This window comes from Erinaceus europaeus, chromosome 14, assembly GCF_950295315.1.
Source record: "Erinaceus europaeus chromosome 14, mEriEur2.1, whole genome shotgun sequence".
NCBI lineage: Eukaryota > Metazoa > Chordata > Mammalia > Eulipotyphla > Erinaceidae > Erinaceus > Erinaceus europaeus.
Window position 1 is genome coordinate 27,878,531 of NC_080175.1, and position 144,179 is coordinate 28,022,709.

Below are 144,179 nucleotides of genomic sequence, written 5' to 3' on the forward strand. Positions count from 1 at the left end.
TGTTCGCCACAGAGGTTGGACCAATTGACATTCCCACCAGCAGTGCAGGAGGGTTCCTTTGACCCCACACCCTCTCCAGCATTTGCTGCTGTTACCTTTTCTGATGTATGACATTCTCACAGGAGTGAAGTGATATCTCATTGTTGTCTTTATTTGCATTTCTCTGACAATCAGAGACTTGGAGGATTTTTTCATGTGTTTCTTGGCCTTTTGGATCTCTTCCGTGGTGAATATTCTGTCCATGTCCTCCCCCCATTTTTGGATGGGGTTATTTGTTGTCTTGTTGTTGAGTCTGGCAAGCTCTTTATATATGTTGCTTATTAAACTCTTATCTGATGTATGGCATGTAAAGATCTTCTCCTATTCTGTGAGGGGTCTCTTGGTTTGGGTAGTGGTTTCTTTTGCTGTGAAGAAGCTTTTTAATTTGATGTTGTCCCATAGGTTTATACTTGCCTTAGTCTTCCTTGTAATTTGATTCGTTTCATTGAAAATGTATTTAAAATTTATGTGGAAAAGAGTTCTGCCAATATTTCCTCTAAGTATTTGATAGTTTGTGGTCTAACATCTAAGTCCTTGATCCACTTGGAATTTACTTTTGTATTTGGTGAAATACAGTGATTCAGTTTCATTCTTCTGCATGTTTCAACCCATTGTTTCCAACACCATTTGTTGAAGAGACTCTGCTTTCCCCATTTAATAATAGTCTGGGCACATTTGTCAAAGATTAGATGTCCATAGGTGTGGGGACTTACTTCTGGGCTCTAAATTCTATTCCACTGGTCAGTGTGTCTATTCATGTTCCAGTACCAAGCAGTTTTGATGACAATGGCCCTATAATACAATTTGAGATCTGGGAGTGTGATACCTCCAGTTCTGTTCTTTATCCTCAAGATTGTTTTGGCAATTCTAGGTCTTTTCTGGTTCCAGAGAAACATTTGTAGCATTTTTTCTATTCTCCTAAAAATGTGGTTGGGATCTTGATAGGGATAGCATTAAATTTGTATATGGCTCTGGGTAATATATTTATTTTGATAATGGTAATTCTTCCAACCCATGAACATGGAGTATCTTTCCACTTCTTTGTGTCTTTTTCTATTTCCTTGAGTAGTGACTCATAATTTTCAGTATACAAGTCTTTCACTTCCTTGGTTAGATTTACTCCTAGATATTTTATTGTTTTTGTTGCTATAGTAAAAGGAATTGATTTCTGGATTTCAACTTCTTCTAACTTAGTGTTTGCATAGAGGAATGCCACTGACTTTTGAATGTTAATTTTATAGCCTGACACCTTACTGTATTGCCTGATGATTTCCAAAAGCTTCCTGCTGGATTCCTTTGGTTTTTTCAATGTATACTATCATGGTATCTGCAAATAAGGAGAATTTGACTTCTTCTCTTCCAATCTGTATCCCTTTTTTTTTTTTTTTTAATTTTTTTTTTTTTTTAAGAAAGGATTAATTAACAAAACCATAGGGTAGGAGGGGTACAACTCCACACAGTTCCCACCGCCCAATCTCCATATCCCACCCCCTCCCCCGATAGCTTTCCCATTCTCTATCCCTCTGGGAGCATGGACCCAGGGTCATTGAGGGTTGCAGAAGGTAGAAGGTCTGGCTTCTGTAATTGCTTCCTTGCTGAATATGGGCATTGACTGGTCGGTCCATACTCCCAGTCTGCCTCTCTCTTTCCCTAATAGGATGGGTCTCTGGGGAAGCTGAGCTCCAGGACACATTGGTGGTGTCTTCAATCCAGGGAAGTCTGGCCGGCATCCTGATGACACCTGGAACCTGGTGACTGAAAAGAGAGTTAACATACAAAGCCAAACAAATTGTTGAGCAATCCCCAGGAGGGGAATTGCAGGGTCATAGGGTAGGTCCATTTCTAGCCTTCTGAGAGTTCTCCAGACTGTTCTCCACAGAGGTTGGACCAATTGACATTCCCACCAACAGTGCAGGAGGGTTCCTTTGACCCCACACCCTCTCCAGCATTTGCTGCTGCTACCTTTTCTGATGTGTGACATTCTCACAGGAGTGAAGTGATATCTCATTGTTGTCTTGATTTGCATTTCTCTGACAATCAGAGACTTGGAGCATTTTTTCATGTATTTCTCGGCCTTTTGGATCTCTTCTGTGGTGAATATTCTATCCAAGTCCTCCCCCCATTTTTGGATGCGGTTATTTGTTGTCTTGTTGTTGAGTCTGGCAAGCTCTTTATATATGTTGGTTATTAAACTCTTATCTGATGTATGGCATGTAAAGATCTTCTCCCATTCTGTGAGGGGTCTCTTGATTTGGGTAGTGGTTTCTTTTGCTGTGAAGAAGCTTTTTAATTTGATGTTGTCCCATAGGTTTATACTTGCCTTAATCTTCCTTGTAATTGGATTCGTTTCATTGAAAATGTCTTTAAAATTTATGCGGAAAAAAGTTCTGCCAATATTTTCCTCTAAGTATCTGATAGTTTCTGGTCTAACATCCAAGTCCTTGATCCACTTGGAATTTACTTTTGTATTTGGTGAAATACAGTGATTCAGTTTCATTCTTCTGCATGTTTCAACCCATTGTTTCCAACACCATTTGTTGAAGAGACTCTGCTTCCCCCATATAATAGTCTGGGCCCCTTTGTCAAAGATTAGATGTCCATAGGTGTGGGGCCTCATTTCTGGGCTCTCAATTCTATTCCACTGGTCAGTGTGTCTATTCATGTTCCAGTACCAAGCAGTTTTGATGACAATGGCCCTATAATACAGTTTGAGATCTGGCAGTGTGATGCCTCCGGTTCTGTTCTTTTTTCTCAAGATCGTTTTGGCAATTCTAGGTCTTTTCTGGTTCCAGATAAACATTTGTAGCATTTGTTCTATTCTCCTAAAAAATGTGCTTGGGATCTTGATGGGGATAGCATTAAATTTGTAGATGGCTCTGGGTAATATATTCATTTTGATGATGTTAATTCTTCCAACCCATGAACATGGAATATCTTTCCACTTCTTTGTGTCTTTTTCAATTTCTTTGAGTAGTGACTCATAATTTTCAGTATACAAGTCTTTCACTTCTTTGGTTAGGTTTATTCCTAGATATTTTATAGTTTTTGTTGCTATAGAAAAAGGAACTGATTTCTGGATTTCAATTTCTTCTAACTTAGTGTTTGCATAGAGGAATGACACTGACTTTTGAATGTTAATTTTATAGCCTGACACATTACTGTATTGCCTGATGATTTCCAAAAGCTTCTTGCTGGATTCCTTAGGTTTTTCCATGTATACTATCATGTCATCTGCAAATAAGGAGAGTTTGACTTCTTCTCTTCCAATCTGTATGCCTTTAATTCCTTGCTCCTGCCTGATTGCTATGGCAAGAACTTCCAACACTATGTTGAATAGTAATGGTGATAGTGGGCAGCCCTGTCTAGTACCTGATCTGAGGGGAAATGCTTCCAGTTTTTCACCATTGAGTATGATGTTGGCTGTAGGTCTGCTATATATAGACTCCACTATCTTCAGGAATTTTCCATCTATTCCCATTTTTTGTAGTGTTTTGATCATAAAGGGATGTTGGTTTTTGTCAAAGGCTTTCTCTGCATCTATTGATATGACCATGTGGTTTTTGGTCTTGCTTTTGTTGATGTGGTGGATCACATTGATTGATTTACATATATTAAACCAACCTTGCATGCCTGGGATAAACCCCACTTGGTCATGATGAAGAATCTTTTTGATATATTGCTGTATCCGGTTGGCTAGAATTTTGTTCAATATTTTCGCATCTATGTTCATCAGAGATATTGGTCTATAGTTTTCTTTTTTGGTTGTGTCCCTGTCTGCTTTTGGTATCAGGGTGATGTTGGCTTCATAGAAGCTGGCAGGGAGTATTCCAGTGTCTTCAATCTTCTGGAAGACTCTTAAAAGTAGAGGTATTAGTTCTTCTTTGAAGGTTTTGTAGAATTCATTTGTAAAACCATCTGGTCCAGGACTTTTATTTTATTATCCAGGATTTTTGATAACTGTTTCAATTTCATTAGCTGTGATGGGCCTGTTCATGTTATCCATTTCCTCTTTACTTAGTTTTGGAAGTTGGTAGGTATCTAGGAAATTGTCCATTTCTTCCAGTTTCTCTAGCTTGGTGGCATATAGTTGTTCATAGAAGCCTCGCATGTTATGTTGAATTTCTGCAGTGTCTGTTGTGATATCTCCTCTTTCATTTACTATCCAATTTATTTGGGTCTTCTCCCTTTTTTGTTTTGTGAGTCTGGCTAAAGGTTTGTCAATTTTGTTTACTCTTTCGAAGAACCAACATTTACTTTCATTGATCTTTTGTATGGTTTTCCTATTCTCAATGTTATTTATTTCTGCCCTAACTTTAGTGATTTCTGACCTTCTCATTGCTTTAGGGTTCCTTTGTTGTTCTTCTTCTAGGTCTTTAAGATGTGCAATCAGGCTGTTTATTTGTGCTTTTTCTTGTTTCCTAATGCATGCTTGTATAGCTATCAACTTCCCTCTTAGGAGTGCTTTAGCTGTGTCCCAAATATTTTGATAGCTTGTGTCTTCATTTTCATTGAAGTCTAGAAACATTTTGATTTCTTCCTTGATTTCCTCTTTGACCCAGAAGTTGTTAAGAAGTGTACTGTTGAGCTTCCACATTTTGGGACTGTTACTAATCTTTTGTTGATTGTTAAGTGTTAGTTTAATTCCACTGTGGTCTGAGAAGATGCTTGGGATGATTTCAATGCTCTTGAATTGGTTGATGCTGTCTTTGTGGCCTAACATATGGTCTATCCTTGAGAAAGATCCATGTGGATTTGAGTAAAATGTGTATTCCAGCTTCTTGGGATGAATGACTCTGAAAATGTCCAATAGTTCTAGTTTATCTATCTCTTCATTTAGCTCCCTTATGTCTTTATTGATTTTCTGCCTGGATGATCTGTCAAGTTGAGAAAGTGGGGTGTTGAAGTCCCCTACTATGATTGTGTTACTGTTAATATATTGCTGTAGCTCTTTCAGTAGAAGTTTGATGTATTTAGATGGCTTCTCATTGGGTGCATAGATGTTAATAATTGTTAAGTCCTCTTGATTGACTGATCCTCTGAGCATTAAGTAGTGTCCATTCCTATCTTTTTTAATCTTATCTATTTTAAAGTCTATCATGTCAGATATGAGAATAGCTGTTCCTGCCCTTTTTTGTGGGCCATTGGCTTGTATGATAGTTTTCCATCCTTTCACTTCAAGTCTGTGTTTGTCTTGTTGAGTTAGGTGGGTTTCCTGTACACAGCATATTGTTGGGTTGTGTTTTCTGATCCAACTTCCTACTCTGTGTCTTTTAATAGGTGAATTCAGGCCATTGACATTTATTGATATCAAAGATTGAAGATATTTTAATGCCATTCTTGTAGAGTTTTTGAGTGTTCTGATATATGTCCTATTTGTGGTGGTCTGATTGTTTATAGGAGACCTTTCAGAACTTCTTTCAGGGCAGGCTTGGTGATAGTTGATTCCTTCAACTGTTGCTTGTCTGAGAAGGTTTTTATGCCTCCATCTAGTCTGAATGACAGCCTAGCTGGATATAGTATTCTTGGCTGAAAGCCTTTCTCATTGAGCACTCGATAGATATCTTGCCATTCTCTTCTGGCCTGTAGTGTTTGTGTGGAGAAGTCTGCTGCTAATCTTATGGGTTTTCCTCTGTAGCTGAGTCTTTGTTTTCTCTTGCAGCCTTGAGGATCCTTTTTTTATCCTTATTCCTTTCCATTCTAAGTATGATATGTCTTGGTGTCTTTAGGTCTGGGTTAATTCTGTTTGGGACCCTTTGGGCTTCTTGAATCTTTATGTCTTTGATGTTATCCAGACTAGAGAAGTTTTCAGCTATTATGGTCTGGAGAATGCTTTCTTCCTCTCCTTCTCTTTCTTCCTCTGGTAAGCCAATAATGCGTATATTGTTTCTTTTGAAGTCATCCCATAGGACTCTGTTGTTGTTTTCAGCATCTCTTAATCTCTTTTTGAGATCTATTACTTCTTTTTTAGTTGTCTCTAATTCATCCTCAATCTTGCTAATTCTGTCTTCAGCCTCATAATTCTGTCTCTCTGCCCTCTACTGCTTTCTGGAGTTCATCTATTTTGTTGCCCTGCTCTGATACTGTTTTAGCTTGTTCAGCTAGTTGCCTTCTTAGCTCAGCGATTTCAGCTTTCAGCTCTCTAATAACCATGAAATAATTAGTATTTTCTTCCATATTATCATTTGTTGTTCCTGTATTTCTGATTACAATTTTTTTCAAGTTCTTTACTCACTCCTGTTATTATTTCCTTATCTAATGTTTGGATGTTGAAGTCGTTATTTTGTGCTTCACTCTCTGGAGGACTTTTAGCTGGACTCCTGTCCTGGTTTGATTCTCCAATATTTCTTCTTGTTGTTTTAACCATTTTATATATTATGTTATGAGTTCCCTTTATTAGTACTTTTCAAATTATTGATCACTATTGCCTGGATTGACTTGTGTCTAAGTAAGTTAATTAAAGGGTTCACAGTGGTGTAAGTTAACAGTTGTTTCAATCCCTGAGTTGGAGCTCAGTGGTTTAAAAGCCTCTTTTTTTTTCTTCCCTGTAGGCTATGGGAGCCTGAGGGCTTTTAAACTATCAATAGGCTTCTTAGCTTAATCACTGACTCCTGACCAAGAGATAAAGCAGGGTGTGGCAGAGATAATCCAGTGGTTATGCAAAGAGACTTTCACAGCCCCTCAGCTATGCCACCGAGGTATAGGTCTTCTCCTGAGTTTTCCTGGTTAGATCTCTGTCCCCTGGTGTCCCTCCCTGTCACTGCTCCAGATTCTGAGGGTAGTAGCAATGGAGACTCAGAGTTGCACTTGGTGAGTCTCTGGGGAGTCCTCTCTTCCCTTCAGCTGTCCCCTTGTTGGTGGAGCAGACTGGAGGTGGTATCTCAACTGATAAACTGCTGAACTGTTAGCAGTCACTTAATCTCTCCTTAGGCTCCTCTCTCCTCTCTGTCACCAGCCACATGTGTTGTACTCACCGGTGATTTAGTGGGTTCCTGTGGTCATTCTAGTCCTGTCTTGTTTTGGTCCCGGGTGGTCTCCTTTGGTACTCCTAGTTGATCCGGGAGAGGAGAGGAGAGAAAACGATATGCTGCTCTTAGCTCTGCCTCCGGAAGTCGTCCTCTTTTTTTTAAATTTTTTACCAGAGCACTGATCAGCTCCAGCTTATGGTGGTACAGGGGAATGAACCTGGGACTCTGGAGCCTCAGGCATGAGAGTCTCTTTACATAACCATTATGCTATCTACCCTTGCCCCGGGTATCTATCATTCTCTCCTTTTCTAGCTCCCCTTCCTTCTAAATTTCTCTCTGTCTTACCAAGTATAGTAGAGAGAAAAAATTGCTGCTGGGAGTGGTAGGTTCAAAACAGAACAAGAATCACAGAGGTAACACCATCACAACCTAATAAAGAACCAGAAAACTTTTTCTTTCTAATAAGAAAAAAAAATTTTTTCTGAAATAAAATATCTACTTAAAGAAGAGGGCCTGGTTTGCTCTAAACCACAAGGTGTACATGAGACACCAAGATGACCACAGCTGGTTCCTATCTGATCAGCCCAGTTATATGTTGGATCTAGCATTTGGAGTCCATTATGAGAAAGAAGTAGAATTTCAGGAATAAGGTTCCATGAGGTCCTGAAAGCATGTGTCCCATGTAAGCCACTCACCGGGACTAGGATCAGGTTAAGATAAGCAATATGCCCAAGGCATGAACATCGAGGAAGCATTCACTCAGAAGCTGAACTTGTATTTGCATGTCCCCAAGAATGAATCTCTCCTTATATTTTCATCACAAGCTGCCCACTTACTTCAATCTTACAACTACCACAAAGCCACACCTCACTCCATGCAGGTAATCTCATGAAGAATACTAACACCAGATGACAAAGGATGAAAACGTCCATATCTAATGCTTAGTGCAATATAAATGGACTGAAAACAGATCATTACTGTACAGTCCCACCTAGGGGTGACTCTGGAAAACAACAGAGAAGAAAAACCTTTCAGGGAGCATAACATTGAGTAGTATATTCTGTAGCTCACCCTATCTAGAGGAGGAGATGATCTTTTTTCTTTCTTTCTTTTTTATTAGATGGGGCAGAGAGAAATTAAGGTGGTAGGGAGAGGTAGAGAGGGAGAGAAAGAGACACCTACACCACAGCTTCACTGTTCCCCTGTAGGGTTTTTAAAATTTTTTTTATTATGTATTTTCCCTTTTGTTGTCCTTGTTGTTTTAGTTATTATTGTTGTTGTTGTTGATGTCGTCATTGTTGGATAGGACAGAGAGAAATGGAGAGAAGAGGGGGAAGACAGAGAGGGAAAAAGACAGACACCTGAAGACCTGCTTCACCACCTGTGAAGTGATTACCCTGCAGGTGGGGAGCCAGGGCTCAAACTGGGATCCTTAAGCTGGTCCTTGCACTTTGTACCATATGTGTTTAATCTACTATGCCACTGTCTGCCCCCGCCCCCAGGTTTATAAACTTACTCTTTAAGTTAGTGCTTTTATATCCTTTGGATAAATACCTAAGAGTGGTATTGTTGGGTCATAAGGTAATTCTATTTTTTTAAAGATTTTATTTATTTATTTATTTATTTATTTATTTATTTATTTATTTATGAGTAAGATAGGAGGAGAGAGAGAAAGAACCAGACATCACTCTGGTACATGTGCTGCTGGGGATTGAAATCAGGACCTGATGTTTCAGAGGCAAATGCTTTATCCATTGCACCACTTCCCAGACCACAGTAATTCCATTTTTTTTTTTCACTGTTATTTTCTGTTTTACAAACAGAAACAGAGGCTCTAGCCAGAGTCCTTGGACATAGGTTCTGTGCTGGCATTATGCATCTACAGTTTCTGGTGGCCATTTTTTAGAATTTTTATTGGACAGGACAGAGAGAAATTGAGAGGGGAGAGGGACATAGAAAGGGAGAGAGAAAGATAGACACCTGCAGACCTGCTTCACCACTTGTGAAGCCACCCCACTACAGGCAGGGAGCCAGGGCTCAAGCCAGCATGGGTCCTTGTGCTTCTTACTATGTGTACTTAACCCAGGGCCAACTTCAGGCCCCCCAATGTATATTATTTTCTTCTGTGTAGTTAGCTGAGTAGATAGTGTTTGAGGGAAGTGAAGTATAAGGTAGGAGAGAAGGTGTCTAGGCCTAGTAGTAAATATTTGATTAGAAAAATTATGGTGCCTCCTTTAGGCCTTTCTACTAGATATCTAAGTATATTAGATCTAAGACTAATCACAGAGGAGTATTAAGCATGCTTACTTTGATGAATAGAACGGTCCCTAACTGAATAAGATAGGACTAGAACGACTTTGGGAACCCACCAAATCACCGGTGAATGCAAACACATGTGGCTCATGGACAGAGAGGAGCCTAAGGAGAGACTCCTGGGGCTAACGCTCTTATCTACTCCTGAGCTGCTGGTCAACAGTCCAGTAGTTTTCTGGTTAAGGCACCACCTCTAGTCTGTTTTACTAACAAAAAGACTGCTGAAGGGAGGAGAGAACTCACCTAATGCCTACCAAATGCAACTGTAAGTCTCCATTGCTACTGCCCCTCAGAGGCTGGATGGGCAGCGGGGAGGCCCTGTGCTGACACTGGGGGGCAGACAACTGGCAAGGATACTCAGGAAGAGATCTAGACTCTGGTGGGCTAATGTTGGGGCTGTATAGTGGGAGCCTCTCCACATTGTTCTACTGATGAATTGGGGAGACATAGTGAATAACTGCCACAGAACCCACAGAGTATAAACGGGACTTGTTTGGAAACACACAGGGCCAAGTGATATTTCCAGCTTGGCTTGAAATTCAGCTTGGAGCAGCTGAATTGAGCCCGGGACTTTGGTTCCTTGGGGTGTGGGACTCTCTGTACATAACCACTGTGCTATCTCTCCCCCACCCTGATTTATCTCTTGGTCAGCAGTGAGTGATTAAGCCAAAAAGCCTACTTACAGTTAAAAAGCCCTCAGGCTCCCATAGCCTACAGGAAAGAAAAAGAACAAAAGAGGTTTTAAAAACCACTGTGCTTCAACTCAGCGATTGAGATAACATTGAAAAAACTGTTAATTTTGACAACTGTGAACTCTTTAAGTACCTTATTAGACACAAGTCAATCCAGGCAAGAGTGATCAGTAGTTTGAAAAGTACTGAGAGCAAGAGACCTCATAACATACTATATACAATGATTAAACCAAGAAGAAACGTTGGAGAAATTAACCAGGACAAAAGCTCAGATAAAAGCTCCCCAAAAGTAGAAGCAGGGAATAATGAGGTCAACATCCAAGCACTAATGGAGGAAATAGTCACAGGAGTGAGGAAAAACTTTACAAGTAAAGTCATCAGAAATGGGGAAACCAGAAATGACACGCTGAAAGAAGACACTAACTCTCTTGAGATTATTAGAGAGCTAAAAGCTAAAGCAGCTGAGCTAAGAGCACAACTAGCCAAATAAGCTAATACAGTATTAGAAAAGGGTAACAAAATAGCTGAGCTGCAGAAAACAAAAGAGGGGAGAGAAAATAGAATAAATGAGGCTGAAGACAGAATTAGCAAGATCAAGGATGAATTAGAGGAAACAAAGAAGTAAGATATCTCAAAAAGAGATTAAGAGATACTAAAAACAACAACAGAGACATATGGGATGACTTCAAAAGAAATAATATATGTATTATTGGCTGATCAGAGGAGGAAAGAGAGGGAGGGGAAGAAAGCATTCTACAGGACATAGTAGCTAAGAACTTCTCTAGTCTAGACAACATCAAAGACATAAAGGTTCAAGAAGCCCAGAGGGTCCCAAATAGAATTAACTCAGACTTAAAGACACCAAGACACATCATATTTAGAATGGAAAGGAATAAGGATAAAGAAAGGATCCTGAAGGCTGCAAGAGAAAAACAAAGAGTCACCTACAGAGGAAAAGCCATAAGATTAGCAACAGATTTCTCCATACAAACTCTACAGGCCTGAAGAGAATGGCAAGATATCTATCACTAGACTGTCATTCAGACTAGATGGAGGCATAAAAATCTTATCAGACAAGCAACAGTTGAAAGAATCAACTATCACCAAGCCTGCCCTGAAAGAAGTTCTGAAGGTCTCCTATAAACAGTCAGACCACCATGCATGAGCCATATATCAGAACACTCAAAAAATCTACAATAATGGCATTAAAATATCTTCAATCTATAGTATCAGTAAATGTCAATAGCCTGAATTCACCTATTGAAAGGCACAGAGTAAGAAGATGGATCAGAAAACACAACTCAAATATCTGCAGGAAACTCACCTAACTTAACAAGAAAAACACAGACTCAAAGTGAAAGAATGGAAAACTATCAGACAAGCCAATGGACCACAAAAGCCTGCAGGAACAGCTATTCTCTTATCTGACACAATAGACTTTAAAATAAATAAAATTAAAAAAAATAGGGATGGAGACTCCCAAATATTCATCTGCAGTATTCCAACCTTTAGGTTTATGATTAGATAACAATTTGTTTGGCTTTATATTTAACTATTTTAATTTATATTTAACTCTTTTTGCAGCCACCAGGTTCCAGATGCTACCATGATGCCAACTGGACTTCCCTGGGCAGATGACCCCACCAATGTGTCCTGGAGCCCCGCTTCCCCAGAACCCCACCTCACTAGGGAAAGAGAGAGACAGGCTAGGAGTATAAATCAACCTGTCAACGCCCATGTTAAGTGGGTAAGCAATTACAGAAGCCAGACCTCTTACCTTCTGCATCCCATAATGACCCTGGATCCATACTCCTAGAGGAATAAAGAATATGAAAGCCATCAGGGGAGGGTATAGGATACAGAGTTCTGGTGGTGAGAATTGTGTGGAGCTGCACCACTCTTATCCTATGGTTTTTGTCAGTGTTTCCTTTTTATAAATAGAAATTAAAAAAAAAACCATAGGGATAAACATTACTTAATGCTCTGAGGATCAGTCAATCAAGAGAACTTAACAATTATTAACATCTATGCACCCAATGAAAAGGCTTCTAAATATATCAAACATCTACTGAAAGAGCTACAGCAATATATTAGCAACAACATTGTAGTAGTATGGGACTCCAACACTCCACTCTCTCAACTTGACAGATCATTCAGGCAGAAAATCAATAAAGAAATGAGGGAGCTAAGGGAGTCAGGAAATATCGCAGTGGGTTAAGCACACATGGCACAAAGCACAAGGACTGGCTTCAGGTCCCTGTTCGAGCATCCAACTCCCCACTTGCAGGGGAGTCACTTCACAGGTAGAGAATCAGTCTGCAGGTGTCTATCTTTCTCTCCTCCTCTGTCTTCCCCTCCTCTCTCCATTTCTCTCTGTCATATCTAACAACAATGACATCAATAACAACAGTAATAACTACAACAACAATGAAAAACAACAAAAGGGAAAATAAATATTAAAAAAAAGTTTTAAAAAAAAGAAAAGAACAGAGGAAGCTAAATGAGGAGATAGATAAACTAGAACTATTGGACATTTTCAGAGTCATTCATCTCAAGAAACTGGAATACACATTCTATTCAAGTCCACATGGGTCATTCTCAAGGATAGACCATATGTTATACCACAAATACAGCATCAGCAATTTCAGAGCACTGAAATCATCCCAAGCATCTTCTCACCACAGTGAAATTAAACTAACACTCAAAAATATACAAAAGGTTAGTGATAGTCCCAAAATGTGGAAACTCAGCAGCACACTACTTAACAACTACTGGGTCAAAAAGGAAATAAAGGAATAAATCAAAATGTTTCTAGAGTTTAATGAAAATGAAAACACTAGCTATCAAAATATTTGGGACACAGCTAAGGCAGTACTGAGAGGGGAGTTCATAGCCATACAAGCACACATTAGGAAACAAGAAAAAGCACAAATAAACAACCTGATTTTACACCTTACAGACCTAGCAGAAGAACAAAGGGACCTTAAAGCAACCAGAAGAACAGAAATAACTAAAGTTAGGGCAGAAATAAATAACACTGAAAATAAGAAAACCATACAAAAGATCAACGAAAGTAAATGTTGGTTCTTCAAAAGAGTGAACAAAATTGACAAACCTTTAGTCAGACTCACAAAACAAAAAGGGGAGAAGACTCAAACAAATCGGATTATAAGTGAAAGAGGAGATATCACAACTGACACCAAAGAAATTTAACATATCATGCGAGGCTTCTATAAACAAGCATATGCCACCAAAATAGAGAACCTAGAAGAAATGGATGAGTTCCTAGATACCTACAAACTTCCAAAATTAAATAAAGAGGAACTAGATAATATGAATAGGCCAATCACAGCCAATGAAATTGAAACCATTATCAAAAACCTTCCCAAGAATAAAAGTCCTGGACCAGATCGTTTTACAAATGAATTCTATAAAACCTTCAAGGAAGAGTTAATACCTCTACTTTTAAAACTCTTCCAGAAGATTGAAGACACAGGAATACTCCCTTCTATGAAGCGAACATCACCCTGATACCAAAAGCAGACAAGGATACAACCAAAAAAGAAAACTACAGAACAATATCCCTGATGAACATAGATGCTAATATATTGAACAAAATTCTAGCCAACCAGATACAGCAGTATATTAAAAAGATTGTTCATCATGACCAAGTGGGTTTTATCCCAGGGAAGCAAAGTTGGTTTAATATACATAAATCAATCAACGTGATCCACCACATCAATAAAAGCAAGACCAAAAACCACATGGTCACATCAATAGATGCAGAGAAAGCCTTTGACAAAAACCAACATCCCTTTATGATCAAAACACTACAAAAATAGAAAATTCCTCAAGATAATGGAGTCCATCTATAGCAAACCTACAGCCAACATTATACTCAGTGGTGAAAACCTGGAAGAACTTCCCCTCAGATCAGGTACTAGACAGGGCTGCCCACTATCACCATTACTATTCAACATAGTGTTGGAAGTTTTTGCCATAGCAATCAGGCAGGAGCAAGAAATTAAAGGGATACAGATTGGAAGAGAAAAAGTCAAACTCTCCCTTTTTGCAGATGACATGATAGTATACATTGAAAAACCTAAGGAACCCAGCAAGAAGCTTTTGGAAATCATCAGGCAATACAGTAAAGTGTCAGGCTACAAAATTAACATTCAAAAGTCAGTGGCATTCCTCTATGCAAACACTAAGTTAGAAGAAATTGAAATCCAGAAATCAATTCCTTTTACTATAGCAACAAAAACAATAAAATATCTAGGAATAAACTTAACCAAAGAAGTGAAAGACTTGTATACTGAAAATTATGAGTCACTACTCAAGGAAATAGAAAAAGACACAAAGAAGTGGAAAGATACTCCATGTTCATGGGTTGGAAGAATTACCATTATCAAAATAAATATATTACCCAGAGCCATATACAAATTTAATGCTATCCCTATCAAGATCCCAACCACATTTTTAGGAGAATAGAAAAAATGCTACAAATGTTTCTCTGGAACCAGAAAAGACCTAGAATTGCCAAAACAATCTTGAGGATAAAGAACAGAACTGGAGGTATCACACTCCCAGATCTCAAATTGTATTATAGGGCCATTGTCATCAAAACTGCTTGGTACTGGAACATGAATAGACACACTGACCAGTGGAATAGAATTGAGAGCCCAGAAGTAAGTCCCCACACCTATGGACATCTAATCTTTGACAAATGTGCCCAGACTATTATTAAATGGGGAAAGCAGAGTCTCTTCAACAAATGGTGTTGAAAAAAATGGGTTGACCCATACAGAAGAATGAAACTCAACCACTGTATTTCACCAAATACAAAAGTAAATTCTAAGTGGATCAAGGACTTGGATGTTAGACCACAAACTATCAGATACTTAGAGGAAAATATTGGCAGCACTCTTTTCCGCATAAATTTTAAGGACATCTTTAATGAAATCAATCCAATTACAAAGAAGACTAAGGCAAGAATAAACCAATGGGACTACATCAAATTAAAAAGCTTCTGCACAGCAAAAGAAACCAATACCCAAAGAGACCCCTCACAGAATGGGAGAAGATCTTCACAGGCCTTACATCAGAGAAGAAGTTAATAACTAAAAATATATAAAGAGCTTGCCAGACTCAACAATAAGAAAGCAAATGACCTCATCCAAAAATGGGGAGAGGACATGGACAGAATATTCACCACAAAAGAGAACTGAATGGTCAAGAAACACATGAAAAAATGCTTCAAGTCTTTGATTGTTAGAGAAATGCAAATCAAGACAACAATGAGATAACCACTTCACTCCTGTGAGAATGTCATACATCAGAAAAGGTAGCAGCAACAAATGCTGGAGAGGTTGTGGGGTCAAAGGAGCCGTACTGCTCTGCTGGTGGGAATGTAAATTGGTCTAACCTCTGTGGGAAGCAGTCTGGAGTACTCTTAGAAGGCTAGAAATGGACTACCCTATGAGCCTGAAATTCCTCTCCTGGGGATATATCCTAAAGAAGCCAACACACTCATCGAAAATATTTGTGTACACCTATGTTCACAGCAGCAATCTGTAATAGCCAAAACCTGGAAGCAACCCAGGTGTCCAACAACAGATGAGTGGCTGGGGAAGTCGTGGTATATATACATGATGGAATACTACTCAGGTATTAAAAATGTTTACTTCACTGTTTTCAGCCCATCTTGAAGCTTGAAGAAATCATGTTAAGTGAAATAAGTCAGAAACAGAAGGATGAACATGGGATGATCTCACTCTCAGGCAGAAGTTGAAAAACAAGATCAGAAGTGGGGCTGGGTGGTGGCGCACCTGGTTGAGCACATGTATTATGATGCCCAAGGACCCAGGTTTGAGCCCCTGGTCCCCACCTGCAGGGGGAAAGCTTTGCAAGTGGTGAAGCAGTGCTGCAGGTGTCTCTCTGTCTCTCTCCCTCTCTATCATCCCCTTCCCTCTTGATTTCTGGCTGTCTCTATCCAATAAATAAATATTTAAAAATTTTTAAAAAAAGATCAGAAAACACTGAGCAGAACCTGGACTGAAGTTGGTGTATTGCACCAAAGAAAAAACTCTGGGTGGGTGGAGGGGAAAGTACAGGTCCTGGAAAAGGAGGACAGAGGACTTAGTGGGGGTTGTATTGTTATTTGGAATACTGAAAAATGTTATGCATGTACAAATTATTGTATTTACTGTTGACTGTAAAACATTTATCCCTCAATAAAGAAAAAAAAAGTTAAAAAGGGGGGGCACTTGGTGGTAGGGCAGCGGGTTAAGCACGTATAGCGCAAAGTGCAAGGGCCAGCATATGGATCCTGGTTCTAGCCCCCAGCTCCCCACCTGGAGAGGGTCGCTTTGCAAGTAGTGAAGTAAGTCTGCAGGTATCTACCTTTCTCTCCCCCCTCTGTCTTCCCCTCCTCTCAATTTCTCTCTGTCCTATCCAACAACAACAACAGCTATGACAACAATGAGAGCTATGACAACAATCACTACAACAAGCGCAACAAAATGGGAAAAGTAGCCTCCAGGAGCAGTGTATTCGTAGTGCAGGTACTGAGCCCCAGCAATAACCCTGGAAACAAAAAAGAAGAAGGAGAAGGAGGAGAAGGAGAAGGAGAAGAAGAAGGAGAAGGAGAAGAAAGAAAGACAGACAGATAGACAGAAAGAAAGAAAGAAAAAAAAGGAGACAGAGGAGGAGGAGGAGGAGAAGAAAAAGAGTTGTCCCTAACTTATGGATATGTGTATACATGTATCCAGTCCCCTCTGGACACGTCTACTTATTCATGCCAATGAATAAACAGGTTTGGAGAGACTCTGGAATGATTCTTAGAGCTCTGAGGACCAGTGGTAAAATTTCATGTAAGAATACTAAATCTAGGGCAGGGGAGATAGCATAATGGTTATGCAAACAGACTCTCTTGCCTGAGGCTTCTAAGTTTCAGGTTCAATCCCCCCCGCACCACCATAAGCCAGAGCTGAGCAGTGCTCTGGTGTTTCTCTCTGTGTCTCTCTCCCTTTCTCTCAAAAATAAAATAAATAAAGTATTTAAAAAAAAGAATACTAAGTCTTATCATTGATCCCTCATCTTTGGAATACAGGCTTAGTTCTTCCTCAGGCAAAGAGCACAAACTAGGTTGGGTGATGGCCAAAGGGAAAAGAAACAGATGGAGAAAGAGGCATGTCATGAATACAAACTAGAATCTCATACAGTAGAAAGAAAAACTAGCTTTTACCTCCTGACTTTGTCATGTTAGATGGCTATATATTTTAATTAATTTGCATTGTCTTTCAGCTATGATTCCTTTGTCAGCATATTTTATATGTAATGACTAGCTGTACAATTCAGTCCAGTCCACAGGTTGCAGAATACAGGATTCCAACAAACTAAAGGAATAAAGGAAGATCCTGAACTTAAGAGATACGAATTGATTTTTTTCAGATTTATTTATTTATTTGATAGAGACAGAAAGAAATTGAGAGGAAAGGGAAAGATAGAGAGAAAGAGAGACAGAAACATCTGCAGCACTGTTTCACTACATTTCTGCCAGCAGGTGGGTATTGGGGATTTGAACCTGGGTTCTTACACATTGTAACGTGTATCAACCAGGTATGCCACCACCTGGCCTTGTGGTTGTGTTTATTATTATTATTATTATTATTATTATTATTATTATTATTATTTTCACCACCACTACTACTACTTAGTTGGCACTGGGTTCTGTACCTGTACAATGAATCCACCATTCCTGGTGGCTTAAAAAAATTTTACAAAGATAGGACAGAAATTAAGAAGGGGAAATCAAGAGGGAATGAGGAAAGAAGAGAGAGGGAGAGAGTGCAGCAGCACTGCATCACCACTCATGAAGCTTTCCCCTCACAAATGGAGGCCAGGGGGTTGAACTATGGTACTCACACATAACAACATGTGTGCTTTATCAGGTGTGCTATTACTAGGCTCCAGAAGTTTTTTATTTTCTTCTTTGAGGACAAGCTGAACATACATTGTATGAATAATAGTAGCATGATGATGAGCACTTTGAGGATAGTCTGAGGGGGGGAAGTACAATAAATTTAGTTAAAAATAGATAAAGCTAAAGGGGTAGGGAGTCAGGTGGTAGCGCAGCAGGTTAAGCACATGTGGTGCAAAGTGCAAGGACCAGCATAAGGATCCGGGTTTGAGCCTTGGCTCCCCACCTGCAGGGGAGTCGCTTCACAAGCAGTGAGGCATGTCTGCAGGTGTCTATCTTTCTCTCCCTCTCTGTCTTCCCCTCCTCTCTCCATTTCTCTCTGTCCTATGCAACAACAATGACATCAAGAACAACAATAAAATAAGGGTTACAAAAGGGAATAAAAAATATTTTTTTAAGCTAAAGGGATAGACTATAGTGGCACCTCTCATTTTCTGCTCCCCTTTTTTTCAGTGTGAAATCTTATGCATATGCAGTTCCACTACTCTGAAGCCAATGTTTTCTTCATTCTTTTTTTTAACTCATTGATATCCATATCCACATATGAGAGAGAGGTGAGGGGAGAGGGTGAGGGAGAGCGAGAGGAGGGGAGGAGAGGTAATACAGCCCTGCTCCACCATTCACAGAACTTCCCAAGAGCTGTGGTGCTCCCTCATAGCTGGGGTTCCAACTCTGGAGCCTCACACATGGTAAAGCATACTCCCCAAGGGTGAATTATCACCCCATCTCCTTTTGCTTTTCTTAGCCTAGCATCTGAACACTTCTTCCTGGGGGAGACTTTCAACCCAGATGAGGACTGGGCTCGAACCCGGGTTTCCTCAGAAGGAAGCGCACTAGTGAGACACTCCTTCCCCCCAACCCCGCGAAGGCCACTGTTTCCTCTGGCCTTGGTGCCTTCGTGCAACCACCGATCAAAAAGAGGAGGGGGTGGGGAAGAAGACGACTCCCTCGTGCCGGCCGGGGAAGCAAACTTCCTCTGATCTCTGGGTACCGCAGCTCTGGGCAACCGAGGGGTGGCGTGGAAACCGGGTATACACGCGCAGCAACGGCACCAAGCCTTTCCCAGTGTACCCACCCACGAATTAGCCAGCGGATCGGAGCTATCCGGAGTGTGTAGGTGATGGGAGGGGCGTCGGCACCTCTCCCCGGCGGCCGCACCCGCACCGGGTGCCTGCAACCCCCGAGGGCCGGGCAGGCCTTCCCGGAGTTCCCTCGCCCGGGCCTCCGCCCTTGCCGGCTGGGTCCGCACCGGCGCGCCCCGGGCGCAGCCGGCGCCGTAGCTGGTCCTGCTCCTAGCTCCAGGAGAGGCGGGGAGAAGAGCCTCAGCGTCCCCGGAAAATCCGGGGTCTGGGCGGGGCCCAGTGGCAGGTTAAACCCACCCTGCGCGCCCAGACTCCGGGCAGGGCCACTCCCCTCTGCCTGTGACTTTCCAGTGGCACCTGCGCCCGGTTCTAGGCTTTTACCCACGTAGCTCCTTAATCCTCTCGGTAATCCAGGGAAATGTTAGTCCTCTAATTTCGACAAGGAAACTGTGGGCTCCGAAATTGTAATTAATTTGCCCGAGGTTAAAAAGCAGAGCGGCTGAGCTCAAAAGCTAGGCTAAAGTCCAAAGCCGCCTCCTGGAAGGAAAGAGAGAGGTGCGGAAGGAGGCGGACTGCGGGCGGGCGGAGTCCTGCAGGAGGCCCGGAAGGCTTTTGGCACCAGAAAAAGGAGAGTGACAAGGCCTGGGGCATTTTCCACAACCTATCAGAAGCAGTGTAGGCATGTCTGCATTTTTTTTTTTTACGCCTGAATTTTTAAAAATATATTTTTCAAATACTGGAGCGGCCGGAGTGGTGGCACAGTGGATTCTTAAGCATAAGGTCCCGAGTTCAATCCCAGGCATTAAATGTGCCAGAGTGGTTCCCTGATTCCCCTACTGCCTCCTCCTCCTCGTTCAACTCCTCCTCCTCTCTCTCTCTTACACTAGTAAATCAATAGAAAATATTTTAAATAAATAAGTACACTGGAAAGATAGTCAGGACAGTGGTGGAAGACCTGGATTCTAGAAGAGGGACCACTACCATCAGAAGCTGGTGCTGAAGTTGAAATTTGGGTCTTCAGGCTGGACAAAGAGATGGGGATCTGTGTTCTAATAAAAATCCCCCAAATACTGCTTCAATAAGACTAACTTATTAGTATGGTAGTCAGGGAGGTGGCATACTGGATAAAATGTTGGGCTTTCAAGCATGAGGTCCCCAGTTCAATCCCTTGGCATTACAGGTGCTAAAGTGATGCTCTGGTTCTCTCTCTCTTAGAAGTAAACAATTCTCAAGCTAGCAAAATAGTTCATTTAGTCTGTTGAAGGAAATGTCAGTGCTTTGATGTCTCTGGTTCTCTCCCTCTGCCTTGCTGCTTCTGTGTCTCTTTTAAAAAAGAAGTAGTAAATAAATCTTTATAAAATATTAAGACACTGCTGTTTGTGTATAAACAAATGCACTTTGTGTTGTTTATTAAGGCCTTGCATCCACACAGACTTTCTAGCCCCATTTTGCAATAGAAGAAGATAATGGGGAAGGTGGGCTTGCTTGCTTTTTTCATATTCTGACTGAGTCTCCTCTACTTACTCTAACATCCTAGCTTCACCCTCTACCCACCCCCCACACTCACCCTCACCCACTAACCCAGAGCAGCCTCCTTCTGCTACAGGCTTTGCAGAGAGGAGATGGAAAAGAAGAGACAGATTTGCTTTCCTGGGTCTCAAGTCCTTTTGTCTAATTCTCCTGCTATACTTAACTTTCTGCTTAAAGCCTCTCATCCCACTGATCCAAAATGAGGAAGGACGAGAAGAAGAGAAAGGAGGGGGAGTGTGCAGAACCTCCTTCAAACCCTAGAGGGCTCCTAGGAGAAGGCAAGCCCAGTCTGGAAAGGCCCAGAAGGCAGACACTGAATAGTGAGGTGGGGGAGGGGCAGTGGACTAGGTCAGAGTGTAGGTGTCTTGGGAGCAAGTTCCATGTGCACCTTTGGGTAAAGATGTTCCCAGGGGGTGGAATCTCACCCACAGTTCCGCCCCCTCAGGACTCTGCCTGCCTCCCAAAGACCTTGGCTCCAGACTTTGACCCCGGGTACCACACTAGCCCCACCCTTTGGTAGCCCCAGGCTTTTAGGTAAATTGCTTAGCCTCTCTGGGTTTCAAGATTTCTTGGCTACAAAGTGAGATCAAAATGCCACCTGCCTCTTCAGGTGGGTTTTAGGGATGCACCTGGACTTTTTGTTGTTTTTAATGAGAGAAAGACAGAAACACCAGAACCCTTCTCAGCTTATGGTGGTGCTGGGGATTGAACCTGGGAATTTGGAGCTCAAGGGTTTTTGCATAACTATTATGTTATCTCCCTAGCACTGCATCTGCACTTCTTAAAAGACTTAATTTTTTAAAATTCATTACTGGATAGAAAGATAAATTGAGAGGAGAGGAGGAGGTAGAGAAGGGAAGTGACAAAACACCTTCTTCTTCTAGCGTTTGCCCTTCTTCCGTAGCCAGTCAACAGGTCAGGTTGAAAGCTGTCAGGAGCTGCTTGTTGCTGGCTTTGAAAGTGACTGGGATCCATGTGGATTCAGTCGGCTAGGAAGGATCGTCAGTTTCCCCAATGAATGGGTACTGCAGTCCTGCTTCACAACTTGGGGTGGGAGCAGGGCTTGAACCTGGGTCCTTGAGCACTGTGATGTGGCACCTGTACTTTTAAAACCTAGAACAGGTCAAGCGCCCAAGAATGTTGCCTGCCAGTGTCGTGTGGTTATCGTTTTCCACCTGGCAAGCCAAGCGCCTGAGGTCAGTCCAAGGAGTCCTCCAAACCCCGGCTCCCAGAGCCTCGGCTCGCGGCGCCTCTCCCCGACGCGGCCCCTAGAGGGCGCCCGGAACTCACTTGTCCCGCGTTTCCGCGTGGAGACCCAGATCCGGCTCCAGCTGCTTTGCGGCAGCGGGTTCTCGCTCTCCGCCTGGAGACTCTGGGAGCGCAGGGCAGAAAAAGTGGGGGCCTCCGCCCAAGCCTTCCCTTAGGGGGTCCCACTACGCGCCCCCACGCCCTTCACTGCCACTCGCGAGGAGGCCGAGTTTCGGAGAGCTTCGCGGAGGCAGCGGCGGCTGCTGGGGCGCCTGAGGTCCGGGTGGAGGTCCAGGGCGGCCCCTACACTCCCAGTGCAGGCTCAGGTTCCGGGGAGCCCTCGTAGGCTCGAGCGGTGTGGCTGGAAGCTAGGAAATGGCTGGCAACGTGAATCCAGACCCTCCTCCCACGAGTTTGGGGTAGGGCGGGGGGGGGGCACCGAGGGCGGGAAGCCGCAGGGTGATGGCCCGTGGGGGGCTGGTGGTACTGCTCACCTGTAGCCTGAGTATGGCGCTCGCAGCATTGCAAGGCTGGCGAGGTGTGGGGGTGCAGCCTGCCTGTGAGTGATGTGTGTCTTCAGCCCAGCGGGGGTACCTCGCGGTTTCCCGCGGCCACCCCCAATCCCTGGCGCCAGCTTTGCAGTTTGCTGTGAGCTCCCTGGAAAACCCAGCCGGCCCCAGCCTCCCTCGGCACAGCCTGCCCTTTCCTGACTCCCCGGGGTAGAGCCGCTAGGTGGGGATTCCCTGGGCCAATGCTCCGCAGCCAATTCGAACCATGCGGGATAGGCTGGGCAACTCCTTTTAATCACAGGATTGACCGCCTGGCTTTGGACTCCAGGCTCTGAGCTGATGAGGAGTGTCTGGAAGGGGAATGAGGGCTGAGAGTGAGCTGTGTGTGAACGTGAGCAGCAGGGGAGCAGAAAGGAGGACAATCCTTCCACGTCTGATCTGAGGCAGCACTCCCCCCCCCCCCCAACCTCCAGAGTGGCCACTGATTCCCAGCCTAGATGTGGTCCCTGCTCAGTCACATACCTGGAACCTACCTACCCACCCTGCATGCACACCACAAACAAGGCACCCAAGAGAGTGCCCAGTCCAGGGAGAGCCCTCCATCTGCTGCCACCCTGGGGTCTTCTTGAGGCCACCAAGCACACACAACCCCCCAAGCACAGACCCGCCACACAAAGGGGCCATTATGCTAACAGGTTGAGCCAGCTCCACTGTATGACACCTGCCCTACTGCCTGCACAGCAGGGACCTCTGGGACTCCATCCCAGCCCGGCATCTGTGTCCCTAGGCCACCGCTCACTGCCACCTCAGCCAGCGGGCTGGGCTGTACTGCCCCAGGACTGAGCAGGACCTTGCTCTGTGAGGGACTTTAGTCAGCGCAGTTGGCTGGGTAAGGAAGGAAGCCCGTCTTTTTGTTCTGCAGTTTTGTTAATTCCTCATCTCCCCCAGAACCTACACACAAATATTTTTTTATTTCCTGCAGGCTTGGGAGAAGGCCAGGAACTAAGTGTTTTCCACTGCGTGTTCTTGGTCCTGTCTGTTTGAGTCCTTTGCAGTTCTCTCTGCTCTACTCTTTGATCCACTAGGGATAGTGACCTACCGTGGGTTCCAGTGGTCCCAGGCAGACCTGCCACTATCCCAGCTTTTCCTACTGCTGCACACTCGGCCCATGCGGGATTCGCTGAAATTCGCTCCCAACGAATTCCTGGTGGAGAGAAGGAAGTCTTGCATATCCCTCAGCACCAAGGTCCTCAGAGCCCCCAAGGAGACTGGCAGCCCTGGGAGGCCTCACTGTAAGGCCTGGGTACATGGGAGGGCACCCCAAAAGAGGATCAAGCCCTGGGAACCATTAAGCTTCCATAGCTGGGCACAGCAAGTGGTAACAACTTTTTTTAGCTTGTGACTCCGAACTGTGGACCTTGGGGTGCCCAAGGCAGCTGCTCACTACATGTCCCCACCCCAGCCCCCTACAAACTGGACTGGGGTGGATAATCCCCTCTGTGATTCTGAACTGTTGTTCAACTTTGGGAGGTAAAAGGAAAGGGGGTGTTCTGTGCTTGATTTTGTGATTCTTTTGCAAGAATGAGTGTAAGAGTAGCAAAACTTTGCAGCCAGTTTTGGGGGGCTGTTTGGGCCAGACAACCATTCCCCATTCCCATCTCTTCCTCAGCTAAACCACTGGTGGCCAGGAAATATCTAGGAGCCCCGATAGCCATGGAAGAGGAAAGGGTCTGGGCAACTGGGAGGTTGCGGGAGGCCCCACTTATTGAGTGTCTCTGCTCTCCAGAAAGGCATCTGCAAATAGATGCCAGAAACTGAAAGGATCAGAGAAAGGGTGGCCGAAGCCTTCCACTGCTGTCCTACAAAGGAGGCAAGTTCACTGGTTCCTGTTCCAGGGAGACCATTTCCAGATTGTGCTCAGCTCTGCACTGGGTGCTGCAGACACAAAGCGATAGAGCCTGGAATTGTCTCCCCAGCCTGTCAGAAACTAGCAGTGAGCCTGGGAGGTGGGGGGGGGGGGTCAGCACTTCCCCTCCCACCCAGCAGAATCTCCCCTCCAGCGCTACCCCACACCATGTCTTAGCCCCAGGCTGGCAGCTTCAAAGGGTGCACACAGATCTGCCCGCTCTGGCTGCACTCCACTCACCTATAGTTCCCAGCCACAGACTTCTTTAACTCTCCCACTCTGAAGAAAGTGGCTTCTGTGCTCAGATTCCACCCCCCATCTCGATCTTTCCAGAAAAGCAGGTTCAAGCCAGTTTGTGCACCAGAGATTGGTCTTGGTGGGGGATTGGGGTGGAGAGGGAGAATGAACATATGCATATATTTATGATGTAGTTGTTCTGGTTAGCATGGTGTGTGTGTGTGTGTGTGTGTGTGTGTGTTTCCCTTAAGGTTCCTGGGAAATCATGTATTCATGTCCCTCCTAGACCAGACCAGCAGTACAGTAACTTAGGGGATGCTGGTCCAGTTACTGATTTAGTGTGGCCAAGTCTCCACAATTGGTCAGGGAAGTACTTAGCAAAGTTTCTAGTGGCTGGTGGCACCTCACTAAATGTTTGTATATACCACCTGAATCCCCACTGTGTGAACACACCACCAGCAAACAGTTACACCCACCGGAGGGTGGAAGGGTATAGCTCATTGCTTTGGCTGTGAGATCCAGGTTCAAACCTGGCCCCAACAGCATTGAAGGAAACCTCAGTGCTATGGTTTCTTTCACTTTCTCTTTTTAATTTTTTTATTACTTACTTATTAGAGACAGAGAGAAACTGAGAAGTAGGAGTGACAGAGAAGGAAAGAGAGAGAGACACACACCTGCAGCTTTGCCTCACCACTCATGAAGCTTTCCCGCTCCAGGTGGGAACTGGGGCCTTGAACCCTGGTCCTTACACACTGGTGTGTGTGTGTGTGTGTGTGTGTGTGTATGTGTGTGTGTGTGTGTTTGCGCACGCTTAACCAGGTGCGTCACCACCTGGCCCCTCTTTCACTTTCTCTTTGCCTCTCTATCTCAACCTAACAACTAAAAAAATTGCATCCAGTTACTCACAATGCTCCTTTCTCCCCCACGGTATTCACTCTCCTAATTATATACAGTCACACACAAGTTATAGTTAAACACAAAGTTTATACATGATTGCCTCTCACACACAATTACACCTAATTACAAATGGCATCCTATCACATTTATAAACTTAGCACAACAAATTCACAAAGTGAAACTCATGCACAAGGACTCATGATTCAGACATCATCACAAATATGAGTGGGTGATCACAAATGACTCAGAAAGACAATCACTTTTACACACAGCTACACATACACCACTCAGAAGGAGTCTGTGTGACTTAGAAGCAAATGCTGCCACAGAGTCAGTGCAAATATAAGTTACACATTCATACACTATTACAAACATCCGTTATCACTACTGTTGTCCCATCACAATCACACTTGTGTGAGCAAAATGCACACCCAGAAGCATCAAGACCCTTTTGAGCACTAGCTGTGCAAAGAGAGCTTAGCTTTCCAGTTTTTTCTGTTTCATCTTCTGTCTCTTTCTTTCCTCTCTCCAGAGTCTGGAGTCTCCAGATATAGCAAATGTTCAGACACCAGGGACAGTCTCTGCAGTCATCCCCGCCCCCCAGCAACTGTAAATTCCTGGGCTTGGCAAGGAATAGGCAGCAATGGCTTTGGATCTGGAGAGTTTTATTACTGTTTTCACATAAATTACACAAGCACTTTATAAAATGGTTACACGGAAAACACCTTATAAGTGCATAACTTAACCCCCCCCACACACACAGGGCCTGGAGAAATGGACTGAGCTTGTGTGAAAAACCTGTGTGCCTGGGTGACAAGATGTGATGAGGACTGCCAAAGTGTCTGTCGTGGTTATTCTGTATGGCATATCACAGTGTGCAGAGGCCTTGTGTTTGCAAGAAGTGCTGTGCTGTTCAGGAGTCACCCCAGGCCCAAGCCTCACAGGGAGGAACAAGGGTGCCACCCAGCTTTGTATCGTTTATGACATTCTGTCTTGTGTGCCCTGTGCATGACTCTGGAGTGACACCAGGAGGGATGATGAGATTGCCTCTGTGTGGGCCTGGGGGCAGCAGCGTGTGGTAAGTGGTAGACAGAGAAGGGGTGTCCCCAGGGCAAGTTCAAATGGCAGCCTGAGCGGTCCTCTGGGTAGCCCCAGCTCTTCCCTGTGGCTCTGCCACACATTAAAAATCAGAATAAAATAAAACAGATGCAAACTGAGAGGACACTGAACAGTTCCAGCGGGTGCCGGACCACACAGACAACGACGGCGGGGAGGTCGTGGGTCCCTGCCCAACACACTCTTTTCCTTCTATTCTCCACAGAAGAGAGGCTAGCAGAGGCGCCAGGGCAGGGGCGGCCGGTGCAGAGGGGCGCGCCGCCCCCTCCCGCGTGCAGTCCGAGACGGGAGGGTGGGAGCTTCTCGGGGAACCCCACTGGCGGCTGGCGGGGGCTGCCTAGTCGCAGGCGCAGCAGGGCGGGCTCACTCGCAGGCCGACGCCACCGACGTGACGCTGGTGATCTTGGTGGAGTCGTCGGACCAGGGCTGCAAGTTCTGCAGGGCAAAGAGCGACGAGTTGTGCACGCAAAGCGGGTCGGCGGGCAGCGGCTGTGCCAGGCTCTTCTGGAAGGCCTCTTGCTGCAGCTGCAGGAGGATGCGGTTCGCTTGCTGCCTCTCGGCCTCGCGCTCCTCCGCTGTCTGCCGCCTGCAGCAGGAACAAGCCGCGATCGACTTGGGGTGCGCTCTGGGGAGCCAGCCTGGACCAGCCCAGCTCCCCAGCTAGGACCTCAACACCAGGAGGGGAGACACTTTAACACATTTCTTTATTTTGAGGGGCCCACAAAGACTGTAAGTCTCCTGAATACATGGGGGTGTCCCCTGGGGGAACTTTGCGTAGTCCAGGCAAGTGCCCCTCCAGGGCCCCATTTTCCACAAGAGAGCAGGGCACCCTGTCCTCCCAAAGCTGATGGCCTCAGCTCCCATTCAGTACCAAGGCGGGCACCGCTCCCTCCGGCTCGCACTGAGCCCTTGGCGGCCTCCCTCTCCCGCACAGAGCACAGGGCCACGCTGGGACTCCCGCTGGACCAGCCAGCTTCCTCCGATGACTCACTTATTCCATTTAATGCCGCCCCTCCACTCCGTCAACTGAGATCAAACGTCTGTCTCTAAGGTGGACAGACCTAATGGGAGTCCCTGGGGCCTCCAGAAGCAATTTGTAGGCGATCGATGCAGCCGCGAAGCTGGCAATGGCCTCTCGGAGCAGTGGACACGAGGCCTCATTCCACAGCCCCTCTCGTCCTGGACTTCTCTGCCTCTCTGCTTCACCTTCTCCCTTTCATCCCACTGCTCCACTGCTTCTATACCTCTACACTTTATCTCTCCTTTTCCTCTCACCGGATTCCCCTGTCTCTCAGAATTAAGGTAATGTGTCTAAAACGAAAAAGGAGGTTTTAATCATTTAGTGCTTTGCATATTTATACATTAGTCTCCTTCAGGCTGCTAGATTTCTCTTTTTCTTGGGATGAGGGGAGTCTCTATCTTTTCACCCCTTCCACCCTTTGTCCCCAGTTTCTCTCTTTGTCTGCCACTCTCAGTCTTTCTCTGTACCATTCTGTCCAGGGGCTGCTCTTCTCCCCTAGGCAGTACATCAGCACCCCTGTCCTTCACTCAGCAAGCCCCTGCCCCTCTTTAGCCAGAAGTCTGCCCCCCTCTTCAGAGGCAGGAATGGGGGGGCTGCTTGCAGACTGGGGCAGTGGCTTCCTTTGTGGCAATGACGACGGAATCCAGGCAGATTCCTCACCTTCTCTGAGAAAAAGAGGAAACTTCAATTTCTTCCTCTGACCCCAGGTTTGCCCTGCTAGGCACCACCACCTACAACCAGACTCTCAGTGCTTCCCCACCCTAGGTGAAGCTAGGGTGAAGCTGGGAGTGGACCCAAGTGTGCCAGCCAGATGTGCGGAGGGTTCAGGGGTGCAAGAAGGTCAGCGCTGAGAAAGGGCCTCTGGGTTCTTTGGGGGATGAAGCTAATTTGGGGGAGGGGATGTGTACTAGGAGCCAGGAGACAGAGACAGAGAGAGAGAGAGAGAGAGATGTCGTAGAGGTGGGGAGTGAGTTGTGGGTGCAGTTGTGAGTGTGTGATCTGAGAAGGGCAATCTCTCTCACACCCCCATCTGCTCCTAATTGATCCCCCTTTCAGTGGGACCAGAGAACCCCCCACTGCAGCAGGCACAGATCGATTTTCCCCTCCAGGGTAGTGAGGAAGCAGCTCAAAGGCGGGTGCCTAGGGATCAGGGAGTCCTCAGGGCCTGGGTCGGCCCCACCCCACCCCCACCCCGCCTGGAGCCCGGCTAGGGCACAGAAATCCCTGGCGGGCCTCCTTGCCTGCAACCCCGGGCTAGAGGGGCTGCTCTTTGGGCTCGGTGGGTGTCCACAAAACCAAATTCAGGATTCACCGAGCACACACTCTCCTCTAGTCACGCCGCTTCCCTGGTGGCAGCCACTGACATCCACCCTCCTCCCCTCCAACGCACTCTCAGAGAAAGCAGTGGAGACCCGGGTTCTCCAGGCTCACCTCCACCACAGGCCTTGCTGGCTCCCCGGCTCCCCAAGCCTAGCAGGAGAGGCTTGAGCAGCCCTAGGGCTGAGGGTGTGTGTGGACACCCCCAGAGAGGTGCTTGCACACTTGCAAGCAGCACTCACCTCCATTTCGTCCGCCGGTTCTGGAACCAGGTTTTGACCTGTGCATCGGTCATTTTGAGTGCCTTGGCCAGGGCTGCACGCTCTGCCGAGGCCAGATACTTCTGGCGGTGGAAGCGCTTTTCCAGCTCGCAGATCTGCAGGCGCGTGAAGGATGTGCGCGGCTTCTTCTTCTTGGGGGGAGTCCGGTTCTGATAGGGGTGACCTATACGGCGTGTTACAGTGAAGGGTGAGAGGGCCACTGGAGCGGGAGACAGACAGACGGCAGAGGCAAGCGGCAAAGCGTCAGGAGGCGTCCCAGGCCTGACACCCCGCGAGTCAGCAGCGGCAGGACCCCAAGAGCAGGGAGGCCCTCCCATCAGCCCTCAGAGCCCAGCCCGCCCGCCAACCCACCACCACGCATCACTGCCCAGACCTCTCTACCCCATGCCATGTGGGTGTTCCTGGAGGGACGCAACTGGGCCCCAGCTGGGAGTCACCAGCCTCAGAGAAGCTGCTTGTGCTTAGTCAAGGCCAAGGCCAGGACTCCTGGGTCCTGAACTGTGCCACCACCACTGAGCCGCACACCCAGGCAGACCCCAGACCAAGGGACAAGTGTAGCTCCAAACAGAACAACTACACACACAGGATGTGGGACCACACATTACCTTAGAACCTTAGAACCTTTTTCAAGTCTGAGGCTCAATTACAGGGGAACTGTGGCTCCCCCAAGTAAGCCCTATATGGAGTACCTTTCACCAGTAACCCGTAACTCCTTTACTCCAGGCTGGGCGTTCCATCTGAACCCTTCAGAACTGGCCTGGCCCAGATGGGGCAGTGAGATGGACGCCAGGCCTGACCTCTCCAGGCCTGAGTGCAGGGCCCTTCCCAGAGGCCCACAGACAATGGGGGTTCTGTCTTTGCTGCACCCCCACCCACATGCACAGTTTTCCACAGCACCAGAGTCCAAACAAAGCTGCCAAGCAGGGACCAGAGCAGGGGACCTGGAGTGCCTAAGGTGGCCCAGCCCAGGGCCTCCTGCTCAGCTCTCTCTCCCCCTTCCACCCTCCTGAAGGCCAGCGCTGAGGTTGCTGCGGCCTATGCTGCCCGCCTCCACTCTCTAAGGCCTGGCCCAACAACCCAGGCTCAACTCGTGGCGCCTCGGAAAGAGCGGAAAGAGCGCGATCTCAGGTCCAGGCAGCACTGGGGGCAGCGAGAAGTAAGGCGGGCAGGGGGCCACGCACCAGAGAGCAGAAGCTGGAGAGGAGGGAGCGGTGAGGTGACTGTCCAGGAGTTATCCTCCAGCGCCTATTGATCACCGGCTGGCGGCTGCATTTTTGCGCCGGAGGGAATAGGCCCCTGCTGGAGGCGGGCAAGGAGGGAGGTAGGACTAAAGAAAGCTGAGCAGGCACTCGACCTCCTGCCGGCTTCCCAGACGGGCAAAGCTGAAGACTGGGAAGGGCCTGTCAGTTTTACTCAGACTGGGCCCTCTCTCCACTTTGTCCGCGGTTTGAGATTACAGGACTGTGTGTGTGTGTGTGTGTGTGTGTGTGTGTGTGTGTGTATGGGACTGGGCTTATGGGGGATTTGGGGAGACTGTCCTTTCCCTATGTCTGATTCGGGGGCTCCCAGCCTTGACCAGAGGACGCGGCGGGAAGCTGGAAACAGTCTGCTCACATTGCACCCCTTTCTCCGAAATTCCACAGCCTCCGAAGCCGACAAAAGTAGTACTGACGCTACAACCCCGCCTCTGCCTGACTGGGCCCAGGGAGAGGGGGTCCGAAGGCCTCTAGGCGGGAGGGGGCCCAGGCCAGGACAACAGAGTATGCACTCTGGGAGTGCAGATAGGTGGTGGGCGCATAACTTACGGGAAGCCCGAAGGCTTGACGCTAAGAGGAGCGGTGGGGCGCCCCCAGATCTAGAAAGGGAACCCGGAGCCGGGGCCGCGGCCAAGCCGGGCGCGCGGGCCGGACTCACCTGTGAACCTGTCCTTTGTGTATCTGCGGTTACTCTCCATCCAGGGGAAGGTGAGTCCGGTCAGGTTGTTGACGCCCGGCACGGCTGGCACCGAGGGCACGGTGGGCAAGCCGGTGGCCAGAGATTGAGAGTGGGCCACCGCTCCGGCCAGCGGCCTGTGCGCGGGCACACGAATCACCCCCGCCGCGCTCAGCGCACCCCCGCCGCCACCGCCACCGCCACCCCCGCCGCCGCCCGGACCGGGGCCGCCAGCCAAGGCCATGTTCACGTTGTAGGAGCCGGCCAGCGGGCCCATGCTGCAAGCGCCGCCGCCGCCCGCGGGGCCACCCGGGCCTCCCGCGCCGTAGGCCCCCGCGCCCCCGGCCCCTGCCCCGGTCGCCGGGCCCCCGCCGCCGTACGCGTAGGCGCCGCCGACCAGACAGCCCAGGCCATATTCCCCGTCCTGCAGGCGCGCGGCGGGCCCCAGGCAGCCGCTTTGGTCCGGGCTGTTGAGGATCTGGTCGATGCCAAAGCTGATGGGCTCCGCGTGGCCGGGGTGGAGGTGGTGCGGCCCCAGGTGCTCCATGCCGGCCCCGGCCCCACTGGGGGGCCCGGGCGGCCGCGCGCTGTGTGCGGGGCTCGAGGCAGCGCGGGGAGCCCAGGCAGGGAGGCGGCCGCGGCTCCGGGCAGCACCCGGACTCGGAGGCGAAGTGCGCGCAAGGGCTAAGTAGGGGGAGGGTAGCAGAGGGGGCGCCGTATTCTCCCCGGCTCCAGCGGCTCCTGCCCCTCTCTGGCTGCTGGCTTGCTCGCTGTTGACTCTGGGACATCAATCACCGGGCGAAAAAGCCCGGTACGAACGAGCTTCGCCGTTTCGGCCGGGTCTCTCCATTGGCTGTGCGCTGAGAGGAGCGGGGTGAATGACAGCGCGGGGGAGGGGCGGAGAGGGAGAGCAGGGAGGCCGAGAGCGGAGACCCACGCTGGAGCCAGAGACGGAGGGACGGAGACTCAGGCTCCGAGAAGAAGTTCAGGAATCCAGAGAAGAGAAGACAGCGAGACTGAAAAGGTAAGAGAAAGAACAGGAGGCCGCCATTCCCAGACAGACGATGGACGTGGCAGTCGGAACCAGCTTCTTAGCCTGATGAGGGCCACCCCCTCATTTTGAACTGCTTCAAAGGAATCCAGCCCACCAGACCTCTGGGGGAAGGGGCGTCCTACGACCCTGGAGACTCTCCCACGGGATCAGTGGGGAAACACCTGTCGGTCAACCAGGGGGATTACTCCAAACTTCAGGTCCTGGGGTAGTAAAGAAGGCAGCTCCTGGAACTCCAGCCCTCCAGCAGGAAGGTGAGTTCAGGTTTGCCTACTTTATAACTTGGGCTTGTGAACAACTGGCTATAATACTGGTTAAGAATCAGCAACCACCACAGCGTGGCCTGTTCTAGAAACTGAGGAGATTCCCCACACTGTATGTGAGTAAACTCATTCAGCTCGATTTCCGATTTCCCATTATCAAGTAAAGAAGGGGTGGTCATTCCAGGCAAGAAATCCTTGGGCTGTGGGGAGGGGAAGGAACTATGTTCTACCTTTGGGAATCTTGGGAGACTAAGGAGCAAAAGGCAGTGGGGGGTGGGGTTTGATGGGACCAAGATCAGGGAAGTACATCCAGAACAAATTTAGGCCTCTTCAAAGTTCTGTCTGTGGCTCACTGGCTTCAAGCCAGGAGAGGAGGAAACTCCCTTTTTTCTGCTTTCTTTCTTTCCTCCATCCAGTAAGGGAGGGTCTGCTCCCTCCCAGAAGCCAAGCTCTGGGAAAGGTACAGGTTAGGTCACTTGGGATCTGTTTCTGGTCTATTTCAGATTTAGCAGGCCGGAAGGGAAGGGCTGTCCCTGCCAGGATAGATGCAGACTGACATTCTACTTAGCAGGTCTCCTGCAGTCTGCTCTTACCTTCATCTGAAGAGCCCTCCTAGTGGCAGGGAATGGCTTATTCATTTCTGGTGCCCACTGGGGAATACAGCCCCAACCCCTCTAGCTAGGCTCATCTTGAGTGGAAAATGTGCTAGTTACCATTGTTCTTGGAAGTGAGAAAATAGCAATGAGCGAAACAAAACAATGTTCTTGCCCTCCTGGAACTTACATTCCTTAGAGGAGATCAGGTGGTAAAATATTATTGTGGAGAATAAAATAAACTCTTACACCAACTCAGGAGTGAATCCCTGGGGGGGGGGGGTGGTAGATGGTACTTGCTTCTGCAAAGCCAGCTGGGGAGAAGCTTCCATGGGCTCCAGGCAGTGAGCAAAGATCCACTGAGGCAAAACTAGTTGTGAAGTTGGTGGTGGTTCCTCTCCATCTACCCAATCCAGGTGCCAAACTTCTAGGAGCTTAAAACTTCTTTGGAAGTTTTTAAAGAGACTTATTTGGAGGCAGGGGAGATAGTTTAATGGTTATACAAAGAGACTCTCATACCTGAGGTTCCAAAGTCCCAGGTTCAATCTCTGTACCATCATAAGCTAGAGCTGAGCAGTGTTTTGGGCAGGGGGAAGACTTATTTTATTTAACATGAGATATAGTGTTTCACATGAGAGAGAAAGTGAAACCAGGGCACCAGTGTGGTATGTGCAGTCCTGAATCAAACCAGGAGCCAAAAATATGCATGTCCTGTGCTCTACCAGCTGAGTTACCCCTCACCTCTTGCTGGAAAGTGTTTGAAGCTGAATTCATCTTTTTATATCCTTTTATTGCCAGAGAGCTAAAATAGAGATAGATATGTTTCACTGAGAAATGATAGGCCAGGTACATACCACAATGATCTCATTTAACCCTTGAAACAACACTGTGAAGTCAATAGAAATTTCCTACTTTAATGGTTAATAGAATGGAATGAGTGTTTATAACACTATTTTAAAGGATATTTTATTTACTTATATTAATGAGGGGAGCACCAGAGCAATGCTCAGCTCTGACTTATGATGGTGCTGTAGGTTGAACTAGGACCTCATAATAGTATGATTCATTTTAATTCTGTAGTTTTATTAAACTTAGGCTTATTAACTAATAACCATTATGTTGTCTCCCCAGCCCTTTATAACATCAATATTCATAATCTGTAAAGTAGAAGCAACTCACAGGTCCCTTTTCTGATGAATGGATAAATAAAGTGTGGTATATCCATATAAAGGAATATCACTCAACCACAAAAAAGAAGTCTTGGTTCATGCAAGAGCATGAAAGAAATTAGAATGTATTATATTAAGTAAAGAGAAACCAGTCCTGCTAAAAGTGATATATTATATGATTCCATTGACATGAACCATCCAGGATAGGGAATCCAGAGAAGCAGAAAGTAGGATAGTGGTTACCAGGAGTTAGAAGACGGGGGTATAGGGGGTGATGACAGATGGGTAGAGACTTTCTATTAGTCTGGCATGTGAGAGTCTGACCCCCTTCCCCTGTGGAAGCAATGTTATCTGAGCACAGTGCTGCATGGTGATGGATATATTCCAGAACTAGATAGTGGTGATGAATGTAGAACTTTGTGAGTATTTTGCCAACCACTGAATTAGGGGGCTGAATATCATGGTGCCTGAATTGTGTCTCCTTTACAACAAGTAGGAACAGGGGGGTGAGTGGTGACCCACCTGACTGAGTGTACAAGTTACCATTCACAAGAACCCATTTTCAAGCCCTGATTCCCACTTGGTGGGGGGGGGGGAGGGGGAGCTTCCCAAGTGGCTTCAGGTGTGTCTTATTGTCTCTTCCTATCTCCTTCTTCCTTCTCAATTTCCCTGGGTCCTATCCAATAAAATGGAAAAAATGGTCGCCAAGAGCAGTGGGCTCATAGTGCCAGCACAGAGCCCCAGCAGTAACCCTGGAGGCAAAATAAATAATAAATAAATAGCAAGTAGGAACACAAGTAGAGACTGTGTAAGATAAACAATGCACAAGGACACAATGCAGATTCAAACACCTGGTCCCCACCTGCAGAAGAAAGCTTTGTTAACATGTGCACTCAGCTAGGTGCACCACCACCCAGCCCCTCTCAGAATTCTCATCAAAGTCCTAGCAATTCAGGGAAGTCTTCTATTTCCCTGACTTTATGGCTGCCCATGTGCCTGAGCTCCTCCTATTCCCCAGACATCTTTTCTCCTTTTCAGTGTCCACTTTGATCCCAAGCAGTTCTCGGGTGCTGGACTTAAAGATGGCCTTAAGAAGATGTGCTTAAAGACCTTGGCCTTTGTCTTCTGTAAGACAGTTGCTGAGGGTTAAGGGTAGCTTTTCTTGTCTCTTTTCTGCTGGAAAAACACTGTAAGAGAATGGGGATTGTGGGAATCTAGCTCCTTCCCCTCCTGAAAGCATTATGATCTAAGCATAGTGCTATGGATTTCACCATTTTCTGAGATGGGGAGATCACAGAGTTTTTAAGCAGGTGCAGACTGTTTCTGGGCTCTGAGATCTTGAATGCCTCCAAAGCAGCCCTGCTAGATGGGGGGGGGGGGGGGCAGAGAGCAGGATTAACAAAGCACCTAGACTATCTCAGTCCCAGTAATTACCTCACTCTCTTTCCCAGTTATGTCCTTATGTGACTTTTGTTGCTTCCATTTCACAGATGAGAAAGCCAAGATATGAAGAGCTGAAAGGGCCTGAGGCTGGACTCTGAGGTGACCTGTTTGACTCCATTCATTACAAGCTGCTACCTCATCTCCAAAGTTGGCAGATGCTGTCCTTGCCTTGCAGGAGTCATCACATACACACTCTAGGTGAGTTCCAGCCCCAAGGCCACCTGGCAACACTCCCCTAAGGGCCACTGCCCTCCTCGCCTGCAGAATAAAGAAGTACCTCCAATTAAAAGAGCAGCAGCTGGTGCCGAGGCTGGAGCTGGAGAGGGGGAGGAATGACTAGGCTACTGGGGGAGGCCCCACTGGAGCCCACGTGGCTGCCACCCCCTTGGGGAGAGACCCCTGGGCCAGGGGTTGTTCTTTAGCTTAGGGGTGTATACGATCGCTTAATTACTTTGTGGGGCTAGATCCATGACAGGGGAACCAAGTGGAAATGTTTGTACCTCAATTAGGAGAAAAGGTAGCTAAGCCAACATACTAGGCACATCTGTAAAAAATAATAATAACTGAGCCAACAAACATTGATAGAGTTCACTAGGTCCCTGGTCTTACTGTCAGGATACAGGTGTAAATAGACATGCATCTGTCAGGGGGAAATTGCATGACAGTGAAGGGGTTTCTAGGTGTGCATTGGGACACCAGCATTAGAGTGTGTTCAGCTGTTCTCAGAGATGGAACATATGATGGTCTGAGGGTTTCTTCTGCCATGGTGTGAACATGTGTAATGATGCTGCGTGCTGCCCTGGGCATGCGTCTCTGGGAGGATGCCATGTAGTTACTATGTGGCTATTAAGGGAATGGCTATGACTATGGGGTAGGGGGTAAGGATATATCCAAGAGCAGGGAAAGGTAGGCCAGGTGAGGAGAAGTGATCCATGGTGAGACTGTGGATCTGGACTGCCAGTACTACTGGGCCCCTTCTGTTTTTTTTTTTTTTAAAACCCTTTATTTATTTATTTATTCCCTTTTGTTGCCCTGATTGCTTTATTGTTGTAGTTATTATTGATGTCGTTGTTGTTTGGATAGGACAGAGAGAAACGGAGAGAGGAGAGGAAGACAGAGAGGGGGAGAGAAAAATAGACACCTGCAAACCTTCTTCACTGCTTGTGAAGCGACTCCCCTGCAGGTAGGGAGCCGGGGGTTCAAACCAGGATCTTTACACCAGTCCTGTACTACTGCCTGACTCCCTGGCCTCTTTTGTCTTACCCACCTGTCTCAGTAAAGGGGCAAAGATCTCCCCTTCCAAATGGCAACTTCTCTGAGCCCAGATTGAGGGAGAGCTAAAGTGGATTAGGCTGGTTCCAGCTATACAGTCCAATGATGCTTCAGGACTGGGAGTGAGGGATAATTCAGGGGCAACCCTGGGTGCTCCCCCATCATTCTTATAGTTAACAGGGACTGAGGACTAAGGACCAAGGACCAACACAGTATAGACAATAGACACATTTTCCTATTCCTGGAGGGACTCTGAATGGTGGAAGACAGAAGGACAGTGGACAGACCTTCCTGAACAAACACACACTTTAGTGGGTCCCAGGAGGTGGCTCAGTAGATAAAGCATAAGATTTGCATACAGAGGATTCTGAGTTCAATCACCAGCATCAAATGTGCCACAGTGATGCTCTGGTTCTCTTTCCTTTTCTCTCTCATTAATTAATAAAAATATTTTTAAAGCTACATCTGAGCTGTTACTTGTTCCAGGGACCAATACCTTCCTCCTCCTCCCACCCTCACCCAAATCCTTCTAAAGCATTGGGGGTCCTTATGTCCAGTCCTCCCTTGTAGGGCTCCCTGGATCAGCTTGGGTCTGAAGGAAGCTGTTCCTTTCTATGTTCATCAGTCCTAGACATCAGCTAGAGCCTCAGGCCTGTCTCTGACCACCTCTCTCCCAAGCCCCGTCTTCCCCCAGAACCTGGGCTCCCTCCTTCCAGCTCTGGGTGGAGTAGTGTTGTCCTTTCTGAGCATGTCTGCCAGGCTAGATCTCCCTGGGGACACCAGAGTGAAGGTAAGGGGTGGGGCTAAGAGAAATCTGCCAGCACAGAGCCCCACGAAAGGGTCTGGCATTCCCACAGCTCTGGAGATCCCCCTAGATAGTCTGGCTTTTACCAGTCAGTCCCCAAGAGCAATTCATCTAGAGAAGAGGCCCCAACCCCTCTCCCCTCACACTCACCATACTTGGCAGCTGGCTCCTCTGGGTTCTATTCATTCAGCCTACCAAGTGGATGCTCAGGAGTCCAACAAATTTCAGAGTACACGTGGGGGGTAGGGACAGGGAACAGAGATTTCAGGACTAACACACCTCCACCTCTGCCACAAATTTCCTGAGATCACCCTACTCCTTGTGATGCCACCCAAGGGCAGCACTGAAAATTGTTCTGTGGGCAGGAGAGACCTCACCTCCAGGAACTGAGCTTTGCTGACTAGAATTGTCAGTGCACATCTACTCAGACATCCTCCTAAACTCTTCCTCCTCTGGGAGAGACTCCCAGCTCTCACATGGGAGGGAAGCCATGCTGAGAGGACAGTCCATAGCCTCACCTAGGAGCTTGGCCACCTTGGCCTGGATTCCTGGCAATTTTGGCCTCCAGAGCACATGGGAAGCTGCAAGGCATCAGAGGAGTCAGGTCCAGGCTGCCCAGGGACTGGAAACCCAGGCCAGCCTCATTCTTCGCAGGACCTGCTGGCTGGAGAAGTGTCCCTGATAAAGGAGTTTGAAGTGAACTCTCAGAGCTCTTCTCCCAGTAGGAAACGACAGGGTGGGGGAGGGAACTGGGCCAGGGAGCCTCAGCTGCTGTCCTGCCTTCAAAGAGACTTGAGACTGATCCACAAAGGGTCACAGGCAGACACTGCCAGCCTTTGCAGACAGAAACTACGACTCACACCGAGGCCCCCCAGGCCCCTCTGTAGTCCCGCACACACAATGCAGACACGCCTGCCTGTGGGGCTCACAGACGCCCAGAGCCTTCTTCACGCAGGCAGCCGGCCTGGTGGACCCTTTTGCACAGCACCCACCCCCCCTACACACACACACCTGCTCTGCAGTTGACAAGTGTTCAGGTGCCAGCTACACACTCCCGCAATCCTTCAGGTACGCTCCCTCCCGCACACCGCCTCCTCCCGAATGCGCACACGCACAGGTCCTGAGCACCTCCTGTTCCCAACTTTTCCGGGGAGGCCTGGTCCCCACTCTTGGAGGGAGAGGAGGGCCGAGCCGCAGATGCTGGTTGGGAGGGGCCGGCAGAGGGAGGGGCGGTATCCATATGCATGGACTCGGTGCACAAAGAGCAGCTGCGGGAGCTGAGCCCCCGCGGCGGGCGGGCGGAGGCTTGGAGGGGGCGGCCACCCAGCTAATTGAATTAGACCTGCCCGGCCTGCCACCCAGGCGCCCCTCGCGTCCCTCTGCCACCCGTCGCCGGCCGCCGCAGGCGCTCCATGGGTACCGAGGGACTGGTTGAAGGAGGGAGGCAGCGCCGCCTGAGCCCCTGCCCGAGGCGGCCTCTCCCCCTGGAAATAATCCCATTGTCCCGCGGGCTGCGGGTGCCACTGGTCACCAGGGACCCCCCAGAGAAGGGCTGTGATTAATGGGGCGGCCGCCTCGCTGACACCTGCAGGGGCCGCGGCCCTCCTCCGCCCAGCCTCCACACGGGCGCTCAGCCACCGCCGTCTGCAATAGCCAGGAGAATGAGGACTGGAGGGGGAAGGAGATGATCCCCCCACCCCAATCCCCAACTCCAACCGGAAATGAGGCAGGTGACGGCCCTGGTGAATGAGGTGGTCATCGCTGGGCAGACGCAAGTGCCAGTGAGATCCGGAGTGAGCGAGTGTGTCGCGCTGGCTTGGCGAGTGTACAAGAGGACTAACAGCACAGAGTAGGGGTGCTCTAGGGTGTGTGGACAAGGTGTGGACGGGGCAAAGTGAGGAGATCAAGCTCCTGCCTTGAGGGACCTCACCAGCCTCAAGACTATGGCACTCTGGGAAGCACTTGTCTGGAGGGTCTCCTGCTGTCAGCAGATTCCCATGGTCTGCACCTGAATGCCACCACCATCACTGCTGGTCTGCTTCCTGAACCCCCACTTTTCAGCACCTGTCCCCCTCCCCATCCTGGACCATGACTTCCAAGCACCAGTGTCCTTTTTGCCCAGCCATCCACATTGGCCCTCTCTGGGCTGGCCCAGTGCACCTGGCCCTTTGGGGTTCCACTCACAGCACCCTCACACCAGGAGCACCCCCAAAACATGGCTGGAAAACAATACCTCTCTCTTAGGGGTGCCTGGGCTTGGGGTAGCAATAATGTCTGTGTGTGTGTAGGTCAGTTTATGCCATCCCCTCCCTGCCCACCCCCCGCAGGGCTCCCCAAGACCCCCCCCCATTTGGTAGGCTTCTGGGCTTCAAGAGCTAGGCATCCTCCCCTTTCTGTCTCACGCTCTTGCCTCCTCCACTGAAGGCAAGAGACCTGAGACTGCTGAAGTGAGTCTGGGAATCTAGGGTCTCCAGAAGCCATGGGGCTTTTGGGCAGGTAGAAGAGGGCTGCCTGTCCCTGTGGCCAGCACTGCCATGGGACCCTGCCCCAGCCAGAACTCCTGGCCCCCAGCTCCCATTTGCTGCTACCCCACCCTCTATCAAGTTCCTCCAAAGTGAGATCCCCCTAGAAGTCAGGCCCACTAGAGGGAGTCATACACTGAGGCCGGGGCGGGGGTGGGGGTGGGGGACTGGGACCTTCTGGAGCAGTAATGCCCCAGGTAGCTGGCAGGTTTGTGCAGGCGCGAGGTCTAGTGTTCATCCCCAGAGCACAAGGCACAGAGGCTGCCTGCCCTGGTGGCCTGGCTCCATGTTCCCCAGACATTTACTGCAGTACTGAGATGAGCAGTGACGTCCCCCTCTCCCCTTTCATAAATATTGCATCTTCCCAATGCAATTACAGGAGATGGAGCGGCCTGAGCATTTACTAAATAAGATTATGGGGTAATGCTAATGCAGTTTATGTCTGCGCTCTGACACCAAACAAACTCCCTATTAATAACCTCTCAATGAGGCGCAAGGCCTGGAACACAGCACCAGGGGCCGCCCTGCAGAGTGCTTGGTAAGAATGGTCACAGCATGGCACCCTAAACTGAGAGACAGTGCTAGCCTACAGTCTCTCCCTGGGCTGTTAGGGGCACCCTCCTCTTGGCCCTCTTTACTGGAAACTCCCCTCTTCCAAAGGTAGCCTGCCTCTAGAGCCACCCCATAATCTGGGACCTCCCACTGACACCCTCACTTTCTCCATTGCTTTGTCAGTTTGGTTCCAGCTTACATCCTACCCTATCTTTTCCAAATCTTGGGGGTTTTCCTCCTCCAAGAGACTTAGAAAGCACTCCACCTGCCCTGTTGCTATTGGGAACACTGCATCCGCTTATCCTGCCATTCAGGACCCTCAACTACTTTGCACTTTCTTGGTAGTGCTCTTCTCCCCCCCTTGCTGGCCATCATTATCCACTTTGTGCCTATGAGACCAGCGCTGTCACACCTTTCCACCTGCACCTGTCTGTTGGGCACCATGCAATGCCACCACCAACATCCATCCACCTACCCCCACAAAATAAAAAATCTTCCTCCTACTAAAATACTACTTAAAGTCCTGCCTCCCTACACATTCTCCAGGAGTAATTCCCGAGTTCCTTAAGTGGCCAGCGGGTTTCAAAACTCACTTTTGCTGTTGCAGATGTGAAGTTGCAGAAGCAGTCTGTGCTCCCCCTTCTTTACAAATGTGAAGTAGAACAGGTCAATGAACTTTGTGACTCCGTGCTGTTTTGTTTATACAATAAGGAGGTAGACTTGGCTTTATTTGACATCAAGCCTTTATCAGCATCAACAGCAGGATGAAGCGGTGCAAAAGTTTCCCAAGCCATTGGCTGACTCTCAGCCATTACTATTTCTTTTTATTGCATTAACATTTATGTAAAATGTCATCCCTGGGAATTGTAGACACAGAAAGTGTCCTGCCCCATGGGGTTTCCCAGACTGTGAGTTCCTCAAGTCCTCTTCCTTGCCTCTCTAGCTTCCCTCCTCTTGGAGTATCTTTAGACTCCCATAGAGAGGATTAAGGCAGTGAGATAAGTTTCTGGAAAAGGAGGGCATCAGCACAGCAGAAAAGTGCAGTCATAATTTCAAGGTCAAGAGAGCCAGCCTCCTGCTTCCGGCCTGGTCATCAACAAAACCTGGGGTATCTTCTTGGCCTTCAAATAAAAAGACATTTTACGCCCAAGGACCTCAGTAATGAGGAACCAGGGAGGGGCTGGGTAGCCTGCAGGCTCAGCAAAAAATGTTCCCATTCCAGAGGCTTCTAATTCTCCTCCCTCCCTCCTCCATCTCTCTGAAGTCAGGGAAACCTCCTTGGAGTAGCTTCTGGAAGAAGCTTCCTTTGCCTTTAGAGCAGGCTGGGGTGGGGGTGGGGAACACTGGAGTCCATTTAAACATCAGAGAGGTCATAGGGTCTGTGGGTGATAGACTAGAACCCAAAATCTGAGAAGTGGGTGGGGGTGGGGGTGTGGGACACTTATTTGGGGTTACCCCAGGTCTGACCTGCCATCTCTGCCCAGAACTTCAAGGTTGTCTGGATCTGTCTGGACATTTTGGGCTTATTACATCTTTTATTTAGAATCATTAGACTTGACTCTCTTTTCCATTTTTTTTTTCTAGAGGGTCTTACACATGTGGATACCAACAACCTCCTTGGCCGTAGACAGAGGAAGAGAAGACAAAGAGAGAGAAAAAGAGGATAGAAATCAAAGCACTGCTCCATCGTCTATGGAGCTACCTGGGTGCCACCCATGGTGTTTGCTCATGGTACTGGGATTGAAAGCAGGGCTCCAAGCACATGCAGTAAGGTAAGCTCCACCTGCTGATCTATCTGCCAGCCTTGATTCTCTTTTCTATGTTTCCTTTCTCCCATCCCATCCCGCCCCACCCCCCATCTCCTGTCCAGTCTCCCTGCTTAGTCTTTTCTTAGTATGATTCAGTATGGGAAATCTTTTTTTCTTTTGTTTTTAAAGATTTTTGGGGGTGCGGAGGGTAGATAGCATAATGGTTATGCAAACAGACTCTCATGCCTGAGGCTCCAAAGCCCCATGTTTGTTTGTTTTTTTACTAGAGGCAAAGAGAAATTGAGAGGTGGGAAGGAGAGAGAAAGAAGGAGAGAGAAAAAGAGACACCTGCAGCACTACTTCACAGCTTGTGAAGTTTTCTCCCAGCACTTGGGGACCAGGGGCTTGAACTGGGGTCTTTGTGCATTGTAGCATATGTACACTACCACATGTGCCTGCCTCTACCTCCCCCTTTTTTAAAAATATCTATTAATTTGAAACAGAGAAGGAGAGAGCCAGAATATTACTCTGGCACATGTGATGCTGAGCATCAAACTCTGGAACTCATGCTTGAGATGTCAGTGCTTTATTCCCCAAGTCACGTCCCAGGCCACTCAGAAATCTTTTGATTGATGTCTTTTATGCAGTTTACATGTGAGCACATCCAAACTTAGAACTACATACAGATCCTTAGTCTTAAAGACACATGTAGGGAAAACATAAAGCAGAACTTTGGGCTGGAGTTGGTGTATTGCACCAAAATAAAAGACTGGGGGGGTGGTGTTCAGGTCCTGGAACAAGATGGCAGAGGAGGACCAGGAGAGGATTATGTTGTTATGTGGAAAACTGAGAAATGTTAACACATGTACAAATGACTGTATTTTGCTGTCAACCATAAACCATTAATTCCCAATAAAGAAAAAGAGGGAGAGAGAGAGAGAGAGAGATGTGTACATGTGTGCAAGCTTCTGAGCATAACCCATCAATCCTTGAGAGTCCTGGGCTCACCTATGCAGTCATTCATCTGTACTTTCTCCCGATGAAAAGCATGTGTGTAGAGAGACATACACTCACACAGGTTGCCATGTCCACACAAGAGAACTCAGAAACACACTTAGACAACTAACCAGCATGCCAAGTGGTTTCTGAAGTTCCTGCTGCCACCACATCTGAGACATTTACCAGGGATCAGGACAGTGCCTTCTTTGATCTCTGCTAGGGATTTTATATGCAAAGTGTAATCAGGGTTTTGAGGGCTTGTACAGCAGGATTGGGGAAAGCCACTCCCTGGAGGGTACCTAAACTATGCGTCATCCCAAATGGCTGGAGAAGGAGGAGGAGCAAGAACTTAGGCAGAGGAATGTGACCTGTTGATTGGCCTCAGCAGCTGCCCATCATCTGCACTTTGTAAATCAGCTGAAGATCCTAAAACAGGAAATAGGCACCTAGTGGGCAGGTTTCAAAGGGGATGTGGACTCTGAAAAGAACTAGTTATTTGGATCTCTTTTAGGGAGTGGCCCTCAGTCCCCAAAAACACAATGGCACATTCCTTGGGGATTAGTAAAACCAAGGCTGACCCTGGTGAGAAGGATCTTTTGAGTTACACCTCAAGAGTTTGTTTTCACCTTAAACTAGTTTAAGACAATCAACTAGGACAAAGAAATGTGCTAGGGTTTTGAGTAGGACTTCAGAAAGGAGTCAGACATAATTTAAAGACCAAAACCTCAGGTCTTTGAACAACTGTATTCACATTCTCCCTCTACTGTGTTGTCTTAACTCAGGGTCTCTCTGATCCTTAGTTTCCTCCTCTATAAAATAGAAGTATATTGGGGGTTGGGCAGTAGCACAGTGGGTTAAGTGCACATAGCACAAAGCTCAAGGACTCATGTAAGGATCTCTGTTCGAGTCCCTGGCTCCTCACCTACAGGAGGGATCACTTCATAAGGGGTAAAGCAGGTCTGCAGGTGTCTATCTTTCTCTCCACCTCTTTGTCCCCCTCCTCTCTCTATTTTGCTCTGTTCTATCCAACAACAAGCAGCAATGGCAACAATAACAATAACAATAATGACAACAACAAGGGCAACAAAATGGGAAAAAATGACCACCAGAAGCAGTGAATTTGAAGTGCAGGCACCCAGCCCCAATAATAACCTTGAAGGGGGAAAAAAAATAGAGACATATCACCTACTTTTTAAAATTTATTATTTTAGTACTATTTTTTTATTGGGGAATTAATGTTTTACATTCAACAGTAAGTAAAATAGTTTGCACATGCATAACATTCCCCAGTTTCCCATATAACAATACAACCACCACTAGGTCCTCTGAATCCTTCTTGGACCTGTATTCTCCCCACCCACCCACCTCAGAGTCTTTTACTTTGGTGAGATATGCCAATTCCATTTCAGGTTCTACTTGTGTTTTCTTTTCTGATCTTGTTTTTAAACCTCTGCCTGAGAGTGAGATCATCCCATATTCATCCTTCTGTTTCTGACTTATTTCACTCAACATGATTTTTTCAAAGTCCATCCAAGATTGGCTGAAAACAGTGAAGTCACCATTTTTTACAGCTGAGTAGTATTCCATTGTGTATATAGACCACCACTTGCTCAGCCATTCATCTGTTGTTGGGTTGCTTCCAGGTTTTGGCTACTACAAATTGTGTTGCCAAGAACATATGTGTACACAGATCTTTTTGGATGGATGAGTTGGGTTCCTTAGGATATATCCCCAGGAGAGGAATTGCAGGGTCATAGGGTAGGTCCATTTCTAGCCTTCTGAGAGTTCTCCAGACTGTTCTCCATAGAGGTCAGACCAATTTACATTCCCACCAGCAGTGCAGGAGGGTTATTTTGACCCCACACCCTCTCCAGCATTTGCTGCTGTTACCTTTTCTGATGTATGACATTCTCACAGGAGTGAAGTGGTATCTCGTTGTTGTCTTTATTTGCATTTCTCTGACAATCAGAGACTTGGAGCATTTTTTCATGTGTTTCTCGGCCTTTTGGATCTCTTCTGTGGTGAATATTCTGTCCATGTCCTCCCCCCATTTTTGGATGGGGTTATTTGTTGTCTTGTTGTTGAGTCTGGCAAGCTCTTTGTATATGTTGGTTATTAAACTCTTGTCTGATGTATGGCATGTAAAGATCTTCTCCCATTCTGTGAGGGGTCTCTTGGTTTGGGTAGTGGTTTCTTTTGCTGTGAAAAAGCTTTTTAATTTGATGTTGTCCCATAGGTTTATACTTGCCTTAGTCTTCCTTGTAACTGGATTCGTTTCATTGAAAATGTCTTTAAAATGTATGCGGGAAAGAGTTCTGCCATATTTTCTTCTAAGTATCTGATAGTTTGTGGTCTAACATCCAAGTCCTTGATCCACTTGGAATTTACTTTTTTTTTCTTTATCGGGGAATTAATGTTTTACATTCAACAGTAAATACAATAGTTTGTACATGCATAACATTCCCCAGTTTCCCATATAACAATACAACCACCACTAGGTCCTCTATCATCCTTCATGGACCTGTATTCTCCCCACCCACCCACCCCAGAGTCTTTTACTTTGGTGAGATATGCCAATTCCATTTCAGGTTCTACTTGTGTTTTCTTTTCTGATCTTGTTTTTAAACCTCTGCCTGAGAGTGAGATCATCCCATATTCATCCTTCTGTTTCTGACTTATTTCACTCAACATGATTTTTTCAAAGTCCATCCAAGATTGGCTGAAAACAGTGAAGTCACCATTTTTTACAGCTGAGTAGTATTCCATTGTGTATATATACCACAACTTGCTCAGCCATTCATCTGTTGTTGGGTTACTTCCAGGTTTTGGCTATTACAAATTGTGTTGCCAAGAACATATGTGTACACAGATGTTTTTGGATGGATGTGTTGGGTTCCTTAGGATATATCCCCAGGAGAAGAATTGCAGGGTCCATTTCTAGCCTTCTGAGAGTTCTCTAGACTATTCTCCACAGAGGTTGGACCAATTTACATTCCCACCAGCAGTGTAGGAGGGTTCCTTTGACCCCACACCCTCTCCAGCATTTGCTGCTGCTACCTTTTCTGATGTATGACATTCTCACAGGAGTGAAGTGGTATCTCATTGTTGGAATTTACTTTTGTATTTGGTGAAATACAGTGGTTCAGTTTCATTCTTCTGCATGTTTCAACCCATTGTTTCCAACACCATTTGTTGAAGAGACTCTGCTTTCCCCATTTAATAGTCTGGGCACCTATGTCAAGGATTAGATGTCCAAAGGTGTGGGGACTTACTTCTGGGCTCTAAATTCTATTCCACTGGTCAGTGTGTCTATTCATGTTCCAGTACCAAGCAGTTTTGATGACAATGGCCCTATAATACAATCTGAGATCTGGGAGTGTGATGCCTCCAGTTCTGTTCTTTTTTCTCAAGATTGTTTTGGCAATTCTAGGTCTTTTCTGGTTCTATTCTCCTAAAAAATGTGGTTGGGATCTTGATGGGGATAGCATTAAATTTGTATATGGCTCTGGGTAGTATATTCATTTTGATGATGTTAATTCTACTAACCCATGAACATGGAATATCTTTCCACTTCTGTGTGTCTTTTTCAATTTCCTTGAGTAGTGACTCATAATTTTCAGTATACAAGTCTTTCATTTCTTTGGTTAGGTTTACTCCTAGATATTTTATTGTTTTTGTTGCTATAGTAAAAGGAATTGATTTCTGGATTTCAATTTCTTCTAGCTTAGTGTTTGCATAGAGGAATGCCACTGACTTTTGAATGTTAATTTTGTAGCCTGACACCTTACTGTATTGCCTGATGATATCCAAAAGTTTCTTGCTGGATTCCTTAGGTTTTTCTGTGTATACTCTCATGTCATCTGCAAATAGGGAGAGTTTGACTTTTTCTCTTCCAATATGTATCCCTTTAATTCATTGCTCCTGCCTGATTGCTATGGCAAGAACTTCCAACACTATGCTGAATAGTAATGGTGATAGTGGGCAGCCCTGTCTGGTACCTGATCTGAGGGGAAATGCTTCCAATTTTTCACCATTGAGTATGATGTTGGCTGTAGGTTTGCTATATATAGACTCCACTATCTTCAGAAATTTTCCATCTATTCCCATTTTTTGTAGTGTTTTGATCATAAAGGGATGTTGTATTTTGTCAAAGGCTTTTCTGCATTTATTGATATGACCATGTGGTTTTTGGTCTTGCTTTTGTTGATGTGGTGGATCACATTGATTGATTTACATATATTAAACCAACCTTGCATGCCTGGGATAAACCTCACTTGGTCATGATGAACAATCTTTTTAATATACTGCTGTATCCGGTTGGCTAGAATTTTGTTCAGTATTTTAGCATCTATGTTCATCAGAGATATTGGTCTGTAGTTTTCTTTTTTGGTTGTGTCCCTGTCTGCTTTTGGTATCAGAGTGATATTGGCTTCATAGAAACTGGCAGGGAGTATTCCAGTGTCTTCAATCTTCTGGAAGACTTTTAAAAGTAGAGGTATTAGTTCTTCTTTGAAGGTTTTGTAGAATTCATTTGTAAAACAATCTTGTCCAGGACTTTTATTTTTGGGGAGATTTTTGATAACTGTTTCAATTTCATTAGCTGTGATGGGCCTGTTCATGTTATCCACTTCCTCTTTACTTAGCGTTGGAAGTTGGTAGGTATCTAGGAAATCGTCCATTTCTTCCAGGTTCTCTAGCTTGGTGGCATATAGTTGGTCATAGAAGCCTCGCATGATATGTTAAATTTCTGTGGTGTCTGTTGTTATATCTCCTCTTTCATTTACTATCCAATTTATTTGGGTCTTCTCCCTTTTTTGTTTCGTGAGTCTGGCTAAAGGTTTGTCGATTTTGTTCACTCTTTCAAAGAACCAACATTTAGTTTCATTGATCTTTTGTATGGTTTTCTTATTCTCAATGTTATTTTTTTCCTGCCCTAAGTTTAGTGATTTCTGTCCTTCTGGTTGCTTTAGGGTTCCTTTGTTGTTCTTCCTCTAGGTCTTTAAGATGTGCAATCAGGCTGTTTATTTGTGCTTTTTCTTGTTTCCTAATGTGTGCTTGTATAGTTATGAAATTCCCTCTTAGGACTGCCTTAGCTGTGCCCCAAATATTTTGATAGCTTGTATCTTCATTTTCACTGAAGTCTTGAAACATTGTGATTTCTTCCTTTATTTCCTCTTTGACCTAGAGGTTGTTAAGAAGTGTACTGTTGAGCTTCCACATTTTGGGACTGTTACTAATCTTTTGTTGATTGTTAAGTGTTAGTTTAATTCCACTGTGGTCTGAGAAGATGCTTGGGATGATTTCAATGCTCTTGAATTTGCTGATGCTGTCTTTGTGGCCTAACATATGGTCTATCCTTGAGAATGACCCATGTGAACTTGAGTAGAATGTGTATTCCAGTTTTTTGGGATGACTGACTCTGAAAATGTCCAAAAGTTCTAGTTTATCTATCTTTTCATTTAGCTCCCTTATGTCTTTATTGATTTTCTGCCTGGATGATCTGTCAAGTTGAGAGAGTGGGGTATTGAAGTCCCCTACTATTACTGTGTTGCTATTAATATATTGCTGTAGCTCTTTCAGTAGACGTTTGATGTATTTAGAAGGCTTCTCATTGGGTGCATAGATATTAATAATTGTTAAGTCCTCTTGATTGACTCATCCTCTGAGCATTAAGTAGTGTCCATTCCTATCTTTTTTAATCTTATCTATTTTAAAGTCTATCGTGTCAGATATGAGAATAGCTGTTCCTGCCCTTTTTTGTGGGCCATTAGCTTGTATGATAGTTTTCCATCCTTTCACTTTAAGTCTGTGTTTGTCTTATTGATTTAGGTCGGTTTCCTGTAGACAGCATATTGTTGGGTTGTATTTTCTGATCCATCTTCCTACTCTGTGTCTTTTAATGGGTGAATTCAGGCCACTTATATTTATTGATATCAAAGATTGAAGATATTTTAATGCCATTCTTGTAGAGTTTTAGAGTGTTCTGATATATGTCCTATTTATGATGGCCTGACTGTTTATAGAAGACCTTTCAGAACTTCTTTCAGGGCAGGCTTGGTGATAGTTGATTCCTTCAACTGTTGCTTGTCTGAGAAGGTTTTTATGCCTCCATCTAGTCTGAATGACAGCCTAGCAGGATATAGTATTCTTGGCTGAAAGCCTTTCTCATTGAGCACTCGATAGATATCTTGCCATTCTCTTCTGGCCTGTAGTGTTTGTGTGGAGAAGTCTGCTGCTAATCTTATGGGTTTTCCTCTGTAGCTGAGTCTTTGTTTTTCTCTTACAGCCTTCAGGATCCTTTCTTTATCCTTATTCCTTTCCATTCTAAATATGATGTGTCTTGGTGTCTTTAAGTCTGGCTTAATTCTGTTTGGGACCCTCTGGGCTTCTTGAATCTTTATGTCTTTGATGTTGTCTAGACTAGCGAAGTTTTCAGCTATTATGGCCTGAAGAATGCTTTCTTCCTCTCCCTCTCTTTCTTCCTCTGGTAAGCCAATAATGTGTATATTGTTTCTTTTGAAGTCATCCCATAGGTCTCTGTTGTTGTTTTCAGCATCTCTTAATCTCTTTTTGAGATCTCTTACTTCTTTTTTAGTTGTCTCTAATTAATCCTTGATCTTGCTAATTCTGTCTTCAGCCTCAATGATTCTATTCTCTCTGCCCTCTACTGTTTTCTGGAGTTCATCTATTTTGTTTCCCTGTTCTGATACTGTTTTAGCTTATTCAACTAGTTGTGTTCTTAGCTCAGCTATTTCAGCTTTCAGTTCTCTAATAACCTTGAGATAGTTAGTGTTTTATTCCAGAGTTTCATTTGTTGTTCCTGTATTTCTGATTACAATTCTTTCAAACTCTTTACTAACTCCTGTGATTATTTCCTTAGCTAATGTTTGGATGTTGAAGTCGTTATTTTGTACTTCACCCTTTGGGGGTCTTTTAGCTGGACTGTTGTCCTGGTTAGTTTCTCCAATATTTCTTCTTGTTGGTTTACCCACTTTATATGTTATGTTATGAGTTCCCTCTCTTAGTACTTTTCAAATTACTGATCACTATTGCCTGAATTGAGTTGTGTCTAAGTAAGGTAATTAAAGGGTTCACAGTGGTGGAAGTTAACCGTTGTTTGAATAGTATTTTAATCCCTGAGTTGGAGCTCAATGACTTAAAAGCCTCTTTTCTCTGTGTCTCTCTCTCTCTCTCTCTCTCTCTCTCTCTCTCTCTGTAGGCTATGGGAGCCTGAGGGCTTCTTGACTATAAGTAGGCTTCTTAGCTTAATCACTGACTCCTGACCAAGAGATAAGGCAGGGTGTGGCAGAGATAGTCCAGTGGTTATGCAAAGAGACTTTCACAGCCCCACGGCTATGCCACCGAGGTATAGGTCTTCTCCTGAGTTTTCTGGTTAGTTCTCTGTCCCCTGGTGTCCCTCTCTGCCACTGCTCCAGATTCTGAGGGCAGTAGCAGTGGAGATTCAGAGTTGCACTGGGTGAGTCTCTGGGGAGTCCTCTCCTCCCTTCAGCTGTCCCCTTGTTGGTGGAACAGACTGGAGGTGGTGTCTCAACTGATAAACCGCCTGACTGTTACCAGCCACTTAGTCTCTCCCTAGGCTCCTCTCTGTCACCAGCAATGTGTGTTTGCACTCATAGGTCATTTGGTGGGTTCCTGTAGTCGTTCTAGTTCTGTCTTGTTGTGGTCCCAGGTGTTCTCCTTTGGTATTCCTAGTTGATCTAGGAGAGGAGAGGAGAGGAGAGGAGAGAAACAGATCTGCTGCTGATCATAGCCCCGCCTCTGGAACCCCATATCACCTACTTTTTGTGATGTGGTGAGGACTAGGTGAGATGAAAGGTGTCCTGGAAGGTGGCATGGTGGGTAAAGCATTGGATTTCTGAGTGGGAGCCCTGTCATCACTTGTACCAGTGATAATTTGGCTTCCTTCCATCCTCCTCCTCCTCCTCTTCCTATAAATAAATCTTTAAAATAAATTTAAAGGCTGGTGAAGTAGTTCACATTGACAGTGCACGACATCAATAACAACAACAATAATAACTACAACAACAACAGAAAACAACAAGGGCAACAAAAAGGTAAAATAAATAAATATTTAAAAAAAATTTTTTAAAGCCTTTAAATAATTTAAAGAGATGAAAAGACATAAAAATCATGTGGCCGTGTCCAACAGATGGTGGCCATATATGAGAAGGAGGTAAGTAGAAGGACAGGAAAGGTCACTCCAGTCTAGGAAGATTCCAGTAGGACCCAGCTACAAGCTGAAGTGTATGTTCTTAGTCAAAGGAGTAAGGCACACCGATTATTTTTATTTTTTAAAAAACAGGTTTTTAAATTTTTTTCATTTATTATTATCTTTATTTATTGGATAGAGACAGGCAGAAATCAACAGGGAGGGGGGTGATAGAGAAGGAGAGAGACAGAGAGATACCTGCAGCCCTGCTTCACCACTCATAAAGGTTTCCCACTGCAGGTGGGGACTGGGGGCTCGAACCCGGGTCCTTGCGCATTGTACATATGCGCTCAACTAGGTGCGCCGTCACCTGGCCCCAACACACTGATTATTAATCTAATTCCAGAAGGCCAGTAGTTATGTGACCAACCATTGTTTTAAAAAATTAATTCTTTTTTAAATTGTCACCAGGGTTATCTGTGGAGCATGTCACCGGCACTATAAATCCATCGCTCCTAGTAGCTTTTTTTTTTCCTTTCTATACTCATGTTTTTTTATAGGAAAGAGAGAAATTGAGAGGGAAGGGGTGAACAAGGAGAGAAATAGACACCTGCACACCTGCTTCACCATTTGTGAAGCTTTCCCCCAGTGAGGAGCAGGGGCTCAAACCCAGGTCCTTGCACACGATAATATGTGTGCTCAGCTGGATGTGTCATCACCCAGCCCCCAACCACAAATTTTTTATAACTCAGTTTCCTCATCTGCAAAATGGTCATGGTAAGGGCCAGGGAGACAGCTTCATCTATAGTGCACCAGATTTATATGCCTGATGTCCAGGAGTCCCAGGTTCAATCCCTGGCACCACCATGAGCCAGACCTGAGTAGTTTTCTCTCCCTCTCTTTCTTATTAAAAATAAAAAAAGTGGTCCAGGAAGTGGCACAGTGGATGAGGCATTGGACTCTCAAGCATGAGGTCCTGAGTTCAATCCCCGGCAGCACATGTACCAGAGTGATGTCTGGTTCTTTCTCTCTCTCCTCCTATCTTTCTAATAAATAAAAATCTTAAAAAAATAAAATAAAAAATAAAAACAAAATATTAAAAAATGGTCATGCGAATAGTACAAGGATCTATTTTTCGATCTTTTTGTAAGAAGCAAATGAGTTAATATTTGTAAGGTCCTTAAAATGATATTTGATGCATACTAAACACAATGTAAATGTATGCTGAGTAAGTTAAAAATAAGTCAGACTCACATGCTGATGAGGCATTTGGTTTCAATGGCAGAGAACAACCACTGGCCAGGAGAAGCCTGGCTCTTTTATTTGTTTGTTTGTTTTATTTTGCTTTGTATTCCTACCGAGTCATTGCTGAGCCTCATTACCTGCACAACACCTTCAATAGTGGCCATTTCTTTTCCTCCCTCCCTCCCTCCCTCCCTCCCTCCCTCCCTCCCTCTCTCCTTTCCTTCCTTTCTTTTCCGGTACAGAGGATAGAGAGACTTATAGCATTGCACCACAGCTCAAGGGACTTTCATTCTACAGGTGGGGGCCAGGGCTTGAAACCAGGTGCACATACATGATAATGTGTGCCCTCTAGCTGATAGGCAGTGCCTGGCTCCCAGCCTGCCTCTTTGGCTGCAGAATCCTTATTCTTCAGCACCCTGTACTCTTAGATTCCCTCTGTTGTCCTTAGGTGACTGTGGCTTATTTATCTTAGGAACAAGTTACCCTTTTAATTTCTCAAGCTGCTGAAGGGTTGGTTAAGGGAAAAATAGATTATTTCTTTACATATTGCTGTGGTGCTATAAATTGGTCCCATCCTCCCTGGGTTATGTAACAAAAAACCATGGTACTGTTCATATTTTTTTATCAAATAATCCCACTGTGGCGACCCTATCCCAAGGAAATAAAAAAGCAATTTATACAAAATGTTTATAGCAGCACTATTCATAATAACTCAACCTTGTAAACCGCCCAAATACCCAGCACTGGGGAAGTGGTTAAGTCAGTTAAGGAACATCAACACAAGGGAATAGTACACAGTCATTCAAACTGCTATGTATGGCACCAGTAATGATACATATAAGTAGCCCAAGCATTGGGAAAATGCCAATATCCCCCAAGACAATTTATAGACTTTATGCCCTACTAATCAAAGTCACTCAAGAGATTTGCTCAGAACTTAAGAGAGAAATTAATCTAAGTTTCACATGAAAGAGTAAACAGATGAACATGTCAAATAATATTTTGGAAGAAAAATATTAGCCAGATGTTAAAAAACATTCCATTTGGGCTAGGAAGATAGCATAATGGTTATGCAAAAGATTTTCATGCCTGAGCCTCTGAGGTCCCAGTTTCAATCCCCAGCACCACCATAAATCAAAGCTGAATAGTACTTTGGTCTCTCTCTTTGTCTCTGTGTATCTTTCTCTCTGCATCTCTGTCATTAAAATAAAATAAACTGTTTATAGAACAGTTAAATGGGAAAATGTTATGGAAGCAAGAAAATAGACCTTCAGATCAGCAAGACAAGAGAAAGTGCAGAAGTACACCAACATTACACATGTTAGAAACACATGTCAGAAACCAGGGTGAAAGGGGCAGAACTCAGTAACTGGTGTTGAGAAATGCTTTGCCATTTAAAATAACCTGATGTGTGCCTTAAGTAAAACCAAATGTAAAAAGAATTAGATATTTAAAATGCTAACTAAGATGATATGTAGATACAGGGAAACATAAGAGACTGCAATGTTAGATTAAAAAGTACAATAGAAGAAAATTACATGTTCTTACTGACTAGGACTCCAAAAAGTCCAAGTCTTAAGCATAATAAAGACCAAGTGATGAAATATTATGATTGATGTAAATGGTCACTATTTCAAATTGATGGGATATGCTGTTGTTGACAAGGCAGAAGTTTAGTAAAATGGAATAAGGGGACAAGCACTGGAAAAATGCCAGCATTCCCCCCAGACAATTTATAGATTTAATGCCCTATTAGTCAACATCACACTAGAGATTTTTCTCAGAACTCAGACAAAAAATGAATCTAAGTTTCACATGAAAGAGAAAACAGATGATCATATAAAATATTTTTTGGAAGAACAAACTTGTACAAAGACCCAGGTTCAAACCCCTGGTCCTCAACTGCAAGGAGAAAGCTTCACAAGCTGTGAAACAGTACTGCAGGTGTCTTCTCTCCCTCTACGTTCCTCTCTCAATTTCTGTCTCTACTAAATAAGTGAATAATTCCTTAAATAAAATAAATGAAGATTCTTCTTTCCTTTACTTAAAAAAATGTTAGGGAGCCTGGTGGTGGTGCCTGGTTGAGCACACCATGTCCAAGGACCTGGTTTGAGCCCCCACTCCCCACCTACAGGAAGGGTGCTTCACAAGTGGTGAAGCAAGTCTGCAAGTCTGGTCTCTCTATCTCTCTTCCTTCTTTTAAAAATTATTTTTATTTATTTGTTCCCTTTTGTTGCCCTTGTTTTATTGTTGTAGTTATTATTGTTGTTGTTACTAATGTCATTGTTAGATAGGATAGAGAGAAATGGAGAAAGGAGGGGAAGACAGACATGAGGAGAGAAAGACACCTTCAGACCTGCTTCACCGCCTGTGAAGCGACTCCCCTGCAGGTGGGGAGCCGGGGGCTTGAACCGGGATCCTTACACTGTTCCTTGCACTTTGCGCCACCTGCACTTAACCCGCTGCACTACCACCTGACTCCTTCTCTCTTCCTATCTCCCCCCCACACACCGAACTTCTCTCTGTCCCATCAAATAAAATAGAAAGAAAAAAGGCTGCCAGGAACAGTGGGTTTGTAGTACCAGCACCGAGCCCAGTGACAACTCTGTTGGCTAAACAAATAGTAAAATGAACCTAAAAGAAGAAGAACAACAACTTTGGGCAAAATGGCCTCATTTTTCCATCAGCACAAACAAGAAGTTGGTGCTACTTGTGGGTAGACCAGGACTCTACCTGCTCCAAGTCAAATTGGGGGTGGGAGACACAGCGGTAGAGACCCAACACAGCTGTGGACACTTGCTGCCTTCTGATCTGACCCCTGACCCTAGACTCCCCTGCCTCCAAACTCCCTGCCTGAGGACACCTACTAGCTCCACCTGAGACCAGAATACCTGGCTTCTGAGTTTAGTCTTCCACTTAGAAACTGGGTGACTCTAGATTAGCAGCATAACCTACACGAATCTCAATTTTCTCATCTCTAAAATGAGAGTGACAACAGCACTTTTTCCTAGAAGTATTGCGGAGAATGATTCATATAAACCCACAGAATAATGTCCAGCCCAAAGAAACTTTTCTTTAAGAACAGGATTTAGGAGCTCTCTTAGGGTTGAGGCAGAAAACAGTGTTCTATCTGGGTACCTTTTGGGTCTCTGGCTACTTTATTTTTTCCCCAGTGTGCATGTCCATATTATTTAATGTAGCATCTAGGGTTTATCTAAAGCCATGTCTTGAGCACACAAATCTCCCATTGGAGAAACATTCATTTGGGACACATTGCTCCCCTTCGAATAACTTTTATTTTTTTATTTTAATGTATTTATTTATAAAATGGAAACCCTGAAAAGACCATAGGATAAGAGGGGTACAATTCCCACCACTAGAACTCTGTATCCTATCTCCTCCCTTGATAGCTTTCCTATTATTTGACCCTCTGGGAGTATGGACTCCGGGTCATTATAAGGTACAGAAGGTGGAAGGTCTGGCTTCTGTAATTGCTTTCCCAATAAATATGGACATTGACAGATCGATGCATACTTCCAGCCTGTCTCTCTCTTTCCCTAGTGAGGCAGGGCTCTGAGGAAGCAGAGCTCCAGGACACATTGGTGGGGTCATCTGTCCAGGGAAGTCTGATTGGCATCATGGTAGCATCTGGAACCTGGTGACTGAAAAAGAAAGAGTTAACATATAAAACCATACACATTGTTGATTAATCATGAACCTAAAGGCTGGAATATTGCAGATGAAGATTTGGGGTCTCCGTTTTGGAAATAGCTAGTAGGTCTATTTTAGGTATATTCTAAAGGGCCCATGACTTTATTAATTTTTGCCTGAGCCTGACATCTGATATGCAGGTGGACCCAGGTTATTGTCTGGGGAGATGATGTCATGGCTGGAAAAAGGGCTAGAAAGCTGGATCAGGGAAGAGAGTAGCTCCCAAATATTGGAAAGGTGTATAAATATTGTTGACTGTAAACCCCATTGATTTGATGTGATCTGGGGCCCATATTCAGCAGAGGAGCCTGTGTAACCTCTGCATTCCTGTAGGTCTGAACTTGCATTCTGTGGTCATCAGTAGGAACATTCTGATTGTGCCAATTTCAGGACCCATCTTCTGCAGGTGGTAGATAGAGTATGTTATCCAACCCCCCTTCAGAGGATGGAACATTCTCTACCATAGTTGATCCACACTGAGGGCAAGGTCCTATGGGGACCCCCAAAGGGGTCCATTATGTTGTTCCTATTGGAGATGACCAGTGATAATGGAGAGAAGGATCTATTCGAGGTCTAGGCTCATGGTGTTTGTGTGGGAATCCCATGGCTCCCCGACTAGGGCCCCCAGGTGATGAAGTGGCCTGATAGTGACTAAAGAGTTGTCATTAAAGTATCTCTGGCTGGTTTTGAAGAGCTGAATCCACCTTGCTTTCTCCTTCATTTTAGCTGATAAGTCTGAGAGACTTGGCCAAGGTGCAGACTAATTCTCCAGTGCTGACACTCAAGGCTGCTTCACATCTCTCCTCCCCAGGAGGGTCTCAGTCTTCCCCTTCCCCAGGGACAAACACCAAGCCAAGCCTCCATCAGTGATTGTGGGGAAAATGGACTTTGTGCCTGAGGGAGGACCAGGAGCTAGGTTCTAGGCTGTAGGCCATGCCTCATTGATTAGAGGTGGCTCTCCCGACTGAGGATTGGCTCAAGCCAACACTGTTCCCTGGACTGTCCTTATTTTTTTTCCCCTCCAGGGTTATCACTGGGGCTCAGTGCCTACACTACAAACTCATTGCTCCTGGAGGCCATTTTTGTTCCACTTTTTTGCCCTTGTTATTGTTGTTATTATTATTGTTATTGCTGTTGTTGTTGGATACGACAGAGAGAAATCAAGAAAGGAGAAGACAGAGAAGGGGAGAAAAGGACACCTGCAGACCTGCTTCACTGCTTTTGAAGCAACCCCTTTGCAGGTGGGGAGCCAGGGGCTTGAACTGGATCCTTATGCCAGTCCTTGCTCTTGGAGCCATGCACATTTAACCCGCTGTGCTACCACCCAGCTCCTAACTGCCCTTATTCTACACCTCCCGCATGATATTTCCTCCAAAACTTTGGCTCTGGCCAAGATTCTCTAGGTTTACAGAGAACCTACAGAAAAGGGGATGCTTTTCTTTTCTTTTAAAAATAATTTATTTATGATAGAGAGAAACTGAAAGGGAAGGGGAAGATAGGGAGAGAGACACGTCAAGCTGCTTCCTATCTTTAGCACTGTGACATGTGCTCTCTACCAGATGTGTTACCACCCAGCCCTCTAATGATGCTTTTCATGAATGGTCTTTTCCTAGACTTCCTGCTAGGTCAGGCTGTTTGTGGGGTGCTGTTTGAGCCCTGTTTTCTATCATCTTTATCTATATGTCGCCTACACATAAATCTGGGAGGATCCTTACATTTTAGTGAAAACTTTCATGTTTCTTGTTGTAGTTTACTGTTATTCTCTTATTTCAGTCAAGGTAGGATTTCCCAGCTGATGCTTACTGGTGCCCAGTGGTCACCAGGAGGGACACTTAAAAAGTCCCCAGGGATATAGCAGAAAAGGAGTGACTGCCAGGTCTTTGCAGGATGGAGACCTGGAAAGACAGGGTTCTTTGAGATCCAGACTGCAAAAACCCTTTCATCTCCTAAGAAACGGACTAGCTGGATTAAGAATTTAGGTGGCAGGGGAATTGGCATACTCAGCTGAGTACACACATGACAATGTGCAAGGACCCAGGTTCAAACTCCTGTTCCTCACCTGTGGGTGGGTGGGTGGGGTTCCAAAGGCAGTGGAGCAGAGCTGCAGGTGTCTCTCTTTCTCTCTCCCTCTTTATCTCCCCCTCCACTCTCAATTTCTCTCTTCCCTATGAAACAATAAAGAAAAAAGGGGGGCTGGTTGGTGGCACACCTGGTTGAGCACATATGATACCATGCACAAGGACCCAGGTTCAAGCTCCTAGGGGAAACTTCACAAGTAGTGAAGTAGTACTGCAGGTGTCTCTCTTTCTCTCTCCTTTACTATCCCCTATTCCTGCCAGTCTCTATCAAATAAATACATATTTTAAAGCAACCTTTTAATTTTTTATTATCTTTTTTATTGGATAGAGACAACCAGAAATTGAGAGAGCAGGGGAGACAGAGCAGGAGAGAAACAGAGAGGCACCTGCAGCACTGCTTCACCACTTGCAAAGCTTTCCTGCTACAGGTGGGCACTCGAACCCAGGCCCTTCACATTGTAACATGTGTGCTCAACCAGGTATACCACCACCCGGCCCCAGTAAATAAATATTATAAAAAAGATAAAAGGAAGAGGAGAAGAGAGAGGAGGAGGAGAAAAAAAGTCAAAGTAGGCTGTGACCTAAGAGGTGGTGCAGTGGATTAAGTATTAAACTCTCAAGCTTGAGGTCCCAAATTCAATCCTAGGCATCACATGTGTCAGTGATGCTCTGGTTCTCTCTCTCATAAATAAATAAATAAATCTAAACAAAACAAGTCCAGGTGGGCCACTGCAATGGAGGAGGTGCAGCAGTTATGATGTCTTCTTTCTTTCTCCACCTCTCTGTTTCTATCTGAAAAAGTCAACCCAGAGTGGTAAAGCCCTGGGAATGACAAGTAAGATAAAATAAAATCATCAGGGTGGTTAAGACTAAGATAAGCAGCAGCTCTGGGGAGGTGACCCAGGAGTCAGGTACCCAGGGAAAAGAAGGGGAGACCTGGAAAGGGCTGAGGATTCCCCCTGACTTGATGGTGAGGTCAACCCCAATGTGCCCCTTGAGTTTAGAATCCAGACAGAAGTGAGGAAGCTGAGTACCAAGGAATCATCTCTTAGTCTTCTCCCCAACCATGCATTTACTCATTTGTTTAAGCCACCAACTTCATAGCTTTTGCTTTAACTACCAACTGCTGAGCTGGTGAGGCCTCCCAGGAAAGAGGTTCAGGAGGGGTCTTTGGGGGTACAGGTCAGCGACACTGACACTCAAAGCCAAAACCAACCACTTCTTACCCTTTCTGAGATTACTGGTGACTGTGTAGTTTGCCTGTGTTTGTTATTCTTGCTAATCCCTGTTTGCTTGCAGTTGCTGGTGATTAGAAAAGCAAGCAAAACAAGCCTTAAACAGAAGCGGATGTGTGCTTGTTTCAAAGCCTAGAAGCGGAAGAGGCCTGAAGAGGGAGATGGAGGGAGGGAGGAAGGGAGGGAAAGAGAAAGAGAAGGAGAGAGGGAGAGAAAGACCAGAAGGGAGAACCAGAGAATCAGAGCAATCTACCCTGTCATACTCTACATCACCGCAGGGCCTTTAGCCTATCTCCTCTGCCCCCACCACCCTACCCTATTCCCTGTTCCTTTCTCCCCCCATTTTTAGTGTCCCCTGGCAAAATAGGGCTCTCAGTCCATTTGCCCACTGGGAGTCTGATGGTGGGCTAGGGTCCTAGATAACTCTGGCTAGGTCTGAACACCCCCTCCCTAATAAGCATTCATTTGGGATGAGCCCCGGTCTCCCAGGGTCAAAGGTGGCAGCTTTATTTACCCATAGCCATGCTCTCCCTGCTCAGCCCTTTCATCATTTTAGTAATGAAACAAGCCCAGTGGCCACAGGCACTCTGGGAGAGTGCCCCCCTCCCCGCCCTTCTCCCCCAGCCTCAGACACACAGATACTTGCAGCCCTGCAATAAGGCTCAGGTTTCTCAACAGAGTACAGCTCTGCTCCAGGACAGTTTTCAGCTGTCGACATGATTGCATTCCTCTGTCTGTTTAAAGCCTGAGCTGGGAAGGCTGGGGCTGTGAATGTGTGAGGACTGGGTGTGTGGTGTGAGTGGATGTTTGCCGGTGAAAGCCAGGGCACCTAGACTCTTAGAGTGTATCTGTCTGGAGAGTGGGTGCATGAAAGCCTGCCCAAGTGTAAGTGTGTTTATCGTGTGTATGTGTGTGTGTGTGTGTGTGTGTGTGTGTGTGGTGTATGCCTGTGTCTGTGTCTGTATCCCCCACATGTGTGAGTGTAATGAGAATGAAGTTCTTGGGCAATGGGCTCATGAATCTGGTGTGTGCCTGTTCAAGCAACATAAGCACGAAAACAGTGTCAGAAACACACCCCTGTACACACATGCACACACACCTGCCTGATGTGTCCATACACACAGGTCTCAGAACTCTGATAGTAACTAAAAGGAGCCAGATACACTACATGCTTTTGTTTATACAAAAATAAAAAGTAGTCTGGGAGGTGGTGCAGTGGATAAAAGCAGTGGACTCTCAAGCATGAGGTCCTGCGTTCAATCCCGGGCAGCACGTGTACCAGAGTGAATCTCTGGTTCTTTGTCTTCCTCCTTCTCTCTCTCTCTCTCTCCTCCTACCTTCCTCACTAATAAATAAATAAAATCTTAAAAAATAAAATAAGAACAAGTTCATGCCTGAAGCACCAAAAATCGCAGGTTCAAACCCCAGCACCACCATAAGCCAGAACTGAGCAACGCTCTGGTAAAAATAAAAATAAAAAAATAATAATAATAATAAAATAACAGTAATAAACAAACATAAGTAAAAACTGGTCTGTGGAATAAGAAATCAGAAGCGGCATTGCTTCTAGAAAGGGAGGACAGGGACTCCTGGGATGCAGATAATGTTCTACTTTTGATCAGGACACTTTACCTGGTGTGTCTACTTTGTGGAAATTCATTGAACAGAATTAATAACAAATAGAAATATGTATATGTTTTTCTGAACTGTGTGACTATGCTATAGTTCATTTTTTCTCGCTATATAATCATATATGATTTTTAATGGACTTGTTAATAGGTAAGGTTACTGTCAGTCAGTTAGTTGCTCAGTAAGTCATTCATTTGGGCATTCAGTGTGTCAGAATCATAAGATGGCTGGCTGCAAATTAAAAGAAGTTGCTATTTCATTTATTTCATTATTCTATATTACCCAAGATTTTTTTTTTTTTTTTTACCAGAGTACTGCTCATCTCTGGCTTATGGTTGTGCTGGGGATTGGGGATTGATATAATACCTTTTCTAACTGCTTCTGTAAGCTATCATCTAAGAAACAAATTGAAAAAAATAAATAAACCTAAAGACTATCCCTGAGGCCAGGGAGATAAAACCTTTTGTACTGCAATTGACCTTTCATGCCTGAGGCATCAGAAGTACCAGGTTCAATCCTTGGCATCACCATAAACCTGAAATAAACAATGCTTTGGAAAATTAAGTTAAACACAAAGCTGGCCCCTGCATGATCTCCCATGTCCCTCACATAAGACCATGTTGCTGTGGTCCAGGAGGTGGCGCAGTGGATAAGGCTTTGGACTCTCAAGTATGAGGTCTGGAGTTCAATCCCCAGCAGCACACGTACCAGAATGATGTCTGGTTCTTTCTCTCTCCTATCATTTCTCATGAATAAATAAGTAAAATATTTTTTTAAAAAAGGCCATGTTGCTATCCTCCCTCTGAACTCTCTATGCTCTCTTCACACCTTGCACCCCTGAAGATGAGGGTGTCTGGGTGTGTACCAAGTTTGTGTCTCTGGAATAATGAACCTGGGTGTGAGACACCTTCCCTAGTCACAGCTCAACTCCACCATGCTCCCCAGACCCCCAACCCCTCCTTCTCATCTCTCTTGAACTTTTTCTGGCCTCTCATTGAAATCCAGTACCCACCCTGTTCTAAGCCAGTCTTCCTGGAAGTAGGGTTCAGATAGAAGATTCAGCCCCACAGCCAGTCTCCCCACTGCCCCAAGTTCTGGAGTGGGTCAAACTCAAGTATGCACAGTGTCAGTGAAGGAGGTTCTAAAAAAACCTACTTACTGGGCGGCAATGCTAGAGGGTCACCCACTGTAAGAGGGATAAAATGCTCCTGGGAGAGAACTGGGTAGCAGCAGGGTGTTAGTTACATGTGATTTTTTTTTAATTTTATCTATTTATAAATTTATTTATTATTTAACAGAGCAATGCTCAGCTCTGGTTTATGGTAGTGCCAGGGATTGGACCTGGGACCTCAAAGCCTCAGGAATGAGTCTGTTGGTATAACTATTATGCTATTTCCCTTCCTGTTAGGTATGCCTTTTTTTTTTTTTTTTTTTTAGGAGAGAAAAGCTTCAGGAGGATCTCTCTTTGGAGATGCCCTAAGGTGGGCCTTAGTCACACTGTTTCAGCTCCCAGAGTCTGGCTTATTAATCTATAAAGTGAGAATTAGGGAGATAGCATAGTGATTATATAGACATTCATGACAACTACCAGAGGTCCCAGATTCAATCACCAGCACCACCAGATGCCAGAGTTTAGCAATGCTCTGGTTTTAAAAAATCTATAAAGTGAGAGAGAGCACTCTGGGTTCCAGCATCATCTCTGTGATTGGCTTATGGATGGATCTGTGTGTATATGTGTGTGTGTGTGTGTGTGTGTGTGTGTGTGTGTGTGTGTACTCGTGTGCCCATGGGTGGTGGTAGAGGTGGTGTGTGTGTGCATGTGCGTCTGCATGTGATCAAACACCCATTTTAAGTCCCTGTGTGTGATCTCATGTGTGAATGCCCTTGAAGGAGACAGAGTAAGCATATCCCGTTCCACTGTAGGAGATAGTAGTCCCTTTAACCTGTCACATGTCCCAGTTAGGGGTCCTTACCTCTGACTTTTGCAGATCTCTGGGACATCAAGTCTACACTGTGTAGGGGTCTGTGTCTCCAAGTGGGAAAGTCTGCCTGGCTGAGCTGCTCCCTCTTCCCACAAGTTCCAGTGCTCTCCTCCAAGGCCTTGGCACCCTGAGCAAAGAAGCGTCAGCTCCATCTCAGACCCAGTTTCCTCCCCCAGGTTGGTCCCTCCCATCCTCCCCCAAACCTGTTTGACCTGCCTAGCAGCCCAGCATCTCCCAGAGGTGCTTCCAGAGCCCCTCTTAAGGGGGGTGTGGTGACCTCTTTCCCCACCCCCACACTAGTGACAGAGAGCAGGGGCTGGGATGACATCCCCAGAGTCCCAGATGTGTGTCACCCCTCTCCTCCAGGCAGTGTCCACAAACAAATCAAATGAACAGACAGGCCCACCCAGCCATCTCCTTCTACCCTCCACTTGATGGAGGAGAGCTGAGACAACATCCCTTCTTTTAAGGGAATGGGAAACACTAATGAGTAGACTGGACACGGACACAAAGAACAAGGGGCCCTGGCTCAACACTCTGCTTCAGGGACTGTTCCTAGAACTGTACATCCTTCAGCTCATTTTCACCTTTAGAACATGCAGTGGAGAAAAGTACATTCATTAGCCCCATCGTAGAGACGAAAAACTGAGACTTAGAGGGGTTAAGCATCTTCGTTAAGATTGTCTCTCCAGGGGGTAGGGCGGTTAAGCTCACATAGCTTTAAGTGCAAGGGCCAGCTTAAAGATCCCAGTTTGAGCCCCCGGCTCCCCACCTACAGGGGGGCTCTCTTCACAAGCGGTGAAGCAAGTCTGCAGGTGTCTGTCTTTCTTTTTTTAATATTTATTTATTTATTTTCCCTTTTGTTACCCTTGTTTTTTATTGTTGCTGTAGTTATTATTGTTGTTGTTATTTATGTCATTGTTAGATAGGACAGAGAGAAATGGAGAGAGGAGGGGAAGACAGAGAGGAAGAGAGAAGGATAGACACCTGCAGACCTGCTTCACCGCCTGTGAAGTGACACCCCTGCAGGTGGGGCACCGGGAGCTCAAGCCAGGATCCTTACTCCGGTCCTTGCGCTTTGCACCACCTGTGCTTAACCCGCTGCGCTACCACCCAACTCCCAGGTGTCTATCTTTCTATCCCCCCTGTCTTCCCTTCCTCTCTCAGTTTCTCTCTGTCCTATCCAACAGCAATGACTACAATAACAATCACAGCAACGATAAAACAACAAGGGCAACAAAAAACAAACAAAAAAAAGATCTTCTTTCCAGCAAAGAGTGGCTGCAGGATTTAAACCCAGGCAACAGGACTCCTAACCCTGTGTTTTTTTTTTTTTTTTTCATTTATTTTATTTATTCCTGTTGGTATGCTTCTGGATTCTGCTTGTTTGCCTTCTGATTTTATCATCACATTGGGTTCGCTTGTGTTGCTTGCTATGTGTTCTGTTTGCACGTCCACTGTTGGCTTGGCACCCCCCTGCCTCCAGGATATTGGTTTGGTCTCCCCATGCCCTGCCTCTGGGACATTTGGTTTAGTCATCGCTGGTTCCTGCTTCTCGTCTTCTCCCCATCCCATATCATCCGTATTTCCTTGGTTCCTGACTCTTTCAGTGGAGGAGAGAGATGGAGGAGAGAATTGTGTTGTAATAAGAAGAGTTTGTTGTACCAGTCCGCGCTCGTCAATAAAGAAATATGCTTCTCCGCTAAAGAAATACTGCTTCAGGGGTCGGGCGGTGGTGCAGTGGGTTAAGCGCATGTGGCGCAAAGCGCAGGGACCGGAGTAAGCATCCCGGTTCAAGCCCCCGGCTCCCCACCTGCAGGGGAGTCGCTTCACAGGCGGTGAAGCAGGTCTGCAGGTGTCTATCTTTGTCTCTCCTTCTCTGTCTTCCCCTCCTCTCTCCATTTCTCTCTGTCCTATCCAACAACGAATTGCGTCAACAAGGGCAATAATAATAACCACAACGAAGCTACAACAAGGGCAACAAAAGGGGAAAAAAATGGCCTCCAGGAGCGGTGGATTCATGGTGCAGGCACCGAGCCCAGCAATAACCCTGGAGGAGGGAAAAAAAAAGAAAGAAAGAAAGAAATACTGCTTCTCCGCTCAGCCACTCATCTGTTGTCAGACACTTGGACTGCTTCCTGGTTTTGGCTATTACAAAGTGTGCTGCTATGAACATAGGTATACACAAATCTTTTTGGATGCGCATGTTTGGTTCCTTAGGATATATCCCCAGGAGAGGAATTACAGGGCCATAGGGTAGGACCATATCTAGCCTTTTGAGAGTTCTCCAGGCTGCTCTCCACAGAGGTTGGACCAATTTACATTCCCACCAGCAGTGCAGGAGGGTTCCTTTGTCCCCACAACCTCTCCAGCATTTGTTGCTGCTATCTTTTCTGGTGTATGACATTTTCACAGGAGTGAAGTGACACTTCATTGTTGTCTTTAATTGCATTTCTCTGACAATCCACAACTTAGAGCATTTTGTCATATGTTTCTCACCCTTTAAGATCTCTCCTGTGGTGAATAGTCTGTTCATGTCCTCTCCCCTTTTTTTGGATGGGGTCATTTGTTTTCTTCTTGTTGAGTTTGGTATGCTCTTTATCTGTTTTGGTTATTAGCCTCTTGTCTGATGTATAGCATGTAAAGATCTTCTCCATTCTGTGGGAGGTCTCTTTGTGTGGTTAGTGGTTTCTTTTGCTGTGCAGAAGCTTATTAATTTGATATAGTCCCACTGACTTATTCTTGCCTTAGTCTTTTTTATAACTGGATTCATTTCATGGAAGATGTCTTTAAAATTTATACAGAAAAGAGGAAGCTCTGCCAATATTTTCCTCTAAGTATTTGATAGTTTTTGGTCTAACATCCAAGTCCTTGATCCAAGTCCTTTGTGTTTGGTGGAACATGCCGGGCTAGCTTCGGGGGCGGGAGACATAGACAACCAGGGACTCATGGCTGAGTGGAGAAGCAATATTTCTTTATTGACGAGCAGGGACTGGTAAAACAAACTCTTCTTATTACAACACAATTCTCTTCTCCATCTCTCTCCTCCACCAGAAGATTCAGGAACCAAGGAAATACCTACGATATGGGGCATAAGAATAAGAGAAGCAGGAACCAGCGATGACTAAACCAAATGTCCCAGAGGCGGGGGGGGGGGGGAGAGACCAAACCAATATCCTGGAGGCAGGGGGTGCCCAGCCAACAGTGGACATGCAAACAGAACACATAGCAAGCAACACAAGCGAACCCAATATGATGATAAAATCAGAAGGCTTCACAAGCAGAATCCAGAAGCATACCAACATATTCCCTTTTGTTGCCCTTGTTTTATTGTTGTAATTATTGTTGTTGTTATTGATGCCATTGTTGTTGGATAGGACAGAGAGAAATGGAGAGAGGAGGGGAAGGCAGAGAGGGGGAGAGAAAGACAGACACCTGCAGACCTGCTTCACCGCTTGTGAAGCGATTCCCCTGCAGGTGGGGAGCCGGGGGCTCAAACCTGGATCCTTATGCAGGTCCTTGAGCCACCTCCGTTTAACCCACTGCGCTACTGCCCAACTCCCAAGCCTGTGTTCTTAACCACCACCTTACAACATGCTCATAATTACCCTTAGGAGACTACACCCGCTCCCACTTAGGACAAATCATCTCTCATGTAATTGTGCACAGAAGTGCATCATTACCCAGATGTTAATCACACCTAACATTCACACAGCAGTTTACTTACAAATCACTTTCATACCCAGACACGAGCTGGCTGTGGGAGAGCATATCACCACCACCACTACCACCCCCGACTCCAGGCTGCCGTTCATTGACTGGGGCTCAATTACTTGTCTGGAATGATTCATCTTCACCTTCCCTCTTTTCTTTCAATACCAGTAAACTGTGTGTAGAAGGAAGCTGAGAAAAGTACTAAAGAGAGTCCAGTGCAAAGGGGAAGCCCCTTCTGGCCTTCTGCAGTTCCCCTCTCCTGAGTCACCACTGTGACACTCCCTGTGTTAACCCACATACACATGGGCAGGCAAATTCCGTGTAGCTCCTGCTTCCAAGAGTCACTCTGCCTCCCCTGCTTTTCCAGATGAAGCAGCTCTTAACAGAGGCATCACTGTCTAGGCTCATCCGGGTATTAAGTGGGGGAGTTAGGGTGCCAATCCAACTCTGCCTGACCTGGAACCTATGTCTTCTACTCCATCAACTTCAGGGCCCGTTGCCTCCACTGTGCTGGCACCATGATGCCACTAAGATGAGAGGTTACATCGCTTCCATGAGAAGGCTAACACTCTGTTCCTCTGAGCTTCTAGACCTCTCAGGCTTGAACTTTCCTACGGAGTCTAGAAACCTTAAGAGAGGAGCCAGAGAAATAGCTTACTGGGTAGAGCAAGTACCCTGTCATGCTCAAGACCCAGGTTTGAACCCTGGCACCACATGAGAGATTCTATAGAACCAGTGGAAGCTCTAGTGCTGCAGTTTCTCTCTTTCTCTACTTGATTGAAAAAAAAAATGGCCCAAGAGTAGTGAAATCACATGTGAGCCAGGCACTGGCTCCTACAAACAACAACACAGAAAAGACTTAGGAGATGTAAACTGCTGAGGCTCAGACATACCCCAGCTGATGAGCCTTTGGAAACTTCCCCAAGTATTTGAACATAGTGGCACCATGGCATTATGATCAGGCAGCCTGAATTGTCCCTGCTGGGTCCTGTGTGCCTCAGGCCTGGGGCCTAGTTCTCACATTTCCTCTCCTTACCGGGAATCATGAGAACAGGCCTGACTGTGGCTAGGCTGGGCCCTGCTCCACTGTGCCCTGCCCTGCCTTGGTCCTCAGAGCCAGAAGGCCCAGCCTGGCACCTCCTTCTGTCTGATCCTGTGGAGGAAGGCTGGTGGGAGCCAGAGGAGGGACTGAGCTTGGACCTAGTGCCACAGCTTCTGGGCGGAGCTGACAATCTTAGTATGGGGCGAGTCTTCCTGCTTCCTGAGAGCTCAGCCTCTCCTGGGTAAGCTCCAGGATCACATCCATGTACCTTTACATGGATTTACTATTTTTGAAGCTCCACAGCTCTGCTGAGTACCAGGTGGGCATTTGTGAGATGTCTCATCTCTATGTGTAGATGGACTAGTAGGACCAGAAAGTGAGTCCACTCCCACCTAGCCTCCCTCCTCTTCCTTCTTCCATTTCAAGTTTCTTTCTTTTCCTCCTTCTCTTATTTTATTTATTTATTTATTTATTTATTTTTGGCATTATCACTCCTTCTCTTTTTGCCACCAGGGTTATTGCTGGGGCTTGGTGCTAGCCACTGTTCCTAGTGGCTCTCTTTCTTTCTTTCTTTTTTTCTTTCTTTCTTCCTTTCTTTCTTTCTTTTTTTTTTGTTGCCCTTGTTGTTTTATTGTTGTTGTGATTATGGTTGTTGTTGTTATTGACGTCATTGTTGTTGGATAGGACAGAGAGAAATGGAGAGAGGAGGGTGTTGTTAAAATTCGTAGGCTCTAGCCGGCCAGGTTAGCTTCACAGGCGGGTAACAGAGACGCGGAGACAACGGCTGGGCAGGGAAGCTGTATTTCTTTATTCAGGAACAACGATTCATAAACTAAACCAAACTAATCACCAAACAGAACTCTGCTGTCTCTTTGCGGCAGTGCAAGCACTCTCTCTTACTCTGGAACTCTCCAACCCTCCAACTCTGGAACTCTGAAACTCTGGCAGGGTGCCTAGGGGCGGGGCCAAGCGGGCCTGCGAAATTAACAGGACTGATCCAATTCTCTTGGCGGGGGAGAACTAGAACCCAATGTAAAGCATACAACAATTCCCCCTTTTCTTTTAACTAAATGGCTACAGTATCAAGGGTGTGGGGTGAACAGAAACCTATATCGTACAGGCATTTTTATAAAAAGAAACTGGCACAAACATGGAGAAACATGCAAGCAAGTAACAAGAACCAGTGTGCTGCTAAGGGAAGGCCTGAGGGGGCCATATCTGCCTCTGTGGGATAAACTTTATTAGCTTAAAAAAAACATTTCTTGTCTCTGGGGGGCTACTTGCCTCGAGGGGCATTTGCATGGGGGCGGGGAACGGCCTAGAGTCCCAAAGGCAGCTGGCTGCAATTTACTACGAAACAAAACTTGTTATTAGCATATTTCTAATAGAGAAGGAATTTGAGACTTTTACATATCAACAACGTCTTTTAACCTTTTGTTACACCCATTCAAGATGGAGTCAGGAAAGGAAACCTCAGGCATGAGAATAATTAGCACAGCCATTGTGCGATCTACCATTTCTAATAGAGAAGGTAATGGAGAGTTTTACATATCAACAAGTCTATTTAACCTTTTGTTTAGACCAACTTAGTTAAAATATATTGACTGTTAACTAATTTTTACCTCAGACTTTAAATGTAAGTTAATTTTATCTTTATGAGAATTATGTTGAAAACCTTTTTCATTTAACTTTGACTAGTAAGAATTTAGCCTTAAAGTTACTGTTTACCAAACTTTAAACATACACATAAACATGGTCATTAATACACAAGGAGAGAAACCTTTGTTATGAAGACATGTCATTTCAAACACGAATTTAAATCTGTACTGTCTTAGTTGTTGGGGGGGGGGGGTTTCACCATCCGAAGGTGGCTTCTTGCGCAGCTTCACTTCTAGGAATTGTAGGTTGTGATCTCTGCACAAATCTCTGCGTACTCTAGCTTGTCTGTCTTCAGACCGGACCGGCAGCTGGAGATCTCGTGTGCCCAGTTTCGGCAGGGAGCCCGGGGGTCCGGGAGGTCCGGGATCGTTCCAGAATTCATAGCAAGAGGGCAGGCAGGCCAGTTTTGTAGAAGGCGTGGGCCTAGGTGCCCAGGGGTGGCGGCCATGATAGGCCGCAGCGGCCCTGCCCCATGGCCCTGCCATGTCTGCTGCCCTGCTCGCAGTGGCCAAGCAGCATGGAGGGATCACGCATCCAATGCCCTGCGCCACGCGGTGGAGAGCCAGCTCCTGTGGGCTGGCCTGCGTGCTGGCATTGGGCTCCTGCATGGTGGAATTGGGCTCCAGCGTGTTGGCATCGGGCTCTAGCGTGTTGGCATCAGGCTCTAGCGTGCTGGCATCGGGCTCCAGCGTGCTGGCGTCGGGCTCTTGGGGCTCTTGTGTGCTGGCGTCGGCCTCCTGCGGGCTGCAGGGCTGTGGGGCTGCGGGGCTGCAGGCGCAGTGCGTGGGGTTGTCTGGGCGCAGCCGGCTGGCTGGCTATTTAACCAGGTGGAAACAGCAGCTCCGCGCCTCGCCTCCCGCCCGTTGGCTATTCCAGCTGGCTGTTCTGAGTTCGCCCGAGCGAGTGGAAACCACAGAGTGGTCCAGAGATAAATGTTCCAGAAACAGCAAAACAGTCTCGTGAAGAAAGAGCAGAGGCCTTTGGAGATCTCTTCACAAGCAGAAGAGAAGGCCATAGTGCATAGGTAGCCAAATTGTCTTTACTTATCTGAGAGATGTGCAGGTCAGGTCCACGTGGGCGCCATTTGTTGTTAAAAATTTGTAGGCTCCTGCCGGCCAGGCTGGCTTCACGGGCGGGTAACAGAGACGCGGAGACAACGGCTGGGCAGGGAAGCTGTATTTCTTTATTCAGGAACAACGATTCATAAACTAAACCAAACTAATCACCAAACAGAACTCTGCTGTCTCTTTGCGGCGGCGCAAGCACTCTCTCTTACTCTGGAACTCTCCAACCCTCCAACTCTGGAACTCTGAAACTCTGGCAGGGTTCCTAGGGGCGGGGCCAAGTGGGCCCGCGAAATTAACAGGACTGATCCAATTCTCTTGGCGGGGGAGAACTAGAACCCAATGTAAAGCATACAACAGGAGGGGAAGACAGAGAGGAGGAGAGAAAGATCGACACCTGCAGACCCGCTTAACCTCTTGTGAAGCTGTTGGTGGGGAGCTGGGGCTTGAACTGGAATTCTTACGCTGGTAGTTGCACTTCACGCCATGTGCACTTAACCTGCTGTGCTACCACCTGACCCTTTCTTTCCCTCCCTTCCTTCCTTCCTTCCTTCCTTCCTTCCTTCCTTCCTTTCTCTCTCTCTTTTTTTCTTCCTTCCTTTCTTTCTTTCTTTCTTTCTTTCTCTCTTTCTCTCTTTATTTCTTCCTTTCTTATTAGATAGGATAGAGAGAAACTGAGAGGGGGGAGAGAGAGACCATGGGAAACACCTGCAGACCTGCTTTATCACTGTGAAGCCTCCCTCTTGCAGGCGGGGAGCAGGGGCTCGAGCATGGTAATATGTGTGCTTAACTGTGTGTGCCACTGACCTCCGCCCACTCTCCTTCTTCTTTTCTGCCACCAAAATGACTCCACTGCTTCCAGTATACTTTATTTTTTCTTTCCCATCAGGCCATCCCATCATCTGGGGCCCTGGTCAGGGTGTCCCGGGATTCCCACACAAACACCATGAGCCTAGACCTCGAATAGATCCTTCTCTCCATTATCACTGGTCATCTCCAACAGGAACACCATAATGGACCCCTTTGGGGGTCCCCATAGGACCTTGCCCTCAATGTGGATCAACTATGGTAGAGAATGTTCCATCCTCTGAAGGGGGGTTGGATAACATACTCTATCTACCACCTGCAGAAGATGGGTCCTGAAATTGGCGCAATCAGAATGTTCCTACTGATGACCACAGAATGCAAGTTCAGATGTAGAGGTTACATAGGCTCCTCTGCTGAATATGGGCCCCAGATCACATCAAATCGATGGGGTTTACAGTCAACAATATTTATACACCTTTCCAATATTTGGGAGCTACTCTCTTCCCTGATCCAGCTTTCTAGCCCTTTTTCCAGCCATGACATCATCTCCCCAGACAATAACCTGGGTCCACCTGCATATCAGATGTCAGGCTCAGGCAAAAACTAATAAAGTCATGGGCCCTTTGGAATATACCTAAAATAGACCTACTAGCTATTTCCAAAACGGAGACTCCAAATCTTCATCTGCAATATTCCAGCCTTTAGGTTCATGATTAATCAACAATATGTATGGTTTTATATGTTAACTCTTTTTTTTTTCAGCCACTAGGTTCCAGATACTACCATGATGCCAACCAGACTTCCCTGGACAGATGACCCCACCAATGTGTCCTGGAGCTCTGCTTCCTCAGAGCCCTGCCTCACTAGGGAAAGAGAGAGACAGGATGGAAGTATGAGTCGATTTGTCAATGCCCATGTTTATTGGGCATTCCACTTTCTGCACCCCACAATGACCCTGAGTCCATACTCCCAGAGGGTTAAATAATAGGAAAGCTATCAAAGGAGGAGATAGGATACAGAGTTCTGGTGGTGGGAATTGTACCCCTCTTATCCTATGGTCTTGTCAGTGTTTCCATTTTATAAATAAATAAGTTTAAAAAAGAGCCAGGGAGTGAAAGACAGAGAGAGAGAAACCACAGCATTGTTCCACTCCTGGTGAAGCGGCCAATTTTGCATGATGCAGCCAAGTGGTGGTGGAGGTGGGGGCACAAGAACCCAGATCCTCAAAAGTGGCCAAGTATGTGCTCTACCAGATATCTATCACCTGCCACCCCTACCCAGCCTGGTTTTCTAAATAACTAAAGATATCTCAGAAAGCCACTTCCCCACGTTGAGTTTGATAACTTGTAAGATATGACAGTTGAACTCAACTTGGAATACTGGGAATATGAGCATGAGTGAGGTAAGTAGGGTGGGCAGTAGAGTTCTGCTTCAGGCTATATATATATATATATATATATATATATATGGAAACACTGTGAGACAGAGACCTCTATAAGGGGCTGAGAGAAGAGGGTGCATGTATGTTTGTTATGAGTTTATTTATGAGCATATATAAGATGTATGCTTCCATACATGGGACGTGTGTGTTTGTGTGTGTGTGTGTGTGAGAGAGAGAGAGAGAGAGAGAGAGCTAATTGATCCCTCTTTCCCTGTTGGGGTGGAGGAGGGGCCAAGCAGGCAGTCACTCATTAAGAGGCAGCTAATGGGCCCAAATGGCCATGTCAGCAAAGGCTGTGCTCTGATGAGCTTCCTCCCGGAGGGGGAAAGAGAGAGATGTGAACTAGGAAGAAAAGGAGGGAAGAGAGGCAGGAGGAGGGGAAAGAGTGGTGTTTTCTCTGAGAGAAGCTATAAGATATTCCGTGTCTTGACTGGGTCTCCATTAATAATTACTCCAATCTGCAAGCTTTTGTGACCAAAGAAGGGAAAGGTGGGGGAAGGGGTACAGTACGACAGCAAGGAGGGTTGATGCATTTCTTCTGACACTAGGTATCCTAGCCTCTCTCACAGGCCCATACTATGGGAGACACGAGGACACACCATCTACATCTAGTGCTTTCTCAACATGCCAGGTGCAAGGGTCATGCCATTACCCGCCAAGCCCCTTGGGCAAGAAAGGGGTGTATGAAATGCAGTACATGTGCACCAGAAGGATCTGGACATTTACCTCAGGGTGTGGTCTGTGCTGGAAGCAGGGAGCCAGACATGAAGAGGACTCTATCACCCTACCCCACTCCTGGGCTGACATTTTGGTGGGGACTAGAGCTAGGGCAACATATGTTTCAGGTGGTGCGACACGTGCTGCACATTTGAAGTGCTCACAGGTTAGAATCATCCCAAGGTTGGGAGTCAGGCAGTAATGGCCAAGTTAAGTGCAGGCAGCGCAAAGCACAAGGACCAGCATAAAGATCCTGGTTCCAGCCTCTGGCTCTCCTCCTACAGGGGAGTCGCTTTACAAGCAAAGCAGGTCTGCAGGTGTCTATCTTTCTCTCCCCCTCTCTATCTTCCTTTCCTCTCTCCATTTCTCTCTGTCCTATTCAACAACAATAATATCAATAACAATAATAATAACAACAACAATAAAACAAGAGCAACAATGAGCAGCAGCAGATCTGTTTCTCTTTTCTCCTCTCCCGGATCAACTAGGAATACCAAAGGAGACCACCTGGGACTGAAACAAGACAGGACTAGAATGACTCCAGGAACCCACCAAATCACCGGTGAGTGTAAACACGTGTGGCTTGTGGGCAGAGAGGAGCCTAAGGAGAGATTAAGTGGCTGGTAACAGTCCAGCAGTTTATCAGTTGAGAGACCACCTCCAGTCTGCTCCACCAACAAGGGGTCGGCTGAAGGGAGGAGAGGACTCCCCTGAGACTCACCAAGTGCAACTCTTGAGTCTCCATTGCTACTGCCCTCAGAATCTGGAGCAGCAGGGGGGAGGCCCTGTGCTGACAGCAGGGGACAGAGAACTAACCAGGAAACTCAGAAGAAGACCTATACCTTGGTGGCATAGCTGTGGGGCTGTGAAAGTCTCTTTGCATAACCACTGGATTATCTCTGCCACACCCAGCTTTATCTCTTGGTCAGGAGGAAGTGATTAAGCTAAGAACCCTACTTATAGTTTAAAAGCCCTCAGGCTTCCATAGCCTACAGGGAAGAAAAAGCACAAAAGAGGCTTTTAAGCCACTGAGCTCCAAATCAAGGATTAAAATAATATTGAAACAACTGTTAACTTCCACAACTGTGAACCCTTTGATTACCTTACTTAGACACAACTCAATTCAGGCAATAGTGATCAGTAATTTGAAAAGTACTGAGAGAGGGAACTCATAACATAATATATAAAATGGTTAAACCAACAAGAAGAAATATTGGAGAAATGAACCAGGACAAGAGTCCAGCTAAAAGCCCCCCAAAGGGTGAAGCACAAAATAATGAGGTCAACATCCAAAAAATAGCTAAGGAAATAATTACAGGAGTGAGTAAAGAGTTTGAAAGAATTATCATCAGAATACAGAAACAATAAATGAGACTCTGGAAGAAAACACTAACTATCTCAAGGTTATTAGAGAGCTGAAATAGCTGAGCTAAGAACAAAACTAGCTGAACAAAGGTAAAACAGTATCAGAACAGGGTAACAAAATAGATGAACTCCAGAAAACAGTAGAGGGGGGAAAGAATGGAATTAGTGAGGCTGAAGACAGAATTAGCAAGATCAAGGACAAATTAGAGACAACTAAAAAAGAAGTAAGAGATCTCAAAAAGAGATTAAGAGATACTGAGAACAACAGAGACCTATGGGATGACTTCAAAAGAAACAATATACACATTATTGGTTTACCAGAGGAAGAAACAGAGGGAGAGGAAGAAAGCATTCTTTAGGCCATAATAGTTGAAAACTTCTCTAGTCCAGACAACATTAAAGCCATAAAGATTCAAGAAGCCCAGAGGGTCCCAAACAGAATTAACTAATTAATTAAACAGAATTAATTCTGTTAACAGAATTTAACAGACTTAAAGATATCAAGACACTTCATATTTAGTATGGAAAGGAATAAGGATAAAGAAAGGATCCTAAAGGCTGCAAGAGAAAAACAAAGATTCACCTACAGAGGAAAACCCATAAGATTAGCAGCAAACTTCTCCACACAAACACTACAGACCTGAAGAGAATGGCAAGATAGCTATCTAGTGCTCAATGAGAAAGGCTTTCGAGACCTTCTACCTTCTGCAACCCACAACAACCCTGGGTCTATACTCCCAAGGGATAGAGAATGGGAAAGCTATCAGGGGAGGGGATAGGATATAGAGATCGGGTGGTGGGAATTGTGTGGATTTGTACCCCTCCTATCCTATGGTTTTGTTAATGTCTCCGTTCTTAAAAAAAAAAAAAAAAAAAGAATAGGAAAGCTGTCAGGGGAGGGGATGGGATATGGAGTTCTGGTGGCGGGAACTGTGTGGAGTTGCACCCCTCATATCCTATGGTTTTGTCAATATTTCCTTTTTATAAATAAATAAATAAGAATGAAGAAACAACAAATAAGAGTCTGGAAGAAAACACTAGTTATCTCAAGATTATTAGAGAGCTGAAAGATGAAATAGCTGAGCTAATAACACAACTAGCTAAACAAGCTAAAACAGTAACAGAACAAGGTAACAAAATAGATGAACTACAGAAAACCATACAGGAGAGAGAGAATAGAATAAATGAGGCTGAAGACAGAATCAGCAAGATCAAGGATGAATTAGACTAAAAAAAGAAGTAAGAGATCTTAACCAGAATTAACCCATACTTAAAGACACCAAGACACATCATATTTAGAATGGAAAGGAATAACGATAAAGAAAGGATCCTGAAGGCTATAAGAGAAAAACAAAGAGTCACTTACAGAGGAAAACCCATAAGATTAGCAGCAGATTTCTTCACACATACACTACAGGCCAGAAGAGAATGACAAGATATATATTGAGTACTCAATGAGAAAAATCTTTCAACCAAGACTGCCGTTATCTTGCTAGAGTATCAGACTATATGGAGGCATAAAAACCTTCTCAGACAAGCAACAGTTGAAAGAATCAACTATCACCAAGCCTGCCCTGATAGAAGTTCTGAAATGTCTCCTATAAACAGTCAGACCACCATAAATATGCCATATATATCAGAACACACTAAAAATATACAAGAATGGCATTAAAATATCTTTAATCTATGATATCAATAAATGTCAATGGCCTGAATTCACCTTCTGAAAGACACAGAGTAGGAAGATGGATCAGAAAACACAATCCAACAATATGCTGTCTACAGGAAACCCACCTAACTCAACAAGACAAACACAGACTCAAAGTGAAAGGATAAAAACTATCATACAAGCCAATGGACTACAAAAAACTGCAGAAACAGCTATTCTCATATCTGACACAGTAGACTTTAAAATAGACAAGATCAAAAAAAGATAGGGATGGAAATTACTTAGTGCTCAGAGGATCAGTCAATCAAGAGGACTTAACAATTATTAACATCTATGCACCCAATGAGAAGCCATCTAAATATATCACACATCTACTGAAAGAGCTACAGCAATATATTAACAACACAGTAATCACAGGGGACTTCAAAACTGCACTCTCTCAACTTGACAGATTATTCAGGTAGAAAATCAATAAAGATACAAGGGAGCTAAATGAGGAGATAGATAAACTAGAACTTTTGGACATCTTCAGAGTCTGTCATCCCAAGAAACTGGAATACACATTCTGCTCAAGTTCACATGGGTCATTCTCAAGGATAGACCATATGTTAGGCCACAAAGACAGCATCAGCAATTTCAAGAGCATTGAAATCATCCCAAGCATCTTCTCAGACCACAGTGGAATTAAACTAACACTTAACAATATACAAAAGATTAGCAACAGTCCCAAATATGGAAGCTCAACAGTACACTACTTAACAATTACTGGGTCAAAAAGGAAATAAAGGAAGAAATCAAAATGTTTCGAGAGTTCAATGAAAATGAAGACACAAGCTACCAAAATATTTGGGACATAGGTAAGGCAGTTCTGAGAGGGGAGTTCATATCCATAGAAACACACATTAGGAAACAAGAAAAAGCACAAATAAGCAACCTGATTGTACACCTTAAAGACCTAGAAGAAGAACAAAGGAACCCTAAAGCAACCAGAAGGACAGAAATCACTAAACTTAGGGCAGAAACCAATAACATTGAAAATAAGAAAACCACACAAAAGATCAACAAAAGTAAATGTTGGTTCTTTGAAAGAGTGAACAAAATTGACAAACCTTTAGCCAGACTCATACAACAAAAAAGGGAGAAGAAGACCCAAGTAAATCAGATTGTCAATGAAAGAGGAGATATCACAACAGACACCACAGAAATTTAACACATCATGCAAGGCTTCTATGACCAACTATGTGCCACCAAGCTAGAGAACCTGGAAGAAATAGATGAGTTTCTATATGCCTATGAACATCCAAAATTAAATAAAGAGGAACTAGATAATATGAACAGGCCCATCACAGCTAATGAAATTGAAACAGTTGTCAAAAATCTTCCCAAGAATAAAAGTCCTGGACCAGATAGTTTTACAAATGAATTCTACAAAACCTTCAAAGAAGAACTAATACCTCTACTTTTAAAAGTCTTCCAGAAGATTGAAGACACTGGAATACTCCCTGCCAGCTTCTATGAAGCCAACATCACTCTGATACCAAAAGCAGACAGGGACACAACCAAAAAAGAAAACCACAGACCAATATCTCTGATGAACATAGATGCTAAAATACTGAACAAAATTCTAGCCAACCAGATACAGCAGTATATTAAAAAGATTGTTCATCATGACCAAGTGGGGTTTATCCCAGGCATGCAAGGTTGGTTTAAAATATGTAAATCAATCAATGTGATCTACCACATCAATAAAAGCAAGACCAAAAACCACATGGTCATGTCAATAGATGCAAAGAAAGCCTTTGACAAATTCCAACATCATCCCTTTATGATCAAAACACTACAAAAAATGGGAATAGATGGAAAATTCCTCAAGATAGTGGAGTCCATATATAGCAAACCTACAGCCAACATCATACTCATTGGTGAAAAACTGGAAGCATTTCCCCTCAGATCAGGTACTAGACAGGGCTGCCCACTATCACCATTACTATTCAACATAGTGTTGGAAGTTCTTGCCATAGCAAACAACAGGAGCAAGGAATTAAAGGGATACAGATTGGAAGAGAAGTCAAACTCTCCCTATTTGCAGATGACATGATAGTATACATAGAAAAACCTAAAGAATCCAGCAAGAAGCTTTTGAATATTATCAGGCAATACAGTAAGTTGTCAGGCTACAAAATTAACATACAAAAGTCAGTGGTATTCCTCTATGCAAACACTAAGTTAGAAGAAGTTGAAATCCAAAAATCAATTCCTTTTACTATAGCAACAAAAACGATAAAATATCTAAGAATAAACCTAACCAAAAAAGGGAAAGAGTTGTATACTGAAAATTATGAGTCACTACTCAAGGAAATAGAAAAAGACACAAAGAAGTGGAAAGATATTCCATGTTCATGGGTTGGAAGAATTACCATTATCAAAATTAATATACTACCCAGAGCCATATACAAATTTAATGCTATCCCTATCTAGATCCCAACCACATTTTTAGGAGAATAGAACAAATCCTACAAATGTTTCTCTGGAACCAGAAAAGACCTAGAATTTCCAAAATAATCTTGAGAAGAAAGAACAGAACTGGAGGTATCACACTCCTAGATCTCAAATTGTATTTAGGGCCATTTTCATAAAAACTGCTTGGTACTGGAACATGAATAGACATACTGACCAGTGGAATAGAACTGAGAGCCCAGAAGTAAGCCCCCACACCTATGGACATCTAATCTTTGACAAAGGTGCCCAGAATACTAAATGGGGAAAGCAGAGTCTCTTCGACAAATGGTGTTGGAAAAAATGGGTTGAACCATGCAGAAGAATGAAACTGAACCACTATATTTCACCAAATACAAAAATAAATTCCAAGTGGATCAAGGACTTGGATGTTAGACCACAAACTGTCAGATACTTAGAGGAAAATATTGGCAGAACTCTTTTCCGCATAAATTTTAAAGCCATCTTCAATGAAACGAATCCAATTACAAAGAAGACTAAGGCAAGAATAAACCTATGGGACTACATCAAATTAAAAAGTTTCTGCAAAAGAAACTACTACTCAAACCAACAGACCCCTCACAGAATGCGAAAAGATCTTTACATGCCATACATCAGACAAGAGGCTAATAACCAGAATATATAAAGAACTTGCAAATCTCAACAACAAGACAACAAATAATCCCATCCAAAAATGGGGAGAGGACATGGACAGAATATTCACCACAGAAGAAATCCAAAAGGCTGAGAAACACATGAAAAAGTGCTCCAAGTCTCTGATTGTCAGAGAAATGCAAATAAAGACAACAACGATATACCACTTCACTCCTGTGAGAATGTCATACATCAGAAAAGGTAACAGCAGCAAATGCTGGAGAGGGTGTGGGGTCAAAGGAACCCTCCTACACTGCTGGTGGGAATGTCAATTGGTCCAACCTCTGTGGAGAACAGTCTGGAGAACTCTCAGAAGGCTAGAAATGGACCTACCCTATAATCCTGCAATTCTTCTCCTGGGGATATATCCTAAAGAACCCAACACACTCATCCAAAAAGATCTGTGTACACATATGTTCTTGGCAGCACAATTTGTAATAGCCAAACCTGGAAGCAACCCAGGTGTCCAACAACAGAATAGTGGCTGTGCAAGTTGTGGGATATATATACAATGGAATACTACTCAGCTATAAAAAATGGTGACTTCGGGAGTCAGGCGGTAGCGCAGTGGGTTAAGCGCAGGTGGCGCAAAGCGCAAGGACCGGCGTAAGGATCCGGGTTCCAGCCTCCGGCTCCCCACCTGCAGGGGAGTCGCTTCACAGGCGGTGAAGCAGGTCTGCAGGTGTCTATCTTTCTCTCCCCCCTCTGTCTTCCCCTCCTCTCTCCATTTCTCTCTGTCCTATCCAATAACAACCACATCAATAACAACAACAATAATAACTACAACAACAATAAAAAAAGACAACAAGGGCAACAAAAGGGAAAATAAATAAATAAAATTTTTTAAAAAATGGTGACTTCACCGTTTTCAGCTGATCTTGGATGGACCTTGAAAAATTCATGTTAAGTGAAATAAGTCAGAAACAGAAGGATGAATATGGGATGATCTCACTCTCAGGCAGAAGTTGAAAAGCAAAATAAGAAGAGAAAACACAAGTAGAACCTGAACTGGAGTTGGCATGTTGCACCAAATTAAGAGACTCTGGGGTGGGTGGGTGGGGGAGAATACAGATCCAAGAAGGATGACAGAGGACCTAGTGTGGGATGTATTGTTATATGGAAAACTGGAAAATGTTATGCATGTACAAACTATTATATTTACTGTTGAATGTAAAACATTAATTCCCCTATAAAGAAATAAAAAATAGCAACAAAAGGGAATAAATAAATAAAATAAAATTAAAAAAAAAAAAAGAATCGTCCTGAGGTCACAATCACACTGAGGGCGTGGAAAAAGAAGAATCCAGGCCAGCATCCAGTGTTTTCTGTGACTTCCTGTGTGGAAGGCTCACATCATGGTTGCCCCCACACCCACCCCAAGTACCTGTCACTACGGCTCACACAGCCACTTCTGAATTGTGAAAACAGTGCCAACCTTGAATCATATTCAGAGTCCAGATTGGGGGTCAAGGGAATCTCCAAACTTTACAAAATGATTATAGCTGATCCTTGAACAACACAGATTTGTTTGGTCTGGGAAGTGGGGGTGCTTACAAGTGAATATGTTTCTATCTAGGTGTCCAGCTGTTTAGTTGAACAGTTATGCAGGAACTGCTTTTTCTAAGGGCAGCCTATAAATTATACCTGATTTTTCCACTGCAGGTTGGAGAGTCAAATCTGACCTGGGAACTTGTTCAAGGGTCAGCTGAATATCTCCCACTCTTCATGAAATAGATTGCAAGGAATAAAAGGTCTGGTTTTATCCTTTTAAAATTTGAAAATTAAAATATATGTATTTATTTGTATTGATAATACAGAGATAAACGAGAGGGGAAGGGGAGATAGAGAGGGAGAGTGGTGGTGCAGTGGATAAAGCACCGGACTCAAGTATGAGGTCCTGAGTTCAATCCCTGGCAGCAGTGATATCTGGTCCTCCTCCCTCTCCCTCCATCTCCCCCCCCCCCCCGCGTGTGTGTGTGTGTGCGCGCGCCTACCATTCTTCATAAATAAATAGATAAAATCTTAAGGAGAGAGAAAGTGAGACATCTGCAGCACTGCTTCACCACATGTGATGCAAGTGGAGGCTGAGGAGCTTGAACCTGGGTCCTTGCACATGTGTACTCTCAACTGGGTGTGTCCCTACCCAGACTCTAAGACCTGAATTTAAAAATGAAAGGAGACAAATATAAGTCAACATGCCTGACCAGGGGTGGGGTCAGATAATGGTATGTTGCTGCTGTGGATCCCGCTGATGACTGGGCTGGAAACTGGGCTGCCGGTGTGGGGTGGTCTCAGGAACTGTTCTAAGTCTTGTGGAAAATGCTTTCAAAGAAAGTCAAAGAGCCAGCAGGCACAGACTAGTTAAGAAACAAATATTACTACATCCTGGAGTGCAATAACTGGAGAGATAGAAAGAAACAGAGATAGAGAAGAAGAAACATCATTCTTTGAGCATGTTTTCATTCTAGTATGTTACAGGAAGATTTTGCATTTTGCCAGACCCAACCCTGAGAAACAACCAGATTTTGTTAGATTATTGTTGCTGTGTTCTACCAGTGGACAGTACCAGACATATATAACTAGAAACTATGAAGTAACATAGAAGAAAACACTGGCAGAACACTTTATGATCTGTGCTTCAGAAATGTCTTCAAGGACTTAAGTGTAATAGCAAAATAATAATAATAAAATAAAAATTAAAAATAACAAACAAAAAAAAAGTAAATCATTGGGATTACATGAAACTGAAATGCTTCTGCACCACCAAGAGTACCATGACCTGACTTCCAGAGGCATGGTTATTGAGTAGCGACAGAGTGTCTTGTTCTCCCGTATCAACTAGGAAAAGCAACGAAAATCACCTGAAAATTCAACAAACTATAAGCAGGATCTCTTCAAAGACTCACCAAGCCACAGGCACAGAATCCCACAGTAACACTGGTGACAAAAAAAAAAAAAGAGTATCGAAAGGTGGGGAATTGTGATTCCCAAGAATTCATGATACAAAATATGGCTTGCTGTTTTAAATGAGGTAATTTAATAAAATTACCTATTTAGTGGGGGGGGGGGGAAGGGTACCATCACCCAAACAGAAAGACACCCTACAAAGTGGGAGAAGATCTTTATACACTATACTTCAAATAACAGACTAATAGCCAAAATACATAAGGAACTCAGTAAACTTAGAAGAAAAAAAAGCCTATTAGAAAATGAAGTGGGAGTCAGGTGGTAGCACAGCGGGTTAAGCACAGGTGGTGCAAAAGCGCAAGGACCGGCATAAGGATCCGGGTTCTAGCCCCCGGCTCCCCACCTGCAGGGGAGTCCCTTCACAGGCGGTGAAGTAGGTCTGCATGTGTCTCTCCTTTATCTCCTTCTCTCTGTCTTCCCCTCCTCTCTCCATTTCTCTCTGTCCTATCCAACAACAGTGACATCAATAATAACTACAACAATAAAACAACAAGGGTAATAAAAGGGAATAAATAAATATTTTTAAAAATTTAGAAAATGAAGTGAGGTCAGGGACAGAAAATTCACCACAGAAGAGATCCAGAGGGCCAACAGACGAGTGAGAACGTGCTCAAAGTCACTCATTATCCTGAAAATGCAAATACAGATCATGAGAGACAGCCTTGTACCTATGAGAATGTCATACATTAGGACCAGTAACAACAAATGCTGGAGAGGGTATGGGGGGAAATGGACACTTTTGCACTGATGATCTTGAAGCATACTCACAAATATGTTATACCTAAATCAAAATTTTCTGTATAATAAAACTAAAAATAAAAACAGCCATAGCATGGGGGGGTATGAGTGGTGGTGCACCTGGTTGAGTGCACAAGTTACAATATGCAAAGACCTGGGTTCAAGCCCCCGGTCCCTACCTGAAGGGTGAAAGCTCTGCAGGTGTTTCTTTGTCTCTCTCCCTGTCTCCACCTGTCTCTCAATTTCTGGCTGTCTTTATCCAATAAATAAATAAAAAGATAACCTAAAAATAAAGACAAATAGCCAAAGCACAACAAACATTAACATCCAGAGTAGAGAATTCTAGCACATCAATAAAAAAAAGATATTTTTGGGGTGGGAAAGGCAGGCAGATCACCAATAGCATGTTTTGCTTTGCATGTGGTCCAGGTGAAGGCTCTTGTGCTGTGGTCTCTCTTGCTCCCCATCTTTCCTTCTCTATATAGCTGAATGAAAAGGTGGTCCAGGAACAGTGATATCACACTGTGTAAGGCCCTGATTTCAAAAAATTAACTTTAAACCCATTAAAATGTAAAATGGACAAAGTATGTGAATAGGCAATGTGTAGAAATAGGAAATGTGCAATAAACTCAGGAAAATATGCTCACCATTGAAGAAGTTAGAAAGATGCCAATTAAAACAAGTGTAGAATGCATATTTTAAAAATATTTATTTATTTCCTTTTCGTTGCCCTTGTTGTTTCTATTGTTGTAGTTATTATTGTTGTTGCTATTGATGTCGTTATTGTTGGATAGGACAGAGAGAAATGGAGAGAGAAGGGGAAGACAGAGGGGGAGAGAAAGATAGACACCTGCAGACCTGCTTCCCAGGCTCGAACCAGGATCCTCACGCCAGTCCTTTCGCTTTGCGCCGTGTGCGCTACCGCCCGACTCCCCTAGAATGCGTTTTTACACTTGATCTAATAGGTCAGAAACAATTCAAGGGATTAATAGTAGCCAGTGTTGGAAGAAGCTGGACAGTTCTTGGAAGAATCCATAAACTTATCCAGCCATCTTGGAAGATACTTTGGCAGTTTCTAGGAAATTAACAGTGTCCATATTTGTCTAAAACAAAAACAAAAACCCTCTATATATAGATATACATTATCTGAAAAAAAAAGATCATGTCTATCCACAAAATCACATACCAGAAAGTTCGCTAAGGATTTTTTAAAAATACGTATGTGTGCATTTATTTACTTATTTATTTATTGGATAGAGACAGAGAGAAACTGAGAAGGGAGGGGAATATAGAGGGAAAGTGACCGAGAGACACCTGCTGCCCTGCTTTACCACTTGTGAAACTTTCCCCCTGAAGGTGGGGACCAGAGGCTTGAACCCAGGTCCTTGTGCACTGTAATGTATGCACTTAAACAGGTGTGCCATCACCTGGCCCCAACTAAGGATTTTTGTTTTGTTTTGTTTTTGTAGAACCGGTGCCTTAGGCAAGCACAATTTCAGTGCTCCAATCACTTATTTCTTTTATGTTTTTTGAAATATTTAATTTATTTATCATTTATTGGATAGAGACAGAGAAATTAAGAGGGAATAGAGAGCGATACCTGAAGCACTGCATCACCATGCATGAAGCTTTCCCTCTGTAGGTGAAAATTGGGGGCTTGAACCCAGGTTCAATTACAGTTGCACATTGTAATATGTGTGTTAACTGGATGCACCATTGCTTGGCCTTGAGCATTTCTTGCAACAGTGAAAAATTAGAAGCAACCATCTACTGGTGGACCATGGTTAAATAAACAGTGACTTCTTGTGCTATGGAATACTTAGCATGAAGCAGTAAAAAATAGTGAAGTATACTAATATGTATTGATTCAGGAAATCTCAAGTTCAGGGATTCTCCAAGCCACATTTTCAATGAGAAAAATCAAATTTCAGGAAAATTAGAATATATGTATGCAAAAACAAAAAGCCTACCTCCCAAATAGTATGCTTCTTTATTTACAAAGCATTCATGAGTGTAAATGTAAAAATTATCCAAAGGACCCAATAAACTGACCTCTGAGGAGAATTGTGAAATGGGAAAGGACATTACATCTGTATTATTTACAGCAAGACTGTATTCATGCCTTAATTCTGAAATTCAAAAAAGTACATAGAGGAAGTCAGGAGATGACTCAGAAGACAGAGTGCCTGAGTTCCTGGGTTCAATCCCTAACACCACATGATAGCACCAGAGACAAAAATCGGTGGGACCCAGTGGGTTGTGGAATGGTGCTTAGGCCTCTCACTTTCTCTCTCTTCTCTTACTTTCTTTCTGAAAACTTGGTCCAGGGAGGTGGCTTAGTGTTATAGTGCATGTGCAGAGCCCTGGGTTTGATACTGAAAACAACATTAAAAAAATGCTGTTGACAAAAATGATTAAATACTGGTTGTACACACAGGGGAGGTGGGGCTACAGAGAAGCAGCAGCTGTGTTTCTCTCCTCTCCTCTCCTGGGTCAACTAGGAATACCAAGGAGATCACCTGGGACTGCAACAAGACAGGACCAGAATGACTTCAGGAACCCATCAAATTACCGATGAGTGCAAACACGTATGGCTCATGGACAGAGAGGAGCCCAAGGAGAGATTGAGCAGCTAGTAACAGTCTGGCAGTTTACCAGTTGAGGCATCACCTCCAGTCTTATTTACCAACAAAAAGACTGCTGAAGGGAGAAGAGGACTCCCCTAAGACTCACCAAATGCAACTGTGAGTCTCCCTTGCTGCTGCCCTCAGAGGCTGGAGCAGCAGCGGGGAGGCCCTGTGCTGACATCCGTGAAAGAGAACTGACCAGGAAACTCAGGAAAAGATCTACATCCTGGTGGCATAACAGTGGGGCTGTATAGTGGGAACCTTTTCATTGTTCTCCTGATGAGAACATGATGAACAATTGTCTCAGAACCTACAGACTAAAACAAGACTTACTTAGAAACTCACAGGACCTGGCAGTATTGCACAGCTTAGCAGACAAGCAGAATTGAGCCCTGGAGATTCGAATCCTTGGGGTGTGAAAGTCTCTTTGCATAACCACTGGATTATCTCTCCCCATCCTACTTTATCTCTTTTTCAGGAGTGAGTGATTAAGCTAAGAAGCCTACTTATAGTTAAAAAGCCCTAAGGCTCCCATAGCCTACAGGGAAGAAAAAGAACAAAAGAGGCTTTAACAGCCACTGTGATCCAACTCAGGGATTGAAATAATATTGAAATAACTGTTAATTTCCACAATTGTGAACTCTTTAAGAACCTTACTTAGACACAAGTCAATCCAGGCAAGAGTGATCAAGAATTTTAAAAGTACTCAGAGGGGAGTCGGGCTGTAGTGCAGCGGGCTAAGCATAGGTGGCGCAAAGCACAAGGACCGGCATAAGGATCCTGGTTTGAACCCCGGCTCCCCACCTGCAGGGGAGTCGCTTCACAGGCAGTGAAGCAGGTCTGCAGGTATCTATCTTTCTCTCCTCCTCTCTGTCTTCCCCTCCCTCTCTCCATTTCTCTCTGTTCTATCCAACAATGACAACAACAATAATAACTACAACAATAAAACAACAAGGGCAACAAAAGGGAATAAATAAATAAAATAAATATTTAAAAAATGTACTCAGAGAGGGACCTCATAACATACTATATAGAATTGTTAAACCAACAAGAAGAAATATTAGAGAAATGAAACAGGACAAAAGTCCAGCTAAAAGCCCCCAAAGGTTGAAGCACAGAATAATGAGGTCAACATCCAAACGCTAGTTAAGGAAATAATCACAGAAGGGGATAAAGAGTTTAAAAGAATTGTCATCAGAAATGAAGAAACAATGCAACAAGTACCACCTCAGCATGCTTCACTTCAGACTATGTCCAGAGACATCAGGTGTGGAATGTCAACCCTTCACCCTCATTACTCAGGTGAGACCTTTCCTTTCATAGTATTCCATTCCAGGTGGTTCACTTTCTAAAAAAGTCCCAAAACCTAGATATAGACCAGGTCCTGTGAGATAGAGCATATGTTCACATGTATCCATAAATTAGAGCAAAATATATACCTGAAAGCAAAGGTACACAATAGTCTTCAGTGAGTCAGTATAAGGTTCCTAATGAAATAGTATCTACTTAGATGTAGATACCCTCCTCACCTACTTCCTAGTATAGTTCTCTCACTCACTCCAAAGCTAACACTATCAAAGCAAGGACTGCAAAAGTTGAATAAGGGCAAGAGACTGGCATACTTTAATGATGACTCTTTAGTCACTATCAGGCCAACCCATCAGCTGGGGCCCTAGTTGGAGAGTCCTGAGATTCCCGAACAGACATGATGGGCCTAGACCACAAATAAATCCCTCTCACCATGTTACCAGTCATCTCTGTCAGGAACAACAAAATAGACCCCTTTGTGGGCCCCCCATAGGACTTGCCCTCAACTTGGATCAACACCAGTACTGAATATTCTGTCCTCCTAAGGGAGAATGGACAACATACTCTATGCTACACCTGAGGAAGATGGTCAATATTGGGGCAGCTTGGAATGTTCCTGCTCATGACCACAGAATGTGAGCTCAGATCTACTGGGATGCAGAGGTCACATAGGCTCCTAAACTTAATATGGGCCCCAGACCAAATCAAATAGATGGGGTGTACAGTCAACAGTATTAATACACCTTTCCCATATTAGGGAGCTACTCTCTTCCAGCTTTCTGTTCCTTTTCCAGCCATTACATCATCTCCTCAGACAATAACTTGGATCCACCTGTATATCAGATTTCAGGCTCAGGGAAAAAAAAACTAGTATAGCCACAACCCTTTAGAATATAACTAAAATATGCCTAATAGCTGTCTATAAAATAGAATACCCTCCAACTCTTCATCTGCACTATTTCAGCCTTTAAGTTCATGACTGATGAACAATTTGTTTGGCTTTGTGTGTTAACTCTCTTTTCAGCCACCAGATTCCCAATGCTAGCAGGATGCCAAACAGACTTCCCTGGAAAGACAACCCCACCAATATGTCCTGGAGCTCAACTTCCCTAGATCCCTTCCCCACTAGGGAAAGAGAAAGACAGGCCAGGAATATGGATCAACCTGTCAATGCCCATGACCAGCTAGGAAGCAATTACAGAAGCCAGACCTTCAACCTTCTACATCCCACAATGAATATGGGACCATACTCCCAGAGGGATAAAGAATAGGAAAGCTATTCCAGCCTTTAGGTCCATAATTGTTCAACAGTTTGTTTGGCTTTGTATGTTAACTCTCTTTTCAGCCACCAGGTTCCAGATGCCAGCATGATGCCAACCAGAATTCCCTGGTCTGAAGACCCCACCAATATGTCCTGGAGCTCCACTTCCCCAGAGACCCACCCTACTAGGGAAAGAAAGAGGCAGACCTTGAGTATGGATCCACCAGTCAATTACACAATTGGGAAACAATTACACAAGCCAGACCTTCCACCTTCTGCAACCCACAACAACCCTGGGTATATACTCCCAAGGGATAGAGAATGGGAAAGCTATCAGGTGAGGGGATGGGATATGGAGATCGGGTGGCGGGAATTGTGTGGAGTTGTACCCCTCCTATCCTGTGGTTTTGTTAATGTCTCCTTTCTTTAAAAAAAAAAAATAGGAAAGCTATCAGGGGAAGGGATGGGATATGGAGTTCTGGTGGCGGGAACAGTGTGGAGTTGCACCCCTCATATCGTATGGTTTTCTCAGTGTTTCCTTTTTATAAATAAACAAATAAATAAATAAATAAGAAATGAAGAAACAACAAATGAGAGTCTGGAAGAAAACACTAATTATCTCAAGGTTATTAGAGAGCTGAAAGCTGAAATAGCGGAGCTAAGAACACAACTAGCTAAACAAACCAAAGCAGTAACAGAACAAGGTAACAAAATAGATGAACTACAGAAAAACATATAGGAGAGAGAGAATAGAATAAATGAAGCTGAAGACAGAATAAGCAAGATCGAGGATGAATTAGAGATGACTAAAAAAGAAGTAAGAGATCTCAAAAAGAGATTAATAGATACTAAAATCAACAACAGAGACATATGGGATGACATCCAAAGAAATAATATATGCATTATTAGCTTACCAGAGGAAGAAAGTGATGGAGGGGAAGAAAGCACTCTACAGGACACAATAGCTGAGAACTTCTCTAGTATAGACAACATCAAAGACATAAAGGTTCAAGAATCCCAGAGGGTCCCAAGCAGAATTAACCCAGACTTAAAGACACCAAGACACATCATATTTAGAATGGAAAGGAAAAACGATAAAGAAAGGATCCTGAAGGCTATAAGAGAAAAACAAAGAGTCACTTACAGAGGAAAACCCATAAGATTAGCAGCAGATTTCTTCACACATACACTACAGGCCAGAAGAGAATGACAAGATATATATTGAGTACTCAATGAGAAAAATCTTTCAACCAAGACTGCTGTATCTTGCTAGAGTATCAGGCTAGATGGAAGCATAAAAACCTTCTCAGACAAGCAACAGTTGAAAGAATCAACTATCACCAAGCCTGCCCTGATAGAAGTTCTGAAATGTCTCCTATAAACAGTCAGACCACCATAAATATGCCGTATATATCAGAACACACTAAAAATATACAAGAATGGCATTAAAATATCTTTAATCTATGATATCAATAAATGTCAGTGGCCTGAATTCACCTTCTAAAAGACACAGAGTAGGAAGATGGATCAGAAAACACAATCCAACAATATGCTGTCTACAGGAAACCCACCTAACCAACAAGACAAACACAGACTCAAAGTGAAAGGATAAAAAACTATCATACAAGCCAATGGACTACAAAAAAACTGCAGGAACAGCTATTTTCATATCTGACACAGTAGACTTTAAAATAGACAAGATCAAAAAAGATAGGGATGGAAATTACTTAGTGCTCAGAGGATCAGTCAATCAAGAGGACTTAACAATTATTAACATCTATGCACCCAATGAGAAGCCATCTAAATACATCACACATCTACTGAAAGAGCTACAGCAATATATTAACAACACAGTAATCACAGGGGACTTCAAAACTGCACTCTCTCAACTTGACAGATTATTCAGGTAGAAAATCAATAAAGATACGAGGGAGCTAAATGAGGAGATAGATAAACTAGAATTTTTGGACATCTTCAGAGTCTGTCATCCCAAGAAACTGGAATACACATTCTGCTCAAGTTCACATGGGTCATTCTCAAGGATAGACCATATGTTAGGCCACAAAGACAGCATCAGCAATTTCAAGAGCATTGAAATCATCCCAAGCATCTTCTCAGACCACAGTGGAATTAAACTAACACTTAACAATATACAAAAGATTAGCAACAGTCCCAAATATGGAAGCTCAACAGTACACTACTTAACAATTACTGGGTCAAAAAGGAAATAAAGGAAGAAATCAAAATGTTTCGAGAGTTCAATGAAAATGAAGACACAAGCTACCAAAATATTTGGGACATAGGTAAGGCAGTTCTGAGAGGGGAGTTCATATCCATAGAAACACACATTAGGAAACAAGAAAAAGCACAAATAAGCAACCTGATTGTACACCTTAAAGACCTAGAAGAAGAACAAAGGAACCCTAAAGCAACCAGAAGGACAGAAATCACTAAACTTAGGGCAGAAACCAATAACATTGAAAATAAGAAAACCATACAAAAGATCAACAAAAGTAAATGTTGGTTCTTTGACAGAGTGAACAAAATTGACAAACCTTTAGCCAGACTCATACAACAAAAAAGGGAGAAGAAGACCCAAGTAAATCAGATTGTCAATGAAAGAGGAGATATCACAACAGACACCACAGAAATTTAACACATCATGCAAGGCTTCTATGACCAACTATGTGCCACCAAGCTAGAGAACCTGGAAGAAATAGATGAGTTTCTATATGCCTATGAACATCCAAAATTAAATAAAGAGGAACTAGATAATATGAACAGGCCCATCACAGCTAATGAAATTGAAACAGTTGTCAAAAATCTTCCCAAGAATAAAAGTCCTGGACCAGATAGTTTTACAAATGAATTCTACAAAACCTTCAAAGAAGAACTAATACCTCTACTTTTAAAAGTCTTCCAGAAGATTGAAGACACTGGAATACTCCCTGCCAGCTTCTATGAAGCCAACATCACTCTGATACCAAAAGCAGACAGGGACACAACCAAAAAAGAAAACCACAGACCAATATCTCTGATGAACATAGATGCTAAAATACTGAACAAAATTCTAGCCAACCAGATACAGCAGTATATTAAAAAGATTGTTCATCATGACCAAGTGGGGTTTATCCCAGGCATGCAAGGTTGGTTTAAAATATGTAAATCAATCAATGTGATCTACCACATCAATAAAAGCAAGACCAAAAACCACATGGTCATGTCAATAGATGCAAAGAAAGCCTTTGACAAATTCCAACATCATCCCTTTATGATCAAAACACTACAAAAAATGGGAATAGATGGAAAATTCCTCAAGATAGTGGAGTCCATATATAGCAAACCTACAGCCAACATCATACTCATTGGTGAAAAACTGGAAGCATTTCCCCTCAGATCAGGTACTAGACAGGGCTGCCCACTATCACCATTACTATTCAACATAGTGTTGGAAGTTCTTGCCATAGCAACCAACAGGAGCAAGGAATTAAAGGGATACAGATTGGAAGAGAAGAAGTCAAACTCCTCCTATTTGCAGATGACATGATAGTATACATAGGAAAACCTAAAGAATCCAGCAAGAAGCTTTTGGAAATCATCAAGCAATACAGTAAGTTGTCAGGCTACAAATTAACATACAAAAGTCAGTGTTATTCCTCTATGCAAACACTAAGTTAGAAGAAGATGTTATCTTCTTTTAGATGTTATCAATTCCTTTTACTCTAGCAACAAAAAATAAAATAAAATATATAGGAATAAACCTAGCATAAGAAGTGAAAGAGTTGTATACTGAAAATTATGAGTCACTACTCAAGGAAATAGATAAAGACACAAAGAAGTGGAAAGATATTCCTTGTTCATGGGTTGGAAGAATTAACATCATCAAAATTAATATACTACCTAGAGTCATATGCAAATTTAATGCTATCCCCATCAAGATCCCCACCACATTTTTTAGGAGAATAGAACAAATGCTACAAATGTTTCTCTGGAATCAGAAAAGACCTAGAATTTCTAAAACTATCTTGAGGAGAAAGAACAGAACTGGATGTATCACACTCCTAGATCTCAAATTGTATTATAGGGCCATTGTAATCAAAACTGCTTGGTACTAGAACATAAATAGACACACTGACCAGTGGAATAGATTTGAGAGCCCAGAAGTAAGCTCCTATGAACACACCTATGGACATCTAATCTTTGACAAAAGTGCCTAGACTATTAAATGGGGAAAGATGAGTCTCTTTAACAAATGGTGCTGGAAAAAATGGGTTGAACCATGCAGAAGAATGAAACTGAACCACTGTATTTCACCAAATACAAAAGTAAATTCCAAGTGGATCAATGACTTGGATGTTAGACCAGAAACTATCAGATACTTAAGAGAAAAATTTTGGAAGAACTCTTTCCATATAAATTTTTAAGACATCTTCAGTGAAATGAATCCAACTACAAAGAAGACGAAGGCAAGTATAAACCTATGGGACTACATCAAACTATAGAGCTTCTGCACAGCAAAAGAAACCACGACCCAAACCATGAGACCCCTCACAGAATGGGAGATCTTTACATGCCATACATCAGACAAGAGTTTAATAACCAACATATATAAAGAGATTGCCAGACTCAACAATAAGAAAACAAATGACCTCATCCAAAAGTGGGGAAAGGGGGCTGGATTGTGGCACACCTGGTTGAGCGCACACATTACAATGCGCAAAGATCCAAGGTTAGAGTCCCCAGTCCCCACCTGCAGGGAGAAAGGTTCACAAGTGGTGAGACAGTGCTCCAGGTGTCTCTCTGTCTCTCACCCTCTCTATCTCTCCCTTCTCTCTCGATTTCTGACTGTCTCTATCCAATAAATAAATAAAGATAATAAAAAAATTTTTAAACTGGGGAGAGGACATGGACAGAAGAGATCACTACAGAAGAGATCCAAAAGGCTGAGAAACACATGAAAAAAGTTCCAAGTCATTGATTGTCAGAGAAATGCAAATAAAGACAACAATGAGATATCATTTCACTCCTTTGAGAATATCGTACATGAGAAAAGGTAGCGGTAACAAATGTTGGAGAGGTTGTCGGGACAACCTCTGCTGGTAGGAATGTCAGTTGGTCCAGCCTCTGTGGAGAATGGTCTGGAGAACTCTCAGAAGGCTAGAAATGGACCTACCCTATAAGCCTGCAATTCCTCCCCTGAGAATATATCCTAAGGAACCCAACACACTCATCCAAAAAGATCTGTGTACACATATGTTCTTGGCAGCACAATTTGTAATAGCCAAAACCTGGAAGCAACCCAGGCGTCCAACAACAGATGAGTGGCTGAGTAAGTTGTGGTATATATACACAATGGAATACTACTCAGCTATAAACAACAGATGAGTGACTAAGCAAGTTGTGGTATATATACACAATAGAATATTACTCAGGCATTAAAATGTTGATTTCACCATTTTCAGCCCATCTTGAATGAAGCCTGAAGAAATCATGTTAAGTGAAATAAGTCAGAAACAGAAGGATAAATATGGTATGATCTCATTCACAGGCAGAAGTTGAAAAACAAGATCAGAAGAGGGAACACAAGTAGAACCTGAACTGGAGTTCGTGTATTGCACCAAAGTAAAAGACTCTGGGTGGTGGTGGTACAGGTCCTGGAAAAGGATGACAGAGGACCTAGTGGGGGTTGTATTGTTATGTGGAAAACTGAGAAATGTTATGCATGTACAAACTATTGTATTTACTTTCAACTGTAAAAAAATAATCCCTCAATAAAGAAATTTTTTAAAATGCTTTTAATGAGAAAACAACTTAGGCTTCACAGACAGACACTTAAGGTACCAAGAGTCTTATCCATTGGTTGTAGAAGAGAGCCCCACTTTGGCACCAGTTCTGCTTGGACTAATATTACAAAGAGTTTCCTTTCATTTCACACCTAGAATATTAAAACAGTGGTGCTGTCCACACTGGCCAGGGTTCCTCATTTCACAGCAGTAAGGAAAGCTGGCCAGGGCCCAAGTCACAGCTCTAGGAAGATCAAAAAATGTTAATGGAAGGCAGAGAGTGGTGAGTTGCCTATACTCTAGTTTGATTTGTAAGTTAGCATTTTAGATCGAAGTCCAGGCCATGGAACTCCTGGCCAGCCCTAGCAGTTGCTGGCAAACACTGAGTGATGCTGGCACTGTCTCTGATACCAGGTAGCCCTTTACAGCAGAAAGGACTCTGAACATTCCTTCCAGATGCCTCCCTCATGTCACATGATCAGGAAGGTTGAAAACTTGGTCAAGTTCACTTTTTTGAACCTTCACTCCAACTCATCCCTTCTGGGGTTACCTCAAGGCTCCCCGCCTCAATTTTTCTGGCTATGAACCTTGTCCCTAACTTGATACTTGCTCTCAGATAGATCTCAAGCAGAGGACATAGATGAAATATTAGGAAGGAAATGAAGACCACCAGAGGCAGCATCACTCAGTGGTCAAGTGTGGGCATCTGGCAGCAGATGCACGAGGTCTCCAGTACCAATTTCTACCCTAGTGACCTTGAATGCATTTGTATGTCCAATGCTCTGGCCCTTCTCCCACATGACCACTTTCTAAAATATGTACTGATCAAGCTACCCTTCTGCCAACAATAATAAAACAAAAACCAGCACACACCTGCACACATACACACACACACACAAAAATAAATACAAAACTTCAGTGACTCCTCATTACCCGGGGGATCAGATTCGAGTTCAGTGCCTTATCAGAGATTGCTGCCTGGTGAGATCTGTATAATTTATCATTTCCCATTTTGTAATTTACGGTCTGACTGAACAATATTGCTCATGGGTTCTCAGGATTTCAACTTGAGCCGCTGCACCAGAACCTACATTTCAACAAAATTCTTGTGTGATTCTTCTACACATTCATGTTTGAGAAGTCCCAATCTATGTTCATGTTTCCAAAATTCTCTGGTGATGGAGGCTGGGTGGTAGTACAACCAGTTAAGTGCACATGACGTGAAGCCCAAAGACCCGAGTAAGGATCCGGGTTCCAGCCCCTGGCTCTTAACCTGCAGTGTGGGGGTGGGGTCACTTCACAAGCAGTGAAGCAGGTCTGCAGGTGTCAATCTTTCTCTTTCCTTCCTCGACTTCTCTCTTTACTATCCAACAACAACAACAGCGATAAAAACAATGACAATATCAACAAGGACAATAAAATGGGGGGTGAGTGGGAAATGGCTCTGAGAGCAGTGGAGTTGTAGTGGAGGCACCGAGCTCCAGTGATAACCCTGGAGGCAACAACAGCAGCAACAACAACAAAAATTTGGTTATTAAAATCATCTGGGGTATTTATTAAATCAGGAATGTTTATTAAAAAGTAATTTGCCAGTTGACAACTAAGAAATTTATAATGGAAATTTTCTCTTCTAAATATAACTTAAGATGGGATAGAATACTACTTTGCAAGTAAAAAAGATATTGTAGCCTTTGGGACATAATGGATGGAACTGGAGCTGGTTATGCTTAGCAAATAAGTCAAAAGTAATTAAAGACAACTACCAGATGGTTTCACTCATATGTGGGATCTAGAGAACTGATACAGGTAAACTCAAGAAAAAGAAAAGAAAAGAAAAAAACAAAAAAACCCAGGGCTGGGGAGATAGCATAATGGTTATGCAAAAAGACTCTCATGCCTGAGGCTCCAAGGTCCCAGGTTCAATCTCCAGCATCATTATAAGGCAGAGCTGAGCAGTGCTCTGGCCTCTCTCTTTCTCTCTCTCTCTCTCTCTCTCTCTCTCTCTCTCTCTCTCTATCTCTCTGAGTAAAATAAATAAATATGTTTTTTTTTAAAGAGAAATATCAGGGGTTGGGCGGTGGCGCAGTGGATTAAGCGCATGTGGCACAAAGCGCAAGGACCGGCGCAAAGCATAACGATCCGGGTTGGAGCCCCCGGCTCCCCACCTGCAGGGGAGTCGCTTCACAGGCGGTGAAGCAGGTCTGCAGGTGTCTATCTTTCTCTCCCCCTCTCTGTCTTCCCCTCCTCTCTCCATTTCTCTCTGTCTTATCCAACAACGAACAACATCAACAATGGCAATAATAATAACTACAACGAGGCTACAACAACAAGGGCAACAAAAGGGGGAAAAAATGGCCTCCAGGAGTGGTGGATTCATGGTGCAGGCACCGAGCCCAGCAATAACCCTGGAGGAAAAAAAAAAGAGAGAGAGAAATATTTTGGGAGCTGGCTGGTGGCGCAGCGGGTTAAGCGTACATGGCACAAAGCACAAGGACCAGCTCAAGGATCCCAGTTCGAGCCCCTGGCTCCCCACCTGCAGGGGAATTGCACAGGCGGTGAAGCAGTCTGCAGGTGTCTATCTTTCTCTCCCCTTCTCTGTCTTCCCCTCCTCTCTCGATTTCTCTGTCCTATCCAACAACAACAACAACAACAATAAACAACAAGGGCAACAAAAGGGGAAAAATAAAAAATAAAGAAAAAAAGAAACATTTTTTAAAAATATACTTTTTAAAATTAGAGAAAAATGGTTACTGATATCACTGATAGCAGTGGATTCATTGTGCAGGCACTGAGTCCCAGCAATAGCATTGGCGGCAATTGAAAATAAATATATAAGTATAACTTGAGCACATTATTTTTCGTATATTTATCTATATAGGAACAATGATAAAATCAATAGGGCATTGGAGTCAAAGGGTTTTCCTTAATTGTGTGCCTTTCCTAATGCACTCAGATAAGCAGTCTGAGACTCTACATCTTCTTGTGGGGGACTTTTCTTCATATTTACATCAAAAACTTAGTGTACATGATGTGAAAATACCATTTGGAGGGTGTTAACTTTAAACTCTAAAGGAAGTAAACAAGTAAAATTGTAATTTACTCTTTACAGGCCCCCAAGTCTTTACTGTCACCAATAAGCAAAGTTACACTTCCACGGAAAATGCAAATTTTTAGGTCCACTTTTAGCCCCACTAAGTCAGGATTTGCAGAGTGGTGGGTGTAGTCTGGGGAGCTATTTAGCAAGCATCTCAAGTGATGCTTCTCACTGGGGAAGTTTGGGAACCATTATCAGTGGGCTTCAATCATGGTTGTGCATTAGAATCACCTGTGAGAACTTTAAAACCATGTTTAGGGGTAGAGATTCTGATCTGGGCTGCAACTGAGGCACTGGAACTTTCCCAAATCATCCCCGGGAGATCGCTGTGTGCTGTGTAACTGGGCTGAGAATCACCACACTAAAAACGTGGTTTGCAAATTCACTTGTGTAGACTTTTGGCACCAGAACCACGTGCATATCTTGAAGAAAACTGGCATCAGGTGCGCCATGGATCTTCAACCTTGGATTCTTGGTGGGAAGTACTTTGCAGAAAGGTAAGAGGAGGGCTAGGGATACAGGATAATGGCTAAAGCAAAGACATTCATGCCTGAGGCTCTGAGGTCTCAAATCCAGTCCCCAGCACTATGGAGCCAGTGTTCTGGTCTATCTACCTATCTCGTTAATAAATACAGTATATTTAAGAAAGTAAAAAAGAAGGAAAGGAAGAGCGAGAAAGAGGAACCTAGAAAGAGAACTTCCTATCCCAGAGGACTTGCCCTTTATGGAGAGGTTGCAGGCTTTTTCATGACTCCCACTGCAAAAGCTTCACTATATTCTTCAGATGCTGCTTGGAGCTGGAGCAGAGCACTAGGGTACAGTCAAACACAGAGAGCCAGAGGGGGTAGATATGGCGACTAAGTGTGCTCACTCCATTGTCCCTAACTTTCCTCCCTAGCCTGGACCCCAAGGCCTCCATGTGGGGGCTGTAGCCTGGGGTGCTATCCTATCCCAGTACAGAACCCAGGGAGACATGAATGTGTTGCAGTGAAGTTTGTGCTGCACGATTGCATCCAGTCTCCATGGTTACCTACCCCATGAGGGGCTTCTTCCCATTTTCAGGTACAGAGGTGGAGACTTAGAACACTGACATGTCGAAGGCATGTGCTGGTCCATGGCAGAGCACAGGATGGACTCAGGAACTCCTAGGATTTTTTCCTCTAACATGCCTTTCCCACTCATGTTTATGCTCATGCACCCACGCACATCTATAACCCACACTCCACTTGGTTACATGACTAGCACACTGCCTAGTCAAACTTGCTCTCTCACACTCTCACACTGGTGCACACAATGTCATGGGTACACACCTCAAAGTCATAGACAAGCACACTCTGTCTCCAGCATGCACACCCACTCACACAAGCACAAATGCATCCACAACTCATACTAAGAGGCCAGTGTCTAGTCTGAACTCTGAGTGGGCATTTAAGGAGGAGTCAGGGCCTTGGGGAGTGGGTTGGGAGGCAGGTGTCTGGGTCCTCCTCTCAAAACCTCCACCTGCCACATTGTGGCTTCAGCCCCAGGGGCAGAAGCTGCAGCCAGGGTTGAAGAAGCAGGAGAGCCCAGAGGAGTGAACAAAATGGGAACTGAACTCACAGTCATCCTGAATCTTGGGCAAAAATCCTGGGCCCAGAAGTCAAACCCAGCTGGGACTAAGTCCAGTTCTATGGCTTCCCAGTGGGTGTGGCTTTGGACCAGTCATCTAACTTCAGCTTCCTTGTCTGCAGAGCAGAGCTGCTAGGTCTGCTTTGCACACTCAAATGAAGATCAAGTTGCAAAAGCATCTGGTACAGCACATGGGGCTGGTTTTTTCTTACTCCTGATTCTACCTTCCTTACAGCCCATCAACAGTGCCCTCTATTTACTCTACCCCTGGCATCAGTGTCCTAAACAGATAATATGTCCTATCTACCATGCACCCCCCCACCCCAGAAGCTTCACGATATTCTCCAGACATTCCAAAGAGGCCGGGAGGGATGAGGTCTTTCTCACAAATAAAGTCAGACTAGAAAGCATTTTCTGCTGATTAACCTTGAGTTGGGGAGTTGGGGTACAGAACCAGAACCACCATCCAAGTCCCAGGGTGAGTCTAGCAGAGCTGGGAGGAGCCCCCTGGGGCTGGAGCCTCCAGATCTGAAGGGAAGATAAAAAGGTCTCCATGGGTTACGTATACTAAGGAATCAAGGCTGGCATCTTTTTTTGGGGGGGGTGGTGGCAAAACAGGATTTTGCTAGTGGCTGAAAGGCAAGGCTTTTCCCAACATCCCCCCTCCCGGCTCAACTCCAGCTCCCCCTGCCCTGTTAAATGAGACCACAGGGAAGCTGGAGACAAGGGGAGGGGGTGGTACAGAGACTAAGATTGACCTCTGCAGCCTGGGCTCAGGTGGGGAGGCCCGCAATCCACGAGTCCTACTCCCTGGGGCCCCATCACTAGGAGCGGCTCTCATCACCTCCAGGCCAGAGCGGATCCCCCTTTGTCAGCCCTCCTGGCACCAGCCTGTCTGAGCCTTCCTCACCTCTGACGCCCAGGACATTTGTTTTGGTGACCATGGCCAAAGAATAATTGGGACTGAAACGCCAACCTGGAACCTCCAAAGGATAAACAAGCCGGCCAGGGCAGCCCTGGAACCAATGTGAGGACAGACATAAAGACAGCAGGTCCAGGGAAGCCAGGCTGGCTGGGAGTAGGGAGGGCTGGAGGAACAAACAGGAGGGAACCAGAATTCAGACCAGCCAGGAGGCCTGCACTGTCTGTGTCTAGAGCCACTCAGGGAAGTCGATGCTCTGATGCCAACTAAGAAGGCTTCCGTCCACTCAGTCTGGTTTCAGGCAGCTTCAGAAGTAACAGGACTCTCCCTAGCTCTAGGGACTCTTGTGCAAACTACAAGAAGCCTGCAAGCAGGCCCCTCCACACTGTCCCTGCAACCCAGTTGCACCAAGAGCCTCCCTCAGAAAAGCACTGAGCTTCACTGATGGGGACATCTTAGCCTTGTCTTTAAGGAGCCTGGGAAAAGGAGATCATGCCCTGCCAGGAGCTGGGAGTTTCCATCAGGATGCAGAGGTCCTGGAGCCAGAAGGGAGCCAAAAGCAGCACTCCAGGATTCTAGCTAATACCTGCAGGGGGAGGGGACCACAGCCAAGGACACCATGACAGGAAGTGCCAAGGAGGTGGCTGTTCCAGTTGTTTTCCTAGGACTCTAATGGAGGCAGCTGAGGCCTTAGGAGGCCTAACTGTTCTCAAAGCCCCATCCAAGCTCTGCCAGCTCTGCCTTCAGGGCACAAGGTATTTAAAGGGCCAGAACCCTGCTTCTCTGGCTCTCTCCATCACAATGCAGTGTTTTGCCATCTAAACAGGGGTCATGAACCCAGACACCTGAGGGGCATGTGGGGGTGGGAGAGCTTGGAGAAGCATCAGGTTGGAGGTCTCAGGAAACTCCAAGGTGAAGCCAGAGTTTCTGGGCTGATTGTCACTCTGTGTAGGAGCAGAGAAGACATAGATCTGGGGTGGGTGGGGGGAGGGTGGGGCAGGATCACTGGTGACTGGCAGATCGCAAGCCTGCATGTCTGAATGATGGCTTACAACACTAGTGAGTGTTCCAGAAGCCAAGAGCTCGGCTTTGCTGGACCCCCACAAATCCTACTGTGTCAGTAGCTCCCAGTCAAGAGAGAGCTGATAAGTGATGGACCTGAACTTAAGAGAGAGAGAGAGAGAGAGAGAGAGAGAGAACCTTGATAGGCTGGCAGCATTCCAGAGGAGCAGGCCAAGTCCAGTGAAGTCTAAGCTGACCACAGCCAGATCCCCATATAAGCTCCTACCACCACCAACCCCCACACACACACACACCAATACCCTGAGAATGATCCCATTTGAAAATGTCACCACGGGAGCCACAGAGTCTAAAGGCTTATACCCTCAGCAAGTCCCATCCACCCACAGCTCCACCCAGTTCCCAACAAACCCACATTTCTCTCTCTCTCTCTCTCTTTCTCTCTCCTTCCCCTCCCTCCCTCCCTTTATTTTTTCTCCTCCTCCTCCTCCTCCTTTTTTATTTTTACCAGAGCACTGCTCAGCTCTAGCTTATGGTGCAGCGGGGGACTGAACCTGGGACTTTGGACCCAAGCATGACAGTTTCTTTGTATAACCATTATACTATCTACCTCCATCTCCACTTTTATTTTTTAATCATTTTTACTAGTGATTTAATATAGATTTACAAAATTATAAGATAATAGGGGTATAATCCCATACCACTCCCATCACCAGAGTTCTGTGTCCCCATTCCCTCCACTGGAAACTGCAGTAATTTTCTTAAAGTCACAGGTATGGGCTGACTTTATACTTATCACTACACTACACAGACACACACATATATACACACATATATTGCCACGAAGGTTGTTGCTGGAGGTCAGTGCTGGCACTACAAATCCACTGCTCCCGGGGCCAGGCAGTGGCACACCTGACTAAGCACACACGTTATAATACACAAGGACCCAGGTTCAAGCCTCTGGTCCCCACTTGCAGGAGGAAAGCTTCACGAGTGGTGAAGCAGGGCTGCAGGTGTCTGTCTCTCTCTTTCTCTCTATTTTACCCTCCCCTCTCAATTTCTCTTTTCTCTACCCAAATAATAAGTAAATAAATAAATATTAAAAAATCCACTGTACCCAGTGGCCATTTTCTCTCTCTTTTTTCTTTTTCTTCTTCTTTTTTTTTTTTGTTTGTTTCCAGGGTTATTGCTGGGACTTGGTGCCTACACTTTGAACCTACTACTTTTAGAGGCCAATTTTCCTATTTTGTTGCCCTTGTTGCTATTGTCATTGTTACCATTGTTGTTGTTGGATAGGACAGAGAGAAATGGAGAGAGGAAGGTAGTCAGAAGGGGGGGGAGAAAGATAGACACCTGCAGACCTGCTTCACTGCCCGTGAAGTGACCCCCCTGCAGTGGGGGGCTGGGTAGTCGAGCTAGGATCCTTATGCCAGCTTGCACTTCCCACCATGTGAGCTTAACCTATTGCACCACCACCCAGCTACCTTCTTTTTCAATTTAAATTATTTTATTTTATTTTATTTTATTATTGGATAGAGACATAGAGAAGTTGAGAGGAAGGGAAGATAGGCAGAGACATACCTGCAGCCCTGCTTCACCACTCGCCAACCTTTGCCTCTGCAGCTGAGGACCAGTGGCATGAACCCATGTCCTTGTGCAGTGTAATGCCCTTAACAACCACCACCATCTGGCCCTTTCTACTATTTTTTATTAGATATGACAAAGAGAAATTGAAAGAGGATGGGGAGTTAGAGTGAGGGAGAGGAAAGATAGACATCTGCAGACCTGCTTCACCACTCATGAATTGGACCCCCTGCCGTTGGTGAGTGGGGCATGAACCCTGGTATGTTTAACCAAGTGCACCACCACCTGGCCCCCACTGCTATATATTTTTGACCTATGGTTCTGACTTCATTTCCTTTCTTCCTCTTTTTTTTCCTCAGTTTTCTCCCTCTTTTTTTGTTGTTAAATTTTGTTAATTCTTTATTATCTTAATTTACTGGATAGAGACAGCCAGAAATCGAGAGGAAGGGGGAGCTTGAGAGGGAAAGAGAGAAAGAGAGAGAGACACCTGCAGCACTGCTTCACCACTCACAAAGCATTCCTCCTGCAGGTGGGGACTGGGGTCTTGAACCCGGGTTCTTGTGCATTGTAACGTGTGCTCAACCAGGTGTGCCAACCACCCAGCCCCACTTCACTTGCTTTCTAAGTCACACTTATATCTGTCACTGCTTCCAGTCATCTTTCCTTTTTTCCTCTTCTCTCAGATAAGAGAAACAGTGCCTGACTTTCTCTGGTGTTTTCCAGATTCACCTCCCTTTCAGGGTGGTACAAAAACAAGATTTCTGATGACATTTTGGGTCCTTGTGGAATTAGGGTTCAGAGCCCTCTGGTCATTTTCCCCTATCATTTACCCTTCTGGGAGTATGGATCAAGATTATTTTGGGGATGAAGAAGGTGGGAGTTCTGGCTTCTGTAATTGCTACTCCCCTGGACATGGGAAGTGCCCAGTTCTCTTTCTAAAGGCCTATCTTCACCCAAGTGCTGCCTTCCCAGAGCGATCATCTCAAGCTTTAGGTCTGCCATCTGGTGGACATTGACATAACTACAGCCACCTCCTTCAGGGACTGACTGGCTTTCTCATAGGTGTGGCCAGAGGGAGCAATCAATACAAACCTTACCCAGAGGGTAGGAGCAATGCTGGGGAGGCAAGCTCTGGGTTGGGGAAGGAGGGCCAGGTATGGTTGGTGGCCTTGAAGGCTTTCAGACATCAAACTGGATCCTGCAAATAAAGGCTCCCTTTGTTCCACCCTCAATACCCTCCCCCCCCAGTTTTATTAAACCCAGGGGCCACCCAACAGTTTCTTCTTTTCTATATTATTATTTTAATATTTATTTATTTATTCCCTTTTGTTGTCCTTGTTGTTTTATTGTTGTAGTTATTGTTGTTGTTCTTGATGTCGTCATTGTTGGATAGGACAGAGAGAAATGGAGAGAGGAGGGGAAGACAGGGGCAGAAAGATAGACACCTGCAGACCTGTTTCACCGCTTGTGAAGCGAATCCCCTGCAGGTGGGGAGCTCGGGGCTTGAACCAGGATCCTCATGTCGGTCCTTGTGCTTTGCACCACATGCACTTAACCCACTGTGCCCAACTCCCCCAACAGTTTCTTCTGGACAGAAGTACAGAGGTTTCTGTTGTGCATGCCTGGGTCCTGCATGTTCTGCCCCTGAGTGGGGCAGGTTTTCAGGAGTGGGACCTCATTGCCAACCCCCCCCACCAATCCCAAGTCCTCTCATCTGGGACTCCCTGCCTGGGCCAGACTAGGGAATGCCCCTCTCTGGGGCAGCCCAGGGCAGCTGTATGGCCCCAGAGGTCTTAGGATCCACCTCAGAACCTCAGAGACTGAAGGATGGAAGTCTTCATTACAGGATTCCTCTGAGAAGCCGGCAGTGGTGAATAATTTATGTACAAGGCGGAGAAGACAATAAATCAACTGCAATGATTAACATGAGCTATTTTACGTGTGAGAAAGATCTATGGCAGGAGGCTGCCAGGTTGCTGGTGATTAATGTGGCTGTTTGTGCTGGCTTCTGGGCCTTTATATTCAATTATGGACCTGCAGTATGTGGGGGGTCCTGGAATGGCGTGGCAGAACAGAAAGCCCAAGGAAGGAATGGTTGATGGTTGGGACATGGGTTGAGGTGACAACAGGTGGTGATTTAGCCCTGTGGGTACTGCTATGTGATGAGAGTATTAAGTCAATGGGCTGGAGTGGTAGCTCTTTCTCTAATGGGAGTCCCTTCACCCCCAGGGTCACCTTTGAATACTGGGTGAGGTAGTGCCCCAGGAGGGAGGCTCAGGTAGAAGGAGGCATCTTTGGGAAAATGAGACTTTCAGAAACAAATGTTGGTTCTGAGCCCCTAGATGCCCCTCCTCCCACTCCATGCTGCCCCTGCCACTCATAGCGTTAGTGGTGGAGGAGCATCAGCCAGCTAGTTTGGGGTGTGGGAGTATAGAGGACAGTGCTGGAAAAAGTCCCCTGTGCCACAGAACCAGGGAGCCAGGTCCTGTGTCCCCATCCTAGAGAACAGAGATGGCAGGGGCCAGGCTGGGACGAAAGCTCTGGATGTCCCTCCCAGCTGACCCAGGAAACCCTGGGAGGCCTCCCCTAGCCCTGGATTCCCACACTTGGACCTCTCCTTCCCAGCCAGCTCCAGCTGGCCCCCATCAGTGCTGGGGGTTCCAAGGACCAGTGGCGACTTTGGGGTTAAGCGGTTTCCCCCTGCCCAGCCCCTCCCAATCCTGGCTCCATCAGCTTCTTCCTCCTCCTCTGCAGTGACCTCTGTGCTGCCTCCCCTCAGAAGTCCAGGAGTGTGGGGGTCTTCTGGGAGCTGGGCTGACAGCTGGGTGCAGGAATCCTCTGGTGGGTGGAGGAATGTGGGAAGAACTGCCCCTGTGCCCCACCCCCTGCCCAGTTGGGTGCCTGCTTTGTCTTTTTACCCACAGACCAAGGCTTCAGAAATCCTGTCCTGGGATTGAGGAGGTGCTGAAAGAAAAGGAGTAGGAACACTGTCACAAGGGGCAGGCCAGAGTGCCTGGCTGGAGAGAGAGCCCCCACCCTTACAACACGTCCAACCCCCAGCTCTATGGGAAGTGGTTCTAAGTCACCCCACAGCATGTCTCTGTGCCTGATCCTGTGAAGATATGGAAGCCCAAGTCTGTCCCCTTGAATCTCTGGGGAATGTCTGGGTCCCAGGCTGTGTGTCCAGTACCTATTGTGTCTCTCTGTGCAAGGCCCCTGAACACTTGAAGCTGACCCACCTCCCAGCAGGCTCACAGCTAGCAGCAGCCCAGTCTAGCCCCTCAATCCTCAACCCCTAATCTTCTGTTTGCTTGGTTCATCACCGGGACTCCTTGGGACTCCATTAATGAGCCCTGGCTGCCCCAGAATGAGCCCCAAATTAACCCCATGGCTGACCTCGACACTGACACCTGTAATTAGGCCAGGAGGGGCTGAAGCAGAGAGGGCCCCGGGGCTCAGAGGAGCAGGGCCAGGCTGGGTTGGGCCAGGGAGCCTAATGCCCAGGAATGCTCTAAAAGCTCTGCCTGGCTCCAGGGCCTGCCGCCTGGCTCACCTCTAATACCTCACAAAGCCTCCCAGACAGGGCTCCAGGGGGATTATCTTGGGAGGGCGGCACTGGAGGTAAGCAGGGCTACTCAGTAGGCCCACCCTGCTGGCTCCCCACTGGGGAGGCCTGGCCCAAGGAGAAATCCACCCTTGTGGCCTCCAGACCCACAGCAGCCCAGAACCTGTGCCCTATGCCTTCAGCTGCCCAAGGAAGAGCCCAGATGGACCTGGCTGGCACCACCGCCTGTCCTGGGCATCCCCTCCCTCCTTCCCCCTCTCCCTCCTCTGTGTTTTATTTGCTCTACACAGCGTGTCCGGTAGCTCCAGTAGCATTAACCCCTGACCTCAACTGCAACTCTTCCTCTCCTCTGACAACTGTGTTTACCCAGTGGCATTCTCAGGCACAGGGTGTGTGTGTGTGTGTGTGTGTGTGTGTGTGTGTGTGTGTGTTGGGGAGGAGGCAGGAGTTGGTTGCAGCATTTCACCTCCTACCTGGCTGTTCCTAGGAAAAGCTGGTGGAAGACCTGGGAAACCCACTACTCCAGAGTGTGCCCAGTGCAACCAGTGCTGCTGTGGGCCTACAGGCAGCACACACACTGGGGCAGGAGTAAGGGTAGACTGGCGGAATAAAATTCAGTGAACAGGGCTGGGGAGACAGCATAATGGTTATGCAAAAAGATTTTCATGGCTGAAGCTCTGAGGTCTCAGGTTCAATCTCCAGTACTACCATAAGCCAGAACTGAACAGTGCTCTGGCACCTCTCTCTCTCTCTCTCTCTCTCTCTCCCTCTCTCTCTCCCTGTATCTTCTGTATCTTTCACATTTAAATAAAGTTTTTAAAAATTACAAATTCAGTGAACTTGTATAGAACATATATATCTATATACCTATCAATTCCACTCCTAGGAGTTTGTCTTCATATGTCTTATACCCATATCGACAAATACCTGTATCTTGAAACATAGCAAGATTATTTATTGCACATATTTATCATAAGAGCTGAAAACTGGAAACATTCTAGGTAACCACCTAAAGGAATAACAGAATAACAGAGACACACCACCAAGTGGAATACTATGCAGCTATTCAAACAGTCTGCATGTTTCCATTAGAACCACCTTCTGTGGGGCCGAGCAGTGGTGCACCTGGTTGAGCACACACATTACCATGCACAAGAACCCAGCTTCAAGCTCCCTCTCCCCACCTGCAGAAGGGTTGATTCACAAGTGGTGAAGCAGGTCTTCAGATGTCTATGTTTGTCTCTTCCCCTCTACCTCCCCTCCTCTCTCAGTTTCTCTCTATCCTGTCAAATAGAAAAGAAAAGGAAGAAAGAAAGGAGGGAGGGAGGGAAGGAAGGAAGGAAAATGGCCACCAGGAGTGATGAATTTGTAGTGCTGGCAGTGAGCCTCAGTGACAACTCTGGTGGAAATAAAATAAATTTATTGGGAGTCTGGCGGTAACACAGCGGGTTCAGTGCACGTAGCATGAAGCGCAAGGACAGCGAAAGGATCCCGGTTCGAGCCCCTGGTTCCCCACCTGCAGGGGTGTCGCTTCACAAGCCGTGAAGCAGGTCTGCAGGTGTCTGTCTTTCTCACCCCCTTGTGTCTTCCCCTCCTCTCTCCATTTCTCTCTGTCCGATCTAACAAGGACAACATAAATAACAACAACAATAATAACTGCAACAACAATGAAAAAACAACAAGGGCAACAAAAGGGAAAATAAATTTAAAAAGTAGATTTATTAAATAAAGTAGAAAATAAAAAGAATCACCTTCTAGACATAAGACCAGCAAGATTCAGATGACAAATCAAGAAGCAGAATAGTGTATAGAATAGGCCAAAAAGGGGGGAGGTAAAAGGAGGGTTAGCATTCATGTGTCTTCATGAATGGATCTTTTATAAAAATCTAGCAGTAACAATATTGATCTCTGGGAAAAGGAACTGAAGGCAAGAGTAGGAGGGAGATGACACCTTCACATATTCTATTGTACTTGAGGATATTTGGATATTTTTTAAGTTGCAGTTTCTTTTTTTAATTTCTTTATTGGGGAATTAATGTTTTACATTCGACAGTAAATACAATAGCTTGTACATGCATAACATTTCCCAGCTTTCCATATAACAATACCACCTCCACTAGATCCTGTCATCCTTTTTGGACCTGTATTCTCCCCTCCACCCACTCCAGACAGAGTCTTTTACTTTGGTGCAATACGCCAATTCCAGTTCAGGTTCTACTTGTGTTTTCTCTTCTGATCTTGTTTCTCAACTTCTGCCTGAGAGTGAGATCATCCCATATTCATCCTTCTGTTTCTGACTTATTTCACTTAACATAAATTTTTCAAGGTCCATCCAAGATTGTCTGAAAACGGTGAAGTCACTGTTTTTTATAGCTGAGTAGTATTCCATTGTGTATATATACCACAACTTGCTCAGCCACTCATCTGTTGTTGGACACCTGGGTTGCTTCCAGGTTTTGGCTATTACAAATTGTGCTGCCAAGAACATATTTGTACACAGATCTTTTTGGATGAGTGTGCTGGGTTCCTTAGGATATATCCCCAGGAGAGGAATTGCAGGCTCATAGGGTAGGTCTATTTCTAGTCTTCTGAGAGTTCTCCAGACTGCTCTCCACAGAGGTTGGACCAATTTACATTCCCATAAGCAGTGCAGGAGGGTTCCTTTGACCTCACAACCTCTCCAGTATTTGCTGCTGTTACCTTTACTGATGTTCTCACAGGAGTGAAGTGTGTAGTTTCTTTTTATTAAGAGTTTATTTATTAATTAATGAGAGATATAGGAAAAGAGAGAAAAAAGAATCAGACATCATTCTGGTACAGGGGCTACTGGATCATTGAACTCAAGACCTTATATATTTAAGAGTCCAACACTTTACCTACTGCACAACTTCCTGGACCACTAGATTTTTTTTTGCTTTGTACATAATTTACTTTTCACAATTAAATGAATTTACTATTTATAAAGAAAGAGGAATAAAATTAATATATCTTGGAACCCCACTATTCAAATTCCAGAAGTCTAGCTTACAGAAATACACAAGGGCACAATGGCTGCACAAAAGTGGTCTATGGCTTAAATGCCATGTGTATAGGAAACAGCTTACGTGCTGATTGGTAGGCAACTATTTAAATAAAAGATAGAATATCCAGTTATGGAAGTCGGGTGGTAGTGCAGCGGGTTAAGCGCAGGTGGCGCCAAGCTCAAGGACTGGAGTAAGGATCCCAGTTCGAGCCCCTGGCTCCCCACCTACAGGGGAGTCACTTCACAGGTGGTGAAGCAGGTCAGCAGGTGTCTCTCTTTCTCTCCCCCTCTCTGTCTTCCCCTCCTCTCTCCATTTCTCCCTGTCCTATCCAACAATGATGACATCATCAACAACAATAATAACTACAACAATAAAACAAGGGCAACAAATGGGAATAAATAAATAAATATTTTTTTTAAAAAAGAATATCCAGTCACGTAATAGTGAGTGGACAAAAATGAAGTAGATCTCCATGTACTGATAGGGATCATACAAAGATAAGCATAAGGGATAAAAAGCAAATTGCAAAACAATATTGGAAAAATACATTCATGCAATCTGGGAGGTGGCATAGTCAATCAAGTGTTGGACTCTCAAGTATGATCCCAAGTTCAGTCCTTAGCATTGTGTGTACTAGAGTGATATCTGGTTCTCTCTCTCTCTCTCTCCCTCTCTCTCTCTGTGTGTGTCTCTCTCATATGAATAAATAAAGTCTTTTTTAAAAATCCATTTATGGAAGGAGAGAGGGGAGAAGACAAAAAGAAGAAAAGGAAGGATAGAAGGGAGGAGGAAAGGAAGGAGTAGAAAGGAGGAAAGGAAGGGGAAGAAGAAACCTACATGGTCCTCTATGTACATAGATATCACATAAATGTGTTCTCAAAGCTCTGGAGAAAGAAACACCAAACTGGTGATAGAGGGAGAACAGGAGCTGAAGGAAGTCATTCTAAGTACTGCCACACAAGACTTCAAGCACTGGTGTAATTAAGAGATGAATAAAAATTTGTGAAAAAAAATGCATAGGGGACCAGGTGGGGGCACACCTTGTTACGTGCACACATTACAGCGAGCAAGGACACAGGTTCAAGCCCTTGAGGGGGAAGCTTCAGAAGCAGGGCTGCAGGCTTCACTCTGTGTCTCTTTCCCTCTCTACCTACCCCCCCTCTAAATTTCAGTCTCTATCCAATAATAAATAAATAAAATACTTCAAAAAAGTGTCTTTAAAAAAATTGCAGTTACTCATTTAATTTCCTGCCATCACATCAGCTTCTCAAAACTTCTTGACACACTATAATTATACTCCAGTTACAGAAGGGGATACTGAGGCTGAGAGAGGTGTTGCAACTTCCCTGAGATCACACAGCAAACCAGAGACAGCCTTCAAAGTTCATAGCTTGCTCTTGCCGTGTCTCCTCAGAGTTTCTGAGTTTCTTTAAGGGTGTGAGCACTCCAGTCAAAGTTAACAATTCTGGACTTCTACTTACAACACAGCATGAACTCCCTTCTCTTGCAGTCCACCATACCTCCCAGTACCTTGAGGACTAGTTGGCGAGGACTACAGGCAGGGTGGCTCCAGAAACTGGGGCTGTTCCCAGTGTTAGCATAGTTGCCAGCTTCCCCATCACCTGCTCTTGTTCTAGCTCATTCCTTCCAGCCAGAGCTCAGTGCCCAGTGCTCGCCAGCAGCCCCTGCCAAAGAACGCCCCCCACACTTAATTACACTTAATGGCAAAGACCATAAGAGCTTTATTAACTTTATTATGGACCCAATTAGCAGCTAATGCCCCATGACTACTGTCCCCCCAAATAATCCCATTAAATATAATGAAACTACTGGCTCCCTCCCCTGCTGGATGGGGGCCCGGGGGGGACAAGGAAATCCATCTTCCTGGGCCTGGCTTTGCCCCGTAGGCCCATTGGACACCAGCTTAAGCCTGGAGCTTTGGAAGCACCAGGTCTGGGTGCTCAAAGACAGAGATTGATCAATAAGTATTTTGATGCCATCAACTGAGCCTGTGCACACACGCACGCACATGTGCAGCGACACACACACTCACAGGTACATGCAGTCTGGCTAGAGTCCAAGCACCTCCTTTCTCAAGATAGAGACTCAAAAGTACACATGGCCCTGGAACACAAGCCTGTCCAGCACATATATGCCCACCCCCCCTCAGCCAGCCCAGAGCACCTCTAAGGAGATGACTAAGGGGAGGGCCTCTGTCTAGGTTTGTTAAAAGGAGGTGGGGTTGATGGGGGCAGGGGCTGGAGACAAGGTAATAGAGTCTCTCTTAAAATCCACACTTTCACGCCATATTCTCTCCCTACTTTAAAGGGATAACCCCTCTAAATGTCCCCTCAGCACCCACAGTAGCCTAGACACAGTAAGAGTTCCCCATCCAAAGATGGAGGCAGAATTTCTCCCCTTTTACAGATGAAGAAACAGAAATGGCCAGTCTGGGAAACAGGTGATGCCCTAGAAGATCTCTCCGCCTTGTTTCTCCCCAATAGAAGCAGCAGAGTCATAAAGACCAATAAGAACTTCCCCATCAGGGCACTGAGGTGGCTGGGTGAGCCATCATAGTGATCTGGGAACATCAGGGCTCTGACTCTATACCAACCTTAACCGTGTGTGTGTGTGTGTGTGTGTGTGTGTGTGTGTGTGTGTGTGTAACAGAACTAGAACCAGAGAATATCCCCCCACCATTCTTCCCACAGAGGCCCTGAATTGCCAGATCCAATGCCACAACTGAGGATGAATGAGTAAGTGAATGAATGAATGAATGAATGAATGAATGAATGAATGAGAAAACTTATAGGGGTATATGTAATCAAAACCTCAGGACTTGGGGATCCTAGTCCCTGAAAGTCTGAGCTAGGAATCTTTGTGCACCCCCGCCCTAAACACAAGAGCTGCTTCAAAATGGTGTGGTGTGACACATGAACTCTCTCAGGACTTGGCTCCAGATGGGAAGTAAGGAGTAAACGCCAGAGTGACAGCACTGAATCAATGGCTGCCCTGAGCAAGGGGCCAGGGGCTCAGGAAGGGGAACCCTTGAACCTCTGCTTGGAAACAGACTCCCTGTTCCTCTTCCCCCTCCCCCCAGTAGGTCCAGCCTGGAAGCAGCCACTTGAAATGGGTCCCAGGGAGTCTGGGAGTGGAGCTGGCCTGGCTCCAGTTTCTAGCCCCTGCTGCCCCAGCCAAGCTGCTCCCCATCTTCCTGGGCCCAGCCCCCACCAGGGTCAGAAGGTGAATGGGGAAGCTTTCTCTTTTGGTCCATCCATGTCAGGACTCCCCCTCCCCCGAATCAACACAGTCAACATGGCACCCTTCCAATCATCCTAACCCTAGGGGCGTGGAGGAGGGTGCCAGCAAGGCAGCACCCTCTCCCTAGAGGCCAGGCCTGGGATCTGGGAGGGGGGAATGCTATACCCTGGGGTTATTCCAGGGCAGAGCACTGGGGAGCCTCCCCAGGTGGGGCCTCTATTCTTTGATTTGCTCTGGATGAGTGTTCTCTGACACCAAGTCCCCACTCCACCCACTGAGCAAACAGCAGCACCACTCTCTGTAACCCCACCCCCACCCCACACACACACTCAGAGGCATCTGATGCCCAGTGACACTGCTGGAAATGTTCAGAACTGGCCAACAAGGAATACTGGGGGACTCTAGTGGGGATGGGGTGGAGGGGGCAAGTAGAAGGTGGGGGCTTTGAGGGAAAGTGGTCCTGGGCTGAGGCTTTGGGTATGGGGTGGGTAAGTTGACCTTTCTGATGGCTGACTGTGTGAACTGAAGCAAGTCTCCCAACATCTTGTGACCTCAGTTACTTCATCTGCAAAATGCTTAGCAAGTACCTGGGATGTTTAGAACACAATAAGTGATGGAGCAGGTGATGGCACACCAGCTTGAGTGATCATGCTACCATATGTAGGGGCCAGGATTTGAGCCACCAGGCCCCACCTGCACAGGGGAATCTTCAAGAATGATGAAGTAGTGCTGCAGATGTCTCTCTTTTAAATTTTTTATTATTTTTATTTATTTACTGTATAGAGACAGCCAGAAATTGAAAAGGGGGTGACAGAGAGATACCTACAACACAGCTTCACCACTCACAAAGTTTTTCCTCTACAGGTGGGGACTGGGGACTCGAACCCAGGTCCTTACACATTGTAACATGTGCACTCAACCAGGTGTGCCACCACCTAGCCCCTGCAGATGTCTCTCTCTATATCTATCTATCTATCTATCTATCTATCTATCTATCTATCCATCTATCCATCTATCTATCTATCTATCTTCTTTTCCTTCTCATTTTCTCTCTGTCCTATCAAATAAAATAAATATTAAAAAAAAACTTTAAAAAGGCATAATAAATAAGATTTGCTGTGTTGCTGTCTATGTGAATGGGATGCTCCTGGGACTGGGAATCACAATGACAATAGATAAGACCAGCCTGTTCCTTACTGAGACAGGAGGCAGGGGCTCTCATCTCCTCAACTTGGCCTGCCCAGGTACCTACAGTGTGCCTGATATGACAATTTCAGAGGTCAACTCAGTCCTGGTTGATTCTCAGTAAGCCCTAAAGGTCCCCCTGCCATGTTTTCTTATCTTATGTGTCACACACACACACACACACACACACACACACACACACACACACTTCCTCCCCTTCCTTTCCCTGGAGCAAGGAGGAAGAAACATCAGAGTTTGAAGGATGTGAAAATTAGTTGGAGCTAAGAAAGGTGTCAACTTCAAGGTAGCATCCCCTGCCCCACCCTTTCTCTGCCCAAGGGATGGTGCTTGCACAAGTCTCTGCAGGGAGACCTCCCCACACCCAGGTGTGGACTGACACTCTCAGGTGAAGAGCAGGGATAGCAGGAGGAGGTGGCTAGATGGAAAGTGCAGCTGCCTCGGCCCAGGGACATGTGCCAGGGGAGTGTCCCTGCCCACCCACCCACCTACCTGAAACTCCTATTAGTGGCCAGATCCCAGAGAGGCCCCAGAAAGGGGAGGGGGGTTAGTCTGACCTTCTGGAAGCCAGCTTCCTCTGGTAGCACTGAAAGTGTCAGGGACTGTGTCAGCTGACTGGTGGGGGGCAGGGGTGGTGGGGTGGGGGTCAGCTGTTTCCTCAGACAGATCTAGAGCACTGTGTTTTCTCTCAAAGTGTCTTCTCAGCCCCTCTGAGGGACTTTCTGAAGGTCTGGTGGGAGTCCCTGCCTCAACTTCCCTATCTCTCAAAGCCGGCCACTGACTGCTCACTCTGCAGAAGGCGGCCACATTTACAGCCCCAAAGAGGAGGTCCCTCAGCCTGTCTCTGTCATCGTTAACAGCCACAATTATTATTGTGTGGAGAGATGGGCCGTAGGTGGTCAGGGACGAGGTTGGGGTGAATGAAATGAAAAAGTCCTTGCTATGTGCCGTCTCGCCAGGTTAATACTCCTGCCTGTCGGCCTGACAGCTGCAAGATTGATTACCCGGGCCTCCCGCTCTTTATAACTCGATCAGTTGAATTAATCTCTGGCTGTCGGCCCATCTGATGCCTGAATCACAAATTTAATTTGGAGGTGTACAACTCCTCCTCCCATCCCATCCCCTCCTTCCTGCCAGCCCCCCTCGATCCCTGGCCCAGCCCAGTCCTTCTCCATCCTCTTCCTTCTCCTTCTAGAGGAGGAAGATCCTCTAACTCCAGGGTTTCCTGCTCCTCCTCCCCCACTCCCTTCCTTTGGCCTCTCAGGCCCCTCAAGGGGCAACAGATGAGGAGAGAGAGTGGGAGTGGGTGGCCCTGAGTAAGTGGCCCCGCTGCCCAGGCCAGGGGAGGGGTCATTTACCTCCACCCACTGGGCAAGGCGCCCACCCTCCCTCCCCCTCGACCATGCTCCACCCCAAATGGAGAAATAGGCTTAGCTGACACTAAGTAAGACATATTAATGTACTAAAGACTTAATGAAGTTGGGGAGGGGGGCAAGGGGTGGAAAGTGCTTGCTTTATTAGTTTATGGCCGATTAATGGGGACGCCATTACAGTGATGGAGATGGATTGCTGCTGTCAGCAGCTGGGCGAGGGCCGGCTCCTTTCCTGGGGTTGTGGGTGCCCAAACAGAGTCAGAGAGAACTTCATTAGAAGCGCCTATAGGATCCCATTCAGGGAGGCCAAGCTGGGAGGTGGGGGTGGGGGTCATAGTGCTCAGCTCTGGGCTTTCGGTGGGGAATTCCAAGAGGTCAGGGCTTGGCAGCTGCTCTGAAATAGGCCCTCACCCAAGGCACTGGGTGTCAGGTAAGTGGCCAGGCTTCACCACGTCACCTGGGGAAGGAAGGGAGGAAGCTGAGAGGGCAAAATGGTCAAGACTCAGCTGATGTGCCCCCTCCCAGGGGGTGGGGGGGGCTCCCAGCTGAAGGAAGAGAAGAGTAAGGGAAGCCAGCCAGACTTCTTCCTCCAGGAACCCTGGCCCCAAAGCACAGAGGGTTGAACCACTCTCTCCCTGGTATCAAGTCCATGCACCCTGAAGCTAAAGCTAGAATTACAGCTAGACACCTTGCCCCATGCTCAGCAGGCTACCTGCCAGGGAAGGGGGAGGGAGGTTAACTTGGGGGAGGGGCCCACACTTCTCAGACTCTAGGCCTGGGGATCCAGGGGTCCCAGGCTAATCTGAACACACCCTCCCCCTCTCCTCAGCTCCTTTTCCATGACTCGAGTTCACCTTGATTCCTATAAAGAGGGAGAAGTTAGAACTGGGCCTAAACCAACTCTGTTCCAAAGGGCTACTTTCTCTTAGGAAGGTTCTAGTTACACTATAAACTCACATCTCTCAGAAGCATATGACATTTTCATGTGGCTGCTTTATTTATTTGTTTATTTTCAGTAAGGCAAATTTCTTTTTCTACTTTATGTATTTATTTTGGACCTATTTCCCCCCCTACCAGAGGTCAGCTCTGGCTCATAGTGGTACGGGGGATTGAACCTGGGACCTCAGACATGAAAGTCTTTTGCATAACTGCTGTACTATCTCCCCCACCCAGATCTGCCTTATGTAGATTAAAAGAGACTAAAAAGCAAATTAGTGCTTATACTATGACTTACTTTTATAGATTTACTTTTATAGTCTTTTTTTTATAGAGGCAAAAAGTGATTTTAGGAAATGAAGTGTTTTAAACTGATAACAATTTTTTTTTTCAGTTTTCTTGAGAACATTGAGAAGTGGAGAAAAGAAAGGGAGAGAATGGTACTTCTTTTTTAAAATTTTTTATTATCTTTATTTTATTTACTTGATAGAGACAGCCAGAAATCTAAAAGGAAGGGGTGATAGAGAGGGAGAGACAGAGAGACACCTGCAACACTGCTTCACCACTTGGAACGCATTCCCCCTGCAGGTGGGGACTGGGGGCTCAAACCTGGTTCCTTGTACACTATAACATGTGTGCTCAACCAGGTGTGCCACCACCCGGGCCCCGAGAATGTACTTCTAACAATCAGACCTGGATTTAATAATTCTGTATTTTTTCTTTAAATAGATACTAGGAAGGTTAAAGTGCTCAGTGGGGTGCTTCATTGCACAGGTACATATCACTTCTAGCGAACCTCATCAGAGGTTACACAAACTCTCTGAAATCACAATAATGGAAGAACCCCAGACAATGACAGGAAGGGAGAAGCACATCTTATATAAATAAGACCAGAATCTCAACTACATTTCAGAATTTAGGGTTGAATATGGTCATTTTGATGTAGGAACACAAACCTTTCAGAGTTTCTGTTTGTTCTTATTTTTTATTTATTTTACCAGACCACTGCTCAGCTTTAGCTTATGATAGATTGAACCTGGGACTATGGAGTCTCAAGTGTAACAGTCTCTGCAAAAGCATTATGCTACCCCCCCACCCACACACCTAAAATTGTTGTTGTTAAGTGATTTCAAAATAGGTACTTAACAGCTCTGCCAAGCCCCCCACACCCTTCCCACCCCATTCCTGAAAGGAATGCAGATGAAGAGAATCCCAGTTACCTCAGAATCACAGTTTGCTGGCCAAAGTACATGGTACAACACATTTTTAGGGGCTGGGCAGTGGCTCACCTGGTAAAGCACACAAGTTATGCACAAGGACCCAGGTTCAAACACTTGGTTCCACTTTCAAGGAGGAACCTTCATGATCTCGCCATCTCTATCTCTCGTCTCAATTTATGTCTATAGTAAAATAATAATAATAATAATAATGAAATAAGAAAGAAAAAGAAGGAAGGAAGGAGGAAGGAAGGAAGGGAGGAAGGAAGGAAGGAAGGAAGGAAAGAAGGAAGGAAGCCTGCTAGGATCAGTGGATTCACTGGGCAGGCACTGGGCCCTAGCAGCAATGTATATATTTTTTAAAAAGACAAGTTGCTAAAAATTTATTTGTGGGCAGGAGAGATAACATAATGGTTATGCAAACAGACTCACGTGCCTTCAGCTCTGAGGCCTGAAAGCTTCTTCACAGACTGGGTGCCGGTAGCCAACCCCCTCCCGTCTCCCATCCTCCCATGTCTCCAAACTCAGTGGCCAGTCACCTAACTCAAGTTGGACGTGCTAAGATCGACCCAGTCTGGAAAAGAGAAATTTCCCATGAGTGGTCATCCCACTTCAGGTTATCTTGTCCATCTCCAAAACTCTCTCCCTTTACACTGTCTGAACTGGAAGATGCTTTGAAGAGGGTTAAACCGGGAACAGCTGCTGGCTATGATAACATCACCCCAGAACTCATTCTTAACCTGGGTCCCGCGGCAAAGAAGTGGCTCGCTTCATTCCTGTCCCACATCTTGGAATCTGAGTCTATGCCCAAAGTTTGGCGTCGTGCGAAGATTATAGCGGTTTTGAAACCAAAGAAAGACCCAACACTGGCCGCCAGCTATAGACCAATTTCTCTCCTCTCCGTGTGTTACAAACTCCTTGAGAGGCTGCTTCTGTCACGTATTTCTCATCTTACAGAGAAATTCCTATCACCCGCCCAAGCTGGTTTCCGCCCAGGAAGATCTACCTGCGAACAAGCCCTGGCCCTCTCAACTTACATTGAAAATGGATTCCAGAAGAATTTAAAGACGGGTGCTGTCTTTGTTGATCTCACAGCAGCCTATGACAAGGTCTGGCACCGTGATCTCCTAGTCAAGATCTCAAGATGCCTGCCTCCATGGGTGGCCAACACTATATCGTTTCTTCTCCAAAACAGAAGATTCCGGGTGCATCTGGGTGACAAGTCTAGCAGATGGGGACCTATCTCAAGTGGCCTCCCCCAGGGCTCTGTTCTGGCTCCTACGCTATTTAATATTTACATCAATGACCTCCCAGAAACTTCTTCAAGGAAGTTCATCTACGCCGATGACATCTGCTGTGCAACTCAGGCATCCAAGTTCGACATCCTCGAGGAAACACTCACGAAAGACATGTCTCTGATATCTGATTACTGTAAAAAATGGCGACTAATCCCTAGCACTGCAAAAACGGTATCATCTGTTTTCCATCTACACCATGCCTCGGCCTTAATGTGCAGCTTGGCGATACGAGAATCCGGCATGAGCCCAGCCAGTCTATCTTGGCGCTACTCTCGATCACACTCTGTCATTTCACAAACATCTCATAAAATCTGCAGCAAAGGTGGGCGCGAGGAATCACATCATTGCAAGACTGGCCAGCTCCTCATGGGGTGCGAGCGCTTCCACACTACGATCATCATCTCTGGCATTATGCTATTCCACTGCAGAATACTGTGCCCCAGTATGGTTCCGTAGCCCCCATGTCCACTTGGTCGATTCCAAATTATATTCCTCCATGAGGATAATTTCTGGAACCATCCGTTCCACCCCGGTTCCATGGCTGCCAGTTCTTAGCAACATCGCCCTGCCAGATATTCGTCGGGATGCGGCATCATTTAAGTTCATTTCCCACGTCTACGCTCGACCGGACCTGCCAATATACGCGGATATCTTCACCCACCCTGTCCAACGCTTGACGTCTCGTCACCCAATCTGGTCCCCTATGCCTACACTGAACTTCTCTGTTCCAGTCTCTTGGAAACAGAGTTGGCAGTCAGCTGAGGTAAAGAACAAACACCTCATCACAGACCCCTGTAAGCATCAACCCGGCTTTGACCTAGCACGTTATGATTGGGCCCTCCTCAATCGCTATCGAACAGGCCATGGCCGGTGCGCCGCTATGTTCCATCGCTGGGGAGCCAGAGACGACCCGAACTGCCCCTGCGGCTACAGACAGACTATGACCCACATAGTCAATGACTGCCACCTCTCCAGATTCAAAGGAGGTCTCGAAACTTTACATCAGGCTCAACCTGACGCTGTTGACTGGCTACGGAAGAAGGGCAAACGCTAGAAGAAGAAAGCTCTGAGGTCCCAGGTTCAATCGAACGCACCCTCATAAGCCAGAGTTGAGCAGTGCTCTGGGGGGGAGGGGTGCAATTTGTCTATGAGAGAGAACCAGAGAGGGCAGCATACTGACATACAGAGTGCCAGGGATCAAACTCAGGACCTAACACTTGCAAGTCTTTTGTGCTACTGCCAAATCACTTCCCCAGTTGATTGGAAGCACATTTTTACACTGTGACATTTAGACAAAATGACTGAACCAAAATGCTCCAGTGGGTCTGTTTGCCCTTCTCACTGCAGGTAGAGTTGTGACTCCAAATGGGGAGTCTATGGTTTTGCCCAGGAGTGCTGGGTGGCTGTGGGCACCACAGAGCCTCTCTCCTAGGGCACCAGACTTATCTCTTCCTGCCTACTCAGCCAAGGGCTGACCATTATTTCTGGGGTCACCACCCAGGCACACTCCCCAAGGTAGGTGCTACCTGCTCAGGCTAACTGGGAAATAAATACCCTGTTTCTGAGAGTAATTTAATTATTGGCTCCTGTGGACTACTGGGTAATTAAATTCCGTTGCTCCCAATGTAATTAATTGCTATGCAAATAGTAATGCCCTCTGCTTTGAAGAAAAGGATCTCGGCCTGGGTTTGCCCTGCAATTAGAAGCTAATAATTACCTTGTCAGTTCCCTGCTTCTGCTGCGTAATTACCTGCCCAAGCCACACAGTCACCAAGGGCTGTTCCCATCACCTGCTGCTGTGGCTCTGGTTCTGGTGGCCCCCAAAACAAGGGCAAAGTGTCCTCAGAGCATGGGTTGATCTTCAGGGCTTCTCCATTCTGTTCCATCAACACACACCTCAGGAACCTGAGAAACAGACTGCTCTCTGACCAAGAGAGAACAGACTTCTCTCTGACTAGCTTGAAACTCCCTCTGTAAGTAAAGTCTCAGCTCCTTGATGTGTGTACTCTCAGTAGGAAGCCAGATTGGTCTACACTGAGAGATTACCATGTTAGGGCACTTTCCCAGAGAGCACCTCACTGCTTATCTTTTCTTTCTTTCTTTCTTTCTTTCTTTCTTTCTTTCTTTCTTTCTTTCTTTTTTGCCTCCAGGGTTATTGCTGGGGCTTGGTACCTATACTGTGAATCCACTGCTCCCAGGGGCCTTTTTTTTTTTTACCACTCTACTAGATAGGACAGAGAGAAATTAAGAGAGGAGGGAGGTATAGAGAGTGAGAGAGAAAGATAGACACCTTCTTCTTCTAGCGTTTGCCCTTCTTCCGTAGCCAGTCAACAGCGTCAGGTTGAGCCTGATGTAAAGTTTCGAGACCTCCTTTGAATCTGGAGAGGTGGCAGTCATTGACTATGTGGGTCATAGTCTGTCTGTAGCCGCAGGGGCAGTTCGGGTCGTCTCTGGCTCCCCAGCGATGGAACATAGCGGCGCACCGGCCATGGCCTGTTCAATAGCGATTGAGGAGGGCCCAATCATAACGTGCTAGGTCAAAGCCGGGTTGACGCTTACAGGGGTCTGTGATGAGATGTTTGTTCTTTACCTCAGCTGACTGCCAACTCTGTTTCCAAGAGACTGGAACAGAGAAGTTCAGTGTAGGCATAGGGGACCAGATTGGGTGACGAGACGTCAAGCGTTGGACAGGGTGGGTGAAGATATCCGCGTATATTGGCAGGTCCGGTCGAGCGTAGACGTGGGAAATGAACTTAGATGATGCCGCATCCCGACGAATATCTGGCGGGGCGATGTTGCTAAGAACTGGCAGCCATGGAACCGGGGTGGAACGGATGGTTCCAGAAATTATCCTCATGGAGGAATATAATTTGGAATCGACCAAGTGGACATGGGGGCTACGGAACCATACTGGGGCACAGTATTCTGCAGTGGAATAGCATAATGCCAGAGATGATGATCGTAGTGTGGAAGCGCTCGCACCCCATGAGGAGCTGGCCAGTCTTGCAATGATGTGATTCCTCGCGCCCACCTTTGCTGCAGATTTTATGAGATGTTTGTGAAATGACAGAGTGTGATCGAGAGTAGCGCCAAGATAGACTGGCTGGGCTCATGCCGGATTCTCGTATCGCCAAGCTGCACATTAAGGCCGAGGCATGGTGTAGATGGAAAACAGATGATACCGTTTTTGCAGTGCTAGGGATTAGTCGCCATTTTTTTACAGTAATCAGATATCAGAGACATGTCTTTCGTGAGTATTTCCTCGAGGATGTCGAACTTGGATGCCTGAGTTGCACAGCAGATGTCATCGGCGTAGATGAACTTCCTTGAAGAAGTTTCTGGGAGGTCATTGATGTAAATATTAAATAGCGTAGGAGCCAGAACAGAGCCCTGGGGGAGGCCACTTGAGATAGGTCCCCATCTGCTAGACTTGTCACCCAGATGCACCCGGAATCTTCTGTTTTGGAGAAGAAACGATATAGTGTTGGCCACCCATGGAGGCAGGCATCTTGAGATCTTGACTAGGAGACCACGGTGCCAGACCTTGTCATAGGCTGCTGTGAGATCAACAAAGACAGCACCCGTCTTTAAATTCTTCTGGAATCCATTAGATAGATAGACACCTGAAGACCTGCATCATGACTTGTGAAGTGTATCCTCTGCAGGAGGGATTGGGGCTCGAACTAGGATCTTTGCACTTAGTACTATGTCTAACTGCTCATTTTCAAGAAAATTATTACTACTATGTTATGGCTTTTGGATTTGTCAACTAGGCTCAGATAAGCTATGAAAGTGGGGGAGAAGACAGCCAAAAACACACCTCCCAGTTACTGAAGCAAATGTCAACTTATGTTGTGCTAAAAGGGAATTTGAAGATGTAAAGTTCTTAATCTGCTGACTTTTCCCTAAGACAGTTATCTTCTGTGGGCCTGGCCCAATAAGGGGAATCCTTAACAGGGATTGGACTTGGCCAGGGATATAGCTCGATGGCAGAGACTGTGCCTCACGTGTGTGAGACCCTGGGTTCATTGCCTGGTACCAGTCTTATTTATTTATTTATTTACTTATTTATTATTGAATAGACACAGAGAGAAATTGAGAGGGGAAGGAAGACAGAGAAGGAAAGAGACAGAGAGATACCTGCAGCCCTGCTTCACCACTCATGAAGCTTTCCCCCTGAAAGTGGAGACCAGGGGCTTGAACCCAGGTCCTTGTGCACTGTAATGTGTGCACTTAATCAGGTACACCACAGCCAGGACCTTTTTTAAAAAATTTAATTTATTTATTCATGAGAAAGATAGGAGGGGAGAGAGAAAGAAAGAGATATCACTCTGGTACATGTGCTGCCAGGGATTGAACTCAGGATCTCATGCTTGAGAGTCCAGTGCTTTGTCCACTGTACCACCCCTGGACCATTTTTTTTTAATGAAAAAAGGAACTGATCTCTTCCTGATGTAGGAGATTACAAACAGGGAGTCGGGCTGTAGCGCAGCGGGTTAAGCGCAGGTGGCGCAAAGCACAAGCACCGGCATAAGGATCCCGGTTCGAGCCCCGACTCCCCACCTGCAGTGGAGTCGCTTCACAAGGGGTGAAGCAGGTCTGCAGGTGTCTATCTTTCTCTCCCCCTCTCTGTCTTCCCTTCCTCTCTCCATTTCTCTCTGTTCTATCCAACAACAATGACAGCAATGATAACTACAACAATAAAACAGCAAGGGCAACAAAAGGGAATAAATAAATAAATAAATAAATAAATAAAAGGAGATTACAAACAGTATCCAGGTGGACAACTGCTCTCCCCTGTGAAGGTGAGGCATTCTCTTCCTGACTACCTGCCCGGGGCAACTCTGCTGGTGCCCACTGGTCCCACTGCTTCCAAACTTCCCTCCCTGATTTCCTGACATACAGATGTTGGGCTTGCTTAGCCAACACCTACAATCACATAAGCCAGTTCCTTGGAATAAATCTTCCTAGAATAATTTATATACACACATAGTTATGTGTGGGGTGTGTGTGTGTGTGTGTGTGTGTGTGTCTGTGTGTGTCTGTGTGTGTGTGTGTGTGTGTGTGTTTGTAATGGCTCTGCCCCTCTTTTATACTCCTTAGGGAGGGATCAGAGTATCAAGAACCCAGATGCCAAGTCCCACCATGCATCAGCCAAGTCACTGAGTTTATTTTAAAGATTTATTTTATGTATCACATAAGAGAGCATTTCAAACGAAAAAGAGACAAGAGGAGGAGAGGACGGATGGAGGGAAGAGCAATAGAAAGAGGAGGGGTGGTGGTGGGAATTGTGTGGAACTCTACCCCTCTTATACTGTGGTCTTGTCAATATTTCCATTTTATAAATAAAAATTTAAAAAGAAACAGGAAGAGGAGGGGAAAGGTGGAAGAGGGGGAATAACCAGAGCCCCACTCAGGTATATGTGGTACTGGGAATCAAGCCAGGACCTTAGGCATGCACATTTCCTGGTCTAGTTCAGTTATTTCCTTTGCCATTGGCCAGTTCCCTGTAATAAATCTCTGTCCTGGGTTCTCAGCCTGACCAATATGTGCTTTTATTATTATTGATTTATTGACTGATTATAAACATTGGTTTACAAAATTACAAGATTTCAGGAGTATAGTTTCACACTGTAAGTGTGTGCGTATGTGCTACTCACTGCACCCACCACCAAAGTTCCTCTACCTCCCCCTTGTCACCCACACCACTTCCCAGAGCACTGATCAGCTCTGGTTTATGGTGGTGCAGGTGACTGAACCTGGGACTTTGGAGCCTAAAGCATGAAAGTCTCTTTACATAACCATTATGCTAGCTATCCCCACCCATCTGCACAGATTTTAAGACACAGTTTGGTTTCAAGTTCATTTTCATTTTCTTTTTTTAAATAATTTTTAATTATTTATTTTCCCTTTTGTTGCCCTTGTTATTTTATTGTTGTTGTAGTTATTATTGTTGTTGATGATGATGTCATCGTTGTTGGATAGGACAGAGAGAAATGGAGAGAGGAGAGGGGGAGAGAAAGATAGACACCTGCAGACCTGCTTCACTACCTGTGAAGCAACTCCCCTACAGGTGGGGAGCCAGGCTCGAACTGGGATCTTTACGCCGGTCCTTGCATTAAGTTCATTTTCTTTAGTTATATATATTTTATATATGAGTGAAACCATTCAATAATTATCATTCACTTTTTTTTTTGCTTATTTCACTTAGCATAATCACCTCCAGTTCTGCCTATTTTGTCTTGACCAATACAAAATTTTTAAATGGCCAAGTAGTAATCTATTGAATAGATGTCCCTATAAAAGGTCATCTGTCCCAAGAGATTCTATACTGGAATCCATATAGGAGAATGGGTTCAAAGACAGGTCCCTAACTATGTTATCATTGCTCATTTAACATCATAAAATGGATCCTGATCCCAAGTTTCAGGCAGGTTATGTCTGTGTCCAAGTTATTACCAAGTTATAACCAAGGGAAGGTTATTTATGCATCCCCACCTCATAACTCTCTCTCACCTGTCACTGGAAATCAGCTGATTTCCTCTTCTTCTGTGGACGTTGTCTCTTCCATTAGCTCTATCCTTCTGCCCCAGGTTCCTGATGTTCTCTGATTCATTCCTAAGGATATGGGCTCTAGAGAGACAGTGCCTGTGTATTTCTAGGTTCTGGTCCTGTGAGGAACAACTGGACCTACTCCCACAAGATCTTCCTCCTCTAGATCCACAGTCTTCCAGCTATATCCTTGGGAGAACATGTCCTGATGTAGCTCAGAGTTGGAGAGCCCTTGGGGAAACTGAATGCCGATCAAAATGTGAAGAGAAGAAGGACTTGTAAGAACTGGACTTAGGTGCTGAGCCAAGAATGGGTCTTGAGAAAGAAGAGGCATAAGTAGCAGCAAGAGTGAGAATCATTGCCTGCATCTAGACTTCAAATCTCAGCTCTCTCACCTCCTACAATGGGGAAGACCATATGCCCTGTGTTCTCTCTTTCTCTCTCTTTCATACTTCTGTCCTGGGCCAGGTAAGCAGAAGGCCAGGGAGCCCACCACCACTACCAAGGAGAAAAAGAAAAATGACAAGCAGAGGGTAGCATCAGGAAAACCAGAGGTACTAAACAAAGAACTCTCCCAAACTTCACATGAGAATATAAACTGTTAAAAGAAATGTTCCAAACATTCGATGATAGGAGGTGAAGAGTACTTGTAAGGGTTTCTTCTGTTTGGGTGAAATCTACCTCAGAAAGAAACTTTACCTCCTCCCTGGCCACACCCAGCTAAACGAAAGGAACAATTATACCTGCAGGGTCTAGAATCTATGCTATGCCACCCGTTCTTAGCGCTTGTTGCTGATGTGCTGCAGCAACAGGTAGGAGTCATGTTCCTCCCCCCATGCCTTCATGAAGAGGCTTCCCCCTTCCCCTCTTGCTAGAGAGTCTAGGACAAGATATCTAACCATGCACAAGTTAGCATTCCAGAGAGCAATCTAGAAGGTGGAGATCATGTCTCTCCCATAGAATAGAGGTTCCCTAAAAGAGGGGATCATATATTTTTCCTTTTAACAAGAACTTCAAATGGGAAGTTGACTTTTTTTATTTCTGACTTCCCCCTCACTGCCTGGCCCTGAGGTCTGTAATCAGTGAATATATATATATATATATATATATATATATATATATATATATATATATATATATATATGTCAGAGTATAACCCTGGCATGCATGGTGCTAGGGATGAAGTTTATAATTCCACGCCTACAAACCAAGCACTCTACCTACTGCACAACTTCCCAGGTCATGATTTTTTTAATGAAGTATCTGTGAAATAGTTTTGTAGAACCAGGAGTTTTAGTGCATGGCCAGGAGCTCCCAAGCCCTCTCTATACAAGCTGATCTCCTGTCTTGGCTGGTGCAATTACTGTTCCAATGACAGCTCTTTAGAATCCATTCAGAGTTTTGGCCCTGTTGTAATCTCTCAGTGATGAATATATCTCCTAATGAACTGGTGAGAATTAGATTAGGTTGGAATACCCATGTGCTGATTAAACCCACCATCTGGGCAAGGCCTGCCTGTGAACAGCTCGTTAAATATAATTTTTTGAAGGAGGGAAAAAGGACACTAGTATTTGAGTTCTGCAAAGAGGTAAGCGGAAGGAAGAAAAATGCCTGTCTAGATTTTTGGTAAGGACTAGATGCTTTTAATCTGCCAGGTCTGCACTCCTCACATTGTCCAGCTTGGGCCAAGCTAGGGTCTACCAGGGCTCAGACGCTGGCAGCCTAACTCAGGAGCACTGCTCAGGGTTCTCTGAGTCCACACCTATCTGTCCCATGCAGGGAGCACTAACTAAACAGAGAGTTGCTTTGAAGAAAGGAAAGAGAAGGCAGCAGTGGGAAAATTCAGACTGTGGACTCAGTGCTCACCAGATGAGGCTCCAACTCTGTGTTCTTACTCCAAAAGCATCCTGTCTCCTTCAAAGGAATCTGTAGTCCTATCCAGGGACAGGCCTCTGGGCTATTCCTGAGTTCTTTGTTTGTCAGGACCAAGGATAGCACCTTTGCCATTTTTCAGGATCTCCAAATTTCCAGGCCCCTCAGTGTAATCCTCTTTCTTCAATGCCAGAAATGTTTCCCATTCTGTAACACCTTTTTTGCCTTTTACTATTTCTCTCTTTGCTTTCATTACTCTCTCTATTCTTCTTCCTCCATTTTCCCTCAAGCCTTCTCCACCTTCTCCTTAATCCTGGTTTCTCACCCACAGAGATCCTTCAAAAGTTATTTAAGTACCATACCACAAAGAGACTGTGCTACCAGACCTCTGCTAAAAGTCTTATTCATATAACTGAATTACATACACACACACACACACACACACACACACACACACACACACACACAGTGAAATGGGTCTCTAATAGGAAGGAAGGTCAGAGACTATGTTGGAAAGACTGTCAGTCAACTCTTCCCATGACTCCCCAGGGTGAGTCCACCTGACTTAAGTACTTTCAGCATGATTATGGCTCCAACTCCACAGCCCTCTCCTCACCTCTATCTCCCCCCCCCCTTCTCTTCACTTCTCTCCTCCGTGTCTCTATGAAAAGTGGCAGCAGCTGCTTGGAGAAGACATACCCTTCACTGAACATCAGCAATTGTAGTGACTGAGTGTCCCAGCCTTCGTCCCCAGTTAATCTAACTTGGGAAGAGTTGAGGTGTACTCTGGCTCCACTGCCCATGAAAGGCAGAGAATAAATAACAAGCCAGAGGCATAAACAGATGTGCAGATATATGCAGCTGGCAACTTTCCTGCCAAATTACCATGGATGGAATGCTGGCAGGGGGCCAAGATGCCTCCTCCTCTATTTGGATTTTGGCCACTAGGAACCATCCAACCTCACCATCCATTTGGCAACATCTGAGGGAGGAAAGGGGATGCCAGGGAAGGGAGTTGGGGAAGATGCAGGTGCCTATAGGTTCGGTGAGTGCTCCAGGGGCTTATCCTAAAGATTAAGGATGGATAAGGGCTGCAGGCTATCCCTCAAGTTTTCCTAGAATAGTCCCTCTAAGGTAAGGCTTGAGGTAGTTTGAGAGTGGACTCTAACATATTCTTTATGCATAAATTGGATTATGTGCCTCTACCCTCTATCTCATTCAAGTATTGGGCATTCTTGTGATCTTTGATCATGCAAGACTCTGCTCAGAACTGGCATGGAGTGCATCAGGCAGGCAGTATTTGGATGAGGGCCAACCAGAAATCACCAAACATGAAAAGATGCCCCCTGAAGGCTGTAGCCCCTGAACAAGAGTGATGGAATAAAATTGTTGGAATTTTTGTGGCACCATGGGGGGGGCAGGTGGGCAGAGAAAGACAGTGTGAACTTGAGGGGGAATTTGCCAAGGGGAACTCTTTCTATGGAGACCCCTTATCTGAATTTAGAGAGACATCAAGCCACTCTCCAGGTTCCACTGAGATACAGGGAATGTCTTCTCTTGCTCAGTTACTAGTCTTTCTCACACAAGGCCCTTTCATACAAGTTTGGAGAGCACAGAGCAGTTTTTCCTATGTCTCACACTGTCCTTCCCCCAGAAAGCAATTCTTAACCCATGGGGTGCAAGAATGCTGCTCTGTGATGGGTCAGGAGCATAAATGGAGTCAGTCGTACAGGCAATGGGGAGCAAGAGTTATATGATAAATATAATGGCCTAAAAAATACAAGATCAACAGTGGGTTCAGTGGGTGGGGTGAATGGAGGAGAGATGCTATCATGGAGCCTGTCGTCATTCCAGGCTGGTGATGGAAAATTTTAAAATATATTTTATCTTTAATGAGAAAGAGAAAGAGAGAGGAGAAAAGAGAACTGCTCAGCTCCAACTTATGGTGATGCTTGGGATTGAACCCAGGACCTTGGAGCCCCAGGCAAGAAAGTCATTTGCATGAGGAGTCAGGTGGTAGCACAGCAGTTTAAGTGACTCAAAGTGCAAGAGCCAGTGGAAGGATCCTAGTTCCAGCCCCCGGCTCCCCACCTGCAGGGGAATCACTTCACAGGTAGTGAAGCAGGTCTGCAGGTGTCTAGCTTTCTCTCCCCCTCTCTGTCTTCCCCTCCTCTCTCCGTTTCTCTCTGTCCTATCCAACAATGATGACATCAACAACAATAATAACTACAACAATAAAAAAAAAAACAGCAAGGGCAACAAAAAGGAAATAAATATTTTTTTAAAAGAAGGGACAGAGTAAAGTCATTTGCATAACCCTAACACTGTCTCCCAGCCTCTGGTGATAAAATTAATTCAGAGCCACACAATGGAAAAGGGACAGAGGGATGAAAGGAGCTGGTGAGTCTTTGTGATGAATTGAACAGGGATTACAGCTAAAGAGGGATAGCATGCCCACATCATTTACTGTTCAGTCTAGGATAGTTGTGAGCATGAAAGGAGTACTAGGAGTCATTCCACCAAGGCAGTATTCAAACACAGGAGAAAAACTGGGCAAATCTGGACAGACACTTTGGCCAAAGGTGGCCCCAGGAGTGGTACTTGGGCAGCAGTATGTATAAAGTGAGGCTGGAAACAGAATGGGCAGAATGGAAGGGGACTGAATAGTGAGTTTGGCATTGGACTTAATGAGTCTGAAGCATTTGAAGCATTCTTCTAGAAATAACAAGCAGGCCCCCTCCTCTAAGCATCTTCAGTTGCTTGCTTGGAAATATGGTATCAAACTTGAAAAAGAAATCAGAGCTATAAATACAGGGCATATCTGTGACAGTGACCCAGTAATGCCATTTTTAGAAATCTGAATCTTAAGAATACTCATTGTTGTGCAAAAATGACATATGTTAAAGGACGTTCACACTAACACTGCTTGCAAGAGCAAAATACCATCCCATCAATAAGAATTGACCAGATCTAGTATGGAGAGTGATGTGAAATCAATCTACGTGTACTGAGGTCTATCCTTATGTACTGACTTAGATAATATCTCTGACACTTTTTAAGGGAAAAGGACAAATAATGAAACAATAACATGACATGACAAATCTAAATAAATATATTTTAATTTAATTTTTATTATCTTTATTTATTTATTAGAGACAGCCAGAAGTTGAGAGGAAGGGGGAGACAGAGAGGGAAAGAGACAGAGAGATACCTGCAGCCCTGCTTCACCACTTGCAAAGCTTTCCCCCTGCAGGTGGGGACCGGGGGCTCAAACCCAGGTCCTTGAGCATTGCAACATGTGCGCTCAACCAGGTATGCCACCACCCGGCCCCTTAAAAAATACTTTTTTATTTATTATTGCATAGAGAAAGAGAAATTGAGAGGGGAGGGAGAGGGAGAAAGGGAAAGGGACAGAGAGACACCTACAGCCCTGTTTCACCAGTCATGAAGATTTCCTCCTGCAAGTGGGGACCAGGGACTTGAACCTGAGTCCTTGTGCACTTTAATGTGAGCACTTAACCAGGTGTGCCACTGCCTGCCCCCTCTAAATAAATATTTTAAAACCTATTGTGGGTATATGGGGGAGGTGGGGGCAATTTGTAAAAAACCTTGAAGAAGACACACCAAATTGTTAACATCAGAAACGTACAGATAGAGAGGAGAATGATAGTCCTTATTTGACATACTTCTACACTGCTTGAAGTGTGACCAAATGAGCATAGATTCATTTATTATTATTATTATTAATTTTCCCTTTTGTTGCCCTTCTTTATTTTTGTTGTAGCTATTATTGTTATTATTGATGTCATCGTTGTTAGATAGGACAGAGAGAAATGGAGAGAGATGGGGAAGACAGAGATCGGGGGAGAAAGACAGACACCTGTAGACCTGCTTCACCGCCTGTGAAGCAGGTGGGGAGTCGGGTTCCTTATGCCAGTCCTTGCGCTTTGCACCACATGAGCTTAACTCGCTGCGCTACCGCCCTACTCCCTTGTGATGATTCTTTTTTTTTTAATATTTATTTTATTTATTCCCTTTTTGTTGCCCTTGTTGTTTTATTGTTGTAGTTATTATTGTTGTTGTCGTTGTTGGATAGGACAGAGAGAAATGGAGAGAGGAGGGGAAGACAGAGAGGAGGAGAGAAAGATAGACACCTGCAGACCTGCTTCACCACCTGTGAAGCGACTCTCCTGCAGGTGGGGAGCCGGGGTTCGAACCGGGATCCTTATGCCGGTCCTTGTGCTGTGCGCCACCTGCGCTTAACCCGCTGCGCTACAGCCGACTCCCATAATGATTCTTTTTATTTTATTTATTTTTTATTTTTTAATATTTATTTATTTTCCTTTTTGTTCAGTTCATTTTTTAGAGTAAACAATAAAATTCATTCCAAAAGACAGACTGAGTTGTTTTCTGAAAGGGGAGTGGGGAGTAGTAGATCAAGCCAAGATTGGGACTGGAATTTGAAACCAGTTCCCATAGAAGGGGAGGAAGGAGGAAAGAGGCAGGACCAGAGAGACTAAAGAGAGTGGCCTTCATTGCTGAGCTCAAGGGTGAAAGCTCCACAAAGAAGCTATTCAAATCACCCTCCCCCACCCTGAGTCACACCTTGAGCAGGTTATGATAATTGCAACTGGCATAAGCCAGTGCCCAGCTCAGTCCAGGGCCCCTGACATGCCCCATGTGGGCCCACCAGACCCCATGTTGGTAGGGAAAACCCCTTTCACCTCTTTTTTCTCTCTTTCTTTCTTTCTTTCTCTTTCTTTCTTTCTTTCTTTTTTTCTTCCTGCCTGCCTGCCTGCCTTTCATTCTTTCTGTCTTTTTTGCCATCTTTTCCTTTTCTCTTTCTTTTTTTCTTACTTAATTTCTATTATTATTACTATTATTATTATTATTATTATTATTTGATAGGACAGACAGAAATTGAGAGGAGAGAGGGAGGTAGGGGGAAGAGAGAAAGAGAGACACTTGCAGCACTGTTTCACTGCTCATGGGAGTGGGGAGAGGAGGTTTGAGCACTGTCCTTGCACATGGTAACTTGTGTGCTGCACCAGGTGCCCAGTCCCTCCCTTCTTAAGGGCCTTGCTTGCCTAGAAGACCAGCTCAGCCCTAGGCACCACCCCACTGTTCTGGGTAGCCCCACCTTGTGCTGGATGGCCCCAACACAGGCAGCCCTGGCTCCCTCAGGCTTCTCTCCCCTGCCAGAATGCCGCCAGAACACCCAGCACATCCCCAGGTGAAGAAGATAATTGCGTCTTCTGTGTAAGACTGTGTGTGGGGTGGGGGTGGGGGGAGTGAGGAAGGAAGGAATCCGGAGGACAGGCAGCAGCCCTGACTCATAGGGGCTCCTCCCCCAGGGAAATGGAATTGACAGACTAGGGTGTGGGGTGCCTGGAGGTGACTTCCTGACAAGGCTGTCAGCATGCTTCACTCTTCACTCTCAGCAGAGCCTGCCCTAGCCTGGCCTCTAGCTTTCTCTCTCCCCTGCTCTCTCCACAGCTCTCTTTCCCCCTCTCCCCATAGGCAAGCCCTTTCCAGTGCTGACCTTCTGCCTCAGTGCTTTCTCTGGCAAACGCTAGAAGAAGAAGTGCTTTCTCCACTCTCATTCTGCTAGCCTTTTTTCTTTTTTTTTTTCCTTTCCTTTTTTGCAGAAATAATCAGAGTCAGCTTCTCTGTTGGGGTGCCTTGGCCCTAGGCTCTTTCCCAACTACACAGCAAATTTTGTAGATGATTGGGAGTCCAGGGACGTGCAGTGTGTGGGCAAGGAGACCGTGTGTGTGTGTGTGTGTGTGTGTGTGCGTGTGTGTGTGTGTGTGTGTGTGTGAGAGAGAGAGAGACAGAGACAGAGACAGAGAGACAGAGTCAGAGAGAGAGAGAATACACTGGGGTTATGTATATGCAGCTGGGGGAGGTGTCCAGAATGCATCTAAGGGAAGAGTCTAGGGGGGCACAGTGGAACTCATGAAGGTTTCTGGGCTTTTAGAACATTAGGGGGTAGCAGTATTTGCAGTGTCAATGTTTTGTCTTATCGATACCCCCACCGTCACCATCAATTTATGAAGGATAAAGCTGAGGTTCAGAGAGGTTAAATGACTCTCTCCCATCATACAGCCAGCTGCCAGCACCAGAACCCTGGCAAGAAGCAGGGGCAGTGTGTGTGTGGGGGGGAATCCTGTCTCCTGGATGATGGTGTCTCCAAGACACTATCAACACAGAGGCCCCCAAGAGAAGGTCCTGTTTCCCAGACACTGCAGCTGACAGCTTTGACTAACAGCGTCTCAGAGGCAAGAAAGAAAGGTAGACTTGCCTGACCTGTGGGCCTCTGGGAATAGGCCAATCTCTGCCCGAAGCGGTGACAGCATCACCTAGGAGCACCCACCGCACTGGCCATGTCCCTCCTCCTTCCTGCTGTGCTCTGGGTAGTGTGACCAAGAGGGGACCTGCATACTCCTCTCCCTGGCTGGACAGCCCTGAGTCCTTCCAGCCTCAACCAAAGCCCCAGCCCAAGACAAGTGTGTCTTCTCCTTGTCCAAACTCTGATTCTAGCCACCAACAACCCCAGGGACTCCCGTCTCTTTTTAGAAGTGTCCTCATCTGCCACCCCAAAACTGAAGCCTTCTTTAAACCATCGTCCCTAGACATGGGTATCACTTGGCATCTCCAGAAATAACACAAGACACCCCCATTGGTTGGAAGAAAACTCATTCTTAACATGCTCAAGTCATTTGCCATAAATGTGAGACATCAGCCCAGGTGATGTCCCCTACTCACACACACACAGAGTAACACATCACCCTCATTTCTACATATCCCTGCCCACTAGTATAGCAAGGAGTTTCCCTCACCACACCACTGTCCCCCCAAACATATCCCCAGGGCTTTGAGAAGGGCCAGGACTGCTTGGAAAAGAGACAAAAGATGAGTTTGTAAAAGCACTCAGCCTTCTTCTATTCTGCTAATCACCCCACCATCTCCCCATGTCTCCCCAAAAGAGAGGAGAGAAGAGTAGGAGAAAGAGGCTGCAGGGCAATAAAAATGCCACAGCCTCTCCTCTCTGCTCCCCTCAGTCTCCCCATCCCTCCCCGCTTCTCCCATCTCCTCCTCTCCCTCCTCCTTCTCTCCCACAATCCTGCAGCAGCCTCTGCCAAGGCAGCCTGCATTTGGGGAATGAGGCGGGAGAGGTTAATTATTGCTCCCCGCCCCTCAAGCCCCCCACCCCTGAAGATGTATCTGACTGTCAGAAGGGGTGACAGATGAAGACAAAGTACAGGTATGGTTCCTGCGAACACGGCCCTCCATGTACCAGCCAGGGGTGGGAGTGAGGGGGGGCTTACTCCGGAGCTTTAACCCCTTGGACGCTGGTCCACACAGCCAGGGAGGGGTGGGGAAGCTAAGGGGTCAGGGTGGGTGGAGGCAGAACCTCGTCTGGAGCATTGGGGACTGAGCCCAGGAGACATGAAGTGGGGGGGACTGAGGTGGGCAGGAAGCAACTCTGCCCCAGAAGCTGCAGTGTCAAGGTCATGAGCAGCCATTCCAAAAACAGAAGAGGGGGTTCATGGAGCCATTTAGATTGGGGACCCCAAACCCCAATGAAAGGAGGAGCTGCCATGACAAACACCCGTGGCCCAGGTTTATCCCCCACTCCCCAGGCAGGTGGGCCTTTGTGTTTGACCATTAGAGTTGTGTGTCTGTACCTGTGTGTACTAGTGCGGCTGTGGCTCTGAGGCAGTGTGTATTGCGTGGACGCAGCCCATGAGGTGTGACAGATTGTGTGAGGGTATGCATGAGGGCACCTGGACTGTGGGCTTCTGCCTAGAAACATGGCTGTGGGGAAGGAAGGGTCCCTAGGGGCTGCAAGCGTGTGTTGGCGGGACCCAGGTCGAGATGCTTCTTTGCGTGGGACAGTGTATGCCAGCGTGTGAACAGGTGAGCACAGCCATATGTGTGCAGGTGTGTTCGATTGTGTGTATGTGTGTGTGTGTGTAGGTCTGTAGGCATGCATGCCAGTGCAGACAGGATACACATGCATAGATGTGTGGTCATATGTATGCGTATGCACATGCAGATGCATGGTAAGCATGTTGGTGTGTGCATGTGTGTGATTTGTGTGTAGGCATGTGCATGTGAGGTTGTGTGCTCATGAACACACATATGTGCTGGCACATGTGTGTGCGCACATGCCAGCCCCTTACTCTCACTGGCACCCTTTGCTTTCCCGACTTGCCTCTCTCCATAAGCAAACAAGGTGAAATAATTGCTTTTCCTTTTAAATGCCCCATGCTCAAGCCAGAATGAAAACAAAGTGATTTAATAAAATTGTCTTTAAAAGGGAAAAGAGCAAAATAAAACGTCTGCTCAGCTCCTCTCCCTGGCGTTCAGGGAGGCCCCAAGCCCTTCAAAGTTAATTAAAACAGGAACTAAAACCACAGAATCACTTATCAAACTTTTCCCCATCTCTCCGCCTCAAAAGGTAAGGCAGCCCCCCAAGCCCTGCCTCTGCCCTGGACCTTGGGGCCCCCACCCTCTGCCCCCATTTTGATGCTCAGTTCTTCCTGGACCCAGCCTTCCTCCAGGCACCCTGAGTGTGCTCAGCCTGGACACTTGAAGCCCTTGATGGACACCGTGCCCCCGCAGAAGCTTCCGGCTCTGCCTCCTCCCAGGACATAGACTGCCCCAGGCCCCTGCTGCCCCTCCCCTCGGGTCCCCTGGGTCTCCAGCTGCTCTGAGCTTTATCTGTCTTCACTGACTCCCTGGCCTGGTCCTCAGCTCCAGCTCTGTAGTTCCGGCTGCTTCCGCCTGGTCTGTATCTGTTCCCCATCAGAGGCCCCATCGGAGCTCCAGCCCTTCAGCAGCCCAGATAAAAGAGATGGATGGAAGTGGGTTTGGGGGGGACTCCCCTCCCTGAAATCCCAGAGCAAGAGCCAGGGGCTCTGACAGGGAATCCCTAAGGAGGGCTTGGGGTGAAGGTGAAGACTGCCAAACTCTCTGGAAGCCAGGACCCTCCCTGCCCATCCCCACTTTGCTTTAGCCCGCCCCTTCTTCCTATGGCCCAATCCTAAAGCCTCCTCCAGGCAGGCACCAAGATTGCTATTGTCCCATGCTCTAACATGTACACATTTTATCAGGACCTCTACTTATACCTCCAGTTTCATGCCTTTCATTTTTGCTCAGAACAGTAATTATTAAATTGACTATTTGTTGAATACCTGGTGCTTTTTTTTTTCCTTCCTTTTATTCAGCTAGAATTTTTTTAGGGCTTCATACCTGAGTGATTCCACTGTTCTTGACAGGCTTTTTCTTTCTTTCAATAGAGAGTGAGAAACAAGAACAGGGAAAGGAGGAGAGACACCATAGCACTGCTCCACTGCTCATGAAGCTTCCTCTTTACATGATAGTTTCATGTGGTGGCTGGGGAACTGAACCTAGGTCATTGAGCATGGGACAGTATGCACTCTACCAAGTGAATTATCTGGTGCCCCCGCCTATTGTGTTTTAGATATATGATAAGATCACTAATCTTATCTCAGCCCTGACAGAATAAGCTGTGTTGCTGTTTTACAAAGGAGGACACAAAAGGGAAGTTAATAAATTTGCCCAGTGGGGACCAGGTGGTGGCTCAACCAGCTAAATATACACTAACTACCATGTTGAAGGATATGGGTTCAAGTCCCCAGTCCCCACTTGCAGAAGGGATGCTTCATGAGTAGTGAAGCCGTACTGCGGGTGTTTGTCTCTCTTCCTCTCTCTCTCTCCTGTCTCAATTTCTGTCTCTATAAAAGAAAGAAGGAGGGAGTCTGGCCATAGCACAGCAGGAAAAGCGCTCACGGAGCAAAGTGCAAGCGCAAGGACTGGTGTAAGGATTCTGGTTCGAGCACCCAGCTCCCCACCTACCGGGGAGTCACTTCACAGGCAGTGAAGCAGGTCTGCAGGTGTCTATCTTTCTCTCCCCCTCTCTGTCATCCCCTCCTCTCTCCATTTCTCTCTGTCCTATCTCCAACAATGACGACATCAATAAAAACAACAATAATAACTACAACAACAACAAAAAAAAAACAAGGGCAACAAAATGGAAAATAAATAAATATAAAAAGAAAGAAGGAAAGAAATGTGCTCAAAATTCACACTTACACAGCTGTAGGACAGAACAAGCCTGCACTGTAAGACCTCATAACCCTTTGCCAGACTGTTCTGGACCTCAGAACCCCAGTTCTGCACCCAATACCCATCATTGTCCTCAGAGGCCATTGCCCCCTCATCTCCTCCTTATACTAAGTTCACACCATGGGGAAGGCCAGGGAGCTGGGAAGCTGAAGGGTCAACGGAGTCAGGAGATTTATGGCACCTTCTCCTACCATCTCCTATGATCTGGGGCAAGGGCCTGTGCAGGAAGTAGACATAATTATCCCTAGAGCCCTCAGCTCTTGTCCTAGCAGACCCTGTCCCTTCTCATGGAGGTCCTGTCTCTTCCTCCAGGTCCCATTAGTACCCTCAAGTCCATCTGCCTCCACAGATGTACCCCACTAAGGAAAGAGGATGAGCCTTGATTGAGGGGTAACATTTGCCACCAAAACCAACTTTCCTAACTCCTCATCTCAAGAGAGCCTTTAGCCGCTGTAGTGGCAGAAAAATAGTATCAACACTAAGTCCAGGGGCCAGACAGTCATAAATCCAGTTGAGCAGACTCATTATCATGTGTGAGGACCTGAGTTCAAGCCCCTGCTCCCCACCTGGAGGGGAGGGAAGCAGCTCTACAGGTCTCTCTCTCTCTCTCTCTCCCTATTTCCCCCTTCCCTTTCAGTTCCTCTCTGTCTCTATCAAAAAGAGAGAGAAAAAGAAAAAAGAAGCTACTGGTAACAGTGGATTTATCATGCAAGCACAGAGCCCTAGTGATAATCCTGGTGGTAAAATTAATCAACTAATTAAAATAGATAAATACAAGTAAAAGTAAACATTTAAGAAAAAAAAAAACACTAAGTCCAAGCCAGGGACCAGTTTGCATGTTCAACCCTCCCTTACCCACCCCAAGTCTAAGATACACCAGCCTGGGGAAAATGAGGGACTGGAGGGAGGGAAGAGAGGCAATGAGGCAACGAGGCTACAGGAACCCTGGGTATAGGGTGAAGTCAGATCCAGCATGAGGTTGGGGAAGGATGAAAAAGAAGGGGACAGGTTGGCGGTGTCATCACCAAGCAAGAGTGAAGCAGGAACCTGAAGGCCATCTATTGACAGCCGAAGGGGAGAAGGAAATAAGTGGGTTCAGAACACCTTTCCCAAGTCAGTCCCAGGAAGGTGCTTTGTGCAGGAGAGAGGTGCACAGGCACACTCTATGACCTTCCCCAGGTCCAGGCCCCACTCTTTATTTATTTTTATTTATTTTCCCTTTTGTTTCCCTTATTGTAGGCCCCACTCTTGTCTGAGCCCAAACTAAAAGCCAGTCATGGCAGCTGGGAGGGCAATGACCCAGACTCCTGGGATGGCACTTCACGGGACAGTGGTGCTGTGAACCATGCCTTGCCTCACCCACCAATGAGTCACCTAAGCCAGGCCAAGCCCTGGAAGCAAAGCTTCTCTGCCCCTAGCACATCTGGGGCCCAACCTGAGCAGAGAGGACTAAAGAAAGTGCTTCCACCCTGCACCAGCATGGAGAAGAGAGGAGTGGGGGAAAGGCAGAAAGGAGACTGGTGGTGGCACATCCAGTTGAGTGTGCATGTTATAATGAGCAAGGACTCAGGTTCAAGTTCCTGCTCCCCACTTACAGGAGGAAAGCTTCATGAGTGGTGAAGCAGGACTAAAGGTGTCTCTCTTTATCCCTTTCTTTTTTTAAAGATTTTTTCTTAGTTTTTATTTATTTATTTTTCCCTTTTGTTGCCCTTGTTGTTTTATTATGGTAGTTATTATTGATGTCATTGTTGTTGGATAGGACAGAGAGAAATGGAGAGAGGAGGGGAAGACAGAGAGAGGGAGAGAAGGATAGACACCAGCAGACCTGCTTCATCACTTCTAAAGTGACTCCCCTGCAGGTGGGGAGCTGGGGGCTTGAACTGGGTTCCTTAAGCCGGTCCTTGCGCTTTGAGCCAACTGCGCTTAACCCCCTGCGCTACTGCCCGACTCCCTCTTTGTCCCTTTCTATCTCTCCTCTCCTCCTATCAATTTCTCTTTGTCCTATTAAGTAAGAGAGAGAGAGAGAATGGTCACCAGGAATGATGGGTCCATTGTGTAGGCAACAGGCTCCATCAACAAGCCTAGTGACAATAAAATAGGAGAGAGATGACTACCTAAGCTGGCTTTCACCCCAAGATGTTATAGCCTTGCACCAATCTCTATCTCTGCCTGTCCCCCAACCCCAGTCTTACTCCCAGCCCCCATCTCCACCCACCCCATTCCTCCCCTAGCTCATCCTCAAACCACTATCCATTTTGTGCACTGACCCCCAGATCTCCTGCCACTGCCTCCCAGATCTGATCCCTCCCTGTCACAAATGCCCCACTACTGGCTTGGAGAATGTCCTCCCACCATAGCCTCCCAGACCCCATCATCTCTTATCCCAACCATCCTTACTCCTAAAATGCTTTGTGGAGAGATGAGATCTGGGGCTTCACTGGCATTTCATTACTGTATGTGGATTTCCATAGCTATTCGCCCAGTTGGGGGAGAATCCTGTCATTCAGAGAACCGAAGAATTAACCTAGACAGCAAATAACTAAAAGACAGCTAAGAACAGGAGAGATAGCATAATGGTTATACAAACAGACTCTCATGTTTGAGGCTCCAAGGTCCTAGGTTCAATCCCCAGTACCACCAGCAGCCAGAGATGAGCAGTGCTCTGGTAAAAAATAAATAAATAATTATTAATAAAAGTAAAAGGCAACTGACCTGTCTTCAGCTTCTTCCTCTGCCCTCAATTGTCTGAACACTTAGAGTCCTAAATGTCAGGACCTGAGATTTAGGGCAAAAAAAACAAGGAAGCTGCAAGGTCTCCCTGCCCCGAGGTAATTAAGTCTATCTACCACTCTCACACACACAGGTACACAGATTTATGCATAAGGAGTGAGAGTAGATTACATAATGGTTACGCAAAGAGACTCATGCCTGAGGCTCCATAGTCCCAGGTTCAGTCCCCCCACCAACATAAACCAGAGCTGAGCAGTGCTCTGGTAAAATATATATATGCACTTCACCTTATAAAATGCACATGTAAATTATTTATGTAAGGACACATACATTTGTGTGTACATCTTAGAATAAAATCGAAGCACCAAGAGGGCAGGGACAAGGTGTCTTCCTCAATATGTTCCAGCTCCATAGCAGTGTTTGCACATAATATCTGTTGGCCAGTGAGGGACGAGAGACAGGTCACTTGGGAGAGCACAGGACATGCATGCCTGAGGCTCCAGTTTGATACCAGCATTACATGTGCCAGAGTGGCGCTCCAGCTTCTCTCTCATGAAACAAATTCATGTTGAAAAAATGGCCCAAAAAGAACCTATACTTGCAAATAAATGTATACATACAGCTGGGTAGCTGTGTAACAGTACTTCCACATATACTGTGCTTGTGTGCACAGAAATTGTGCTGTGTGTACTTACCAATACACACATACATGCACTTGAATAGTCCACACACACAGCCCACAGTGTGGCACATGACCCATAGTGTAGTATCATATGTATATGTGGACAGACATGCACAATGTAATATATAGCTACCATGAACGGTATGTAAATATTATATAGACGTGTCAGACATCACAAGCAGGCTATACACATGTGAAGACGAACACTCCAGTCAGTCTAACCACTCGCGGCACCTAACCCAGGTCTGACTGACACGTCAGAAATATCCACCAGGGGGCACTCTTTCTTCATTTCCAGTACCGCCAAAGGTTGCCAGCGGTGTCGCCAGAAATGTGGCCTCTTAGGCCAAACTTGAAGAGCCAGGTTTACCCAGGAGCGACCCCCTCCCACCTCACCCAGCAACAAGCCGTGCATGCCTTTGACCTCCGAAGTCTGCAATCCATCTCGCCTTCCGCCTCAGTAGGGCTCATCCTCTCGGCCTCCAGGCCTCTGGTGGAGCGGAAAGATCCCCCTTGGGACCCCGGTTCTGAGCAGCCAGCCCAGACTCTCTGGCAAGCCCGGAAGTCAGCTTCATCCCGACGTCTTCGGTTCAGGTTAGAACTCAGGAGTCTATCCTCAGAGTCTTCTAGAAAGGAGTAGGCTGGAGCAGTGGCCCCTCACCCCGCGATGACCCCAGAAGGGTATCAGGGTCATTTGCACCGATGAGACACCCACACACCTTTACACTGTCCCCGGGGGCATACATACTCCCAGGATGGGGGTGAGACGCCCACCTGCGGCAGCCAGGACAGTTATCTGGAGCCTTCTGCTTAGGGGTGGGGGGCGGCGCTGGTCCCGGTCAACCCCCCCAGCCCCACCCCTCCCTGTTTGGTCTTCAGTCCGGATCTCTGGTTAGAATCAAGAGAGATTGAGCTCCTCTGGAGCAAATTCTTTAAAATTCCGGGTTTGGAGATGAAGGCCTCCAGGTCTGGGCCACGCCAGTCAGCTCTCCCGCACCTCACCTGTGGGGTGCGAGCTGCGGCGGGTGGAGCGCGGGGCCCGCGGGGAGGCGACGCGGGCTTCTGGCGGCTGCTCGGCTCCCCCTCCTAACCCCGCTCCCCCGGGAACGGCGGGAAATTATTTATTAAAACGCCGCCCGCGCTCTCATTTATTTGCGGTGAATAATCTTCGGCATCTCGGCGCGTTTATTAAACCTTTCCCGTCCGCGCATTACTTTAATAATAAATCGCGTGTCACTTTCCAGCGATGTTATTAAAGCCGTCCGCGCGAGCGGAGGGGCGGGGGAGGGGACGGCGCAGCCGGGGTTCCTCCAGCTCCAAGCTGGGCGCAGAGCCGGCAGGGCCGCGGTGCAGGGAAACTGAGGCTGTCAGGAAGCTGCACCCCAACATCCTACCAAGTCTGTTAAAGTGAATGAGAGGTGCGGATCCCCAGAGGTTGGTGGGAACGTGATCATCTGGGGCTCGCTGCAGAGTTGTTCTGCTGATGGGGGGGTGGGGTGTATGACAGGCCAGGGGGGCGCCCAGCTGGGTGGGAATCCTGGGCATCTCGGGGTACAACAGGTCGGCAGGAGAATTCAGAAGCTTCTGCAGGACCCATGAGACAGACACACACACACACACACACACACACACACACACACACACCTTGCTTCTGCATTGCCTGGGAAATCCAGCCCGACCTGGGACCCCCAGCACCCAGCACCTGAGGTGTCCTCTACCTGTGCCCCCAGAGGAGGAGACGCCCAACCCTGGTTAAGTGTTCCAGGTCTCTCCCCTTTTAAGAAGTCAGGCTCCCACTGTTGCGCCCCAAAGGACAAGCTCAGACACTGGTGGCAGTGGCGCCAGGCTTTGGGTGGAGCCCAGGAGCACAGCCGGACCCTTAAGTTTTCCCCTTCAATCAGTCAATAAACTGCCTCACCTGGGTTAGGTAAGGGGAGGACAGAGACAGATCTGGGAAGCAAAGGAAGGACTCTCAACCAGACTAGGCAGGTTATACTTGGAGCAACGGGGATGAGGAAACAAAAGTGAGATGGGAAATGGGTGCATTACTAGGGGAACCCTGGGATACCACACAGCTGGCTAAAACTTTCTCCTCCATGCACTTTGTCTTGGGGGTCCTAGTCTCATCGACTGGAAGCCCAATTGGGGGGTGGAGTGTGGAGTAAGATGCACAGAGGGGAAGATGGTCCACCACTAGGCCGGCCCAGGAAGGAGCACAGGCAGATGGCTTCAGCCTTCCTCCCCCCAGCACAGGCCCTGCTCCAGCCTCTCCAGGCCACCTGGCAGCTTGTGCTTAGAGAGCAGCGCCCACAGCTGCTGGAAGCTGGATTCCTACAGCCGTGGGAGGCCTCCAGAAAAGCATAGCCCTCATGTGGTCATCTGTCAAGTCCACGTGCACCAGTGTCTCCATTTCTTCACAGCTTTTTATTGGGTCTCCACTAACCTACTAGTTCTATGCTAGGTACTGTCCAGCACAGGTGGTATAAAGTCTGTGCTGGCCAAAATGACAGGAGAAATGACCATGACCACCTGCCCACATATGATGCTGAACTAAAACCCTGTGCAGCTATGTTCTCCCAGACAGCAAAGAGCACTGCTGTTAGTAAGGGCCACTGGGACTTAGGAGAGAAGGAACATTTTGAGTAGGTGACTTTTGAAGAAGGGTAAACTGAGGCTAGTAAAGAGGGGGTCTGTAGGGAGGAGCAACTAGGATAATGGGCTGAGCAGAGATAGAGGGAGGACTGGTAGAGGGGAGGGCCCTGTGTCTGCTCCAGCCCCCGCCCTTCAACCTGGAGACAGCAGCAGCAGCTCCATCTGCTCTGGGGTCTACACTGGAGACTGGTCAGGGCAATGCATCATGGGCCCTTTGAATCCCACCCCCTCAGCCCCTACTTCTCCTCTTACCCCACCCCCAGCTTCTACCTCCCCCATCTGCCTTACTAAAGGCATTAAAGCAACTGGTATAAGGGTCCTGCACCCTTTGCCAGGACTTCTGAAGAGTTGGGGTGAAAATTGTGCCCACTCACACTCCCCCTGGGTCCAGAGCTGGGCCCTAGTAGTAATCTTCACCCTCTTCACTTTCTGCTGCCTCCCCAGGAGCCAGATGCAGAGATGGCAGCTGGGAGGTGCCTGTGGAGTTCAGCTGGTCTGCAAACGAGGGCCAGTTGGGAGAGAAAACAGGGAAGGGGGCGTCAGAGCCCATGCACCCCAGGCTGTAGGAAATCCATGACTTCCCG

General features: G+C 45.8%; 2 protein-coding genes and 1 long non-coding RNA gene across 7 annotated transcripts in view; 1 reads left to right on the forward strand and 2 right to left on the reverse strand.

Annotated features, from left to right (window-relative positions):
- Positions 1 to 26,043: 26,043 nt before the first annotated feature.
- TLX1 (T cell leukemia homeobox 1) lies at positions 26,044 to 31,900 on the reverse strand. Of its 2 annotated transcripts, none has more exons than XM_060171462.1 (3): positions 31,049 to 31,900; positions 29,096 to 29,333; positions 26,044 to 27,101 (listed from the first exon to the last, which is right to left on the reverse strand). In XM_060171462.1, exons 1-3 carry the CDS (start codon positions 31,611 to 31,613, stop codon positions 26,879 to 26,881), a joined length of 1,026 nt encoding a protein of 341 aa, XP_060027445.1. In that variant the 5' UTR covers positions 31,614 to 31,900; the 3' UTR covers positions 26,044 to 26,878. The 2 variants fall into 2 exon arrangements, with proteins under 2 accessions (XP_060027445.1, XP_060027446.1); XM_060171463.1 differs by having other exon boundaries at positions 29,096 to 29,297; positions 31,049 to 31,879.
- Positions 31,901 to 32,000: 100 nt separating this feature from the next.
- On the forward strand, positions 32,001 to 94,846 carry LOC132532766 (uncharacterized). 2 transcript variants are annotated; one of them, XR_009544688.1, is made up of 6 exons: positions 32,001 to 32,090; positions 35,633 to 35,783; positions 42,321 to 42,508; positions 74,466 to 74,539; positions 89,147 to 89,399; positions 94,525 to 94,846. It is a non-coding gene; the product is annotated as an uncharacterized LOC132532766 (long non-coding RNA). The 2 variants fall into 2 exon arrangements; XR_009544687.1 differs by having other exon boundaries at positions 32,084 to 32,371.
- A 47,330-nt stretch (positions 94,847 to 142,176) lies between these two features.
- The window catches only part of KAZALD1 (Kazal type serine peptidase inhibitor domain 1), a 5,481-nt gene continuing 3,478 nt past the window's right edge, over positions 142,177 to 144,179 (reverse strand). For all 3 annotated transcript variants that reach the window (XM_060171464.1, XM_060171465.1, XM_007530291.3), the window contains exon 5: positions 142,177 to 144,090. In XM_060171464.1, coding sequence (XP_060027447.1) covers positions 143,996 to 144,090 — 95 coding nt within the window. In that variant the 3' untranslated portion in view covers positions 142,177 to 143,995. The remainder of the gene's footprint in view (positions 144,091 to 144,179) is intronic.

Excerpts from the sequence above, each read along its gene's own strand:
- TLX1 (XM_060171462.1), bottom strand. The coding sequence starts at position 31,613 with ATGGAGCACCTGGGGCCGCACCACCTCCACCCCGGCCACGCGGAGCCC. Across the intron at positions 29,334-31,048 it reads CACAAAGGACAGGTTCACAG|TGGCCCTCTCACCCTTCACT; the intron begins GTGAGTCCGGCC and ends CTCCCGCTCCAG. Across the intron at positions 27,102-29,095 it reads AACCGGCGGACGAAATGGAG|GCGGCAGACAGCGGAGGAGC; the intron begins GTGAGTGCTGCT and ends TTCCTGCTGCAG.